This window comes from Scyliorhinus torazame, chromosome 24 (genome assembly GCF_047496885.1).
Source record: "Scyliorhinus torazame isolate Kashiwa2021f chromosome 24, sScyTor2.1, whole genome shotgun sequence".
Classification (NCBI taxonomy): Eukaryota; Metazoa; Chordata; class Chondrichthyes; order Carcharhiniformes; family Scyliorhinidae; genus Scyliorhinus; species Scyliorhinus torazame.
Genome location: NC_092730.1, coordinates 44,944,312 through 45,088,490, shown reverse-complemented (window position 1 = coordinate 45,088,490; position 144,179 = coordinate 44,944,312). Strand labels below are relative to the sequence as shown.

At 45.7% G+C, this 144,179-nt stretch overlaps 24 non-coding genes across 24 annotated transcripts; 4 read left to right on the top strand and 20 right to left on the bottom strand.

The window, feature by feature from the left end:
- Positions 1–5,506: 5,506 nt before the first annotated feature.
- trnas-uga (transfer RNA serine (anticodon UGA)) lies at positions 5,507–5,588 on the bottom strand. The gene has a single exon. It is a non-coding gene; the product is annotated as a tRNA-Ser (tRNA).
- A 706-nt stretch (positions 5,589–6,294) lies between these two features.
- trnak-cuu (transfer RNA lysine (anticodon CUU)) lies at positions 6,295–6,367 on the top strand. The gene has a single exon. It is a non-coding gene; the product is annotated as a tRNA-Lys (tRNA).
- Positions 6,368–26,615: 20,248 nt separating this feature from the next.
- trnap-agg (transfer RNA proline (anticodon AGG)) lies at positions 26,616–26,706 on the top strand. Its single transcript is given in 2 exon segments — positions 26,616–26,651; positions 26,671–26,706. It is a non-coding gene; the product is annotated as a tRNA-Pro (tRNA).
- A 4,177-nt stretch (positions 26,707–30,883) lies between these two features.
- Positions 30,884–30,965, bottom strand: trnas-uga (transfer RNA serine (anticodon UGA)). Its single transcript has one exon. It is a non-coding gene; the product is annotated as a tRNA-Ser (tRNA).
- A 2,864-nt stretch (positions 30,966–33,829) lies between these two features.
- On the top strand, positions 33,830–33,920 carry trnap-agg (transfer RNA proline (anticodon AGG)). Its single transcript is given in 2 exon segments — positions 33,830–33,865; positions 33,885–33,920. It is a non-coding gene; the product is annotated as a tRNA-Pro (tRNA).
- A 4,176-nt stretch (positions 33,921–38,096) lies between these two features.
- On the bottom strand, positions 38,097–38,178 carry trnas-uga (transfer RNA serine (anticodon UGA)). Its single transcript has one exon. It is a non-coding gene; the product is annotated as a tRNA-Ser (tRNA).
- Positions 38,179–45,622: 7,444 nt separating this feature from the next.
- On the bottom strand, positions 45,623–45,704 carry trnas-uga (transfer RNA serine (anticodon UGA)). Its single transcript has one exon. It is a non-coding gene; the product is annotated as a tRNA-Ser (tRNA).
- Positions 45,705–68,015: 22,311 nt separating this feature from the next.
- Positions 68,016–68,105, bottom strand: trnas-gcu (transfer RNA serine (anticodon GCU)). The gene has a single exon. It is a non-coding gene; the product is annotated as a tRNA-Ser (tRNA).
- Positions 68,106–70,113: 2,008 nt separating this feature from the next.
- Positions 70,114–70,195, bottom strand: trnas-gcu (transfer RNA serine (anticodon GCU)). The gene has a single exon. It is a non-coding gene; the product is annotated as a tRNA-Ser (tRNA).
- Positions 70,196–87,393: 17,198 nt separating this feature from the next.
- trnas-cga (transfer RNA serine (anticodon CGA)) lies at positions 87,394–87,475 on the bottom strand. The gene has a single exon. It is a non-coding gene; the product is annotated as a tRNA-Ser (tRNA).
- Positions 87,476–102,582: 15,107 nt separating this feature from the next.
- On the top strand, positions 102,583–102,654 carry trnag-ucc (transfer RNA glycine (anticodon UCC)). Its single transcript has one exon. It is a non-coding gene; the product is annotated as a tRNA-Gly (tRNA).
- An 11,478-nt stretch (positions 102,655–114,132) lies between these two features.
- On the bottom strand, positions 114,133–114,215 carry trnal-aag (transfer RNA leucine (anticodon AAG)). The gene has a single exon. It is a non-coding gene; the product is annotated as a tRNA-Leu (tRNA).
- Positions 114,216–115,377: 1,162 nt separating this feature from the next.
- Positions 115,378–115,449, bottom strand: trnag-ucc (transfer RNA glycine (anticodon UCC)). The gene has a single exon. It is a non-coding gene; the product is annotated as a tRNA-Gly (tRNA).
- Positions 115,450–116,123: 674 nt separating this feature from the next.
- trnal-aag (transfer RNA leucine (anticodon AAG)) lies at positions 116,124–116,206 on the bottom strand. Its single transcript has one exon. It is a non-coding gene; the product is annotated as a tRNA-Leu (tRNA).
- A 701-nt stretch (positions 116,207–116,907) lies between these two features.
- On the bottom strand, positions 116,908–116,990 carry trnal-aag (transfer RNA leucine (anticodon AAG)). Its single transcript has one exon. It is a non-coding gene; the product is annotated as a tRNA-Leu (tRNA).
- Positions 116,991–117,367: 377 nt separating this feature from the next.
- On the bottom strand, positions 117,368–117,439 carry trnag-ucc (transfer RNA glycine (anticodon UCC)). The gene has a single exon. It is a non-coding gene; the product is annotated as a tRNA-Gly (tRNA).
- A 674-nt stretch (positions 117,440–118,113) lies between these two features.
- trnal-aag (transfer RNA leucine (anticodon AAG)) lies at positions 118,114–118,196 on the bottom strand. Its single transcript has one exon. It is a non-coding gene; the product is annotated as a tRNA-Leu (tRNA).
- Positions 118,197–119,356: 1,160 nt separating this feature from the next.
- trnag-ucc (transfer RNA glycine (anticodon UCC)) lies at positions 119,357–119,428 on the bottom strand. The gene has a single exon. It is a non-coding gene; the product is annotated as a tRNA-Gly (tRNA).
- Positions 119,429–120,103: 675 nt separating this feature from the next.
- Positions 120,104–120,186, bottom strand: trnal-aag (transfer RNA leucine (anticodon AAG)). The gene has a single exon. It is a non-coding gene; the product is annotated as a tRNA-Leu (tRNA).
- A 1,159-nt stretch (positions 120,187–121,345) lies between these two features.
- Positions 121,346–121,417, bottom strand: trnag-ucc (transfer RNA glycine (anticodon UCC)). Its single transcript has one exon. It is a non-coding gene; the product is annotated as a tRNA-Gly (tRNA).
- A 675-nt stretch (positions 121,418–122,092) lies between these two features.
- Positions 122,093–122,175, bottom strand: trnai-aau (transfer RNA isoleucine (anticodon AAU)). The gene has a single exon. It is a non-coding gene; the product is annotated as a tRNA-Ile (tRNA).
- A 10,668-nt stretch (positions 122,176–132,843) lies between these two features.
- Positions 132,844–132,926, bottom strand: trnal-aag (transfer RNA leucine (anticodon AAG)). Its single transcript has one exon. It is a non-coding gene; the product is annotated as a tRNA-Leu (tRNA).
- Positions 132,927–135,146: 2,220 nt separating this feature from the next.
- On the bottom strand, positions 135,147–135,229 carry trnal-aag (transfer RNA leucine (anticodon AAG)). Its single transcript has one exon. It is a non-coding gene; the product is annotated as a tRNA-Leu (tRNA).
- A 6,164-nt stretch (positions 135,230–141,393) lies between these two features.
- trnam-cau (transfer RNA methionine (anticodon CAU)) lies at positions 141,394–141,465 on the bottom strand. The gene has a single exon. It is a non-coding gene; the product is annotated as a tRNA-Met (tRNA).
- Between the last annotated feature and the right edge of the window lie 2,714 nt (positions 141,466–144,179).

The following is a 144,179-nucleotide window of genomic DNA, read 5'->3' as shown; positions in this document are numbered from 1 at the left end:
TCATGCATTTCCCAATGGAATTGGTTGAATTTGGAAGTGTTTATCTTGAGGATCAATTGAGCAGAGACTTTAAAGCATTTTATCTGTGGTTCCCTCTGTGTGAGCTATGCAACATTGTACTGTGTCATGCTGTCTCCTTCATGCCTAGGACGAGACTGCAAGAAGGATTCTGAAAGGTATTTGCTGCAAAGCAAACAGGAACTTGCGTGATGTTTACTTTTGCTGTGAGGTAGAATGTAAATAGCAGAGAATAGCCTCGATTCCTCGACCTCGGGCTAATGGCCCAGCACGCTTCCGCTGCGGCACTCTGCTCCTTAAACCAGGAGCTACAACATTACTGCCTGGCTGTAGCCACACAACTATTCACTTCCGCATTTGTTCTTTCAACAAGAATACACGTTTGAGCACACTGATTCTGGTCAGCATAGTTCAGTTAATTTACTTTCGTGCTGAACGTTTGTTCTGTGAAGGGGATGTGATTTATTCTGTGACGTTGTTCTGATGAGAAACTGGGGAATGACTGGAATCATCTTCATAGAAGGAAGTTCGGGACGGCAGTTTCACCTCTCTGGGAACATTGATCACGCTCTTACTGATTTCTTCAAGCTTTGCTTCAAGTCCGACCCCAGAGAAGACAACTACGAGCAAAGTGGCGCAGCGGACGTGTGCTGGACCCCAAACCCAGAGGTCGATGGATCTAAACCATCCTCTGCTATTTATATTCTCACTCACACGAAACGGAAACAAGTTGCTATATGTCAGCAGCACATCTGCCTTTTTCTTTATTAGTATCAAAGTTTTGCTTTCAGTCTGATCCGCTCTTTGGCACCGGTTCTTCAGCTACCCACAGTACAGTCGAGGAGACTAAGTTGAGTTCTCCCAGAACATTCTTCTGGCTCCTCTAGTGGATGAACGTTCACCTGATTGGACACTGGAGGGGTTCTTCGGCTACTTGTCCGTGAAAGCAGTACCGGAAGCAGCTGTGGAGAGAGATTGCAGTCGCCAGAATGCAACTCTCCATTTGTACACTTCACGTCGCTCAGATCTTAGACTCTCAATGGCTTCGTGTGAGGAAGAGGTAGAGCGGGAATTCGGTTCTTGTTGATTGGAGCAAACTGTTCAATGCAGCAATGAAAAGCTCCTTCACCCCCAGCGGGTTGGATAAGGATGGCACTCAGATAAGGGCTCTGGCTAGGGATTAAAAGTAGGGAAAGCATCTATTGTTTGAAATGAAATGACGATGAAGATAGAATTTATGTCGATTTGCGAGTGGATCTTAGTTTGGACGACAGCCGAGTGGTCTAAGTTGCTGCGTTTAGATCGAAGTCTCTACTAGAGGCGTGGGTTTGACTCCCACAACTGATATTGCCTTTTTTCTCCGTGAGGTTAAATTTCTCCAGCAAGATTTTCAACATCAGGAAGATCCAATACCTCCCTTTCAGTGGAAAAGCGTTGGTCTCAGGACATGAGATTCTTGTTTAAATACGCACAGCAAGACCACACAGGCAAAAGCGCAGCTAATGCCTCGATAATCTGCTTCAGTGACTCTGGTTGAGGAATTAATATTGAGCACAGGACTCCGGGTAAAATTCGTCTTATCTTCTTGTAAATAGTCTGGCTGGTTGGAGTGATTACATCTGTCTGAGAGGGGAAGTTGGAAACTCGGTTTCTATTGTGATTTACTGCTGGATAAAACTTTATTTCCTTATTGGCCCCCTGTGAGGTATTACTGGATATCGTTATTTCTCTATATAGCCCCTCTGTTGGGTACTATTGGATAACGTTTCCAGTCCAGCTTTGACAAATGGTCACCTGGACTCGAAACGTTTGCTCTTTCCTCTCCCTACAGATGATGTCAGATCTGCTGAGACTTTAAGGCATTTTCTCTGTGGTTCCCTATGTGTGAGCTTTACAATGTTGTACTGCGTCATGCTGTCTCCTTCATTCTTGGGACTAATGTCGGGATGAGACTGCAAGAATGTTTCTGATAGGTATTTGCTGCAAAGCAAACAGGAACGTGTGTTATGTTTACTTTTGTTGTGAGGGAGAATGTAAATAGCAGAGAACTACCTCGATTCCTCGACCTCGGGCTAATGGCCCAGCACGCTTCCGCTGCGGCACTCTGCTCCTTAAACCAGGAGCTACGATTTTAATGCCCTGCGGTAGCCACACAGGTATTCACTTCCTCATTTTTTTTCTTTCAACTAGAACACACGTTTGAGCACAGCAATTCTGGTCAGCAAATTTCAGATAAGTTACTTGCGTTCTGAATGTTGTTCTGTGAAGGTGATGTGATTTCTTGTGTGACGTTGTTCTGATGATAAAGTGGGGAGTGACTGGAATCACCTTCATAGAATGAAGTTCGGGGCGGCAGTTTCACCTCTCTGGGAACATTGATCACGCTGTTATTGATTTCTTCAAACATTGCCTCAAGTCCGACCCCGGACAGGGTCAAGCACGAACAGCGTGGAGCAGCGGCCCATAACCCAGTGGTCGATGGATCGAAACCACTCTCTGCTATATATATTCTCAATCACACCAAACGAAAACAAGTCGCTATTAGTCAGCAGCACATCTACCTTTTTCTTTATTAGTATCAACGTTTTGCTTACAGTCTGATCCGCTCTTTGACACCTGTTCTTCAGCTACCCACAGTATAGTCGAGGTGACAAAGTTGACTTCTCCCAGAACACTCTTCTGGCGCCTCTCCTGGATGAACGTTCTCCTGTTTGGAAAAAGGAGGGATTCTTCGGCTACTTGTCTGTGAAAGCAGCACCGGGAGCAGCTGTGGAGAGAGAATGCAGTCGTCAGGAAGCAACTCTCCAATTGGATACTTCACGTCGCTCAGATCTTAGGCTTTCAATATCTTCGAGTGAGGAACAGGTAGAGCGGGAATTCGTTCCTGGTTGATTGGAGCAAACTGATCAATGCAGCAATGAGGAGCTCCTTAACCCTCAGCGGCCTGGACAAGGATGACACTCAGATACAGGACTCTGGCTGGTGTTCAAAAGTAGGATAAGCATATCTTGTTTGAAATGGAATGACGATGAAGATAGAATTTGAGCCGATGTGTGCACGGATCTTAGTTTCGGCGACAACGCATCAGGGTGACCGAGCGGTCAAAGGTTCAGGTCGCAGTCCCTTCTGGAAGCGTGGGTGCGAATCCCACTCCTGATATTGACCTTTCCCCCTCGAGGTTAATTTTCTCCAGCGAGATTTTCAACCTCACGAATGTCCAATACCTTCCTTTCAATGGAAAAGCGTTGGTCTCAGGACATGAGATTCCCGCTTAAATACGCACAGCAAGACCACACAGGCAAAAGCGCAGTTAATGACTCGATAATCTGCTTCAGTGACTTTGGTTGAGGAATTAATATTGATTCCAGGACTCCGGGTAAAATTCGTCTTCTCTTGGAAATAGTCAGGCAGGTTCGATTGTTCACATCCGCCCGAGAGGGGAAGATGGGAACTTAGTTTCTATTGTGATTTGTTGCTCGATAAAGCTTTATTTCCTTATATGCCCCATGTGAGTTATTAATGGATATCGTTATATATCTATATTGCCCCTTTGTGGGGTACTACTGGATATCGTATCCGGTCCAGCTTTGACAAAGTGTCATCTAGACTCGAAACGTTAACTCTTTTCTCTCCCTACAGATCTGGTCAGTCTTGCTGAGACTTTAAAGCATTTTCTCTGTGGTTCCCTCTGTGTGAGCTTTACAATGTTGTAATGTGTCATGCTGTCTGCTTTATCCTGGGTTTAATGTCGGGATGAGACTGCAAGAAAGTTTCTGATCGGTATTTGCTGCAAAGCAAATAGGAACGTGCGTTATTTTTACTTTACGTGTCAGGGAGGATGTAAATAGCAGAGAATAGCCTCGATTCCTCGACCTCGGGCTAATGACCCAACACGCATCCGCTGCGGCACTCTGCTCCTTAAACCAGGAGCTACAACATTACTGCCCTGCGGTAGCCACACAGCTATTCACTTCCTCATTTTTTCTTTCAACAAGAACACACGTTTGAGCACACTGATTCTGGTCAGCATAGTTCAGATAATTTACTTTCGTGCTGAATGGTTATTCTGTGAAGGGGATGTGATTTCCTCTGTGACGTTGTTCTGATGGGAAAGTGGGGAGTGACTGGAATCACCTTCATAAAATGAAGTTCGGGGCGGCAGTTTCATCTCTCCGGGAACATTGATTACTCTGTTACTGATTTCTTCAAGCTTTGCCTGTATTTATAGAACGAATACACAAACAATGAAGCGGGAGAATGTATTAAATCAGAGATTGGATATTCTTGTAACCAATACGGCTGTAATGGGAATCCTTCATTTTCCGATAAATCGGGATGAACAGATCGCTCAGTCAGAAATCAGATATCTGGGGATTTAAATGTGATTACTACAGTGATAATATTAACCATGTTAATGTTATTTTGCTCCAATTGAAACGTATCACGAATACCTCGTTAACTTGTTGCACAACTTGCTTTCAGCCAGGAGATGGCAGCAGTGCGCAATAGTTTGGGTCTCCTGATTGTGTCCACAGATCTCGATAGGAATGGAGCTGCTGCTTCCCGGGGAGCTGCCAAGCAAGAGGCACAGATACTGACCAACTGCACCCGCTCCAAATAGATTCCCCAAATTACTGAACAAAACAAAAACAAGCACAAATCATATTTTAAGAAACTATGACAGTGACTCTGAAAACAATACACCATGACCTCTGAAAGAATCGATTTGCTGTAACTAATTAAAGATGAACCGTTTCAATATCAGCCGTAATTCCTTACCAGTTCTCAGACAGGCACCGACTAGTTAGAAGTTTGCTTCACTTTTCAAGGTCTGGCTCAATAAAATCAATCACAGGCCCATGATCTGCTTTCCTCCTGTTCTCAGACAAATCCACTTTGTACAAGGGCGCACTAACTGGTTTTCAGAGTAAGAGTCAGACTGCAGTCACTTCGTTCTCTCTCGATCCCTTTATCCCAGAACCACCTCACAACCAGGAATGGAACTTCTCACAGAGCCAAGAATGGAATAGTTTGTCGATTCTTCCACTGATTCAGGACCGCCCATCGCCAGGATGTATTCGTCCAAAAGAGTTGGGATGAAATAGGGCTGAGTTTCACTGTATCCAATCAGTCCCCGGAGAAGCACAAAAACAGTGAGTGAGGGAGAGAGAAAGAAACAAAGAAACAGATAGAGAGATAAAATATGTTCCATTTCTAACACGATCTTTTTACCCAGAAATACATTCACCTGAATGAAACCAAACCACGTTTCCATTCGCTGCCGTTGCTGCTTCTCCTTCCAAACGTTGCAGGAAACGTTATTATTTATTGACTGTTGTTTTGAGTGCGAGCTTCTTTATATTTCGTTCAGTTTCCAAAACAAATGCTGAACATCTGACTGACTCAAACCGTTCATTTACAAACATTCCAATTCATTCTCGAGTCAGTGGTTTGCGCGGGTAGTTTCGCAAACACTTCGAAACACAGTCGCTGCGAACAGAGTTCGAACCAGCGTGGGGAAGCCCCACGGGATTTCAAGTCTAACGCCTTAACCACTCGGCCATCGCAGCTGTGTTTAGTGTGCCATTCATTAGTAATTTGGTCGATAGAATACATTCTAAAACCAGCCTGGAATCACTCCAGGAAGTTATTGCATTCAAACGATCAACGGGGCCCCGGTGTTTATGTGAGGAGAGGTTGAATCTTCGTGGAAAATGACCATTGGATTTGGAGAGAGGCCTTGAGAGACTCGAAAACCTCAGCTCCCTAAACGCACAATTCCACCGATTAAATAGATTGTGGAACAACATCAGTTACATTGGAAATATATTAGAAATTCAAATGGAACAGGACCACACTTTACAGTCTGGAAGAAAATTTAAATGATGAAATCTAGAAATTACAGCACAGAAGGAGACCTGTGCAGGCCGAACGGTCACCTGATGACGCAACTAAAATGGTCACGTGTCGGGATTTCGGCAGTTCCCCGGATCGCGGTCAGAGCACAAGCCAGGAGGTGCTGCTCAATTATTAAGTCAGTTATTTTTTATTACATGTCATTGGTCGTCAGTCATTGAGAGACCAGCATTCCTACATGGTATCAGGCGTGGGCAGTATGGCAGAACGTCTTCACCGCATCAACATGCTTGTATCACAGAATCGTAGAATATCCAGCTCAGAAGTAGGCCATTCGGCCCAACAAGTCAGCACTGACCTTCCGAATGAGCACCGCAGCAACTCTCTTCAAGAAGAGGTTTAATAGACAGTGCACCAGCAGCCCGGCTAGCTCAGTCGGTAGAGCATGGGACTCTTAATCCCAGGGTCGTGGGTTCGAGCCCCACGTTGGGCGCTTTCTTGTTATTATCTGAAAATATTGATGCTGAATGAACTGTCTTCATAACAGGAACACAAGGTTATGTCCCTTGACTGGGAATCCAGAGGTCTAAACGAACCTCGTGACAAAATTTAATAAATATGTAATTAAAATTTCGTCTCAGAAACGGCGCAGAAAGGTTCTGCTTCCGACGGATCTTACTTCCACAACTGGGAACACATTACACAACAGATAATGATTTGACACAACTACAGTGAAGATCTGTCACCGGCAGTGTCACGGTTCCATGGCAGAGAGCACGGCTACACAGCAGAGAGCTCAGTTACACAGCAAGATATAATTTTACAAACAGGGTGTTTGCAGCAGAAAACACATTTTCCGAAAAAAACAGTTTCTCCATCTCGGCACCTTTTCTGTGTGTGTGTCATTGTATGTGTGTCCTGATAGTCTCTTCGTGATTTTTTGTGTATCTTTCTCTGTCTGTTACAGCAGTGCTGCTGTTATGTATTAATCTCACTTTTCCCAAACAGTAATTGTGATTGATAGATACAGAAACATTTCCAAACTGACATTCAGGACCAATGTCTGATAGAGACTGAAACCCACCCTCACATACAGTCCCAGACATTGACTCATAATGAAGGAATCCTGCTCTCACAAACTATTGAGACTGAGGTGCAGAGTGTTCCCTCCACTCGCGAATACTACCTGTGATTTACAGAGACAGAACACATCTCAGTCAGGTGAGTAGCAGAGTTTGATGGGTACAACATGTATTCCACAATCACCTTCTCTGCGCCAGATAATCAGATGCAGACGACATGCGGCGTCTGTGTTGGTTTAACAAGGGTTTTACCCAAGAACAGGAACAGATTTACACAATATCAGGGTATAAGACGTAGGAGCAGAAGTAGGCCATTCAGCCCATCGAATATGCTCCGCATTTCAATGAGATCATGCTTGATCTGATATATGACGTGTTATGGCCTTATACGGTGGCATATTATCACAGTGGTTACCTCACAGAGCCAGCGATCCGGGTTCAATTCCAGCTTTTGGTCACTGACTGTGTGGAGTTTGCACTTTCTCTCCGTGTCTGTGTGGGTTCCCTCCGGGTGCTGCGATTTCCTCGCACAGTCCAAATGTGTGCGCGTTAGGTAGACTGTCCATGCTAAATTGCCCCTTAGTGTTCAGAAAGTTGGGTGGTGTTACAGGGATGTGATGGGGACACAGAGGCTCTTTCAGAATATCGTTGCCGAGTCCATTGGAAGAATGGCCTCCTTTTACATTTTAATGATCTCATGATAATACTCATGTCCACTTTCCCGGCATTTTATCTCTAGATTTCACGATGAACCTTTAAAACCAGCAATCCCACCAAGCCTCAGGTAGCGGTAACTCCTCAATGGTCGTTAATTTCCCGGCTGTCAGTCATTTGGCCAGTCTTGAGTGAAGTCACATCCTGGAAATGACATACATTGATCCAGTTCTAAAATAAATTAAGTCGCTCTAGTCCCTGATGACCATAGGCCCTTTGAGTCTAAGATCTGACTGGTGGTGATTTAACCTGAGGATCACTATACTTCAGGCGAGGATCAATAATAATAATACTAATAATCTCTTATTGTAATAAGTAGGCTTCAATCAAGTTACTGTGAAAAGCCCGGAGTCGCCACATTCCGGCGCCGGTTCGGGGAGGCTGGAACGGGAATTGTGAGATGGCGGGGTTTTCATGTTTCAAGTCGAGTATAACCGTGTGATCTCTATCTAATTAATTTGGTTTTGCTTCTGCTAATCTTGTCTCACAGTGAGGCAAACCTCACTGATTTGATAGACGAGTGATCGTTCTTCAATCTTGTCATTGTCGGACCCGCTGAATATGGAGGCATATCCTGTGTGGCAGGATTTAGCTCCAACTCAAGCTATAAGTTTGTGGATGATACCACTGCGGTAGGTCGTATCGCAAACAATGACGAATCAGATGCAGGAGGTAGATAAATCACATGGTTGCATAGTGCACTGTCATGTGAGTGTACATTTAAGACATGTAAGTTTAAGCAATGCACATTTAAGAAAACAGTGATGTCAGAGAGTGGGTGGAGCTGGGCTTTAGGTCAGCCATTTTGCAGATTTTTACTTTCAGTTTAAAAAGCAGTTTGTGTGTGTCTGTGTGTTTCCAGAGAGCTGCAAGTTTGAAAAGAGATTGGGAGTGTCTTCGTTTGCAGGGTGCTGGATCTCTGACATAAAAGACCATCTCTGGATCATTTGGGTGATTTAAACTGATAATTGTAAAGCCTTCAACCTGATGTGATTCTGTTTAAAGGTGTTAAGTCTCTTGGAAGTTTGAAGGAACATTTTAAGGAATTGTTTCTGTTGCGATATTTTCTGAGTTATCTTTGAAGTAAGGGGCGTTAAGAGATCCAATGTTTATTTAAGATGTTAAGTTGAGTTCATGGAATAAACAGTGCTTTGTGTTTAAAAGCCCACGAGTCCATAATTGTATAATAATAATACACCAAGGGAAAAAGCCGTGTGCCAGGAAAAGCAACAAATCCATTAAAGGGAGAGGTTGGTTGAACTCCATGATACATTTTGGGGTTCTGAAAACGCCTCACCCATAGAAATTGGGGGCTCGTCCGGGATAAAAGTCTATCTATTGGATTGGCTTTTGTGAACTTAAAGACAGTGAAGGATTGTTCCTTTTCCGGTGTGGTATTTTAGTTTACGTGGGGAGAGTGTTGTGAACAATGGTTCTTTCAGAGGCTCAGAAGTTTTTGTGGGTGGAGAATGTCACACGAAGTACTTTACGGGCAGAAACGAATAGCAGACTGTTAGATTTGGCAAGAACATTGCAGTTAACCTTACCTGACAAAATGCGAAAAGATGAAGTAATTATGGCGGTGGTTAAGCATTTAAAGTTGCATGCGATAGAGTTTGACTCATTGGAAATGGCAAAAATTCAGTTGCAAATTAAACAAATGGAACATGAGAAAGAATGAAAGCGGCTTGAATACGAGAGGGAGAGAGAGGAAAAAGAAAGAGAAAGAGAGAGAGAGGGGAAAAAGAAAAGGAGAGAGCAGAAAGGCGAAAAGAAAGAATAGTCCTAGCAGAACAAAAAGAAAAAGAAATGGAAATACAGAGGAGGGAAAAAAATAAAGAGAGCGAGTTTGAACTTCAGAAAATGGCCATGAAACATGACAATCAGTTAACATTGGCAGACGTAAAGGGAAACGTACAGCTGGATGATAGTGATGAGGATAGTGTGAAAGCGCGTCATAGTCGAAGGCTTGGTGGGAAACTATTTAAATATGTCCAAGCACTGCCACGGTTTGACGAGAAGGAAGTGGAAGCCTTTTTCATTTCATTTCAGAAGGTAGCTAAACAAATGAAATGGCCACAGGACATGTGGGCGTTACTGATTCAAACAAAGCTGGTAGGTAGAGCTAGTGAAGTGTTTGCATCACGACCGGAGGTGGAATCTGGAACGTATGAGCAGGTGAAGAAACCCATCTTAAGTGCATCTGAGCGAGTGCCTGAAGCTTACAGACTAAGGTTTAGAAATTTAAGGAAAGAATTTGGTCAAACATACATGGAGTTTGAAAGGCTGAAAGAGAGTAATTTTGATAGGTGGATAAGGGCTTTGAAAATAGACCAAATGTATTAAGTTCTCAGAAAATTATACTTTTGGAGGAGTTTAAAAATTCAATTCCTGATGTAGTGAGAACTCATGTGGAAGAACAGAAGGTTAGAGCTGCGAAATTAGTATCGGAAATGGCAGATGATTATGAATACGTTCATAAATCAAAGATTGTTTTCCGACATCAGTTTCAGCCGATGAGGGATAGAAACTGGGGACATGAGAAATACTCAAGTGGTAAAGGTAAAGGTGATATGATGGGAGACAATAAAGGGAGTGTACCTCTGATTAAAAAAGAAATCCAGGAGGGTGGAAAAGAAATGAAAAGTTTCAAATGTTTTCACTGTAATAAACTAGGCCATTAAAGTCACAGTGTTGGTGGTTGAAGACAAGCACTGAGAAGGGTGATGTGGTAAAACAGGATAAGACGGTGGGGTTTGTAAGAGTGTTAAAGGAAATCCCAAGGGACGCGAAGGAGGTGCAAACAATTGTACAGCCTGTTCAAGAAATAATTGTTAAGAAGGTGCCAGATGTATTTAAAGAATTTACTTGTGTGGGTAGAATTTACTTATGTGTATCAAGAGGAGCAGGTGAAGAAGTCACAATGTTTTGAGATACAGTGGCTAGTCAATCTTTAATGGTAAAAATGAGGAATTATGTAGTTTGGGAAGAATGTTGCCAGAAAAGGTGGTGATATGTGGAATTCAGGGTGAGAGGAGTCGCGTTCCATTGTATAAGGTGAGGATGGAAAGTCCAGTGAAGAATGGTGAAGAGGTAGTAGGAGTAATAGATAAACTATCTTGTCCAGGAATACAGTTTATCTTGGGTAATGATATACCTGCATCGCAGGTGGGAGTGATGCCTACTGTGGTTGATAAGCCAGTGGAAAATCAGTCAACTGAAGTGTTGAAGGACGAATATCCTGGGATTTTTCCGGTTTGTGTAGGAACAAGGTCGCAAAGTTACAGGTTAAGACAAGAGGACAAATCAAAGAGTAAAGGTGAAGTTGAAGTGCAATTATCAGCAACAATTTTTGATCAGATGGTTGAAAAAGAACAAGAACAGGTGGAGGATGAGGCGGATATTTTTAGTTCAGGAATATTTGCAGAGTTATAACAGAAAGATGTGGAAATAAAACGGATATATCAGAAAGCATATACGGAAGAGGAATCTGAGAGTATACCAGTGTGTTATTACCGTAAACATGATGGCCTGATGAGAAAATGGAGACCTGTACATATGCAGGCGGATGAAAAGTGGGCAGAAGATCATCAAGTAGAATTGCCGGTAGGGTATAGAAAGGAGGTGTTGCGAGTTGCACATGAGGTACCAGTGGGAGGTCATTTGGGAATAAGGAAAACACAAGCTAAAATCCAGAATTGTTTTACTCGCCTGGACTACATAAAGATGTAGTTAAATTTTATAAATCATGTCGCACATGTCAAGTGAGAGGGAAACCTCAAGCAATGATAAAACCAGCGCCCTTAATACCCATTCCAGCATTTAAGGAACCTTTTACAAGGGTCCGAATCGATTGTGTAGGACCGCTTTCTAAAACAAAAAGTGGGAATCAATATCTTTTGACTGTAACGGATGTGTCTACTAGGTTTCCAGAGGCCATTCCAGTACGTAATATTACAGCTAAAAGGATTGTGGAGGATTTACTTCATTTCTTTACTAGATATGGACTACCACCAGAAATTCAATCCGATCAAGGAACTAATTTTACTTCAAAGTTATTCAAAGAAGTTATGGATAGCTTAGGAATAAAACAATTTAAATCAACTGAGTCCCATCCAGAATCGCAGGGAGCGTCAGAAAGTTTGCATCAGACATTAAAGCCAATGTTGAGGCCGTATTGTCAAGATTAACCAGAGGATTGGGATAAATAAATCCCATTCGTATTGTTTGCAATTAGGGATGCACCTAATGAGTCTATCAAATTTAGTCCTTTAGTCCGCCTAAATTGATTAAGGAAAAATTGGTAGGTGCGAAATCGGAAATTACACTATTGGATTACATGCCAAATTTTAGGAAACGATTAAATAGAGCAGGTGAATTGCCTAGAAAGTTGTACAAAATGGAATTAAATGGGTAGCGGACAAGAAATCCAAAGTTCGTAGTTTTGCCAGTGGGGATAAAGTTGTTACCAGTGGCAGGGGAGCCTTTAAAAGCTAGGTTTTGTGGACAGTATCAGATTGAAAGGAAATTAAATGAGGTGAATTAAGTGGTAAAAACACCAGATAGAAGGCAGACTCACCGAGTGTGTCATGTGAATATGCTTAAAAGGTACTTTGAAAGGGAAGGAGAGAAAAAGGAGGTTTTAATGATTCTAATTCAAAGTGACGAACCAAATCCAGATGACTGTGAATTTGACATCCTCAAATTAAATTGGATAATGAGGATGTTCTTAAAATTTGGTATGAATTGTTAAGTTCCCTTCCAGAGGAAAAACGAACTGACCAGAAAGAGTTATTGAAATCACATGGGCAAGTTTGTAGTGATAAATTGGGTAGTATTAAAATGGCTATACATGATGTAGCTGTAGGAAATGCTGTTCCTATCAAACAACATTCATATAGACTTAATCCTTTAAAATTGGCACAGGTTAACAAAGAGATTGAGAGTATGCTTAAAATGGCATAAATGAAGTGGGTAGCAGCCAATGGAGCTCACCCATAGTGATGGTACCTAAACCAGACGGTACCCAACGGTTGTATGTGGACGATAGAAAGGTGAATGCAGTTACAAGAACTGACTCTTACCCTATCCCACGTTTGAATGATTGCATTGAGAAAGCAGGACAATCTGCTTTTATTTCCAACTTCCAGGTATGGAAAGAACATTTAAAGCATCGTATGGAGTTCTTCGATCGACTTCAGGTGGCGGGGTTGGTAATGAAACTAGCCGAAAGTGAATTTGCAGGAGCCCGAATCACTTTCCTTGAGGAGTTTCTGATACCCTCAAGAGGAAGGGAAATAATGCGATTTCTTCGAATGAGTGGATTTAATCGAACTTTAGTGCAAACGTTTTGTGGCGTGATTACTCCACTGATGGAATTGCTGAAGAAACGTAAAAATATTCAATGGACAGCGTACTTTCAACAGGCATTTGGCTGCCTGAAAGCTGTGATCACCAATGTTCCTGTATTGGAGAATTGCAAGGGACTATGTGGTCAGATTGAACTAAAGTATCTGATTCTAAAGAGAAATTCAGAGTAGTAGAGGAATTGATGGATCATTATCATAGAATTTACAGAGTAGAAGGAGGCCATTCAGCCCATCGAGTCTGCACCGGTTCTTGGAAAGAGCACCCTACCCAAGGTCAACACCGCCACCCTATCCCCATAACCCAGTAACCCCACGGGCAATTTTGGACACGAAGGGCAATTTATCATGGCCAATCCACCTAACCCGCACATTTTTGGACTGTGGGAGGAAACCGGAGCACCCGGAGGAAACCCACGCACACACGGGGAGGATGTGCAGACTCCGCACAGACAGTGACTCAAGCCAGAATCGAACCTGGGATCCTGGAGCTGTGAAGCAATTGTGCTATCCACAAGGCTACCGTGCTGCCCCCGTGCAGAGATCTCGTGCAGAGATTTTGTTCAAAGAGACTGTCAATCGAGAAGGATTTCGGTTGGAGGAAGAAGAACAAAGAAAAAATGGACTATATTATTAGACCTGTTTGCATGTGTTGTTTTTTTTTAAGCGAAAGTGTATATTTACTGTGTATATTTCTTAGTGAATGGTGCAAAAGTGAAAAATGAAACCATCTTGAAATTGAAGTTTTTTTTTCTTGGGTGGAGGTGTCATGTAAGAGTACCTTTAAGACATGGATGTTTGAGCAATGTACCTTTAAGAAAACAGTGATGCCAGAGAGTGGGTGGAGCTGGGCTTTAGGTCAGCCATTTTTCAGGTTTTTACTTTCAGTTTAAAAAGCAGCTTGCGTTTGTCTGTGTGTTTCCAGGGAGCTGCAAGTTTGAAAAGAGCTTGGGAGTGTCTGTGTTAGCAGGGAGCTGGATCTCTGACATAAAAGACCATCTTTGGATCATTTGGGTGATTTAAACTGATGATTGTAAAGCCTTTAACCTGATGTGATTCTGTTTCAAGGTGTTAAGTCTCTTGGAAGTTTGAAGGAACAGTTTAAGGAATTATTTAATGTTCCAATATTTCCTGAGTTATCTTTGAAGTAAGCTGTGGTAAGAGATCCAATGTTTATTTAAGATGTTCAGTTGAGTTCATGGAATAAACAGTGTTTTGTGTTTAAAAACCCACGTGTCCATAATTGTAATCCCACACCTAGGGAAAAAGCCATGTGCTAGGAAAAGCAACAAATCCATGAAAGGGAGAGATCGGTAGAACTCTCTGATACATTTTGGGGTTCGGAAAACGCCTCGCCCATAACAGTACCTAAAACAGCCTGTCTCTAAATATCGGAAAGACCAAGGAACTGATCATCGACGCCATGAAGCGTTGCACAACACACACACCCGTCTGCATCAATGGGTGCGAAGTGGAGATGGTCGATAGCTTTACAACTCTGGGGGTCGCCATCACCAACAGTCTGTCCTGGTCCACTCACGTTGATGCAACAATCTAGAAAGCCCAACATCGTTTCTACCTCCGAAGGAAGGACAAGAAACTCGTCATGTCTGCTTCGACTCTCACAAACTTCTACAGATGCGCCATAGAGAGCATCCTATCGGGCTGCATCTCAGCTTGGTATGGCAACTGCCCGGTCCAACTTCGCAAGAAACTGCAATGTGGTGAACTCAGCCCAACCCATCACACAAGCTTGCCACCCGCACAGTGATTCTGTCTACAACTCCCGCTGCCGCAGGACAGCAGACAACATTATCAGAGACCCTCCCACCCAGGTTTTGACTTTTTACAGACTATTTCAACAGGCAGAAGGCACTGAAGTCTGAAGACCCCCACATCCAGACATAGGAACAGCGTCTTCCCCACAGCTACTAGACTCCTCAACAACTCTCCCTCGGACTGATCTGTTCCCTGTAAGAACACTATTCACGACGCCCTATGCTGCTCTTGCTCATGGATTTACTTTGTTTGTCCACTTGTTCCGCACTGTAACCAATCACTGTTTGTCGATGTACCATTTGGCAATGCACTGTGTCGATTATTCTTTTTTTGCCCACTCTGTATGTAATGTGTATATGCCTTGGTAGCAGAAAAATACTTTTCACTGTACTTCAGTACACGTGACAGTAAGTCAAATCAAAGTGGTTCCTCTCTCCCTACCCGATCAATTCATCTCAATCAGAACAAGACTGAATTTTGAATTCTCGCTTTTCCAACACAACTCGATGCAATCCGGCCTCACAACCTGGAATGGATTTGCACGTCAGTGATTGCAGATCCATCATCGAAAAATGAGCCCCACTTCCGAGAAAAGAGCGTATGAAAAATCGACTAGGATGGGATTCGAACGCCGTTACAGAGCGCAAAGGACTAGCAGTACAGCGCCTTCACCACTCGGCCACCTCAACCGACAAGTGCATGCGTCGAAACGTCTTAATTCGTTTTGCATCCATGAACTGATGGAAAATATCCGCCCAGAGTCCAAAGATGTGCAGGTTAGGTGGATTGGCCATGATAAATTGCTCTTAGTGTCCAAAAGTGCCCTTAGTGGTGGGTGGAGTTAGTGGGTTATGGGGATAGGGTGGGGGTGTTGACGTTGGGTAGGATGCTCTTTCCAAGAGCCGGTGCAGACTCGAAGGGCCGAATGGCCTCCTTCTGCACTGTAAATTCTATGATCTTTGACTCCAGCCCCGTGTTCATGTTGGAAATGCAGTGTTTTTCAATAAAATGAATTCCCATCACATTCAGGGACCTTTATGAATGGACTGATGTGAAACACTTCAATATTATTTCCAAGAGGTTTCCACACAGTGTGAAAGGCCCCCGCTGAAAGACTGGAATCAACCAGCATTTGACAGCAAAAACAAACGCTCCCGGCTTCACAGAGGAATCCGTCGATCATCGGAACACACATTTCACGATGGACATTTTCTGATCATTCAGTTACAGGTTTCTACTCCTGCCTGGCTTTATTCCCCAGGAAATAGGGATTATATTCTTTCAGCGAGTCGTGAAAGTATACTTGGAGCAGATTAATGATAAATTATTGTGGTACGATGAGACTATTGCTGGTTGAAAGGTAAACTTTCCAGAAAGTGCCTTCATATTGTGGTTGATAGCAAATCGGCACCACATTTAAAACAAAACACAGCTTAACTCGTAAACTTAAATTAAACTAATTAATTAATTAGTGATGGCTGGTCAGGTGATGTGCTTGAGCTGCTTGATGTGGGAGCTGGCAGACCGCATTGCGAGCTGCAGCGACCACATCTGCAGTAAGTGTTGGCTGCTCGAAGAGCTCCGGCTCAGAGTTGATGAGCTGGAGTCTGAGCTTCAAACAATGAAGCACATCCGGGAGGGGGAGACTTACCTGGACACTGTGTTTCAGGAGGCAGTCACACCTGTCAGAGTAACTAGTTTAAATCCTGCCAGTGGCCAGGGACAGCAGGGTGTGACTGCAGGTCAGGCAGTTAAAGGGAACCAGCAGTCAGGAACTCAAGAGCCTCAGCCCTTGACCCTGTCCAACAGGTATGAGGCACTTGCTCCCTGTGTGGATGGCGAACAGGGCTGCAGGAAGGATGAGTCAGCTGACCAAGGCACCATGGTTCAGCAGGCCATTCAAGGGGAGGGAGTAAATAGGCAAGTTGTAGTTGTAGGGGATTATATTATCAGGGGGATAGATAGTATCCTTTGTGAGGAGGATAAAGAGTCCCGCATGGTACGTTGCCTGGTATATCTGACCGGCTTGAAAGGATACTGAGAGGGAGGGGGAGGATCCAGTTTTTGTGGCCGATGTCGGTACCAACAACATAGGCACGTCTAGGAAAGAGGACCTGTTTCGAGATTATAAAGAGCTAGGATTCAAATTAAAAAATAGGTCCTCAAGGGTCATAATCTCCGGATTACTGCCCGAGCCACGTGCAAATTGGCATAGGGAGGCAAGAATAAGGGAAGTTAACACGTGGCTGAAAGAGTGGTGTGGGAAAGAGGGGTTCCTTTTCATGGGACACTGGCATCAACTTTGGGACAGGGAGGACCTATACCGTTGGGATGGTCTCCACCTGAACCGAGCTGGGACCAGTGTTCTGGCGAAAAGAGTAAATAGGGTGGTCAATAGGACTTTAAACTAAAGATTGGGGGGGGGGATGGAAAGTCAGGGAACCAAGAGGTGAAGTAATCAGTGGGAAGCATAGCTGTTTAGGAATACAGAAAAGCACGAAAAGACACAACTCAGGAGAGGTTACGATAGTCCCCATCCCACAAAATATGACACAGTGTATGGAAAGGCTCAGTAAACCAAGGTACACCACACTCAGAAAACAAAAAGGGACGGTCAATAGAGAATTAAAGGTGCTATATTGAAATGTGCGCAGTGTACGGAACAAGGTAGATGAGCTTGTGGCCCAGATTATGACTGGCAGGTATGACGTGGTAGGCATCACAGAGACATGGTTGCAGGGGGTTCAGGACTGGCATTTAAACATCCAGGGATTCACAACCTATCGAAAAGACAGAGAGGTGGGCAGAGGGGGCGGGGTTGCCTTGTTAATTAGGAATGAAATTAAATCAATAGCACTAAACGACATAGGGTCAGATGATGTGGAGTCTCTGTGGGTAGAGTTGAGGAACCACAAAGGCATAAAAAACATAATGGGAGTTACGTACAGGCCTCCAAACAGAGGTCAGGACCGGGGGCACAAAATGCACCACGAAATAGAAAGTGCATGTCAGAAAGGCAAGGTCACAGTGATCATGGGGGACTTCAATATGCAGGTGGACTGGATAAATAATGCTGTCAGTGGACCCAAGGAAAGGGAATTCATTGAATGTTTACAGGAGGGCTTTTTGGAACAGCTTGTGATGGAGCCCACGAGGGAACAGGCCATACTGGACTTCGTGTTATGTAATGAGCCAGACTTGATTAAAGATCTTAAAGTAAGGGAGCACTTAGGAGTTAGGATTAGTGATCATAATATGGTAGAATTCAATCTCCAATTTGAAAGAAAGAAGGTAGAATCAGATGTAAAGGTGTTACAGTTAAATAAAGGTAACTACAGGGGCATGAGGGAGGAACTGGGTGAGAGAGAGAGGGGTGAGAGAGAGAGGGGGGTGAGAGAGAGAGGGGGGGGTGAGAGAGAGAGGGGTGAGAGAGAGAGGCGGTGGGTGAGAGAGAGGGGGTGGGCGAGAGAGGGTGTGGGTGAGAGAGAGAGGGGGTGGGTGACGAAAATCGACTTGGAGCAGAGCCTAGTGGGAATGACAGTAGAACAGCAATGGCAGGAATTTCTGGGTGTAATTGAGGACACAGTTCAGAGGTTCATCCCAAAGAAAAGAAAGATTATCAGAGGGGGGATTCGGCAGCCATGACTGACAAAGGAAGTTAGGGAATGCATCAAAGCAAAAGAGAAAGCCTATAAATGTGGCAAAGAGTAGTGGGAAGTCAGAAGATTGGGAAGGCTACAAAAACAATCAGAGGATAACAAAGAGAGAAATAAGGAAAGAGAGGATCAAATATGAAGGTAGGCTAGCCAGTAACATTAGGAATGATAGTAAAAGTTTCTTTAAATACATTAAATACAAACGGAAGGCAAAAGTTGACATTGGGCCGCTCCAAAATGACACTGGTAATCTAGTGATGGGAGACAAGGAAATAGCTGAGGAACTAAATAAGTACTTTGCGTCAGTCTTCACTGTAGAAGACATGAGTAAAAGCCCAACAATTCCGGAGAGTCAGGGGGCAGAGTTGAATATGGTAGCCATCACAAAGGAGAAAGTGCTAGAGAAATTAAGAGGTCTAAAAATTGATAAATCTCCGGGCCCAGATGGGCTACATCCCAGAGTTCTAAAGGAGATTGCTGAAGAAATAGTGGAGGCGTTAGTTATGATCTTTCAAAAGTCACTGGAGTCAGGGAAAGTCCCAGAGGATTTGAAAATCGCTGTTGTAACCCCCTGTTCAAGAAGGGAACAAGGATAAAGAGGGAGAACTATAGGCCAATTAGCCTAACCTCGGTTGTTGGCAAGATTCTAGAATCCATTGTTAAGGATGAGATTTCTAAATTCTTGGAAGTGCAGGGTCGGATTAGGACAAGTCAGCATGGATTTAGTAAGTGGAGGTCGTGCCTGACAAACCTGTTAGAGTTCTTTGAAGAGATAATAAATAGGTTAGACCAAGGAGAGCCAATGGATTTTATCTATCTTGACTTCCAAAAGGCCTTTGATAAGGTGCCTCACGGGAGACTGCTGAGTAAAATAAGGGCCCATGGTATTCGAGGCAAGGTACTAACATGGATTGACGATTGGCTGTCAGGCAGAAGGCAGAGAGTTGGGATTAAAGGTTCTTTTTCGGAATTGCAACCGGTGATGAGTGGTCTCCCGCAGGGTTCAGTGTTGGGGCCACAGCTGTTCTCTTTATATATTAACGATCTAGATGACGGGACTGGGGGCATTCTGGCTAAGTTTGCCGGTGATACAAAGATAGGTGGAGGGACAGGTAGTATGGAGGAGGTGGGGAGGCTCCAGAAAGATTCAGACAGTTTAGGAGAGTGGTCCAAGAAATGGCTGATGAAATTCAACGTGGGCAAGCGCGAGGTCTTGAACTTTGGAAAAAAGAATAGAGGCATGGACTATATTCTAAACGGTGACAAAATTCATAATGCTGAAGTGCAAAGGGACTTGTGGGTCCTAGTCCAGGATTCTCTAAAGGTAAACTTGCAGGTTGAGTCCGTAATTAAGAAAGCAAATGCAATGTTGTCATTCATCTCAAGAGGCTTGGAATATAAAAGCAGGGATGTACTTCCGAAGCTTTATAAAGCATTAGTTAGGCCCCATTTAGAATACTGTGAGCAATTTTGGGCACCACGCCTCAGGAAGGACATACTGGCACTGGAGCGGGTCCAGCGGAGTTTCACACGGATGATCCCAGGAATGGTAGGCCTAACATACGATGAACGTCTGAGGATCCTGGGATTATATTCATTGGAGCTTAGGAGGTTGAGGGGAGATCTAATAGAAACTTACAAGATAATGAATGGCTTAGATAGGGTGGATGTAGGGAAGTTGTTTCCATTAGCAGGGGAGACTAGGACAGGGGGGCACAGCCGTAGAATAAAAGGGAGTCACGTTAGAACAGAGATGAGGAGAAATTTCTTCTGCCAGAGAGTGGTGGGTCTGTGGAATTCATTGCCACAGAGGACGGTGGAGGCCGGGACGTTGAGTGTCTTTAAGACAGAAGTTGATAAATTCTTGATTTCTCGAGGAATTAAGGGCTGTGGAGAGAGAGCGGGTAAATGGAGTTGGAATCAGCCATGATTGAATGGCGGAGTGGACTCGATGGGCCGAATGGCCTTACTTCGGCTCCTATTTCTTATGGTCTTATGGTCTTATATTTAGCGGATTCGTCCATGACAAGACTGAAGAACGATCACTCGTCTATCCAATCGGTGAGGTCTGCCTCAGCGTGAGACAATATTAACAGAGTGAGAACCAGGTTAATTAGATTCAGATCACACGGTTACAATAGAACTGAATCAGGAAAACCCCGCCGTCACAGCCTTGCCATTCGCCTGAGGTATCGTGATCCTCAGGTTAAATCACCATCAGTCAGATCTCACCGTCAACGGGGAAAGCAGCCTATGGTTATCAGGGACTGAAGCGACTTAATTTACTTTGGAACTGGATCAATTTATGATGTTTCCAGGATGCGACTTCCCTCAGACTGATCAAATGATTGGTAGCCGGAAAATTAGCGCCCATTGAGGAGTTACTGGTACCTGAGGCTTAGTTGGAGTATTGGTTTTAAAGGTTAATCATGAAATCTAGAGATGAAAAGCCGGGAAAGTGGGCATGAGGATCATCATGAAATCATTAAAATGTAAAAGGTGGCCATTCGGCCCATCGACTCTGCACCGACCCTCTGAAAGTGTCCCTATGCCCCAACCACATCCCTGTAACGCACTACCCAACTTTATAAACACAAAGGGGCAATTTAGCATGGGCATTCCACCTAACCCACACACATTTGGACGTGCGACGAAATCGCAGCACCCGGAGGAAACCCATAGACAAAGAAAAAAAGTGCAAACTCCATTCAGTCAGTGACCAAAGGCTGGAATTGAACCCGGATCGCGGGCGCTGTGAGGTAGCCACTGTGACAGCGTGCCACCGTATGAGGTCATAACACGTCATCTATCAGATCAAGCATTATCTCATTGAAATACAGAGCACATTCGATAGGCTGAATGGTCTACTTCTGCTCCTCCGTCTTATACCCTGATATTGTGTAAATGTGTTCCGGTTCTTGTGTAAAACTCTTGTTAAAACAACACAGACACCGTATGTCGACTGCGTCTAATTATCTGGCGCGGAGAAGGCGATTGTGGAATACATGTCGTACCCATCAAACTCTGCTACTCACCTGACTGAGATTTGTTCTGTATCTGTAAATCACAGGTAGTGTTCGCGAGTGGAGGGAACAGTCTGCACCTCAGTCTCTGGAACAGGTTGTGAGAGCAGGATGCCTTTATTATGAGTCAATGTCTGGTACTTTTTGTGAGAGTGGAATTCAGTCTCTATCAGACATTGGTACTGAATGTCAGTGTGGAAATATTTCTGTATCTGTCAATCACAATTACTGTTTGGGAAAAGTGAGATGAATCCGTAACATCATCACGGCTGTGACAGACAGAGAAAGACACAGAGAAATGCAGGTAGAGACTATCAGGACGCACACACAGAAAAGGTGCCGATATGAAGAGACTGTTTTTTTCGGAAAATGTGTTTTCTGCTGTGTAACCGTGCTCTCTGCTGTGTAACTGTGCTCTCTCTGTCGGAACCGTCACTCTGCTGGTGACAGATCTTCACTGTGGTTGTGTCAAATCGTTCCCTGTTGTGTTCAAATCGTTCCCAGTTGTGGAAATTGATCCGCCTGAAGCAGAACCTTTCTGCGCCATTACTGAGACGAAATTTCAATTCCAGATTTGTTAAATCTTCAGATTTCTGGATTCCCAGTCCAGCGACATAACCTGGCCTTCTTGTCGTGAAGACAGCTCATTCAGCATCAATCTTTACCGATAATAGTAAGGAAGCGCCCAACATGGGGCTCGAACCCACGACTCTGGGATTATAGAGTTCCGTGCTTTACCGACTGAGCTAGCCGAGCTGCTACATTGCCCATTAAACCTCTTCTTGTGGAGAGTGGCTGCGGTGCTCATTCGGAGGGTAAGTAATGACTTGTTGGGCCGAATGGCTTTCTGCGCTGGAGAATCTACGATTCTATGAAGCAAGGAGGTTGATGCGTTCAAATGCTTCTGCTATAATGTCCACTCCTGACACCATGTAGAAATGGTCGTCTTTGAATGACTGGAAACCAAGGAGTTGTAATAAAAAAATAATTGATTTAATAATTGAGCTGCTCCTCCTGGCTTGTGCTCTGACCGCGATCCGGGGAGAATTGCAGGAATCCAGACACGTGATCATTTTAGTTGCGTCATCACGTGACCATTCGGTCTCCACTGGTCTCCCTCTGTGCTCTATTTTCTAGATTCATCATTTTAATTTTCATCCAGACTGGGAAGTTTAGTGCTGCTGCATTTGGAAAGGAACATGCATTTCTAATATTTTTCCAATGTAACTGATGTTGTTACACAAACTATTTAATCAGTGGAATTGTGCGTTTAGGGAACTCAGATTTTCGAATATCTGAAGGCTTCTCTCCAAATCGAATGGTTATTTTCCACAAGATTCAACCCCTCCTCACATAAACCCCGGGGACGCTTTGATCGCTTGAATGCAATGACTTCCTGGAGTGATTCCAGGCCGGCTTTAGAATGTATTCTATCGACCAAATTACTGTTGATTGATGCAGCTGTGATGGCCGAGTGGTCAAGTCGTTGGACCTCAAATCCGATAGCGTTTCCCCCCCGCAGATTCGAGTGTGATTCGAAATGTTTGTTCAACTCCCCGGAAAAGCTGCCGGCTCGACAATGAATCGGAATTTCGGTTGGTTGTCTGTCAACGGTACTAACATTTATCGAATTCAGTTTTTTAGAAAAACGTTCTTTTTGGAAACTAAACGAAACATAAAGATAAATAAGGAGTTCACACTCAAAGCAACAATCAATAAATAATAAAGTTTCCTGCAACGTTCGGAAGGAGAAGCAGCAACGGCAGCGAATGGAAACGTGGTTCGGTTTCATTCAGGTGAATGTATTTCTGTGTAAAAAGATCGTGGCAGAAATGGAACATTTCAAAAAAATATTTTCTTGTTCTCTTTCTGTTGTCTCTCTATATGTATCTTTCTCTCTCCCTCCCTCACTGTTTTTGTGCTTCTCCGGGGACTGATTGGATACACAGTGAAACTCAGCCCCATCTCATCCCAACTCTTTTGGACCAATACGTCCTGGTGATGGACGGTCGTGAATCAGTAGAAGAATCGACAAACTATTCCATTCTTGCTCTGTAAGAAGTTCCATTCCTGGTTGTGAGGTGGCTCTGGGATAAAGGGATCGAGAGCTGACGAGTCTGACTCTTACTCTGCAAATCATTTCGTGCGCACTTGTAGAAAGTGGATGTGTCTGAGAACAGGAGAAAAGCAGATCATGGGGGTGTGATTGATTTTACTGAACCGGACCTAGAAAAGTGACGGAAACTTCGAAACAGTCAGCTTCTGACTGAGAGATGGTAAGGAATTACGGCTGACATTGAGGCAGTTCATAGTGAATTCTTACAGCAGATCGAATCTTGAAGCGGTGTTGGCATATTGTTTTCGAAGAGACTGACATAGTTTCTGAAAAGATCAGTTGTGTTTGTTTTTGTTTTGTCCAGTAGTTTGGGGAATCTATTTGGAGCGGGTGCAGTTGGTCAATATCTGTGTCTCTTGCTTGCCCAGCTCACCGGGCAGCAGCAGCTCCATTCCTCGCCAAATGTGTGGACACAAACGGCAAACCCACATTATTGTATCCCCGTGGAAGTTCGAACCCCGCTCGCAGCGGCTCTGCTCTGGAATATTTACTCAGCTCCATAAACAAACCACTGACCACACAAATGATCGGGGCTCCCTTTGCATCTCATTGATGGTTTTCACCCAATTTGGCTGTTTCGGGAATGAAAGTAAAAATTTATCGCGTCTGGTAATTAGTATTTTTAAATAAACTGCACTAAACGTATGAAACAATACTTAATAAATGATAATTAACGAATATTAATCAATATTTAAAAAGTGTTCTGCAACGATTGGAAGGAAAAGCGCATCCCATCAGGGCAGGATATGTTGGGAATGGACCGGAGTGAAACATTCCCAGACCATGTCCAACATGTTTCTCCTCAGCATGAAAACTCCCTGCGGAAAGACTGAAACAGACACACATTTGATCACATCATGATTAACATCACTCACACCTTAACCATGAGGCCACTGATGAAGTCATGATGACTTCGAATTTCTCCTAAAATGCCAACTGAACCCACTGACTGACAGAAATACATTACCGACGTGATTGGCGAGGCGCATCCACAGACCGACTTGGCGAGTGGTGCAAACTGACATCACTGCTTCTGATCAGCGCCAGAACAGAGAGATAAATGTCACATTGTCCATTCATATTTCTGATTTATAATTGTGTGGGGAAACTGATGGGCTTTGGACGCAATTAAAAGTTGCTTCAAGTGAGATCAAATCAGCGGCTGGCTCGTTGGTCTGGGGAGACCTGTGCCACACAAAGCAACAGAGTCTGCAGATAGAGAATGAATCGAATATTTACATGTCACACCAGAGAACACGTCGGAGAACACTTCAGCAGTCAAGGGCATTGAGCCTCTGATCTCCGGGTAAGCGTTCTGCAAGGCGTCCTTCAGGACACGCGACAATGAAAATCGCCGAACAGAAACTTCTAGCCAAGTTCCGCATTCATGTGTACGGCCTCAACCGGGACCTTGGATTCATGTCGCATTTCATTTATCCCCCACCATCTGGCCTGGGCTTGCGAAATCCTACCAACTGTCCTGGTGTGAGCCAATTCACACCCCTTTAACGGGGGGGGGGGGGCGGTTATCCTATCTGGTTTAGCACAGGGCTAAATCGCTGGCTTTAAAAGCCGACCAAGTCAGATCAGAAGCACGGTTCAATTCTCGTACCAGCCTCCCCTAACAGGCGACGGAATGTCGCTTTTCACCGTAACTTAATTTGAAACCTACTTGTGACAATAAGCGATTTTCATTTTCATTTTCATTTCATCCCTGGACCTGTAAAGACTTAATTACCTGCAAATGCTGGCATTCAAAGCATTGTCTTGCATTTTTGACTTTGCCTATATATATATATGTTTCCGGAACATACCTCTTCATTCACCTGAGGAACGAGCAGTGCTCCGAAAGCTAGCGTTTGAAACACACCTGTTGGACTTTAACCTGGTGTTGTAAGACTTGTTACTGGGCACAGCAGGGACTGACAGATAAAGATTCATTCACCACCCAAATGTCTATATGCACCTCCCCCAACACACGCGCATGCCCACTGCCACTGAAAGTTTTGTCATGATTCTGATATGCAGACGTTTTAACGGAAACTAGCAAACAACATAATGATTTTGTCCACTCAATAACAATATCAGAGATTGATCATTACAGATTTAGTTCAACCTTCACAGAGATTTTCAGAGTATGAAAGATATTGAATGAATGACAGACTCTCATACAGTCCCAGAGACTCTCGCAAAGCGATTTAACTGAATCCCAAATACAGATAGTTGCAGAAGATATGTAACAAGCCGAAGAATGATTAGTATATTACAAATATGCAATGAATCTGACTCTGCCATATAGTGTCAGAGACTGAAAGATGCAGCAATTGTATTTCAAAATTGATCGCACTTAGCAGGGTGGTAGTGTCAAATAACCGGATGGTGCGAATCCTCAATGTGCAAATGGGACCTTGTCGCCACAATGACTGTGCAACGGTCACTCTGAACGTCAAGACTATGGGAGACAGAGCGCCACAGACTGACTCCTACTTTCCACAGACCACCACTGACTGAATCATGGTGAATACCAAGAGCTGAGTTATGTTGTCAACACTCACATAGAAATGGCACACAGTATAAAATGGCGGGATCGTGGAAAATGTGGACCGTTTTCCATGACCGGAAGCCACCACTGGAAAAAGGCAGATCCATCAGATAGGATTCGCCCTCACCTCCAATGTGTCAGCTCAGCCTTCAGCAGATTGAGAAAGAGAATACTTGAAGAGCAGCTTCATGACAGAATCGTTCGGAGTGACTATTGCACAGTGCTTACTCAGCAACGGCAAAGACTGGTCCCGTATGTGTTTTATTCTGTTTTCAGTGGAGGCCAACAAACCAAAAATACTCCAATTTACTCAATGATCCCAGTACGAAAAGCAAGGGACAAAAAATGTTTCTTTTGATTTTATTTCAACAACGAAACCAAATTGAAAAGGAATTAAAAGCGCATTGAGCTGATACAATAGGCTTCGAAAAGCAATGGTTTGAGTGACGGCCGCTTGTCGGTTGGCTCGTTGGTCTAGGGGTATGATTCTCGCTTAGGAACTTCCGTTAGCGATAAAATGCGAGAGGTCCCGGGTTCAAATCTCGGACGAGCCCTGTTCATGTTTAATCAGTACGATCCATGTGGTGTCATTGACTGAATTCGGGAGCAGGTTTGAGCTCCAGAGAATGTGTCAGTACAGAACACGTGAAGAAACTAACGCGACATTTAAAGATCGTTTCACCATGGTGCAGGACTCTGAATTTATCCTCAGATATCAAGTAAAACAAACGAACGCTTGTGCATCCAGGTAGTTTGCTGAATGCAATGTTTGTATGTAACCCCGATAAACCTTTGATTTATTTGCTGAATCTCTGCCTTTAAAATAATCAATGTCCCGCTTCCGCCGCCTTCTGAGGCAGAGTTCCAAAGTCGCACAACTCTCTGGGAGTGAGAAATTTCCACATCTCCATCCGAAAAGGGCGACATCCTTGTTTTTACCTGCCCAGTAGTTCTGGTCTCACCCACAAGCAGCGACATCCTTTCCACGTCCACCTTGCCAAGACCATTCAAAATCTGATGTACTTCAATCAAATCAGCTGTCGCTCTTCACATCTCCATTGGAAACAAATGCAGTGTGTCTAACCTTTCCTCATTAGAAAACCCGCTCATTCCTGGACCAATCGAGGAAACTTCCTCTGAACCGTATTTACCTAAATAAGGAAACCAAAACTGCACAGAATTAGCGAAATGTGTAGCTCCTGGAATAAAAGGGACAGTAGCAATATGGATATAAATGTGGTTGAATAATCACAAACAGAATATAATGGCCAGTAGAGAATTTTCGGACTGGAAGAAGGTTTGTAGTGTTCGACATGGTTTCCTACTGGAATATTTGCTTTCCCTGGTGTATAACAATGTGCTAGAACATGGTGTAGAGGGAACAGTTTCAAAGTTTGATGATAGTACAAACTTGGACATTTTCTGAACTGATACGTGGACAGTCTAGAACTTCAAACGACGAAAGATGATTTTCAGTCTGGAGACGTGTGAGATGAATGGTTTAGACTAAAAACCAGGCAGGGGTTGGTTTAGCACCCTGGGGTAAATCGCTGGCTTTTAAAGCAGACAAAAGCAGGCCAGCAGCACGGTTCAATTCCCGTACCAGCCTCCACGAACAGGCGCCGGAATGTGGCGACTATGGGCTTTTCACAGTAACTTCATTTGAAGCCTACTTGTGACAATAAGCGATTTTCATTCATTATGCATTTTTTAAGGGAATATAGAATCATAGAATTTACAGTGCAGAGGTGGCCATTCGTACCATGGAATCTGCACCGGCTCTTCAAATAGCACCCCACTGAAGCCCACGCGTCCACCCTTTCCCCGTATCCCAGCAACCCCATCTAACCTAAGGGTAATTTAGCATGGCCAATCCACCTATACTGCACATCTTTGGAGTGTGGTAGGAAACCGGAGACCCGGAGGAAACCCACGCAGACACAGGGAGAACACAGGCAGTGATCCAAGTGGGAATCGAACCTGAGACCCGGCGCTGTGAAGCCATAGTGCTAACCACTATTCTACCGTGCTGTCCCTGAATCATGCTGAATACCAAGAGCTGAATTATGTTGTCAACACTCACATAGAAATGGCACACAGAATAAAATGGCGAGGTCGTGGAAAATGTGGACCGTTTTCCATGACCGGAAGCCACCACTGGAAAAAGGCAGATCCATCAGATAGGATTCGCCCTCACCTCCAATGTGTCAGCTCAGCCTTCAGCAGATTGAGAAAGAGAATACTTGAAAAGCAGCTTCATGACAGAATCGTTCGGAGTGACCATTGCACAGTGCTTACTCAGCACTCAGCAACGGCAAAGACTGGTCCCGTATGTGTTTTATTCTCTTCGCAGTTGAGGCCAACAAACCAAAAATAACCCAAGTTAACCATGGTCCCAGGACGAAAAGCAAGGGACAAAAATTGTTTATTTTGATTTCATTTCAACAACGAAACTGCGAGGGCAGCATGGCGGCACAGTGGTCAGCACGACTGCCTCACGGCGTCGAGGTCGCAGATTCGATCCCGGCTCTGGGTCACTGTCCGTGTGAAGTTTGCACATTCTCCCGTGTTTGCGTGGGTTTCGCCCCCAGAATCCAAAGATGTGCATGCTAGGTGGATTGGCCACGCTAAATTGCCCCTTAATTGGGAAAAAATAATTGGGTACTCTAAATTATTTTAAAACAAGGTGAAGACTGTGGATCCCGCTCCTGCTGTTTAATACAGATCACTCTAACTGGCACAGTGAGCAGAAAGAAATTCGTGTTGTTTGTGTGCATTTCACTCCAATTTAAAACGCTCCTGAATGAAAGTGTCCGTGTCACACGGCTCCCGTTCAGCCAGGAGATTGCACCAGTCCACAATAAATGTATTTATGCAATATGTTTCTGATGTTCTGTGTGTCATCACATTGGACTCTTACTCTGGTCTGAGACATTACCTTGTCCTTGTGCCCTGGATGCTGCCCTTTTCATCCTGTTTCATTAATAACTTTTTACTGGTAACAATTATGTAACTTACTTAGTGATTAAGTTATTCAGCCACTAGGAGTGTTTTAAGCTCATTTTGTAAACGGAACTTTGCGTGGCTCGTATTTTTGTCCCGTTTAACCCACCTACTTACTATTGTTTCAGACTGAGAACTTAGTTATTAATGTTGAAGATTGTCGTTTATTTAAACTAAGTTTCCACTCAAAACATATTGATGCTGGTTATTACATAAGGAACCCATGGGTGATGAAAACAATTGGTGAATTTTATTTGAGGAGTGTCCACTCCTTTTCTGCCCTGACCTGCGGTATCTAATTAAATAATTCACCACTGTGATGGGCAGGAACTGAATCTGGGTCAAATGCTGGGACAGTCACCACTATACCACCACCTGTCCCTGGGCAATGTTGCCCCCTCTGTATTTATAGAACGAATACACAAACAATGAAGCGGGTGAATGTATTAAATCAGGGATTCGATATTCTTGTAACCAATATGGCTGCAATGGGAATCTTTCATATTCCGATAGATCGGCTAAAGCTGGGTAGCTCAGTCAGAAATCAGATATCTGGGGATTTCAAGATGATTACTACAATGATAATATTTAACCATGTTAATGTTCTTTTGCTCCAATTGAAATGTGTTACGAATACAGAGTTACCGTGTTGTACAACTCGCGTTCAACCAGGGGATGGCAGCAGTGCGCAATAGTTTGGATATCATGTTTGTGTCCACAGATCTCGATAGGAATGGAGCTGCTGCTTCCCGGGGAGCTGCCAAGCAAGAGGCACAGATATTAACCAACTGCACCCGCTCCAAATAGATTCCCCAAAATATTGAACAAAACAAAAACAAGCACAAATCATATTTTAAGAAAGTATGACAGTGTCTCTGAAAACAAAATACCAACACCTCATAAAGAATCGGTTTGCCTCAACTAATTCAATATCAACCGTTTCAATATCAGCCTTAATTCCTTACCAGTTCTCAGACAGGCACCGACTGGTTAAAAGTCTCCTTAACTTTTCAAGGTCCGGCTCAATAAAATCAATCACAGGCCCATGATCTGCTTTCCTCCTGTTCTCAGACACATCCACTTTCTACAAGGGCGCACTAACTGGTTTTCAGAGTAAGAGTCAGACTGCAGTCACCTCGTTCTCTCTCGATCCCTTTACCTCAGAGCCACCTCACAACCAGGAATGGAACTTCTCACAGAGCCAAGAATGGAATAGTTGTCGATTCTTCCACTGATTCAGGACCGTCCATCACCAGGACGTGTTGGTCCAAAAGAGTTGGAATGAGATGGGGCTGAGTTTCGCTGTGTATCCAATCAGTCCCCGGAGAAGCACAAAAACAATGAGTGAGGGAGAGAGAAAGAAACAAAGAAACAGATAGAGAGACAAAGGAGAAACAAGAAAATATTTTTAAAATATGTTCCATTTCTGGCACGATCTTTTTACCCCGAAATCCGTTCACCTGAATGAAACCAAACCACGTTTCCATTCGCTGCCGTTGCTGCTTCTCCTTCCGAACGTTGCAGGAAATGTTATTATTTCATGATTGCTGTTTTGGGTGTGAGTTCCTTATTCATCTGAATATTTCCTTCAGTCCCCCCCAAAAATGTTAAGTATCTGACAGAACTTGATTAACGTTCAAACCGCTTATTTACAAACAATCGGAAAAAGCATTAATTTTCGAGTCAGAGGCTTGTGCGGGGAGTTGAAGAAACAATTCGAATCACAGTCGCTGCGAGCAGGATTCGAACCTGCGCGGGGAAACCCCATTGGATTTCAAGTCCAAAGCCTTAACCACTCGGCCATCGCAGCTGCGTTCAATGCGTCATTCATTAGTAATTTGGTCGATGGAATACATTCTAAAACCAGCCTGGAATCACTCCAGGAAGTTATTCCATTCAAGCGACCAATCGTCGGCCGGTGCAGACACGGTGGGCCGAATGGCCTCCTTCTGCACTGTAAATTCAATGATAATCTATGATTAATCTAGGACAAAGGTTCGGCACAACATCGTGGGCCGAAGGGCCTGTTCTGAATTTTCTATGTTCTAATCGTGTTTATGTGAGGAGGGGTTGAATCTTCGTGGAAAATGGCCATTGCATTTGGAGAGAAGCCTTGAGAGACTCGAAAATCTCAACTCCCGAAACGCACAATTCCACTGATTAAATAGTTTGTGTAACAATATTTACTCAGCTCCATAAACAAACCACTGACCACACAAATGATCGGGGCTCCCTTTGCATCTCATTGATGGTTTTCACCCAATTTGGCTGTTTCGGGAATGAAAGTAAAAATTTATCGCGTCTGGTAATTAGTATTTTTATATAAACTACACTAAACATATGAAACAATACTTAATAAATGATAATTAACGAATATTAATCAATATTTAAAAGTGTTCTGCAACGATTGGAAGTAAAAACCCATCCCATCAGGGCAGGATATGTTGGGAATGGACCGGAGTGAATCATTCCCAGACCATGTCCAACATGTTTCTCCTCAGGATGAAAACTCCCTGCGGAAAGACTGAAACAGACACTCATTTGATCACATCATGATTAATATCACTCACACCTTAACCATGAGGCCACTGATGAAGTCATGATGATTTCGAATTTCTCCTAAAATGCCAACTGAACCCACTGACTGGCAGAGTTACATTACCCACGTGATTGGCGAGGCGCATCCACAGACCGACTTGGCGAGTGGTGCAAACTGACATCACTGCTTCTGATCAGCTCCAGGACAGAGAGATAAATGTCACATTGTCCATTCATATTTCTGATTTATAATTGTGTGGGGAAACTGATGGGCTTTGGACGCAATTAAAAGTTGCTTCAAGTGAGATCAAATCAGCGGCTGGCTCGTTGGTCTGGTGAGACCTGTGCCACACAAAGCAACAGGGTCTGCAGATAGAGAATGAATCGAATATTTACATGACACACCACAGAACACATAGGAGAACACTTCAGCAGTCAAGGGCATTGAGCCTCTGATCTGCGGGTAAGCGTTCTGCAAGGCGTCCTTCAGGACGCGCGACAATGAAAATCGCCGAACAGAAACTTCTAGCCAAGTTCCGCATACATGTGTATGGCCTCAACCGGGACCTTGGATTCATGTCGCATTTCATTTATCCCCCACCATCTGGCCTGGGCTTGCGAAATCCTACCAACTGTCCTGGTGTGAGCCAATTCACACCCCTTTAACGTGGGGTTACCCCTATATGATTTAGCACAGGGCTAAATCGCTGGCTTTAAAAGTCGACCAAGTCAGATCAGAAGCACGGTTCAATTCTCGTACCAGCCTCCCCTAACAGGCGACGGAATGTGGCTTTTCACGGTAACTTAATTTGAAACCGACTTGTGACAATAAGCGATTTTCATTTCTTCTCTGGACCTGTAAAGACTTAATTACCTGCAAATCCTGGTATTCAAAGCATTGTCTTGCATTTTTGACTTTGCCTATATATATATGTTTCCGGAACATACCTCTTCATTCACCTGAGGAACGAGCAGTGCTCCGAAAGCTAGCGTTTGAAACACACCTGTTGGACTTTAACCTGGTGTTGTAAGACTTGTTACTGGGCACAGCAGGGACTGACAGATAAAGATTCATTCACCACCCAAATGTCTATATGCATCTCCCCCAACACACGCGCATGCCCACTGCCACTGAAAGTCTTGTCATGATTCTGATATGCAGACGTTTTAACGGAAACTAGCAAACAACATAATGATTTTATCCACTCAATAACGATATTAGAGATTGATCATTACAGATTTAGTTCAACCTTCACACAGATTTTCAGAGTATGAAAGATACTGAATGACAGACTCTCATACAGTCCCAGAGTCTCTCGCAAAGCGACTTAACTGAATCCCAAAGACAGATTGTTGCAGAAGATATGTAACAATCCGAAGAATGATTGGTATATTACAAATATGGAATGAATCTGACTCTGCCATATAGTGTCAGGGACTGAAATGTGCAGCAATTGTATTTCAAAATTGATCGCACTTAGCAGGGTGGTAGTGTCAAATAACCGGATGGTGCGAATCCTCAATGTGCAAATGGGACCTTGTCGCCACAAGGACTGTGTAACGGTCACTCTGAACGTCAAGACTATGGGAGACAGAGCTCCACAGACTGACTCCTACTTTCCACAGACCACCACTGACTGAATCATGGTGAATACCAAGAGCTGAGTTATGTTGTCAACACTCACATAGAAATGGTACACAGAATAAAATGGCGGGATCGTGGAAAATGTGGACCGTTTTCCATGACCGGAAGCCACCACTGGAAAAAGGCAGATCCATCAGATAGGATTCGCCCTCACCTCCAATGTGTCAGCTCAGCCTTCAGCAGATTGAGAAAGAGAATACTTGAAGAGCAGCTTCATGACAGAATCGTTCGGAGTGACCATTGCACAGTGCTGACTCAGCAACGGCAAAGACTGGTCCCGTATGTGTTTTATTCTGTTTTCAGTGGAGGCCAACAAACCAAAAATACTCCAATTTACTCAATGATCCCAGTACGAAAAGCAAGGGACAAAAAATGTTTCTTTTGATTTTATTTCAACAACGAAACCAAATTGAAAAGGAATTAAAAAGCGCATTGAGCTGATACAATAGGCTTCGAGAAGCAATGGTTTGAGTGACGGCCGCTTGTCGGTTGGCTCGTTGGTCTAGGGGTATGATTCTCGCTTAGGGACTTCCGTTAACGGTAAAATGCGAGAGGTCCCGGGTTCAAATCCCGGACGAGCCCTGTTCATGTTTAATCAGTACGATCCATGTGGTGTCATTGACTGAATTCGGGAGCAGGTTTGAGCTCCAGAGAATGTGTCAGTACAGAACACGTGAAGAAACGAACGCGACATTTAAAGACCGTTTCACCATGGTGCAGGACTCTGAATTTATCCTCAGATATCAAGTAAAACAAACGAACGCTTGTGCATCCAGGTAGTTTGCTGAATGCAATGTTTGTATGTAACCCCGATAAACCTTTGATTTATTTGCTGAATCTCTGCCTTTAAAATAATCAATGTCCCGCTTCCGCCGCCTTCTGAGGCAGAGTTCCAAAGTCGCACAACTCTCTGGGAGTGAGAAATTTCCACATCTCCATCCGAAAAGGGCGACATCCTTGTTTTTAACTGCCCAGTAGTTCTGGTCTCACCCTCAAGCAGAGACATCCTTTCCACGTCCACCTTGCCAAGACCATTCAAGATCTGATGTACTTCAATCAAATCAGCTGTCACTCTTCACATCTCCATTGGAAACAAGTGCAGTCTGTCTAAACTTTCCTCATTAGAAAACCCGCTCATTCCTGGACCAATCGAGGAAACTTCCTCTGAACCGTATTTACCTAAATAAGGAAACCAAAACTGCACAGAATTAGCGAAATGTGTAGCTCCTGGAATAAAAGGGACAGTAGCAATATGGATATAAATGTGGTTGAATAATCAGAAACAGAATATAATGGCCATTATAGACTTTTCGGACTGGAAGAAGGTTTGTAGTGTTCGACATGGGTTCCTACTGGAATATTTGCTTTCCCTGGTATATAACAATGTGCTAGAACATGGTGTAGAGGGAACAGTTTCAAAGTTTGATGATGGTACAAACTTGGACATTTTCTGAACTGATACGTGGACAGTCTAGAACTTCAAACGACGAAAGATGATTTTCAGTCTGGAGACGTGTGAGATGAATGGTTTAGACTAAAAACCAGACAGGGGTTGGTTTAGCACCCTGGGGTAAATCGCTGGCTTTTAAAGCAGACAAAAGCAGGCCAGCAGCACGGTTCAATTCCCGTACCAGCCTCCACGAACAGGCGCCGGAATGTGGCGACTATGGGCTTTTCACAGTAACTTCATTTGAAGCCTACTTGTGACAATAAGCGATTTTCATTCATTATGCATTTTTTAAGGGAATATAGAATCATAGAATTTACAGTGCAGAGGTGGCCATTCGTACCATGGAATCTACACCGGCTCTTCAAATAGCACCCCACTGAAGCCCACGCGTCCACCCTTTCCCCGTATCCCAGCAACCCCATCTAACCTAAGGGTAATTTAGCATGGCCAATCCACCTATACTGCACATCTTTGGAGTGTGGTAGGAAACCGGAGACCCGGAGGAAACCCACGCAGACACAGGGAGAACACAGGCAGTGATCCAAGTGGGAATCGAACCTGAGTCCCGGCGCTGTGAAGCCATAGTGCTAACCACTATTCTACCGTGCTGTCCCTGAATCATGCTGAATACCAAGAGCTGAATTATGTTGTCAACACTCACATAGAAATGGCACACAGAATAAAATGGCGAGGTCGTGGAAAATGTGGACCGTTTTCCATGACCGGAAGCCACCACTGGAAAAAGGCAGATCCATCAGATAGGATTCGCCCTCACCTCCAATGTGTCAGCTCAGCCTTCAGCAGATTGAGAAAGAGAATACTTGAAAAGCAGCTTCATGACAGAATCGTTCGGAGTGACCATTGCACAGTGCTTACTCAGCACTCAGCAACGGCAAAGACTGGTCCCGTATGTGTTTTATTCTCTTCGCAGTGGAGGCCAACAAACCAAAAATAACCCAAGTTACCCATGGTCCCAGGACGAAAAGCAAGGGACAAAAATTGTTTATTTTGATTTCATTTCAACAACGAAACTGCGAGGGCAGCATGGCGGCACAGTGGTCAGCACGACTGCCTCACGGCGCCGAGGTCCCAGATTCGATCCCGGCTCTGGGTCACTGTCCGTGTGAAGTTTGCACATTCTCCCGTGTTTGCGTGGGTTTCGCCCCCAGAATCCAAAGATGTGCATGCTAGGTGGATTGGCCACGCTAAATTGCCCCTTAATTGGGAAAAATTAATTGGGTACTCTAAATTATTTTAAAACAAGGTGAAGACTGTGGATCCCGCTCCTGCTGTTTAATACAGATCACTCTAACTGGCACAGTGAGCAGAAAGAAATTCGTGTTGTTTGTGTGCATTTCACACCAATTTAAAACGCTCCTGAATGAAAGTGTCCGTGTCACGCGGCTCCCGTTCAGCCAGGAGATTGCACCAGTCCACAATAAATGTATTTATGCAATATGTTTCTGATGTTCTGTGTGTCATCACATTGGACTCTTACTCTGGTCTGAGACATTACCTTGTCCTTGTGCCCTGGATGCTGCCCTTTTCATCCTGTTTCATTAATAACTTTTTACTGGTAACAATTATGTAACTTACTTAGTGATTAAGTTATTCAGCCACTAGGAGTGTTTTAAGCTCATTTTGTAAACGGAACTTTGCGTGGCTCGTATTTTTGTCCCGTTTAACCCACCTACTTACTATTGTTTCAGACTGAGAACTTAGTTATTAATGTTGAAGATTGTCGTTTATTTAAACTAAGTTTCCACTCAAAACATATTGATGCTGGTTATTACATAAGGAACCCATGGGTGATGAAAACAATTGGTGAATTTTATTTGAGGAGTGTCCACTCCTTTTCTGCCCTGACCTGCGGTATCTAATTAAATAATTCACCACTGTGATGGGCAGGAACTGAATCTGGGTCAAATGCTGGGACAGTCACCACTATACCACCACCTGTCCCTGGGCAATGTTGCCCCCTCTGTATTTATAGAACGAATACACAAACAATGAAGCGGGTGAATGTATTAAATCAGGGATTCGATATTCTTGTAACCAATATGGCTGCAATGGGAATCTTTCATATTCCGATAGATCGGCAAAGCTGGGTAGCTCAGTCAGAAATCAGATATCTGGGGATTTCAAGATGATTACTACAATGATAATATTTAACCATGTTAATGTTCTTTTGCTCCAATTGAAATGTGTTACGAATACAGAGTTACCGTGTTGTACAACTCGCGTTCAACCAGGGGATGGCAGCAGTGCGCAATAGTTTGGATATCATGTTTGTGTCCACAGATCTCGATAGGAATGGAGCTGCTGCTTCCCGGGGAGCTGCCAAGCAAGAGGCACAGATATTAACCAACTGCACCCGCTCCAAATAGATTCCCCAAAATATTGAACAAAACAAAAACAAGCACAAATCATATTTTAAGAAAGTATGACAGTGTCTCTGAAAACAAAATACCAACACCTCATAAAGAATCGGTTTGCCTCAACTAATTCAATATCAACCGTTTCAATATCAGCCTTAATTCCTTACCAGTTCTCAGACAGGCACCGACTGGTTAAAAGTCTCCTTAACTTTTCAAGGTCCGGCTCAATAAAATCAATCACAGGCCCATGATCTGCTTTCCTCCTGTTCTCAGACACATCCACTTTCTACAAGGGCGCACTAACTGGTTTTCAGAGTAAGAGTCAGACTGCAGTTACCTCGTTCTCTCTCGATCCCTTTACCTCAGAGCCACCTCACAACCAGGAATGGAACTTCTCACAGAGCCAAGAATGGAATAGTTGTCGATTCTTCCACTGATTCAGGACCGTCCATCACCAGGACGTGTTGGTCCAAAAGAGTTGGAATGAGATGGGGCTGAGTTTCGCTGTGTATCCAATCAGTCCCCGGAGAAGCACAAAAACAATGAGTGAGGGAGAGAGAAAGAAACAAAGAAACAGATAGAGAGACAAAGGAGAAACAAGAAAATATTTTTAAAATATGTTCCATTTCTGGCACGATCTTTTTACCCCGAAATCCGTTCACCTGAATGAAACCAAACCACGTTTCCATTCGCTGCCGTTGCTGCTTCTCCTTCCGAACGTTGCAGGAAATGTTATTATTTCATGATTGCTGTTTTGGGTGTGAGTTCCTTATTCATCTGAATATTTCCTTCAGTCCCCCCCAAAAATGTTAAGTATCTGACAGAACTTGATTAACGTTCAAACCGCTTAGTTACAAACAATCGGAAAAAGCATTAATTTTCGAGTCAGAGGCTTGTGCGGGGAGTTGAAGAAACAATTCGAATCACAGTCGCTGCGAGCAGGATTCGAGCCTGCGCGGGGAAACCCCATTGGATTTCAAGTCCAAAGCCTTAACCACTCGGCCACCGCAGCTGCGCTCAATGCGTCATTCATTAGTAATTTGGTCGATGGAATACATTCTAAAACCAGCCTGGAATCACTCCAGGAAGTTATTCCATTCAAGCGACCAATCGTCGGCCGGTGCAGACACGGTGGGCCGAATGGCCTCCTTCTGCACTGTAAATTCAATGATAATCTATGATTAATCAAGACAAAGGTTCGGCACAACATCGTGGGCCGAAGGGCCTGTTCTGAATTTTCTATGTTCTAATCGTGTTTATGTGAGGAGGGGTTGAATCTTCGTGGAAAATGGCCATTGCATTTGGAGAGAAGCCTTGAGAGACTCGAAAATCTCAACTCCCGAAACGCACAATTCCACTGATTAAATAGTTTGTGTAACAATATTTACTCAGCTCCATAAACAAACCACTGACCACACAAATGATCGGGGCTCCCTTTGCATCTCATTGATGGTTTTCACCCAATTTGGCTGTTTCGGGAATGAAAGTAAAAATTTATCGCGTCTGGTAATTAGTATTTTTATATAAACTACACTAAACATATGAAACAATACTTAATAAATGATAATTAACGAATATTAATCAATATTTAAAAGTGTTCTGCAACGATTGGAAGTAAAAACCCATCCCATCAGGGCAGGATATGTTGGGAATGGACCGGAGTGAATCATTCCCAGACCATGTCCAACATGTTTCTCCTCAGTATGAAAACTCCCTGCGGAAAGACTGAAACAGACACTCATTTGATCACATCATGATTAATATCACTCACACCTTAACCATGAGGCCACTGATGAAGTCATGATGATTTCGAATTTCTCCTAAAATGCCAACTGAACCCACTGACTGGCAGAGTTACATTACCCACGTGATTGGCGAGGTGCATCCACAGACCGACTTGGCGAGTGGTGCAAACTGACATCACTGCTTCTGATCAGCTCCAGGACAGAGGGATAAATGTCACATTGTCCATTCATATTTCTGATTTATAATTGTGTGGGGAAACTGATGGGCTTTGGACGCAATTAAAAGTTGCTTCAAGTGAGATCAAATCAGCGGCTGGCTCGTTGGTCTGGGGAGACCTGTGCCACACAAAGCAACAGAGTCTGCAGATAGAGAATGAATCGAATATTTACATGACACACCAGAGAACACATAGGAGAACACTTCAGCAGTCAAGGGCATTGAGCCTCTGATCTGCGGGTAAGCGTTCTGCAAGGCGTCCTTCAGGACGCGCGACAATGAAAATCGCCGAACAGAAACTTCTAGCCAAGTTCCGCATACATGTGTACGGCCTCAACCGGGACCTTGGATTCATGTCGCATTTCATTTATCCCCCACCATCTGGCCTGGGCTTGCGAAATCCTACCAACTGTCCTGGTGTGAGCCAATTCACACCCCTTTAACGTGGGGTTACCCCTATCTGGTTTAGCACAGGGCTAAATCGCTGGCTTTAAAAGCCGACCAAGTCAGATCAGAAGCACGGTTCAATTCTCGTACCAGCCTCCCCTAACAGGAGACGGAATGTGGCTTTTCACGGTAACTTAATTTGAAACCGACTTGTGACAATAAGCGATTTTCATTTCATCTCTGGACCTGTAAAGACTTAATTACCTGCAAATGCTGGTATTCAAAGCATTGTCTTGCATTTTTGACTTTGCCTATATATATATGTTTCCGGAACATACCTCTTCATTCACCTGAGGAACGAGCAGTGCTCCGAAAGCTAGCGTTTGAAACACACCTGTTGGACTTTAACCTGGTGTTGTAAGACTTGTTACTGGGCACAGCAGGGACTGACAGATAAAGATTCATTCACCACCCAAATGTCTATATGCACCTCCCCCAACACACGCGCATGCCCACTGCCACTGAAAGTCTTGTCATGATTCTGATATGCAGACGTTTTAACGGAAACTAGCAAACAACATAATGATTTTATCCACTCAATAACGATATTAGAGATTGATCATTACAGATTTAGTTCAACCTTCACACAGATTTTCAGAGTATGAAAGATACTGAATGAATGACAGACTCTCATACAGTCCCAGAGACTCTCGCAAAGCGACTTAACTGAATCCCAAAGCCAGATTGTTGCAGAAGATCTGTAACAAGCCGAAGAATGATTGGTATATTACAAATATGGAATGAATCTGACTCTGCCATATAGTGTCAGGGACTGAAATGTGCAGCAATTGTATTTCAAAATTGATCGCACTTAGCAGGGTGGTAGTGTCAAATAACCGGATGGTGCGAATCCTCAATGTGCAAATGGGACCTTGTCGCCACAATGACTGTGTAACGGTCACTCTGAACGTCAAGACTATGGGAGACAGAGCTCCACAGACTGAATCCTACTTTCCACAGACCACCACTGACTGAATCATGGTGAATACCAAGAGCTGAATTATGTTGTCAACACTCACATAGAAATGGCACACAGAATAAAATGGCGAGATCGTGGAAAATGTGGACCGTTTTCCATGACCGGAAGCCACCACTGGAAAAAGGCAGATCCATCAGATAGGATTCGCCCTCACCTCCAATGTGTCAGCTCAGCCTTCAGCAGATTGAGAAGGAGAATACTTGAAGAGTAGCTTCATGACAGAATCGTTCGGAGTGACTATTGCACAGTGTTTACTCAGCAACGGCAAAGACTGGTCCCGTATGTGTTTTATTCTCTTCGCAGTGGAGGCCAACAAACCAAAAATAACCCAAGTTACCCATGGTCCCAGTACGAAAAGCAAGGGACAAAAATTGTTTATTTTGATTTCATTTCAACAACGAAACTGCGAGGGCAGAGTAGCGGCACAGTGGTCAGCTCGACTGCCTCACGGCGCCGAGGTACCAGATTCGATCCCGGTTCTGGATCACTGTCCGTGTGAAGTTGGCACATTCTCCCGTGTTTGCGTGGGTTTCGCCCCCAGAATCCAAAGATGTGCAAGCTAGGTGGATTGGCCACGCTAAATTGCCCCTTAATTGGGAAAAAATAATTGGGTACTCTAAATTATTTTAAAACAAGGCGAAGACTGCGGATCCCGCTCCTGCTGTTTAATACAGATCACTGTAACTGGCACAGTGAGCAGAAAGAAATTCGTGTTGTTTGTGTGCATTTCACTCCAATTTAAAACGCTCCTGAATGAAAGTGTCTGTGTCACACGGCTCCCGATCAGCCAGGAGATGGCACCAGTCCACAATAAATGTATTTATGCAATATGTTTCTGATGTTCTGTGTGTCATTACATTGGACTCTAACACTGGTCTGAGACATTACCTTGTCCTTGTGCCCTGATGCTGCACTTTTCATCCTGTTTCAGTAATAACTTTTTACTGGTAACAATTATGTAACTTACTTAGTGATTAAGTTATTCAGGCACTAGGATTGTTTTAAGCTCATTTTGTAAACGGAAATTTGCGTGGCTCGTATTTTTGTCCCGTTTAACCCACCTATTTACTATTGTTGCAGACTGAGAACGTAGTTATTAATGTTGAAGATTGTCGTTTATTTAAACTAAGTTTCCACTCAAAACATATTGATGCTGGTTATTACTAAGGAACCCATGGGTGATGAAAACAATTGGTGAATTTTATTTGAGGAGTGTCCACTCCTTTTCTGCCCTGACCTGCGGTATCTAATTAAATAATTCACCACTGTGATGGGCAGGAACTGAATATGGGTCAAATGCTGGGACAGTCACCACTATACCACCACCTGTCCCTGGGCAACGTTGCCCCCTCTGTATTTATAGAACGAATACACAAACAATGAAGCGGGTGAATGTATTAAATCAGGGATTCGATATTCTTGTAACCAATATGGCTGCAATGGGAATCTTTCATATTCCGATAGATCGGGTAGAGCTGGGTAGCTCAGTCAGAAATCAGATACCTGGGGATTTCAAGATGATTACTACAATGATAATATTTAACCATGTTAAGATATAGTTCGAGTACAATAGATGGGTCGTTTTTTGTACAGTGTGTGCAGGAGGGTTTCCTGAAACAATATGTTGACAGGCCAACAAGAGGCGAGGCCACGTTCGATTTGGTTTTGGGTAATGAACCAGGCCAGGTGTTGGATTTGGAGGTAGGAGAGCACTTTGGGGACAGTGACCACAATTCGGTGACGTTTACGTTAATGATGGAAAGGGATAAGTATACACCGCAGGGCAAGAGTTATTGCTGGGGGAAGGGCAATTATGATGCCATTAGACGTGACTTGGGGGGGATAAGGTGGAGAAGTAGGCTGCAAGTGTTGGGCACACTGGATAAGTGGGGCTTGTTCAAGGATCAGCTACTGCGTGTTCTTGATAAGTATGTACCGGTCAGACAGGGAGGAGGGCGTCGAGCGAGGGAACCGTGGTTTACCAAGGAAGTGGAATCCCTTGTTAAGAGGAAGAAGGAGGCCTATGTGAAGATGAAGTGTGAAGTTTCGGTTGGGGCGATGGATAGTTACAAGGTAGCGAGGAAGGATCTAAAGAGAGAGCTAAGACGAGCAAGGAGGGGACATGAGAAGTATTTGGCAGGAAGGATCAAGGAAAACCCAAAAGCTTTCTATAGGTATGTTAGGAATAAGCGAATGACTAGGGAAAGAGTAGGACCAGTCAAGGACAGGGATGGGAAATTGTGTGTGGAGTCTGAAGAGATAGGCGAGATACTAAATGAATATTTTTCGTCAGTATTCACTCAGGAAAAAGATAATGTTGTGGAGGAGAATGCTGAGCCCCAGGCTAATAGAATAGATGGCATTGAGGTACGTAGGGAAGAGGTGTTGGCAATTCTGGACAGGCTGACAATAGATAAGTCCCCGGGACCTGATGGGATTTATCCTAGGATTCTCTGCGAGGCCAGGGAAGAGATTGCTGGACCTTTGGCTTTGATTTTTATGTCATCATTGGCTACAGGAATAGTGCCAGAGGACTGGAGGACAGCAAATGTGGTCCCTTTGTTCAAAAAGGGGAGCAGAGACAACCCCGGCAACTATAGACCGGTGAGCCTCACTTCTGTAGTGGGTAAAGTCTTGGAGGGGATTATAAGAGACAAGATTTATAATCATCTAGATAGGAATAATATGATCAGGGATAGTCAGCATGGCTTTGTGAAGGGTAGGTCATGCCTCACAAACCTTATTGAGTTCTTTGAGAAGGTGACTGAACAGGTAGACGAGGGTAGAGCAGTTGATGTGGTGTATATGGATTTCAGCAAAGCGTTTGATAAGGTTCCTCACGGTAGGCTATTGCAAAAAATACGGAGGCTGTGGATTGAGGGTGATTTAGAGATGTGGATCAGAAATTGGCTAGCTGAAAGAAGACAGAGGGTGGTGGTTGATGGGAAATGTTCAGAATGGAGTACAGTCACAAGTGGAGTACCACAAGGACCTGTTCTGGGGCCGTTGCTGTTTGTCATTTTTATCAATGACCTAGAGGAAGTCGCAGAAGGGTGGGTGAGTAAATTTGCAGACGATACTAAAGTCGGTGGTGTTGTCGATAGTGTGGAAGGATGTAGCAGGTTGCAGTGGGATATAGATAAGCTGCAGAGCTGGGCTGAGAGGTGGCAAATGGAGTTTAATGTAGAGACGTGTGAGGTGATTCACTTTGGAAGGAATAACAGGAATGCGGAATATTTGGCTAATGGTAAAGTTCTTGAAAGTGTGGATGAGCAGAGGGATCTAGGTGTCCATGTACATAGATCCCTGAAAGTTGCCACCCAGGTTGATAGGGTTGTGAAGAAGGCCTATGGAGTGTTGGCCTTTATTGGTAGAGGGATTGAGTTCCGGAGTCGGGAGGTCATGTTGCAGCTGTACAGAACTCTGGTACGGGCGCATTTGGAGTATTGCGTACAGTTCTGGTCACCGCATTATAGGAAGGACGTGGAGGCTTTGGAGCGGGTGCAGAGGAGATTTACCAGGATGTTGCCTGGTATGGAGGGAAAATCTTATGAGGAAAGGCTGATGGACTTGAGGTTGTTTTCGTTGTAGAGAAGAAGGTTAAGAGGAGACTTAATAGAGGCATACAAAATGATCAGGGGGTTGGATAGGGTGGACAGTGAGAGCCTTCTCCCGCGGGTGGATGTGGCTGGCACGAGGGGACATAACTTTAAACTGAGGGGTAATAGATATAGGACAGAGGTCAGAGGTATGTTCTTTACGCAAAGAGTAGTGAGGCCGTGGAATGCCCAACCTGCTACAGTAGTGAACTCGCCAACATTGAGGGCATTTAAAAGTTTATTGGATAAACATATGGATGATAATGGCATAATGTAGGTGAGATGGCTTTTGTTTCGGTGCAACATCGTGGGCCGAAGGGCCTGTACTGCGCTGTATTGTTCCATGTTCTATGTTCTATGTTCTAATGTTCTTTTGCTCCAATTGAAATGTGTTACGAATACAGAGTTACCGTGTTGTACAACTCGCGTTCAACCAGGAGATGGCAGCAGTGCGCAATAGTTTGGATATCCTGTTTGTGTCCACAGATCTCGACCGGAATGGAGCTGCTGCTTCCCGGGGAGCTGCCAAGCAAGAGGCACAGATATTAACCAACTGCACCCGCTCCAAATACATTCCCCAAATTATTGAACAAAACAAAAACAAGGACAAATCATATTTTAAGAAAGTATGACAGTGTCTCTGAAAACAATATACCAACACCTCATAAAGAATCGATTTGCCTAAACTAATTCAAGGTCAACCGTTTCAATATCAGCCTTAATCCCTTGCCAGCTCTCAGACAGGCGCTGACTGGTTCGAAGTTTGCTTCACCTTTCAAGGTCCTGCTCAATAAAACCAATCACAGGCCCATGATCTGCTTTTCTCCTGTTCTCATACACATCCACTTTCTACAAGGGCGCACGAACTGGTTTTCAGAGTGAGAGTCAGACTGCAGTCACCTCGTTCTCTCTCGATCCCTTTATCTCAGAGCCACCTCACAACCAGGAATGGAACTTCTCACAGAGCCAAGAATGGAATAGGTTGTCGATTCTTCCACTGATTCAAGACCGTCCATCACCAGGACGTGTTGGTCCAAAAGAGTTGGAATGAGATGGGGCTGAGTTTCGCTGTGTATCCAATCAGTCCCCGGAGAAGCACAAAATCAATGAGTGAGGGAGAGAGAAAGAAACAAAGAAACAGATAGAGAGATAAAATATGTTCCATTTCTACCACGATCTTTTTACCCAGAAATCCATTAAGCTGAATGAAACCAAACCACGTTTCCATTCGCTGCCGTTGCTGCTTCTCCTTCCGAACGTTGCAGGAAATGTTATTATTTACTGATTGTTGTTTTGGGTGTGAGTTCCTGATTCATCTGAATATTTCGTTCAGTCCCCCCCAAAAATGTTAAGTATCTGACAGAACTTGATTAACGTTCAAACCGCTTCTTTACAAACAATCGGAAAAAGCATTAATTTTCGAGTCAGCGGCTTGTGCGGGGAGTTGAAGAAACAATTCGAATCACAGTCGCTGCGAGCAGGATTCGAATCTGCGCGGGGAAACCCCATTGGATTTCAAGTCCAACGCCTTAACCACTCGGCCATCGCAGCTACGTTCAATGCGTCATTCATTAGTAATTTGGTCGATGGAATACATTCTAAAACCAGCCTGGAATCACTCCAGGAAGTTATTCCATTCAAGCGACCAATAGTCGGCCGGTGCAGACACGGTGGGCCGAATGGCCTCCTTCTGCACTGTAAATTCAATGATAATCTATGATTAATCTAGGACAAAGGTTCGGCACAACATTGTGGGCCGAAGGGCCTGTTCTGTGCCGTATTTTTCTATGTTGTAATAGTGTTTATGTGAGGAGGGGTTGAATCTTCGTGGAAAATGGCCATTGGATTTGGAGAGAAGCCTTGAGAGACTCGAAAATCTCAACTCCCTAAACGCACAATTCCACTGATTGAATTGTTTGTGTAACAACATCAGTTACATTGGAAATATATTAGAAATTCAAATGGAACAAGACCACACTTCCAGTCTGGAAGAAAATTAAAATGATGGAATCTAGAAATTACGGCACAGAAGGAGACCTGTGCAGGCCGAAAGGTCACGTGATGACCTGATGACGGAACTAACATGATCAGGTGTCTGGATTCGAGCAGCTCTCCCCGGATCGCAGTCAGAGCACAAGCCAGGAGGGGCTGCTCAATTATTAATTTAATTATTTTTTATTACAAGACCTTGGTCGCCAGTCATTGAGAGAGCAGCATTTCTACATGGTGTCAGGAGTGGGCGGTATGGCAGAAGGAGTCCGCCGCATCAACCTCTTTGTATCATCGAATCGTAAAATCTCCAGCGCAGAAGGAGGCCATTCGACCCAACGAGTCAACACTGACCCTCCGAATGAGCACCGACGCTACTCTGCAAGAATAGGTTTAATAGATAGTGCAGCACCGTCCCGGATAGCTCAGTCGGTAGAGCATGGGACTCTTATTCTCAGGGTCGTGGGTTCGAGCCCACGTTGGGCGCTTCCATATTAGTATCTTAAAATATTCATACTGAATTAACTGTCTTCATAACAAAAACTCAAGGTTATGTCGCTTGACTGGGAATCCAGGTGTGTGAACTAACCCTTGGTGACAAGATTGAATAAATCAGGATTTGAGATTTTGTCTCCGTCATGGCGCAGAAAGGATCGATTTCCACAACCGGGAACACATTTACACAACAGGGAATGATTTGACACAACCTCAGTGCAGATCTGTCACCGGCAGAGTCACTGTTCCACGACAGACAGAACAGTCACACAGCAGAGAGCACGGTTACACAGCAGGATATACATTTACAAACAGGGCCTCTCTGTGTGCAGCAGAAAACACATTTTCCTAAATACCCAATTTCTCCATCTCAGTATCTTGCTGGTTTGCACTGCACCTTTTCTGTGTGTCACTGTGTGTATCCTGATAGTCTCTTTCTGTGTGTCTTTCTCTATCTGTTACAGCAGTGCTGATGTTACGTATTAACCTCACGTTTCCCAAACAAGAATTGTCATTGATAAATACAGAAAGATTTCCACACTGACATTCAGTACCAATGTCTGATAGAGACTGAATCCCACCCTCACATACAGTACCAGACATTGACTGAGAGGGAAACCGAGAATGGGAGGCAGTCATACTGGACTCGGAACTGTAACTTTCTCTCTCCACAGGCGTTGCCAGACCAGTCGAGTTATTCAACATTTTATATTTCTCTTTCAGGATTTTATGAAGAATCTCCATAGCGGCATTGCCCTTGTGCTCGACGCTTCTATTTATAAAGATTGGTCCCGGATGTCTATTGTTCTGTTCGCAGCGGAGGCCAACAAACCAGAAAGAACCAAATTGACCCAATGATCCCGATAAGAAAAGCAAGGGACAAAAAAGAGTTTCTTTCGTTTTACTTTAACAACCAAACCAAATTGAACAGGAATTAGGAAGCCCATTGAGTTGATAAAATACATTTTGCTTGGGAGGTAATGGTAAAATGGTGTCAGCGGCACGCTGACCACCGGCTGGCTCGTTGGTCTAGTGGTATGATTCTCGGTTAGGATCTTCTGCTGCCATAAAATGAGAGACATCCCGGGTTCAGATTGCGGACTGTGTAAATAGCTTTTTAAAATCTGTACGATCGATATGGTGCCATTGATTGAACGCGGGAGTAGTTTGGAGGAAAGGGAGGGAGGGAGCGAGGGTCATGTTTAGAGCTTAACCACTTCTTCACGCCAGTTCTTCGGCTGCCAACAGTACAGTCGAGGTGACCCAGTTGACCTCTTCCAGAATCCTCCTCTGCCGCTTCCACTGGATGAATTTCCTCATGTTTGTCCACTGGAGGGGTTCTTCGGCTACTTGTCTGTGAAAGCAGCACCGGAAGCAGCTGTGGAGACAGATTCCAATCTCCAGGATGCAACTCTCCAATTGGATACTTCACTTTGATCAGATCTTACACTCTCGTTTAGAGAATCGTTGAATAGTTACAGATCAGGCGAAATCCATTCCGCCCACCGTGTCCACCTTGGTCGCCGAGAGCTGGCGGTAGTCCCGTGATAAAAACAGAAAATGCTGGAAAATTCCAGCAGGCCTGGCAGCATCTGTAGAGAGGGAAACAGAGTATGAGAAGCAGGGTCATACTTGACTCGGAACTGTAACTCTCTTTCTCTCTCCACAGATGTTGCCAGACCAGCCGAGTAATCCAACATTTTCCAATTCTCTTTCAGGATTTTATGAAGAATCTGCATTATGAAGAATGTGCTCGACGCTCCTATTTATAAAGATTGGTCCCGGATGTCTATTGTTCTGTTCGCAGTGGAGGCCAACAAACCAGAAAGAACCAAATTGACGCAATGATCCCGATATGCAAGGGACAAAAAATAGTTTATTTGGATTTTACTTTAACAACCAAACCAAATTCAACAGGAATTAAGAAGCCCATGAGTTAATAAACTAAGCTTCGGTTGGGAAGTAATGGTAAGATTGTTTCAGCTGTACGTTGATCACCAGGTGTTTGTCTAAGGGCATGATTCTCGCTTTGGCGATTCTCACGTAGGCAATTCTGCTGCGATAATATGCCGGAGGTCCCGGGTTCCAATCCCGGACGAGCCCTGCAAAGCACTTTTTAACACCTGTGCGATCGATATGGTGCCATTGCCTGAACGCTGGAGCAGTTTGGAGGAAAAGTAGGGAGGGGCGTGTCTGGCGCTTAACCGCTCCTTGACACCTGTTCTTCGGCTGCCCACAGTACAGTCGAGGTGACTCAGTTGACCTCTTCCAGAATGCTACTCTGCCGCCTCCACTGAATGAAGTTCCTCCTGTTTGTCCACTGGAGGCGTTCTTCATTGAGTTCTGAATTTGGTGCATTTGCGTGCTATAGTGAGAGTTTCGTGACTGAGGGTGTATAAGGGTTAATTTTGACCTAAAGTCTAGTCTTTCTTTAATTTAGTTAATTAACTTAAAAGTTCCTGTTTGGTTGAGAAGGTGAATTTTCAACAAGCTTTAAACAAAGGTTCGACTTGTAGGTACTTGCAGCTGGAGCTTATTAATTAGCTAATTGGATTAGGCCAGTCTCCAGAGGCTAGCTTCACAGTATAAAAGTGATCCAGCTACAGTGCACACTTTGTTTGCTCTGAGTGATGAATTTGGTGCATTTGACTGCTACAGTGAGTGTTTGGTGACTGAGAGAGTTAGACGAGGAGTTAGTAAGGTGCTCCTTTAATTTCATTTCAGCAAAGAGCGAGAACGGAACCAGGAGTTTATAGAGTCTGCTGCTGGCTGGGAGCAGAGTCAGAGGCCGGAAGTCCAGTTGATCCACAGGGCAGCTATATTCTGTAAGGTAAGAAGGGTTGGAGGCTAGGGCAGTTACATGCTCATCCTGTAGGATGTGGGTGGTGAGGGATACCACCGGTGTCCACGTTGACTGTACTTGAGGGAAGTGCACCCAACTCCAGCTACTCAGAGACCGTGTCAGGGAACTGGAGCTGGAGCTGGATGAACTTCGGATCATCCGCGAGGCAGAGGGGACAAGAGAGAATATTTACAGGGAGGTAAGCACACCCAAGGTACAGGAAAAGAGTAGCTGGATTACAGTCAGAAGAAAGAAAACAAACAGGCAGACAGTGCAGGGATCCCTCGTGGCCGTTCCTCTTCAAAACAAGTATACCATTTTGGATGCTGTTGCGGGGGGGGGGGGGGGGGTGGGGGGAGGGGTGTGTGGGGGGGAGGGGGGAATGACCTACCGGGAGAAGGCCTTATCGGCCAGCTCTCTGGCACTGAGTCTGGGTCTGGGGCTCAGAAGGGAAGGGGGAGAAGAGAAAAGCAATTGTAATAGGAGATTCAATGGTTAAGGGAATAGATAGGAGATTCTGTGGTCGCGAGCGAGACTCCCAGAAGGTATGTTGCCTTCCGGGTGCCTGTGCCAGGGATGTCTCGTATCGTGTCTTCAGGATCCTTAAGGGGGAGAGTGAACAGCCAGAAGTCGTGGTGCACATTGCTATCAACGACGTAGGTAGGAAAAAGGGTGTGGAGGTAATAAACGGGTTAAGGCTGGAAGTTAAAAGCCAGAACAGACAGAGTTGTCATCTCTGGTTTGTTGCCGATGCCACGTGATCGCGAAGCTCGGAATAGGGAGAGAGTGCAGTTAAACACGTGGCTGCAGGAATGGTGTAGGAGGGAGGGCTTCAGGTATTTGGATAATTCGAGTGCATTCTGGGGGAGGTGGGACCTGTACAAGCAGGATGGGTTGCATCTGAACCAAAGGGGCACCAATATCCTGGGAGGGAGGTTTTCTAGTAATCTTCGGGAGGGTATAAACTAATTTGGCAGGGGAATGGGAACCGGATTTGTAGTCCAGCAACTACGGTAGCCGATATTCAGGACGCCAAAGCGTGTAGTGTGGCAGTGGGGAAGGGAACACTGACAAAGGAGAGTACTTGCAGGCACGGAGATTGGTTGAAGTGTGTATACCTCAACGCAAGAAGCATCAGGAATAAGGTGGGTGAACTTAAGGCAAGGATCGGTACTTGGGACTTCGATGTGGTGGCCATCACAGAAACTTGGATAGAAGAGGGGCAGAAATGGATGTTGGAGGTCCCTGGTTATAGATGTTTCCATACGATTAAGGAGGGTGGTAAAAGAGGTGGGGGGTGGCATTGCTAATTAGAGATAGTACAACAGCTGCAGAAAGGCAGTTCGAGGAGGATCTGCCTACTGAGGTAGTATGGGTTGAAGTCAGAAACAGGAAAGGAGGGGTCACCTTGTTGGGAGTTTTCTGTAGGCCCCAAATAGTTGCAGAGATGTGGAGGAACAGATTGGGAAACAGATTTTGGAAAGGTGCAGAAATCACAGGGTAGTAGTCATGGGTGACTTCAACTTCCCAAACATTGAGTGGAAACTCTTCACAAAGAACAAAGAACAAAGATAATTACAGCACAGGAACAAGCATTCGGCCCTCCCAGCCTGCGCCGATCCAGATCCTTCATCAAAACCTGGCGCCTATTTTCCAAGGATCTACTTCCCTCTGTTCCCCGCCCGTTCATATATCTGTCTAGATGCATCTTAAATGACGCTATCGTGCCCGCCTCTGCCAGCTCCGCTGGCAAAGAGTTCCAGGCACCCACCACCCTCTGCGTAAAATACTTTCCACGCACACCTCCCTTAAACTTTCCTCCTCTCACCTTGAAATCGTGTCCCCTTGTAATTGACACCCCCACTCTTGGAAAAAGCTTGTTGCTATCCAACCTGTATATACCTCTCATAATTTTGTACACCTCAATCAAGTCCCCCTTCAACCTCCGTCTTTCCAACGAAAACAATCCTAATCTACTCAACCTTTCTTCATAGCTAGCACCCTCCATACCAGGCAACATCCTGGTGAACCTCCTCTGCACCCTCTCTAAATCATCCACATCCTTCTGGTAATGTGGCGACCAGAACTGCACGCAGTTTTCCAACTGTGGCCTAACCAATGTTCTAGACAACTGTAACATGACCTGCCGACTCTTGTACTCAATACCCCGTCCGATGAAGGCAAGCATGCTGTATGCTTTTTTGACCACTCTAGACCTGCGTTGCCACCTTTAGGGTACAGTGGACCTGAACTCCCAGATCTGTCTGTACATCAATTTTCCCCAGGACTCTTCCATTAACCGTATAGTCCGCTCTTGAATTAGATCTTCCAAAATGCATCACCTCGCATTTGCCTGGATTGAACTCCATCTGCCATTTCTCTGCCCAACTCTCCAATCTATTTATATTTTCCTGTATTCTCTGACAGTCCTCCACGCTATCTGCAACTCCACCAATCTTAATATCATCTGCAAACTTGCTAATCAAACCACCTATTACTTCGTCCAGATCATTTATGTATATCACAAACAACAGTGTTCCGAGCACGGATCCCTGTGGAACACCACTAGTCACCTTTCTCCGTTTTGAGACACTCCCTTCCACCACTATTCTCTGTCTCCTGTTGCCCAGCCAGTTCTTTATCCATCTAGCTAGTACACCCTGAACCCCATACGACTTTTTCCATCAACCTGCCATGGGAAACTTTATCAAACGCCTTACTGAAGTCCATGTATATGACATCTACAGCCCTTCCCTCATCAATTAACGTTGTCACTTCCTCAAAGAATTCTATTAGGTTTGTAAGTTATGACCTTCCCTGCACAAAACCATGCTGCCTATCACAGATCAGACTATTTTCTTCCAAATGTGAATAGATCCTATCACGCAGTATCTTCTCCAACAGTTTGCCTACCACTGACGTCAAGCTCACAAGTCTATAATTCCCTCGATTATCTCTGCTACCCTGCTTAACCAAAAGGACAACATTAGCAATTCTCCAGTCCTCCGGGACCTCACCAGTGCTCAAGGATGCTGCAAAGATATCTGTTAAGGCCCCAGCTATTTCTTCCCTCGCTTCCCTCAGTAACCTGGGATAGATCCCATCCGGACCTGGGGACTTGTCCACCTTAATGCCTTTTAGAATACCCAAACTTCCCCCTTCCTTATGCCGACTTGACCTAGAGTATTTAAACATCCATCCTTAGCCTCAATATCCGTCATGTCCCTCTCCTTGGTGAATACCGATGCAAAGTACTCATTAGGAATCTCACCCATTTCCTCTGACTCCACGCATAAATTCCTTATTTTGTTTTTGAGTGGGCCAATCCTTTCTCTAGTTACCCTGTTGCTCCTTTCTACGAATAAAAGGCTTTGGGATTTTCCTTAACCCTGTTAGCCAAAGATATGTCATGACCACTTTTAGAACTCTTTATTGCGCGTTTGAGATGTGTCCTACTTTCCCGATATTCCTCCAAAGCTTCATCAGATTTAAGTCGCCTAGATGAAAAAGGTATGCTTCCTTTTTCATCTTAGCAAGTCTCACAATTCCACCCGTCATCCATGGTTCCCTAATCTTGCCATTTCTACCCCTCAATTTCAGAGGGACATGTCTGTCCTGCACTCGAATCAACCTTTCCTTAAAAGACTCCCACATTTCAAATGTGGATTTACACTTAAAGAGCTGCTCCCAATCCACATTCCCTAGCTCCTTCCGAATTTTGTTATACTTGGCCTTTCCCCAATTTAGCACTCTTTCTTTAGGACCACTCTCGTCTTTGTCCATGAGTAAACAAATAGTTTGGATGGGGTGGTGTTTGTGCAGTGTGTCCAGGAAGCTTTTCTAACACAGTATGTAGATCGTCCGACCAGTGGGGAGGGCATATTGGATTTGGTACTTGGTAATGAACCAGGGCAAGTGATAGATTTGTCAGTGGGGGAGCATTTTGGAGATAGTGACCACAATTCTGTGACTTTCACTTCAGTAATATAGAGGAACAGGTGCGTGCAACAGGGCAAGGTTTACAATTGGGGGAAGGGTAAATACGATGTTGTCAGGCAAGCGTTGAAGTGCGTAAGTTGGGAACATAGGCTGTCAGGAAAGGACAGTGAAATGTGGAACTTGTTCAAGGAACAGGTACTACGTGTCCTTGATATGTATGTCCCTGTCAGGCAGGCAAGAGATGGTCGAGTGAGGATACCATGCTTGACAAGAGAGGTTGAATGTCTTGTTAAGAGGAAGAACGAGACTTATGTAAGGCTGAGGAAACAGGTTTCAGACAGGGCGCTGGAGGGATACAAGATAACCAGGAGGGAACTGAAGAAAGGGATTAGGAGAGCTAAGAGAGGGCATGGAAAATCTTTGGCGGGTAAGATCAAGGAAAGCCCCAAGGCCTTTTACACAGATATAAGAAATATGAGAATGACTAGAGCGAGGGTAGGTCCGATCAAGGACAAGAGCTGGAGATTGTGTATTGCATCTGAAGAGATAGCAGAGGTCTTCAACGAGTACTTTTCTTCAGTATTTACAAATGAGAGGGGCCATATTGTTGGAGAGGACAGTGTGAAACAGTAAGCTCGAGGAAATACTTGTTAGGAAGGAAGATGTGTTCGGCATTTTGAAAACGTTGAGGATAGACAAGTCCCCCGGGCCTGACAGAATATATCCAAGAATTCTATGGGAAGCAAGAGATGAAATTGCAGAGCCGTCTGCAATGATCTTTTCGTCCTCACTGTCAACAGGGGTAGTACCAGGGGATTGGGGAGTGGCGAATGCCGTGCCCCTGTTCAAAAAAGGGAATAGGGATAACCCTGGAAATTACAGGCCAGTTAGTCTTACTTCGGTGGTCGGCAAACGAATGGAAAGGGTACTGACGGATAGGATTTCTGAGTATCTGGAAAGACACTGCTTGATTAGGGATAGTCAGCACGGATTTGTGAGCGGTAGCTCTTGCCTTACAAGTCTCATTGAATTATTTGAGGAGGTGACCAAGCATGTGGATGAAGGTGAAGCAGTGGACGTAGTGTACATGGCTTTGACTAAGGCATTTGATGAGGTTCCCCATGGTAGGCTTCTGCAGAAAGTAAGGAGACATGGGATAGTGGGAAATTTGGCCAGTTGGATAACGCACTGGATAACCGATATAAGTCAGAGAGTGGTGGTGGATGGCACATATTCAGCCTGGACCCCAGTTACCAGTGGCGTACCGCAGGGATCAGTTCTGGGTCCTCTGCTGTTTGTGATTTTCATTAATGACTTGGATGAGGAAATTGAAGGGTGGGTCAGTACATTTGCAGACGATACGAAGATTGGCGGAGTTGTGGATAGTGAGGAGGGCTATTGTCGGCTGCAAAGAGACATAGATAGGATGCAGAGCTGGGCTGGGAAGTGGCAGATGGAGTTTAACCTTGCAAAGTGTGAGGATGTCCATTTTGGAAGGACAAATATGAATGTGGGATATAGGGTTAACGTTATGGTTCTTGGCTATGTGGAGGAGCAGAGAGATCTTGGGGACTATTGTCATAGATCTTTGAAAGTTGCCACTCAAGTGGTAGAGCTGTGGAGAAAGCCAATGGTGTGCTAGCGTTCATTAACAGAGGGATTGAATTTAAGAGCCGTGTGGTGATGATGCAGCTGTACAAAACTTTGGTAAGGCCACATTTGGAGTACTGTGTACAGTTCTGGCCGCCTGATTTTAGGAAGGATGTGGGTGCTTTGGAAAAGGTGCAAAGGAGATTTAACAGGATGTTGCCTGGAATGGAGAGTAGGTCTTTCGAGGAAAAGTTGAGGGGGCTCGGCCTTTTCTCATCAGAACGGAGAAGGATGAGGGGCGACGTGATTGAGGTTTATAAGATGATCAGGGGAGTAGATAGAGTAGACAGTCAGAGACTTTTCCCCCGAATGGAACAAACCATTACAAGTGGACATAAATTTAAGGTGAACGGTGGAAGATAAAGGGGGGATGTCAGAGGTAGGTTCTTTACCCAGAGAGTAATGGGGGCATGGAAAGCATTACCTGTGGAAGTAGTTGAGTCGGAAACATGAGGGATCTTCAAGTGGCTATTGGATAGGTACATGGATTTCGGTATAATTATATAGTGTAGATTAATTTGATTCTAAGGGCAGCATGGTAGTATTGTGGGCAGCACAATTGCTTCACAGCTCCAGGGTCTCAGGTTCGATTCCGGCTTGGGTCACTGTCTGTGAGGAGTCTGCACATCCTCCCCGTGTGTGCGTGGGTTTTCTCTGGGTGCTCCGGTTTCCTCCCACAGTCCAAAGATGTGCAGGTTAAGACCATAAGACATAGGAGCGGAAGTAAGGCCATTCGGCCCATCGAGTCCACTCCACCATTCAATCACGTCTGATTTCAACTCCATTTACCCGCTCTCTCTCCATAGCCCTTAATTCCTCGAGAAATCAAGAATTTATCAACTTCTGTCTTAAAGACACTCAACGTCCCGGCCTCCACCGCCCTCTGTGGCAATGAATTCCACAGACCCACCACTCTCTGGCTGAAGTTAGGTGGATTGGCCATGATAAATTGCCCTTAGTGTCCAAAATTGCCTTTAGCGGTTAATGGGTTATGGGGATAGGGTGGAGGTGTTGACCTTGGGCAGGGTGCTCTTTCCGGGAGCCGGTGGGCCGGCTGGCCTCCTTCTGCACTGTTCTGCAAAATTCTATGATAATCCATGATCAATCTAGGATACAGGTTGGGCTACTTGGCTGTGAAAGCAGCACCGGACGCAGCAGGAGAGAGAGATTCCAGTCGCCGGGATGCAACTCTCCAATTGAGCACTTCACGTTGCTCTGATCTTACACACTCGTTTCGAGATTCGTAGAATGCTGACAGGTCAGGGTGAGTCCATTCCGCCCACCGTGTCCACGTCGGTCGCCTCGAACTGGCGTGTAGTCCCGTGTTAAAAACAGAAAATGCTGGAAAATCTCAACAGGCCACCACTTCCCCATTGACCCGGAAGTATTGGATCTTCCTGGGGTTGAACGTTTATTTGAAGAAACGTAACCTGGTGGAAGAAGAGTGAATGCCAGAAGTGAGATTCGAACCCACGCCTCCAGAGAAGGCTGCGACCATATGGCAGCGCCTTCGACCGCTCGGTCATTCTAACGCTTTGTGGCAAAACACATGCTCCGTGCACAAATCGATTTAAATTCTATCTTCATCGTAATTTATTTTCAAACTTGATGTGCTTTTCCTATTTTTGTGCCCCAACCAGAGTCCTGTATCTGAGTGCCATTGTTCTCCAAGCCGCTGGGGTTTAACGAGCTTCTCATTGCTGCATTGATCAGTTTGCTCCAATCAACATTGACCGAACTGCCGCCTATCTGTTCCTCACGGGAAGGTATTGAGAGTCTAAAAGATCTGAGCGGGGTGAAGTATCCAATTCGACAGTTGCATCCTGGCGACTGGAATCTCTCTCCACAGATGCTTCTGGTGCTGCTTTCACAGACAAGTAGCCAAAGAACCCCTTCAGCGTCCAAGCAGGAGGACATTCATCCAGTAAAGGCGGCAGATGAGGATTCTGGGAGAGGTCAACTGAGTCACCTCGACAATCCAGCCAGACAGACTATTTACAACACGAGAAGAGGAATTTTACCTGGCGTCCCGGGATCAATATTAATTCCTCAACCAGACTCACAGAGCAGATTATCCAGCCATTAACTGGGTTTTTGCCTGTGGTGTTTTGCTGTGCCAACTTAAGCAGGAATCTGACGTCCTGAGGCCACCACTTCACCATGGAATGGGAGATAATGGATATTCCTGGGGTTGAACATTTTGCTGGAGAAATGTAACCTCGTGAGGAAAAGCTAATGTCAGAAGTGTGATTCGAACCCACGCCTCCAGAGGAGCCGACAACTTTAAGGCAACGCGTTCGACCGCTCGGCCATCCTGACGCGCTACGGGAAACCATATGCTCCGTGCACAACTCGATTTAAATTCTACCTTAATCATCTGCTATTTGCGATTTTTATCAATGACTTGGAGGAGGGAGCTGAAGGGTGGGTCAGTAAATTTGCTGATGACACCAAGATTGGTGGAGTAGTGGATGAGGAGGAGGGTTGTTGTACGCTGCAAAGAGACATTGATAGGATGCAGAGCTGGGCCAGAAAATGGCAGGTGGAGTTTAACCTTGATAAGTGCTAGGTGATTCATTTTGGTAGAAAAAAATTGAATGCGGATTACAGGGTCAACGGCAGGGTTCTGAGGAATCTGGAGGAACAGAGAGATCTTGGGGTTCATGTTCACAGATCTCTGAAGGTTGCCACTCAAGTGGATAGGGCCGTGAAGAAGGCTTATAGTGTGTTAGCATTTATGATCAGGGGCCTTGAGTTTAAGAGCCGCGGGATTATGCTGCAACTTTACATGACCCTGGTGAGACCACATTTGGAGTATTGTGTGCAGTTCTGGTCACCTCATTATAGGAAGGATGTGGAAGCATTGGAAAGGGGGTAAAGGAGATTTACCAGGATGCTGCCTGGTTTGCAGGATAGGTCTTATGAGGAAAGGTTGAGGGAGTTAGGGCTTTTCTCTTTGGAGCGCAGGAGGATGAACATAAGAACATAAGAACATACAAACTCGGAGCAGGAGTAGGCCATCTGGCTCCTCGAGCCTGCTCCACCATTCAATGAGATCATGGCTGATCTTTTGTGGACTCAGCTCCACTTTCCGGCCGTAACACCATAACCCTTAATCCCTTTATTCTTCAAAAAATTATCAATCTTTATCTTAAAATCATTTAATGAATGAGCCTCTACTGCTTCACTGGGCAAGGAATTCCATAGATTCACAACCCTTTGGGTGAAGAAGTTCCTCCTAAACTCAGTCCTAATTCTACTCACCCTTATTTTGAGGCTATGCACCCTAGTTCTGCTTTCACCCGCCAGTGGAAACAACCTGCCCGCATCTGTCCTATCTATTCCCTTCATAATCTTATATGTTTCTATAAGATCCCCCCCTCATCCTTCTAAATTCCAACAAGTACAGTCCCAGTCTACTCAACCTCTCCTCGTAATCCAACCCCTTCAGCTCTGGGATTAACCTAGTGAATCTCCTCTGCACACCCTCCAGTGCCAGTACGTCCGTTCTCAAGTAAGGAGACCAAAACTGAACACAATACGCCAGGTGTGGCCTCACTAACACCTTATACAATTGCAGCAGAACCTCCCTAGTCTTAAACTCCATCCCTCTAGCAATGAAGGACAAAATTCCATTTGCCTTCTTAATCACCTGTTGCACCTGTAAACCAACTTTTTGCGACTCATGCACTAGCACACCCAGGTCTCTCTGCACAGCAGCATGTTTTAATATTTTATCATTTAAATAATAATGCCTTTTTCTGTTATTCCTACCAAAATTCATAACCTGACATTTGTCAACATTGTATTCCATCTGCCAGACACTAGCCCATTCACTTAGCCTATCCAAATCCCTCTGCAGACTTCCAGTATCCTCTGCACTTTTTGCTTTACCACTTATCTTAGTGTAGTCTGCAAACTTGGACACATTGCCCTTGGTCCCCAACTTCAAATCATGAGAGGTGACTTCATAGAAATGTATAAGATAATGAGGGGGATAGAGTGGACGTTCAGAGACTATTTCCTCGGGTAAATGTAGCTGTTACAAGTGGGCATAAATATAAGATTCAGGGTGGGAGATATAGGAGGGATGTCCGAGGTAGGTTCTTTACTCAGAGAGTGGTTAGGGTGTCGAATGGACTGCGTGCTGTGATAGTGGAGTCGGACAATTTAGGAACTTTCAAGCGGTTATTGGATAGGCACATGGAGCACACCAGGATGACAGGGAGTGGGATAGCCTGATCTTGGTTTCGGAAAATGCTCGGCAAAACATCGAGGGCCGAAGGGCCTGTTCTGTGCTGTACGGTTCTATGTTCTATGTCCTTTCATTTCAAACTAGATTTGCTTTTCCTATTTTTGAAGCCCAGCCAGAGTCGTGTATCTGAGTGCCATCCTTCTCCAGGCCGCCGGGGGTTAAGGAGTTTCTCATTGCTGCATAGATCAGTTTGCTCCAATCAACAAGGACCGAACTGCCGCCGACCTGTTCATCACACGAGGATATTGAGAGTGTAAGATCTGAGCGGCGTGAAGGATCCAATTAGTCAGTTGTATCCTGATGACTGGGATCTCTCTCCACAGCTGCTTCTGGTGCTGCTTTCACAGACAAGTAGCCGAAGAACCCTTCAGTGTCCACACAGGAGGAGGTACATCCAGGAAAAGCGTCAGAGAAGGATTCTGCGAGAGGTCAACTGAGTCACCTCGACAATCCAACCAGACATGCTTTTTGCAACAAGAGAGGGGGAATTTTATCCGGGGTCCTGGGTTCAATATTAATTCCTCAGCCAGTGTCACTGAGCAGGTCATCCAGTCATGAACTGGGCTTCGGCCTGTGGGGTCTTGATGTGCGAATTTAAGTAGAAATCTCTTGTCCGGAGACGACCGCTTCCCCATTGAATTGGCGTAATTGGAACTTCCTGGAGTTGAACATTTTGCTGGAGAACTGTAACCTCGTGGAGGGAAACTTAATGTCAGAAGTGGGATTCAAACCCACGCCTCCAGAGAAAACTGCGACCTTAACGCAGCGCCTTCGACTGATGTGCCATCCAGCCGCGTAGTGGCAAACGACACGCTTCTTGCACAAATCGATTTAAATTATATCTTCATCGTCATTACTCTGCAAACTCGATGTGCTTTTCTTCTTTTTGAACCCCAGCCAGAGTCCTGTATCTGAGTGCCATACTTCTCCAGGCCGCTGGGGGTTAAGGAGCTTCCAATTGCTGCATTGATCCGTTTGCTCCAATCAACAATGACCGAACTGCCGCTCTACCTGTTCCCACACGAAGGTATTGAGAGTCTAATATCTGAGCGGCATGAAGAGTCCAATGAGATAGTTGCATCCTGGCGACTATAATCTCTCTCCACAGCTGCTTCAGGTGCAGCTTTCACAGAACTGACAGATGACTGCCTCTCAGCAAGTAGGGTGGGGGCAGCTTCAGCAAGTCATACACTAAGCTAAACACTGCACCTTTAACTGAGAAGCAGCAGAATTTGACTTCCCACTTACCTTTCCTGATTTCCTCACTGCACCAAATTACCATTCTGGATGTGTCTCACTCACTCAGGGTGTGTCTTCTTTAACTGGGCAAAATCAGATGTGCTTTTCCTATTTATCAACTCCAGCCAGAGTCCGGTATCTGAGTGCCATCCTTCTCCAAGCCGCTGGAGGTTAAGGAGCTTCTCATTGATACATTGATCCGTTTGCTGCAAACAACAAAGTCCGAACTGCCCCCTGCCTGTTCCTCACACGAAGGTATTGAGAGTCTAAAATATGAGCGGCGTGAAGGATCCAATTAGACAGTTGCATCCTGGCGACTGGGATCTCTCTCCACAGCTTCCTCTGGTGCTGCTTTCACAGACAAGTAGCCGAAGAAGCCTTCAGTGTCCACACAGGATGAGGTACATCCAGGAAAGGCGGCAGAAGAGGATTCTGGGAGACGTCAACTGAGTCACCTCGGCAATCCAACCAGACAGGCTATTTAAATAATGAGAAGAGGAATTTTACACGGAGTCGTGGTATCAATATTAATTCCTCAAGCAGACTCACTGAGCAGGTCATCCAGTCATGAACTCGGCTTCTGCCTGTGGGGTCTTGCTGTGCGAATTTAAGTAGAAATCTCATGTCCTGAGGCCACCGCTTCCCCATTGAATGGGAGGTATTGGATCTTCTTTGGGCTGAACATTTTGCTGGAGAAACGTAACGACGTGGAGGAAATGTTAATGCCAGAAGTTGGATTCGAACCCACGCCAACAGACGAGACTGCGATTTTAACGCAGCGACTTCGACGGCTCCAACATCCTGACGCGTTGCGGCAAAGATATGCTCCGTGCACAAATCGATTTAAATTCTATTTTCATCGTCATTTCTTTTCAAACTTGATGTGATTTTCCTAATTTTGAACCCCAGCCAGAGTCCTGTATCTCAATGCCATCCTTCTCCAAGCCGCTGGGGGTTAAGCAGATTCTCATTGCTGCATTGATCAGTTTGCTCGAATCAACAAGGACCGAACTCCCGCTCGACCTGTTCCTCACACGAAGATATTGAGAGACTAAGATCTGAGCGACGTGAAGTATCCACTTCGGTTGGAGAGTTGCAACCCGGCGACTGGAATCTCTCTCCACAGCTGCTTCCGGTGCTGCTGTCACAGAGAAGTTGCCGAAGAACCCCTGCAGTGTCCAAACAGGAGGACGCTCATCCAGTCGAGGCGCCAGAAGAGTTTTCTGGGAGAAATCAACTTCGTCACCTCGACTGTACTGTGGGTAGCTGAAGAACAGGTGTCAAAGAACGGATCAGACTGAAAGCAAAACTTTGATGCTAATAAAGAAAAAGGCAGATATGCTGCTGGCAAACAGTGACTTGTTTCCATTTGATGTGAGAGAGAATATAAATGGCAGATGATGGTTTCGATCCATGGGGTTATGGGCACAGCACGCTTCCGCTGCGCCACTCTGCTCGTGGTTGTGTTCTTTCGGGGTCGGACTTGAGGCAAAGTTTGAAGAAATCAGTGACAGCCTGATCCATGTTCCCGGAGAGGTGAAACTGCCGCCCGAAATTCATTCTATGACGGTGATTCCAGACACTCCCCACTTTCCCATCAGAACAACGTCACAGAAGAAATCACATCACCTTCACAGAACAACCATTGCGCACGAAAGTTAATTATCTGACCTATGCTGACCAGAATCAGTTTGCTCAAACGTGTGTTCCTGTTGAAAGACTAAATGAGGAAGTGAATAGTTGAGTGGCTACCGCAGGGCAGTAATGTTGTAGCTCCTGGTTTAAGGAGCAGAGTGCCGCAGCGGAAGCGTGCTGGGTCATTACCCCGAGGTCGAGGAATCGAGGCAATTTTCTGCAATTTACATTCTCCCTAACACCAAAAGTAAACATAACGCACGCTCCTGTTTGCTGTGCACCAAATACCCGTCAGAATGTTTCTTGCAGTCTCATCCCGTCATTTGTCCCAGGAATGAATGAGACAAAATGACACATTACAACATTGTAATGCTCACAAATATGGAACCACGGAGAAAACGTTTTAAAATCTCTGCCGGTCTGACAGCATCTGTCGGGTGACAAATGAGCTAACGCTTCGAGTCCAGGTGACGCTTTGTCAAAGCTGGACTGGAAACGTTATCCAGGAGAACTCCACAGAGGGGCAACATAGATATATAACGATATCCAGTAATCCCTCACAGGGGGCAATAAGGAAATAAACCGAGTTCCCATCTTCCTCTCTCGGACGGATGTGAACAATCCAACCAGCACGACTTTTGAAAACCAATTTTACTCGGAGCCCTGGAATCAATGTTATTTCCTCAACTAGAGTCACTGAAGCAGATTATCGAGTAATTAACTGGGCTTTTGCCAGTGGCGTCTTGCTGTGCGTATTTAAGCAGGAATCTCCTGTCCTGCGACCGACGCTTATCCATTGAATGGGAGATATTGGATCTTCCTCAGGTTGAAAATCTAGCTGGAGAAATTTTACCTGCGGGGGAAAAGTCAATATCAGGAGTAGGATTCGGACCCAAGCCTCCAGAAGAGACTGCGACCTGAATGCAGAGCCTTAGAACGCTCGGCCTTCATAGAACATAGAACGATACAGTGCAGTACAGGCCCTTCGGCCCACGATATTGCACCGACGTGGGAAGTCAAAAAACAAAAGCCATCTAACCTACACTATGCCATTATTATCCATATGCTTATCCAATAAACTTTTAAATGCCCTCAATGTTGGTGAGTTCACTACTGTTGCAGGTAGGGCATTCCACGGCCTCACCACTCTTTGCGTAAAGAACCTACCTCTGACCTCTGTCCTATATCTATTACCCCTCAGTTCAAGGCTATGTCCCCTCGTGCTAGCCATTCCCATCCGCGGGAGAAGGCTCTCACAGTCCACCCTATCTAACCCCCTGATCATTTTGTATGCCTCTATTAAGTCTCCTCTTAACCTTCTTCTCTCTAACGAAAACAACCTCAAGTCCATCAGCCTGTCCTCATAAGATTTTCCCTCCATACCAGGCAACATCCTGGTAAATCTCCTCTGCACCCGTTCCAAAGCTTCCACGTCCTTCCTATAATGAGGTGACCAGAACTGTACGCAATACTCCAAATGCGGCCGTACCAGAGTTTTGTACAGCTGCAACATGACCTCATGACTCCGGAACTCAATCCCTCTACCAATAAAGGCCAACACTCCATAGGCCTTCTTCACAACCCTATCAACCTGGGTGGACACTTTCAGGGATCTATGTACATGGACACCGAGATCTCTCTGCTCATCCACACTTCCAAGAATTTTACCATTAGCCAAATATTCCGCATTCCTGTTATTCCTTCCAAAGTGAATCACCACACACTTCTCTACATTAAACTCCATTTGCCACCTCTCAGCCCAGCTCTGCAGCTTATCTATGTCACTCTGTAACCTGCAACATCCTTCCGCACTGTCGACAACACCACCGACTTTAGTGTCGTCTGCAAATTTACTCACCCACCCTTCTGCGCCCTCCTCTAGGTCATTTATAAAAATGACAAACAGCAACGGCCCCAGAACAGATCCTTGTGGTACGCCACTTCTAACTGAACTCCATTCTGAACATTTCCCATCAACCACCACCATCTGGCTTCTTTCAGCTAGCTAATTTCTGATCCACATCTCTAAATCAACCTCAATCCCCAGCCTCCGTATTTTCTGCCATAGCCTACCGTGGGGAACCTTATCAAACACTTCCTGGCGCGTTGCCGTCGAAATGAAGATCCGTGCATGAATAGACTTAAATTCTGTCTTCATCGTCATTTCATTTCAAACAAGATACGCTTTTCCTACTTTTGAACCCCAGCCTGAGTCCTGTATCTGAGTGCCATCCTTGTCCAAGCCGCTGGGGTTAAGCAGCTTCTCATTGCTGCATTCATCAGTTTGCTCTAATCACAAGGACTGAATTCCCGCTCTACCTGTTCCTCACACGAAGTTATTGAGAGTCTGAGATCTGAGCGACGTGAAGTATCCAATTGGAGAGTTGCATTCTGGCGACTGGAATCTCTCCCCGCAGCTACTTCCGGTGCTGCTTTCACAGACAAGGAGCCGAAGAACCCCTCCAGTGTCCAAACAGGAGAACTTTCAGCAAGTAGAGGCGGCAGAAGAGTGTTCCGGGAAAAGTCAACTGAGTCACCTCGACTGTACTGAAGGTAGCTGAAGAACAGGTGTCAAAGAGCGGATCAGACTGAAAGCAAAACTTTAATACTAATAAAGAAAAAAGGCAGATGTGCTGCTGACGAATTGCCACTTGTTTCAGTTTGGTGTGAGTGAGAATATAAATAGCAGAAGATGGTATTGATCCATCGACCTCCGGGCTATGGGCCTAGCACGCTCCCACGGCGCCACTCTGCTCGTGATTGACTCACTTCGGGGTCGGACTTGAGGCAAAGTGTGATGAAATCAGTAACAGGTTGATCAATGTTCCCAGAGAGGTGAAACTGCCGCCCCGAACTTCCTTCTATGAAGGTGATTCCAGTCACTCCCCACTTTCCCATCAGAACAACATCACAGAAGAAATCACATCACCTTCACAGAACAACCATTCAGCACGACAGTAAAATATCTGAACTGTGCTGACCAAAAGCAGTTGAGTCGGGTTCGATTCCTGGCCTTCACAGTAATAGTTGTATTGGATGTTCTTGCGCCACATCGTTAGTTTCAAACTGAGGAAGACTGGCCAACAGCTTTTCACTCAGAATTTATGCGCCATTATTTAATTGAGATGTATAAAATGTCGGAATGTATGGATAAAGGAGACGTGGCGTTGATGCTTCCTCTTGTGGGTCATTCTAAAACCAGAGGTCATGATCTGAGTATAAGAGATCGCAAATTTAAAACCGATTTGAGGAAAAACTGCGTGTCCCAAATGCTTGTGATTCTGTGGAATTCGCAACCCCACAGTGCGTTGGATGCAGGGAGAGTGAGTAATTGTAAGGAGGAGTTAGAGAGATTTTTATTGGTAAGGAGTTGAAGGTTTAGGGAGAGCGTGCAGGACGGTGGAGTTGAGGCCTCGATGGGATTTGCTAAGATCACATGGAAGGTGTTAGACTCAGGGGGCTAAATTGCCTACTCCCGCTCCTAGGTCATGTATTCTTGGGAGAAGGTGTTCTGGCTGATATCATAAACGATCTCTTGGTCTGTAACATTCTAAGTAGCAGCTGAGGAACCTTTCAGCCATGATGGAATGACGGGCAGATTCGTTGGGTCGACTGGCTTAATTTTGATTCTATACCTGATGAACTTATCTTTTTGGCGCGACTTCATGCCTTTCAAACTGAGGGAAAGAAATCGTTTCCAACACAGAATTTATGCGCTATTAGGGCGGGCAGTGAATAAAGTCAATTCCTCGTCATTTTGTAATGTAGTTTGAATATGGAAAGTGTTCGAGTATTCACCACCTCCAAGCCCTTAAACAAAAGCTAAAAATCACAGCATTTTTACTTCACCCTCATGAAGTGGACCAGACAGAGACGCTACAGACACGTTACAGACGATGATGGGATACGGACCCACGAGCGCAGAGCACCAAGGGTTACGGTGCATAACCTTAACCACGTGGTACAACTCCTTCACTTCATGGATCTTTAATATTTGATCTACGCACAGACATGGAACCCCTCCAATGTACAAATAGAAGGAATTTCATCTGGGAGAGGTGGCAGAACTTAATTATCGGAGAGGTCAACACGGAAACATCGACTTTCCTGTGTTCGGCCGAAGACGAACAGGTGTCAACGGGCGGTTAAGCACCAACACGTCTGTCTTCGTTCCTCCCTCCACTAACCCAACTCGATGCAAAAGGGCTGAAAAATTGGAATAGATTGACACATCAGTTATTGCAGATCCATCATGGAAAAATTAGCCCCACTTCCGAGAAACACTGGATGAAAATTCGACGAGGATGGGATTCGAACCCATGTTTTCAAAGCACAATAGACCAGCAGTCCATCGCCTTCACCATTCGGCCACCACATTACAGGCACACATCCGCTAATACGTTTAAATTCGGTTCGCATCCATGAACTGATGGAAATTATCTGCCTCTTTCTATTCAACCTGGTATCCAAAATTTGAAATGGAGCGATGGTGGTACAGTGATGAGCGCAGCTGCCTTCCAAACAGTTTATCTGGGTTCGATTCCCAGCTATGGCAGTAATAGTTGTATTGGATGTTTTTCACGGCATCGTGAGTTTCAAACTGAGGAGTACTGGCAGACAGATTTTCATTCGGAATTTATGCGCCATTATCTAATTGAGATGCATAAGATGTCAGAAGGTACGGATAAAGTCGACGTGGAGTTGATGCTTCCTCTTGTGGGGCAATCTAAAGCCAGAGGTCATGATCTTAGAATAAGAGATCGCAAATTTAAAACCGATTTGAGGAAAAACTACGTGTCCTAAATGCTTGTGATTCTGTGGAATTCGCAACCCCACAGTGCGTTGGATGCAGGGAGAGTGAGTAAATGTAAGGAGGAGTTAGAGAGATTTTTATTGGTAAGGAGTTGAAGGTTTATGGAGAGCGTGCAGGACGGTAGAGTTGAGGCCACGATGGGATCAGCTAAGATCACATGGAAGGTGTTAGACTCAGGAGGCTAAATTGCCTACTCCCGCTCCGAGGTCATGGATCCTTGGGACTGGGTGTTCTGGCTGGTATCATAATCGATCTCTTGGTCTGTAATATTCTAAGTAGCAGCTGAGGAACTTTTCAGCCATGATGGAATGGCGGGCAGATTCGATGGGTCGACTGGCTTAATTTTGCTTCTATACCTGATGAACTTATCTTTTTGGCGCGACTTCATGCCTTTCAAACTGAGGGAAAGAAATAGTTTCCAACACTGAATTTATGCGCTATTAGGGCGGGGAGTGAATAAAGTCAATTCCTCGTCATTTTTTAATGTGGTTTGAATATGGCCAGTGTTCGAGTATTCACCACCTCCAGCCCTTAATGAAAAGTTAAAAATCACAGCATTTTTACTTCACCCTCATGAAATAGACCAAACAGAGACGCAACAGACACGTTACAGAAGATGATGGGATGCGGACCCACGAGCGCAGAGCACCAGGGGTTATTGTGTATCCCTTAACCTCGTGGTACAACTCCTTCACTTCATGGAACTTTAATATTTGATCTTCTCACATACAAGGAACCGAGGCACCCTCCAATGCAAAATTCCACCTGGGAGAGGTGGGAGAACTTAATTATAGGAGAGGTCAACACGGAAACATCGACTATACTGTGTTCGGCCGAAGAAGAACTGGTGTCAACCGGCGGTGAAGCCCCAACACGTCTGCCTCCGTTCCTCCCTCCACTAACCCAACTCGATGCAATCTGGCCTGAAAACCTGGAATAGATTGTCACATCAGTGATTGCAGATCCATCTTGGAAAAATGAGCGACACTTCAGAGAACCAGTGGATGAAAATTCCACGAGGATGAGATTCGAACCCACGCGCGCAAAGCACAATGGATCAGCAGTCCATCGCCGTAACCACTGGGCCACCACGTCCCACGCACTCAGCTGCAAATACGTCTAAATGCGGTTCGCATCCATGAACTGATGGAAATTATCTGCCTCATTCTATTCAACCTGGTGTCCAAAACTTAAAATGGAGCGATGGCGGTACAGTGTTGAGCATAGCTGCTTACCAAACAGTTGACCGGGGATCTGTTCCCGCCCATCGCAGTAATAGTTGTATTGGATGTTTTTGCGCCACATAGAACATAGAAAAATACAGCACAGAACAGGCCCTTCGGACGACGATGTTGTGCCGAACCTTTGTCCTAGATTAATCATAGATTATCATAGCATTTACAGTGCAGAAGGAGGCCATTCGGCCCATTGAGTCTGCACCGGCTCTTGGAAAGAACACCTCCACCCAACACTAAGGGCAATTTTGGACACGAAGGGCAATTTATCGTGAGTTTCCAACTGAGGAACACTGGCCAACAGTTTTTCACTCAGAATTTATGCGCCATTATCTAATTGAGAAGGAAAAGATGTCAGAAGGTATGGATAAAGTGCGGAGCACAATGGATTAGCAGTTCACCGCCTTAACCACTCGGCCACCCCGTCCCGCAAGCTCGCACGTCTATCCGTCTTCGTTCATTTTGCACCCATGAACTGATGGATTATATATGCCTCGTTCTATTCATCCTGGTGTTCAATATTGAAAATGCAGCGATAGTGGCATAGTGAGCATAGCTTCCTTCTCAGCAGTTGAACAGTGATCGATTTACCGCCATCGCAGTAATAGTTGTATCGGATGTTTTTGCGTGACACCGTGAGTTTCAAACCGAGGAAGACTGGCCAACAGTTTTTCACTCAGAATCTATGCGCAATTATCTAATTGAGGGGTATAAGATGCCAAAAGGTCAGGATAAGGTAGACGTGGAGTTGATGCTTCCTCTAGTGGGGCGTTCTAAAACGCGAGGTCATAATCTCAGAATAAGAGATCGCAAATTTAACAAAGATTTGAGGAAAAACTACTTCTCCCAAAGGCTTGTGATACTTGTGGAATTCGCAACCCCACAGTGCGTTGGATGAAGTGAGAGTGAGTAAATTTAAGGAGAAGTTAGAGAGATTTTTATTGGTAAGGCGTTTCAACTCCTTACCAATAAGGAGAGCGGGCAGGACGGTGGAGTTGCGGCCACGATGGGATCAGCCAAGATCACATGGAAGGTGTTAGGCTCAGGAGGCTAAATTGCCTACTTCCGCTCCGAGGTCATGTGTTCTCGGGAGGAGGTGCTCTGGCTGATTTCGCAATCGACCTCTTCACCTGCAACATTGTAGATAGCAGATGAGGAACATATCAGCGATGATAGAATGGCGGGGCAGACTCGAAAGGTCTAATGGCTTAATTCTGCTCCTATATTTTATGAACTTATCTTTTGCGCGAATTCGTGAGTTTCACACTGAGGGAAAGAAACGGTTTCCAACTCAGAATTTATGGGCAATTATGGTAGAGAGTGATTTAAGTAACTTCCTCATCGTTTTTGAATGTGGTTTCAATATGGAAAGCGTTCTACTATTCACCACCCGCCAAGCCCTTAAACAAAAGCTAACTATCACAGCATTTTTATTTTATCCTCATGAAGTTGACCACGTTACAGACGAGGATGGGATTGGAATCCACGTGCAATGGATTATTGTGCATCACCTTAACCACGTGGTCCAACTCCTTTACTTCATGGAAATTTAATATGCGATCTTTTCACAGACAAGTAGCCGAAGAACCCCTCCAGTGTACAAACAGGAGAAGGTTCATCCAGGAGAGGTGGCTGAAGAGAATTCTGGGAGAAGTGAACCCGGTAACCTCGACTATACTGTGGGTAACCGAAGAAGAACTGGTGGCATTGAGCGGTTAAACTACAAACACGCTTGCCTCCATTCGTCTCTCCTCTCACCCAACTCGATGCAATCCGGGATGACAACTTTGAATAGACTGTCACATCAGTGATTGCAGATCCATCTTTGAAAAATGAGGCCCACTTTCGAGAAACGGTGGATGAAAAATCGACGAGGATGGGATTCGAACCCACGCGTGCAGAGCACAATGGATTAGCAGTCCATCGCCTTAACCACTCGGCCACCCCGTCCCGCAAGCTCGCGTGTCTATACGTCCTAGTTCATTTTACACCCATGAACTGATGGATTATATCTGCCTCGTTCTATTCATCCTGGTGTTCAATATTGAAAATGCAGCGATAGTGGTATAGTGGTGAGCATCGCTTCCTTCTCAGCAGTTGAACAGTGATCGATTTACCGCCATCGCAGTAATAGTTGTATCGGATGTTTTTGCGCGACACCGTGAGTTTCAAACCGAGGAAGACTGGCCAACAGTTTTTCACTCAGAATCTATGCGCAATTATCTAATTGAGGGGTATAAGCTGCCAAAAGGTATGGATAAGGTCGACGTGGAGTTGATGCTTCCTCTAGTGGGGCATTCTAAAACGCGAGGTCATAACCTTAGAATAAGAGATTGCAAATTTAATAAAGACTTGAGGAAAAACGACTTCTCCCAAAGGCTTGTGATTCTGTGGAACTCGCGACCCCAGAGCTGGTTGGATGCAGGGAGAGTGAGTAAAAGTAAGGAGGAGTTAGAGAGATTTTTAGTGGTAAGGAGCTTAAGGTTTATTGAGATCGGGTAGGACGGTGGAGTTGAGGCCAGGATGGGTTCAGCCAAGATCACATGGAAGATGTTAGGCTCAGGTGTCTAAATTGCCTACTCACGCTCCGAGGTCATGTGTTCTCGGGAGGAGGTGCTCTGGCTGATATCGCAATCGACCTCTTCATCTGTAACATTGTAGATAGCAGATAAGGAACATATCAGCGATGATAGAATGGCAGGGCAGACTCGAAAGGTCTAATGGCTTAATTCAGCTTCTATATTTAATTAACTTGCCTTTTGCGCGAATTCGTGAGTTTCGAACTGAGGGAAAGAAACGGGTTCCGACTCAGCATGTATGCGCAATTAGGGCAGAGAGTGAATTAAGTAACTTCCTCATCGTTTTTGAATGTGGTTTCAATATGCAAGGTGTTCTACTGTTCACCACCCGCCAAGCCCTTCAAGAATTGCTACATATCACAGCATTTTTATTTTATCCTCATAAAGTTGACCACGTTACAGACGAGTGTGCGATTGGAATCCACGTGCAATGGATTATTGTGCATCATCTTAACCACGTGTTCCAACTCCTTTACTTCATGGAAATTTAATATGCGATCTTCTCACAGATAAGTAGCCGAAGGACCCCTCCAGTGTACTAACAGTAGAAGGTTCATCCAGGAGAGGTGGCTGAAGAGAATTATGGGAGAAGTGAATACGGAAACCTGGACTGCGCAGTGGGTAACCGAAGAAGAACTGGTGGCATTGTGCGGTTAAACCCCAAACACTGGCAGATACAATCACACAGTCACAAAAAGTGACATACACTGACAGGTACTATGACACACTCACAGTTAGTGAAATATAGTGATACGCATAATCACATACTCAGAGGCAGTCTCAGAAACAGATAGATGCAATCACACACTCAGACAGTAACAGATACTGACAGATACAATCACACACTCATAGACTGTAAGCAACGCTGACAGATACAATCACACACTCACAAATAGTATCAAACATTGATAGATACAATGACAACGCACAGACAGTGACACACGCTGATCGATCCAATCACACACTCACAGTCACAGACACTGACAGATACAACCACACACTTAGAGACAGCGACAGGCACTGAAAGATACAATCACACACTCACAGACACTGAAAGATGCAATCGCACTCTTACGGACAGTCACAGACACGGAAAGATGCAATTGCACACTTACAGACAGCCACAGACACTTATAGATGGAATGGCACACTTACATACTGTAAAAGACACTGATAGATGCAATAGATCACCCACAGACTGTACCAGACGCTAATAGAGGCAATTACACACTCACAGACAGTAACAGACACTAGCAGATCCAATAGTACACTCACTGATTGTAACAGGCACTGATAGATAAAATCACAGACAGTAAGAGACACTGACAGATACAGTCGTGCACACACAGTCAGTAACACACACTGGCAGATATAATCACAACTCACAGACAGTAAGATACAGTGATCGATGCACTCACACACTCACAGACAGCAACGTAAACCAACAGATGAAATTACACATTCGTCGGCAACAGTGCACACTGATAGATGCAATCACACACTCAGACAGTAACATACACTGACAGACACAATCAGACACTCACAAACTGTAATAGACACTTATAGATACAACACAAACTCACAGACAGGAACGTCACGGATAGCTGCAATCGCGCCGGCACAGACAGTAGCAGACACTTATTGATACTGTCTCACACTCACAGATAGAACGACGCTGACAGATTCATCCACATACTCATATACCGAAACAAAGAAATGCAGGCCTATCACACGGTAAATGACAGTCTCACGGATAGAACCAGGCACTCACAGAGAGTAACAGAGGCTGGCATGCACAATCACACAATCACACACAGTAACAGACACTGACAGATACAATCACACACGCACAGAGAGAAACAGATTGGCAGCAACAGAGACTGACATATATAATCACACACAGACAGCAATAGAGACGGACAGATATAATAATCGAATAATAATCCACCTTTTTAGTACCACATAGGTTTCCATTAACACAGCCATGAAGTTACAATGAAAAATCACTAGTCGCTGCACTGCGGCGCCTGTTTCCTCCTCTAAGGGGGAGAGCTGACTGGTGTTGATTTAACCTGAGAACCGCTGCACCTCGGGAGAGGGGTGTGTTTGAGAAGGTGGCCCTTCCTGAACCAAATACCCAAGTTAGTTGCATTGGGGTAGTATTAAGTAAATTGGCACCACTCAATGGTCCACTCACACACTGTGACCTCATTGGCTGGGGGCCGGATAAAGTTTTGGAAAGGCAGGGGGGAGGGGTATAACAATCAAATCCCGGTCCCCCGAACAGCGAAGACTCCATTCAGCAGAGCCGGTAGGAAGCAGCGTGTGAGGCCCACCCTGGCAACGAAGACGGCGAGGAAATCGAGGCTCAGAGAATGAGAGGAACAGACACAGTTTCTAATTCGGGAGGTATGAGAAATTAAGTCAGGTAGTGAAATACTTAACTTACTCAGCATTTTGTTTGAAGAGCGTAAACTTTGGATTCAATATGGAAGGAGTTCGATTATTCCAGCCACTCAAACATCATCTGCCATCTTGTTTCTGTGAATATATTAAACTCCATGAATTAAAACGTAAAAATCACAGCATTTTCAGTTCACCCTCATGAACTGGATCAAACAGAGACACAACAGATATTTTACAGACGACGATGGGAGCTGAAACCACGTGTACAGAGCAGAATGGATTATTGAGTATCGCTTTAACCACGTGGTACAAACATTTGATCACATCATGATGAACATCGCTCAGGCGCCTTAAGGATCAGGACATGTGGAACTCATGACAAATCTAATTTGTTATCCATAAAATCCCTCAAATTCCGAAGAAGGTCATTCGGCCCATTAAGTCTGCACCGACCCTCCGAAACAGCCCTCTGTCCAGAACCCCCCAATCCCCCGCCCGCCCTATTCCCCGAACACCACGCATTGCCCATGGCCTATCCACCTAGCCTGCATAGCTTTAAAATGAGGTACGAATCCGAAGCACCCGGAAGATCCTCCTTCCGCAGAGACGGGGAGAATGTGGAAACTCCACACGGATAGCCACGCAAGGCCGGAATCCAACTATTACGAAACGCCAACTGACAGGCAGAATTGCTGTAACTCCACATGATTCGGACAAGTTGAGTGAGTGGGCAAATGAATGGCAGATGCAGTACAATTTGGGTGAATGTTAGGTTCGCAACTTTGGTAGCAAAAACAAGAAGGTAGATTATTATGTGGATGGCAATAAATTAGGAAATGTGAATGTGCCACGAGACCTGGGTGTCCCTGTGCACCAGTCGCTGAAGATAAACGTGCAGGTGCAGCAGGCGGTAAAGAAGGCAAGTGGTACGTTGGCTTTCATCGCGACAGCATTTCAGTGCAGGAGCAAGGATGTCTTGTTACAATTATATAAGATGTGGAGATGCCTGCGTTGGACTGCAGTGAGCACAGCAAGATATCTTACAACACCAGGTTAAAGTCCAACAGGTTTGTATCAAATCACTAACTTTCAGAGCATTGCTCCTTCCTCAGGTGAATGAAGAAGTAGGTTCCAGGAACAGATATATCGACAAAGTCAAAGATGCAAAACGATACTTAGAATGCATGCACTTGCAGGGGTGATCCCAGATTTAAGAGGGGTGTGAATTGCCCAAGCCAGGATAGTTGGTAGGATGATTTTGCAAGCCCAGGCCAGATGGTGGGTGGGGGTGAATGTAATGCGACAAGGATCAAAGGTCCCGGTTGAGGCCGTAGCAATGAGTGTGGAACTTGGCTACAAGTTTCTGCTCGGCCATTCTGCGTTGTCACGCGACCTGAATGCTGCCTTGGAGAACGCTTACCCAAAGATCAGAGCCTGAATGCCCTTGACAGCTGAAGTGTTCCCCGACTGGAAGGAAACATTCCTGCCTGACGATTGTCGCGCCATGTCCGATCATCCGTTGTCCAAGCTTCTACATGGTCTCGCCAATATACCACGCTTCGGGACAAACTTTCCTGCAGCGTATGAGGTAGACAACATTGGTCAACTCGAACGAGTATGTACCGCGTACCTGGTGGGTGGTGTTCTCATGTTTAATGGTGGTACCCATGTCGATGATCTGGCACATCATGACGAGATTGGCATGTCAGAGTAGTGTGGTGGCGTGGTCGTTGTTCTGAAGTCTGGGTAGTTTGCTGCAAACAATGGTTTGTTTGAGGTTGCGCGGTTGTTTGAAGGCAAGTTGTGAAGGTGTGGGGATGTCCTTGGCAAGATGTTCGTCTTCATCGATGACGTGTTGTAGGCTGGAAAGAAGATTTCGTAGTTTCTCCGCTCCAGGGAAGTACTGGACGACGAACGGTACTCTGTCGGTTGTGTCCAGTTTTTGTCATCTGAGGAGGTCCGTGCGGTCTTTTGCTGTGGTGCGTTGGAACTGTTGATCGATGAGTCGAACGCCATATTCCGTTCGTACGAAGGCATCTTTCAGCGTCTCAACACTCATTTTCTGCTTCACTCCATTGTTCTGGAGTAATGTTCCTCGGATGTCGGAAGAACCATCACCACGTGATACAGAAGGATCACATTTGAATTCAGAGCAGCAAACTGTGTGAATCACATTCTGTACACGAATCCTATTATTTATTTGTGATAAAGAAGTAGGTTTAGTGAAATTAAAGTCACAATAAATGGATTGAAGGGCGGGTTGTTCATGGACAGATTGCAGAATTTGACGAATATTTATTGTCAGAGATCTCAGAACAATTGATATTTGACGCGATTAAGGAGATTAACATTGAACGAAGCATGTCCTTATCTATAATTCATCATTATCTAATTTTGTGAAATTTGTTCTGACAGATGGCATTCAAAGTCCTGAAGTCATCAGGATTCGAAACTGCGGAGAGAAATCCCGATGGATTATGAATCCATCGCTTGAACCACTCGGCCAGGGTTGCGTCCCCTGACGTATGCAAACCACACACACTGCTGGTGAAACCACATGTCAAAAATGTAATGCCGCATTTTGAATTCCGGTGCTGCATCTTAATGTATTTCGGCATTCTGATGATTATGTAGATCTGTACTCTGCATTTAGAGTGAATCGTATTTAATCGGGGTGGGTTTTAATCAGACTTTGTAGCCATCTGGGATGGTCACTTACCACGAGGGAAAGAGAAACTCGCAAAGCCTTAAACGGACAAGGCAAGACTCAGCCAGTCACGGAGCTTGAGATGTATATTTGCAAGCAAGAAGTCCAGACGGTATCGAAACTCCGACCAATTAGTGTTTTGATGGGGCCGATTAGCATTTGATGGCCCATTTTCACGTAAACAAAGGACTGGTACTCCAGAGACCGTACAGTCCCAGACATTTCGGCGCCACTCCCTGTTCAGGGGAACCTAAAGCAATTCCGCTTGGCACACGTTCAGCCATCCAGGTCCCCGCCCACCTATTGGTTAGGAATCGAACAGCGTGATCAGGGATCACCCAATTCGTGGGGTCCAAACTGAAGGACCGCCCAAAAGAGCGCGAAAACCCCCAAGTATAAGAAGAAGAGTTTGCCATGTGTTCGACCTCTTTTGAACCTGGCGCCCTGGCAACGACCATCTCCAATCGCAGCAACACCAGAAGCAAGTCCAAGTTCAACGCTCGCTACCAGATGGATGAGCCTAGCTGAGCAGCACCTACTTCTCCAGACTCGATGGATCCAGAATCGGACAGCGGCCACTGTTCCTCTGACCAAAGCCGGGTGCCTGAAGTTAATTACAGGTGTAGTTAACTAGTAGTGTTTATATTGCATGACTAATTGTGTGTAAATAAAGTATCCTTGACTTTGAATGAACTGACTCGTGTTTGGCTCTTTGATCAATAGTCGGTTGAACCTTGTGGTGGTATCATTTGATACCTGGCGACTCTGAGCATTAGAACATAGATATCAAAAGAAAGGAGGGCAAACTAACTGATTGCCATAATTGGAACAGAGCCACAGAAAAAGACAGGGGAATAAAAGGCAACAGTCATTGGCGACACCTGACGGGAATTGACCCAAACGTGACCGTGTCACTCCGAGAGAACCCACAAAAGTGTTAGAATTAGAAATCCAAATTTTCAAAGTAAAAGAAACCACAAGCGAAACCAATATCGATCAAACCTCCAAAATTCAGGAATGTGTAATCTGCATGCGTACTAAGTAAGTGATATAAGGTAAACTCGATAGGTTTTCTTGCGTGAAACTCTCGGGAATTGCGTAAACCGGAAAATAGCTTGAGCCTTACCCGTATTGGCATCACCGCTTTATTCCCCCTTGTTCCAAATTTCCGGTAGAGACAGAAGTAATTGTTGGGATTGCCATGAAGGCAATGGAATGCGCTATGCATCCACAGGCACCCGAGGGTGCAGCGAGCAACAGATCAGAACAGTGTCCCGTATGGGAAGAAGAGCTTAGGAGATACCTAAAGGGGAAAGGATGGCCCCAATGGTCGGAAATTTGCGCAAATGAGGCAAGTGTTCCTGGCAGCATAGGACAGACTTGGTGGGACAGCCTGACAGAGATCCACAAGAAAAGTTTAAGTAAGGTTCGTAAGCCGATGGCAATCGTGTCCTGTCTGGCAATTGCGTGTCACGGAGGAGGTCATGAGGGCACTCCGTAAGCAGCTTGAGGAGAAGGAGAGATGTAGATAGGGAGATATTAGTGCAAGCGAGAGATTAAATGTGCAGCTGCGGTACCAGCTAGCGGCGAAGGACAAGGAGATGGATGATGTCAAGAAGACACACCAATCCTGTCTCGCCCACCGTAGCAGCTTCCAAATTCACTATGATAAGGCCTACCAGGACACGCAACGTGATGTGATGGCAAGAGAAGAAACAGCGAACCAGTTAGAACAATTGAGGAAACAGTGCTATGATTTGTAGGCAGCCATCCGAGCACTCCATAGTTCCACCACGGGACAGAGGCAGAGTTTGGTGGGTCATGCCAAGTGCAGGCAGCAAATTGCAAAATTGCAATCCCTGCTATCTGTTCAAAATGGGTTCAGAGACACCTTTGGCCCACAGCTAGATGAGGAAGACGGCCCTGATTGGCAGGAACTCAGTGAAACGGCCCAACAGTACATGAGTGAGATCGAAAATCAAAATAGAGCCCCCCCTCCCGCCCCCCCCAGGCTCCGAAAAGAAAAGCACCCGCACCACCGACTGCACAGGCAGCACCCAACACAATGAATCACATCACCATGCAGCGCAGGGTCAGCACGGAAGACCAACCCGATTTTCTTTATACAACCCCATTAACCATCACCAAGTTAAGAGATGCCGACGATAAGATTGAGACTTTCCACCGCACATCAGACATACACCACCTTTTCGAGCTAGTGAAGCAACAGACACTAATGTACAGTTTAGATGAGAAGGAGGAGGTAACGCTCATAGTTATGTGCCTCGACCCGTCAGTGAGTTCAGCCCTTCCCAACTCACAAACGGTAGGAGGTGGTTGCCTCCAAGGCATGAAAAGAGCCATTTTAGACGCAATTGACTATAATAGAGGAGATGCGTAGAAGGACTCAACCGGCGCAAACAGAAAAAGGGAGAGCATACAACAGCTTTTGCTGAACACCTTTGGATTCACTTTACTGCTGTATTTGGTGAGTTAGCCCGCGCCCGTTTATCAGCAGACGATACGGTCAAATGGACCCATACACTAGTATCCCATGCCACAGAAGCAGGACAGAAGATGTGCCAGTTGCGACTCCTCAGACCCGGCACACAATGAAGTGTGGGGTCGGAAACGCTGATCGAGAGCTTGGGAACAATCTGTACAGAGAACGACAGAGCAGGAGAGAGTGGGCGCCACAATGAACCCAGTAAGGGCACACCAAGACCCCGCATGGGTAAATTAAGGTAGAAGAAGCGCGCAGCATGCTAAAGCATAGGAATGTTATAATTGTGGACACAAAGGACATTATGCCCGAGAATGCAATACCGCCCAAAGCAGCAAAGGAATAAGCACCCCCCCTTCCCCCCCCCCCCCCCCCCCGCCCAGAAACAATGCCAGACCCATCCACAGTGTTAGCACCCGACCAGATAATTCGGCCATGAATGGCACCGACTGACGGTCTTCGCGCTCCGCAACCTGGGTCCATGATACACTTTAGGATAACTCCGGAAGACCGGTAGTTGCATGCACCGTCCGGGGACGCCCCGTAGAGTTCCTTTGGGATACAGGAGGGTCCTGAACGACGGCAAACTCCTCCACCATGGACCAAAGAGAGATATGGCCCACTACGGACACCATTACCCTTCATCGCTTTACAGGTCAACTCCAGCACGGACAGATCACAGCCCCTGTGGATGTAAAGATTGGCAATATTAAAACAAAACACTTGGTCATTTTTGTAGATTTACCCCAGACAGCAGAACACATCCTAGGCATAGATTTCATGAGTGCACCAACCTTTCATTGGACCCAGTCAACAGATGTATATGGGAAATGGCTAGAGCAGCGCGTGCCCCGCCAGGCTCACAGTAGTAGATTATGCCCATTGACTCAGCTCATTAGGAGAGTACTGGTTTGATGCACAAACCATTACCACAGGCAAAGCGGTTAGAGAGATCTTGAAGAGACATAAAGCAGCGTTTGCCCAGCACAAGCACGACTGCGGCAAATTCCCAAGAGTGGTTAACATTACAGGTCCCAATCCTCAGCCCCAGAAACAGTATGGCTTCCCCCAGCAAGCCGAGGGAGAGATAGTCAAGGTAATTGCTTATTAAAGCTTATTAAATCAAGGAGTGATTCGACCAGTAGCATCGACGAACAATGCCCCGATTTGGCCAGTAAGAAAACCAGACGGTTCATGGCGACTGACCATCGACTACAGGGAATTGAACAAAGTGACTCCCCTAGTAGCCCCAACTGTTGCCACGAGCTCCGAGACCATGTAAAAACAGGGACTCCAGTCGAAAGTTTTCACGGTATTGGACATTAGCAATGGTTTTTGGTCCATACCAGTGGACAAAGGTTGCCAGTATAAATTTGCGTTCACGTTCCAGGGACAGCAGTACACGTGGACGTGCCTTCCACAACTTCTCCTCCATTTTTCACAGACAATTGGCGAATGGCTTATCTAAATTTTCCCGCCCTGAATGCCTTGTTCAATATGTGGATGACTTGCTCCGACAGACGGACACCAAGGAAACGCACATCTTGCTTCTTTCAGAATTATTAGGACTACTCACAACAATTGAATGCAAAATTAACCCCAAGAAAGCCCAAATCCTCCATGGAAATTTCACAAATGTAGGTACGGTCATCACGCATGGGAAGAGTAAAATAGAATACAAACGCATAGATTCCATTCTAAATTTGCCTTTGCCCCAGAATGTTACAGCACTCCGGTCATTTTTAGGAGTGGTTGGATCTTGTAGAAACCCCATAGACGGATTCGCCGCAAAAGCAGCCCCACTTTCCGAGCTCAGAAAGAAACAGGCCCCATGGAAATGGCTTCCACAGCACACGGATGCCATGAATGTTTTAAATCGCGCCCTGAGCACAATCCCCGCCTTGCAAGCCCCAGATCCACACTCCCCATATGCGATAGAGGTAGCGACCACCGACCGAACCCTTTCGGTCGTACTCCTGCAGGAAAGGCACGATCGTTTCGGACCCATATCCTATGCCTCGCGTGTTTTAGATGCAGTCGAGCAGGGATTTTCAGCCTGCGAAAGCTGTTAGCAGTTTTCTGGGCAGTACAGTGCTTCTCGTACATAACCGGACTCAACCCAGTAACCATTTTGACCGAGCATACCCCGACACAGCTTTTACTGGACGCAGACTAAAAGACGGCACAGTAAGCGACATTCAAACAGCACGATGGATCCTACTCGTACAAGGAAGCGACATTACGGTAAAACGGACAAAAACGCACATGTTTCTGGCCGACCATTTGCACGATGCAGGAACCCCACATGAGTGCGAGATCATAGCCCCCAAGCACAGTACAGGCCCCTTTGTTCCCAAGTCGGTACCAAAAAAGACAGGCATCCGACGATAGACGAACACAGACAAAGCATTGAGAATCTATGTAGATGGCTCCTCCACAGTCCTTGGTGGAAAAAGGATCACAGGATGTGGTATTTATGTCGAGGATGCGCAGGGACGCGCTTCAGAAGAAATTGCTTTAAAGTTGCCTGGACACTTAGGTTCGCAGGCAGCCGAGTTAGCAGCCATCGCTTACATTGTCCAGCACCCCGATTCGTTCCCGACCCCAGCAGACATATATTCAGACAGTTTGCATGTCTGCAACAGCCTAACAGAATTCCTATCCCTGTGGGAGTCTAAAGGATTAATTTTCGCCAACGGAAAACCTCTACCCTCAGCCCCATTGATGAAATATATCCTTCAGAATGCGAGAGGCAGAAAATATGGTGCGGTAAAAGTAAGAAGTCACCATCGTTCCTCCCCACCCGGCAACATGAAAGCTGATGCCCAAGCGAAGGCAGGCTCACGACATGGCCACTTTTGGCAACCCCCCGAGAGTGCCCCAGTACACGCAGTTCAGGTCTCACAGACCAACATCCAAGACTTAAGCCAGGCCCAGAAGGAAGACGAGACATTGAAGGGAATTTTAAAAGGAAACTTCTCAGCTCCCTGCGAAAATGTTAGGAATTCTTTAACGATCCATGATGGAATCGTTTTAAAAGATGGCATTTATGTCGTCCCCACCCAGGACAGGAACCAAATATTTTGTTATTTCCATGACGGATATGGACACCAAGGAATTGAATCCACCCTTGCCCACCTCAGACCTCTCTGCTGGTGGCCTGATTTTAAAACCGACGTATCCCATTACGTTGAAAATTGCTTGATTTATGCACAGAACAGCCCGGATAGATATGCGAAAAAAGCCCAGCTACGACACACCCGCCCTGTGAATGGCCCGTGGACAAACCTTCAGCTAGATTATATTGGTTCCCTCCACCCCCCCCCCCCGCACCCTGCAGAAATGGATACAAATATGTGTTGGTTGTAAGCGATACATTTACGAAATGTGTCGAAAATTTCCCCTCGAGAACAAATACAGCCAAGCCCACGGCAAAGATCCTAACCGAGCAAATTGTCACCAGATGGGGACTCCCCTGTAGTACTGTGTCGGACCAAGGTTCGTACTTTACAGGCAGGGTTATGAAAAACGTTATGCCCATTTTTGGTATAAAGCAAAAGTTCCACATTGCCTATCACCCGCAGTCCAGCGGCATTGTGGAACACATGAATCGAACACTAAAGGCAACACTTAAGAAAACGGTGCAGCAGCACAACACGACATGGCACACAGTTCTCCCATTCGCACTGATGTTTGTTCGGAACACAGTGTCGAGTTCAACAGGATATACCCTGAGAAAATCGCACGTCCACATATACTCTCATAACCGGACGACCCATGAAGTGTACCGAGTATTTATTTGGACTTGATTTGGCCAGCCCCGCAGTCCCCACCCTGACCCATGAGAAAGCAGTCCAGCACATGGTAGAAAATATTAAAGCAGCACAAGTCGCTGCAGCTGTTCGACTAGGTGCAAAATGAAAGCAGAGTAAAGCCTGCTTTGATAAGACGGTACACCCGACAGAGTATACAGTCGGACAGCAAGTAATGGTCACCTTATACAACCACAGCTCATTCCTCTCCCCTAAATTTGCAAGTCCCTATTCAACCTCGGAGAAAGTAAGCCCCCCAGTTTATGAAATCACGTATCCGAACGGAAAATCAGGATGGTTCCATGCAAATCAGCTTAAGGTTTATGGAACCCAGTGCAGCCACTCGCACCACCTCTCGTCGGCGATGGCAGACAATGAAGACCCGCCCACTGACAACCCAATCCCCCCCTCCCCCAGCAGCAGCAGCACGTCCACACACACAACCTTGACCCGGCGCCTAGAATCAAATTTCACCCTGACGCTTGATTCGGCTGACAGCGACAGCACAACTGAAGCCCATGAGAAAACCGAACAATGGACACACAGGCCAGACCCCAGTCTTTGCAGCCCCAGAGACACCGATCAGGATACATTCATCCCCTTCGTGACGATTTATTTGCCCACACCGGAAACTGACACACCACCCGCCGATAGGGACAACCCCCTTGCCCAGACCGCCATATGGAACATGAAACACTGGCAAAGCGATCATTCCTGTCGTCTGACACGGAATGATGAAATGGACCCCACATCGGCAAACGTGTTAGCACGGAAACTCTACACGCGAGTTTGGCACCTGGGAGATGCTGATGACTCCATGTCTGCCTCCCACCATGGTAACCCCTTTGAAACCCTTTTCAGAATGGAACCTTGAGGTGTCCAGATGATGGGAGACAGGAACCGATTGAGATTTACGGTGTCCTATACTCTGATGGAACCCGCCCGCTTTTGTTCTTTACTTTGTTTTTAAATGTTGTATATTCTCTCTTGTACGATTTTGTGTCAGCCTCACGAATACTTTCCTGATACAGTAATAACTACTCTTCTGACGCCACATGGCAGTTAAGAAAACAAATTTCCAAATTCGTACCGCTCTTGGAAGGTCACTCAGGCAGTGGAGTAACAGCATTTATCGACGCCCTGCCTGAGGACCCCTTATACATTTGGTCAGCCAAGATCGGGGAGTGGTGTAAAGGCACTGGTCACCACCCTACCCGGGGATTCCACCCATTCTTGCCCTGCCGCGGATCATACGCACTCCATTCGGAGAATTATTTTCGAATCTCTTTGCTGTTCTTTTTCATTCCTGTGGTTTAAAGAATGCATTTTGCCACAACTTTGCCCCTTTCAGGCAACCCTTCGGTTGTTATCCCCCACCTACTATTTACATGTCAGAATCACTTCGTTGGAAAAACGAGTTTGCAGAGGACGGAGAAATTGTTCGTCCACTCAGCCCATCAAACACCAGCTGCGAGACTGCTCGCACTGTGACAGAATTTGTTTTTCGGATGTCTTGTCTCCGCAAATAGTTGGTATACAAATAAAATGAGGGAGTCACATATGGTGACGATTCTAACGGGAAATTGACGTTAAGGAGAAACAGACAGACAAACGAGATGTTAAGCAACAAGATAATAACAGACATTTTGCTTGCTCCCCGAAGAAGATACGAAGATACCTACAGACGGAGAAAAGTCTGAACAAGATGAAGACGACCCTGATGATCTGCATCATGACCGTAGCTGGAACAATACAGTTGCGCGAGTTACCTACCTCTACCTCCCTCACCACAAAGGCCCCGAACACGACTACCCAACACAACAACCCCAGCCTGGACACGACATCACACATAGACCCAGCCACCGATACCCCCACATGGTGTGAGAATCTGATTAAATGGTACTCCCTGTCAAAAACAGTAGAAGCCTTACTAGTGATAGCCATATTCTGCAGAGTCACCCAGACAATCAGATTGCGGAAATGGAGAAGGAGAGCCTCCCGCCCTCCAGTATACACAGTTAGAGTCCCTATCCTCGGACTCCAGCAAACTCCACACTCTTTCTGAACTTTTTTATTTCATGAATTCCGCAGTTGTTGCTTCGTTAATAAAGTTAATTTTCTGTATATGAATGTTAGTGATATGAAGAAATGTGATACTGCTATTGGATTTTTGTGCTGCAAGATAAGTTCTTTGATTGTTAAATAGCAGCATGAGGGTAGTTTACTGAGACACAGTTAGAGGTTCTCCTTTTATATTATTTATACGGAGAATGGAATATAGGATTGAATGTTAAAAGGCCCCTTAGGAATATTTAGGTACGTGTTGTATCAGGGAGATTTAGGTAAATGCTTTCGACCCGTAGCACAGAGTAGGGTAGAACCTGTCCTTGATTGAGAGTACTGGCATTTCAGAGAACAGGAGAAGACCCAGTATTGTGATCCTTCACGCTTCGCGATGAGGATCAAGAGGACGGAGTGTAGCCATCTGGGATGGCCACTTACAACTAGGGACAGAGAAACGCGCAAAGCCTAGCGGGTAAAACGGACAAGGCAAGGCTCAGGCAGGCTCAGAGCCTGAGATGTATATTTGCAAGCAAGAAATCCAGACGTTATCGAAACTCCGACCAATTAGCATTTTGATGCGGCCGATTAGCATTTGATGGCCCATCTTCACCAAAACAAAGGACTGGTACTCGAGCGACCGGTACAGTCCCAGACATTTCAGCGCCACTCCCTGTTCAGGGGAAGCGTAAGCAACCGGGTCAGTGACCGCTTGGAACACGGCCAGCCATCCAGGTCCTCGCCAACTTATTGGTTAGAAATTGAACACAGTGATCAGGGATCACCCAATTAGTGGGGCCCAAACTGAAGGACCGCCAAAAGAACACGAAGCCCCCCCCCAAGTATAAGTAGAAGAGTTTGCCAGATATTCGTCCTCTCTTGGACCTGGCGCCCCGGCCACGACCATTTCCAAGTGCAGTAACACCAGAAGTAAGTGCAAGTTTAACGCTCGCTACCAGACGGATGAGCCGAGCTGAGCAGCACTTATTTCTCCAGACTCGAGTGTTCCAGAATCGGACAGCAGCCACTGTTCCTCTGACCTAAGCCGGGTGCCTGAAGTTCAGTACAGGTTGTCTTAGTCGATAGGTGTAGTTAACTAGCAGTGTTTATGTTGCATGACTAATTGTGTGTAAATAAAGTACCCTTGACCTTGAACTAACTAACTGGTGTTTGGCTCTTTGATCAATAGCCGGTTGAACCTTGTGGTGTTATCATATGACACCTGGCGACTCTGAGCATTAGAACATAGATATCAAAAGAAAGGTGGGCAAACTTATTGATTGCCATAATTGGAACAGCGTCACAGAAAAGACAGGAAAAGAAAAGGCAACATCTTTCCTTCAGTTTTCAATCAGGTCAAAACACATTGATACACAAAGCAACTCAACACAAACAGATTGAGAGATAACAGAAATAAATACACAATTATTCTATTATTCAACGCACTATCATGCTCCTACACATAAAATTCAAATGCAAACGTCGCAATAGTAATCATAAATATTGTTTTATTTAGAGCTTGATATTATCCAATACCTGCAACAGCTACGTTGAAGATGCCATCGGAGTGCGTTCTTCAGCGGGAGGAACTCGAAGATTTTATATTCTTCTGTCATTTGTCGCATCCATTCTGCAATTTAGATTTGCGGAGATATGAAAAGGGAATATGTGAATTCCTCGGCTAGAACGAAATAAACTGATATGTGCCAGTAGAATACAGGCTGGAAATGCAATGAATAGTAGACGCAGAGGCAGTCAGTAAAGATGTGCGGGGTTACACAACAGCCTCACATTGCAGGACCAGTGGGAAATTGGTGTACTTTGCAGATGGTGAGAAACGATAGACCTTGGAGGAGCAAAGGGATTGGAGACCCTTGTTTCGGAGTCATTCACCGTCAGTGGAAATATCCGATTACTAGTTTCTCGTTCTCAACTTCCAGGCTGTCATATCAGAGGCGACATTCATTCCTCCAGTCCATTGTCTGGGCAAATCTCTCCAATGAGCTGCTGTAATTAATTGAAACATCGATTCCCTAGCGGGCAGAGTGGGGCTATTCGGTCCATTAAGTGGTGACCGACCCTCCGAAAGAGCATCATACCGTTCCCGTTCCAGCCTCCCCGAACAGGCGCCGGAATGTGGCCACTAGGGGTTTTTCACAGTAACTTCATTTGAAGCCTACTTGTGACAATCAGCGATTTTCATATTTCATATTTCATTTCATACCCTGTCCATGCCCTGCCCATAACTCCACCTAATGTCTGGAAAGTAAAGGCCTAGTAAACATGGCCCATCCAACTAAGCTGCAGATGGTTGAAGTGTGGAAGGTAGCCGGTGCAGTCCCACTGCCTGCTCGCACCTCGTTCTATTCATCCATTAGCCTTTGATTTGAACAATAAAATGATATCCAGACATTTTGCTCATTTGTCGGCGAGATCAGCGGCCATTAAGAACGGCAGAGAAGTCTTGCCGTTCGACACATTTTCAGGAAAGTTCCTTTGACATTTTTGTGTTTTACACCACCTCACAGCTTTCCATGTAAGGCATAACTTATGACAACGAAACTTGCCTGAATTTGTAAATTGCATGAGCAAAGGAAGACAGGTTGTCATCAGGATTCGAACCTCCGCGGGGAAAGCCCGATGGATTTCGACTCCATCGCCTGAACCGGCATAGTGGGGAGCACAGCCGTGTTCCCGGTGGTTAACCAGCGTTCGATTACCGGCCATTGTTGCGCCGATTTATTTAGAAATTTATGCGAGCTGGTCAATTTCAAAATAAGAGAACAAAAAGATCGAACAAATGACAGGCAAAAATAAATTTGAAGCTTTGTTATCATCGATTTTCACAATTCTGGTGCCCGGTGAAGTTAATATGAACGTGACTGAGGTTGTGAAACTATCCTGACAAATAAGAAAATTCAGAGCGAAAGCAGAATGAGAAAAAGGAAGGTTCTTCTGTCATGACACAGACATTTAATCCGAATACATTGAATGAACAAGAACTTCAAATTGATACTTAGACTGACATCGTGTTCTGCAAACAGATTGCTCCAAACGGAGTAAAGATTTCAGATCATAGCCGCTGCGAGTAGGATTCGAACCTACGCGGGGAAACCCCATTGGATTTCGAGTCCAACGCCTTAACCACTCGGCCATTGCAGCTGACCGCTCGCTTGTCGAAAGCATTGTAAAATGCACTCCAGGTATTCCAGTAATGCAATGAACGGTGTCCCAGTCTTTATCTGGGAAGGGTAGAATTAACATGGAAAAAGACCATGAGATTTGGGGCAACGCCTTGAGCTGCACGAAAATCTCACCTTCCATAACGCACTGTTCTACTTTTGTGTCACAATATCAGTTGCAAAGGAAATATGCGATAAATTCATGTTTTTTGAATGGACCAGTACATAACTTCCCAGTCTCGGTCAAAATTAAAGTAATGGAATCGAAGAATCTTACAACACAGAAAGAGACCTGCGCAGACCGAGTGGTCACGTGATGACTGGGTTATCAGGAAGTTCCACCAGATTTCTGTGTGAAGTGACCGCAGCAGGTCTACCACATGGACTCAACGTTAAATTCCTCGACGTCAGACGCCGTTTCCATCCGCTGCAAAGAGGAAGCTGATGTTTTCACCCTGTCAATAATCACTGTCAATATTTCCATTTCAGTTCTGTTTTTGATGATACCCTTTTTCCCAGATCACAGAAAATACACGGAAAGCTCCAGCTGCCGGACATGGTCATTTTCGATGTCGCAAAAGTCCTTCACATTGCTAGCCGTGAAGATTCATGGAGCATCATCCTCAAATTTAGCTGCTCACGGGCATGTGTCACATCCTCTGCCTGTTCGGCATTCACATAGAGTCAGTGATCCTCACCAAGTGAATTAACACAAACCCGGCTCAATAAGAACTGCAGACAAACAAAATTTTCTTTTCCATTTTCCTCACTGCAATATTGTACCTGTCACCCAGCAACTTCCCGACAGGCCTGGAGATAATCAAAGGAACGACAGGAAATTGTTCAAACTACAATCGTTTTCATTAGAAAGTCAAACACTATCTTCAGACATTGAGCTCCAGGCTGGAGGCAAAGTTTGTGTGGGTGTTCAATCAGAATCTCAGAATCAAGCAGATTCAGCACGGCTTTATGAAGGGAACGTCATGGACGACAGATTAATTGGAATTCTTTGCGGCGTTAATCACCAGGATAAATAAAGGAGACCCAAAAGGTGTAATATACTTGGATATCCAATAACGCGTTCGACAAGATGCCACACATAAGTTAACTTAATGAGATAAGAGACCATGGTTTTCTGGCTAATATATTCGGACGGTCTCCTTGGATTTTATTTTGTATATTGTCACGTTCTCCAAGGTACAGTGATATGTATTCTTCTGCGAGCAGCTCAACAGATCATTAAGTACATGAAAAGGAAAGGAAATAAAAGAAAATACATAAGAGGGCAACACATGTTACACAATGTAACTCCATAACACCGGCATCGGGTGAAGCATACAGGGGTGTAGTGTTCATGTGGTCAGTCCATAAGAGGATCGTTTAGGAGTCCGCTCACAGCGGGGAAGAAGCTGTTCATGCGTTATCTCAAACTTCGGTATCTCCTGCCCATTGGAAGAAGTTGGAACAGTGAGTAAGCCGGGTGGGAGGCGTCTTTAATTGTGCTGCCCGCTTTCCCCAGGCAGCAGAAGGTGTAGATGGAGTCAATGGAGGGGAGGCAGGTTCGTGTGATGGACTGGGCGGTATTTACGACTCTCTGAATTTTCTTGCGGTCATGACCGAGCAGTTGCCATAACAGGCTGTGATGCAGCCAGATAGATTGCTTTCAATGGTGCATCTGAAAAAGTGGGTAAGAGATAACGTGGACATGCCGAATTTCCTTAGTTCCCTGAGGACTGGATAATATCCCAAACTTGTATCCTGCTATTGTCACCTTGCTCCACCACCTTGTTCTCTTCACAAAACATCAGGAATCTCAGACCAAATCTTCAGACATTTGATTCTCTCTTCAACCAACATCTTGTCCCTGATTAAGTCCACCTTGAGAAGAGGGGCTTGACATTCCGAGATCCCCTGCAGACAGCCGGCTGCTGTTGATGGATCAAAAGAGGCCTAACCCCTGAAAGAAAGCCTCTCTCACAGTCCTGTGAGCATGTCTCCATTAGACGGCGCAGTCACAACCTGCAGAATACCTAACGGCACAGAGGTCCCACTTTCGATCCCGGCCCTGGGTCACTGTCCGTGTGGAGTTTGCATATTCGCCCCGTATTTGTGTGCGTTTCATCCCCACAACCCAAAGATGTGCAGGGTAGTTGGATTGCCCCTTAATTGGAAAAATGAATTGGGTAGTCTAAATTTATATTGAAACAAAACACTGAATAGATCCTCTGGGAGCTGGACTCAAATCAAATAGGGAATATCCGATGAATTTCTGGTCGAAAGATTTAACAACTGGATAACGTCAGCTGACATAAGCAATTGTGTTAAAATCCCTGTTGATATTCCACAGGAAAGGGAAGGAGAATTTGCAAAAGACAGATATCCCGCTGTTATGGAGGAAGTTCTCATTCTTACACATGGTCAAAGGGAATAAGGCTCGGCTGAGATTTGAATTTAGATTTTTCTTAAGGGAACAGACACTTTAACGTACTAAACTACAGTGTGTGAGTATGTTGAGCTAATCACAAGGGAATGCTGGAAATAATTTACGGATCTGTAGTATCTGTGAAAAGAGAAATAGTTACCATTTCAGATCCTGACCTTTCATTGGAACGACCTGTTCCTCTCTCCACAGAAGCTGCCGGATCAGCTGAATATTTGCAGCATTTTCTGTCTTTGTTTCGGGTTTGCAGCATCCACAGTATTTTGGTTTTGGGCCTAAGGACAATGAGTTGTCCTTCCTGCTCTGAGGGTTATTGCAGGTCTCTCTGGATGTGATTATCGCTGATTATCCATCTCTGGGATCTTTATGAATCATTGAACGATTTATCGTGAGCTAGTCCCATTTACTGCATTCAGGAGCAGCATTCCCTATCAGTGAGCAGGTCACACACGTTGCAGCCGCCTGCTGCCAGTGACCAGCAACAAAAGCAATTGCAGAGACAGACTTAGATTATCATCATGGGACAAATAACAAAAATAATAATCGCTTATTATCACAAGTCGGATTCATTGAAGTTACTGTGAAGTCGACACATTCCGGCACCTGTTCGGGGAGGCCAGAATGGGAATTGAATCCGCGCTGCTGACTTTGTTTTGCAGAACAAGCCAGCTGTTTCGACTACTGTGCTAACCCGGTCCCTCAATACAAAGCCCGAGAGACAGGATCAGAGGGAAGGTTGTTTTTTGCAGTGTGGACTTCACTCCAGAACAATGAGAAAAGCAGAACATGAGAGTTGAATGTGGTAAAGAGACGTTTCTTCACACAAAAGGTAACGGAAATTAGGAACTCGCGCCGAACAAGCCAGTGAAACTCAGAGTCAATAATATAGTTTTGAATATTTCACATATTTTTAACCAGCTCTGGTCTGATTGTTTCTGAAATCCTGTAAGGGAGCTGGAGTGAAGATGCAGCCGAGCCCTAATTCAATTTAAATAAAGCGTGGAACAGTGTCGAGGGGCTGAATGGCCAGCACAGTTTGTTTGTTCCTGGGAATACAACAGAATATCAAGAGAAACAGTTGAAAACACACATTGCATTTCATTCATAGAGTCATAGAACCATACAGCACAGAAAAGGCCCTTCGGCCCATCACGTCTGTGCTGCTCAAAAACAACCACCTAACCATTCTCATCCCATTTTCCAGAACTTGGCCCAAAGCATTGTGTGCCCTGGGATGGCAAGTGCACATCTAAATACTTCAATATTATGAGGGTCTTTGCTCTACCATCCTTTCAGGCAGCGGAAAAACATGTTTTCACAATAAAATATTTCACAACAACCACTGCAATCAGAATCTGAAAAGGGAGAGAGGTCATCTGGCAGGAAGGATCAAGGAAAACCCAAAAGCTTTCTCTAGGTATGTCAGGAATAAGCGAATGACTAGGGAAAGAGTAGGACCAGTCAAGGACAGGGATGGGAAATTGTGTGTGGAGTCTGAAGAGATAGGCGAGATACTAAATGAATATTTTTCGTGAGTATTCACTCAGGAAAAAGATAATGTTGTGGAGGAGAATGCTGAGCCCCAGGCTAATAGAATAGATGGCATTGAGGTACGTAGGGAAGAGGTGTTGGCAATTCTGGACAGGCTGAAAATAGATAAGTCCCCGAGACCTGATGGGATTTATCCTAGGATTCTCTGGGAGGCCAGGGAAGAGATTGCTGGACCTTTGGCTTTGATTATTATGTCATCATTGGCTACAGGAATAGTGCCAGAGGACTGGAGGACAGCAAATGTGGTCCCTTTGTTCAAAAAGGGGAGCAGAGACAACCCCGGCAACTATAGACCGGTGAGCCTCACGTCTGTAGTGGGTAAAGTCTTGGAGGGGATTATAAGAGACAAGATTTATAATCATCTAGATAGGAATAATATGATCAGGGATAGTCAGCATGGCTTTGTGAAGGGTAGGTCATGTCTCACAAACCTTATTGAGTTCTTTGAGAAGGTGACTGAACAGGTAGACGAGGGTAGAGCAGTTGATGTGGTGTATATGGATTTCAGCAAAGCGTTTGATAAGGTTCCCCACGGTAGGCTATTGCAAAAAATACGGAGGCTGGGGATTGAGGGCGATTTAGAGATGTGGATCAGAAATTGGCTAGCTGAAAGAAGACAGAGGGTGGTGGTTGATGGGATATGTTCAGAATGGAGTACAGTCACAAGTGGAGTACCACAAGGATCTGTTCTGGGGCTGTTGCTGTTTGTCATTTTTATCAATGACCTAGAGGAAGGCGCAGAAGGGTGGGTGAGTAAATTTGCAGACGATACTAAAGTCGGTGGTGTTGTCGATAGTGTGGAAGGATGTAGCAGGATACAGAGGGGTATAGATAAGCTGCAGAGCTGGGCTGAGAGGTGGCAAATGGAGTTTAATGTAGAGAAGTGTGAGGTGATTCACTTTGGAAGGAATAACAGGAATGCGGAATATTTGGCTAATGGTAAAGTTCTTGAAAGTGTGGATGAGCAGAGGGATCTAGGTGTCCATGTACATAGATCCCTGAAAGTTGCCACCCAGGTTGATAGGGTTGTGAAGAAGGCCTATGGAGTGTTGGCCTTTATTGGTAGAGGGATTGAGTTCCGGAGTCGGGAGGTCATGGTGCAGCTGTACAGAAATCTGGTACGGCCGCATTTGGAGTATTGCGTACAGTTCTGGTCACCGCATTATAGGAAGGACGTGGAGGCTTTGGAGCGGGTGCAGAGGAGATTTACCAGGATGTTGCCTGGTATGGAGGGAAAATCTTATGAGGAAAGGCTGATGGACTTGAGGTTGTTTTCGTTGGAGAGAAGAAGGTTAAGAGGAGACTTAAGAGAGGCATACAAAATGATCAGGGGGTTGAATAGGGTGGACAGTGAGAGCCTTCTCCCGCGGATGGATATGGCTGGCACGAGGGGACATAACTTTAAACTGAGGGGTAATAGATCTAGGACAGAGGTCAGAGGTAGGTTCTTTACGCAAAGAGTAGTGAGGCCGTGGAATGCCCTACCTGCTACAGTAGTGAACTCGCCAACATTGAGGGCATTTAAAAGTTTATTGGATAAACATATGGATGATAATGGCATAGTGTAGGTTAGATGGTTTTTGTTTCGGTGCAACATCGTGGGCCGAAGGGCCTGTACTGCGCTGTATTGTTCTATGTTCTAGATGTTCTATCTTGTCCTCTGTGCCCCTATTAATAAAGCCGAGGATACCGTCTGCTTTATTAACGGCTCTTGCAACCTTTTCTACCTGCTTAAATAATTTATACACTTGTCCATCCATTTCCCGCTGTTCCTGCACACACTTTTGGAATTATATCCTTTATTTTATATTGCCTACTTGTGTTCTTCATACAGAAATTAATCACTTCATTTCTTGTCTGCCATATGTTCTCCTGTTGCACCAACAAGTCTATGTCCTTTCAGTGTTCGACGGTGTTCAGAATTCCTGGAACTCTTTTCACAACCACAGGCCGGCCCAAAACATTTCAGACAATAATGTTCTCTTGAAATGTACTCTTTGAACTGTGCAAATTGCTGAACTTTTGAACTGCCTGTTGGACAACATCGGAAATTCCCATGTGGGGATGGGCGGTTTTTTGCAAGTGTGGCTCTATGGCGCAACGGATAGCGCGTTGGACTTCAGGTTGCTGTCGTGGTGAGACGTTCAATGGTTGTGGGTTCGACTCCCATGAGAGTCACGTTTTAAATAATGTTTTACGAAATCAGTCACGGGTTGATCAATGTTCCCAGAGGACTGCCGCCCGGAACTTCCTTCCAGAAAGGTTCCTCCAGTCACTCCCCCACTTTCTCATCAGAACAACGTCACAGAAGAAACCACACCACCTTCACAGAACGACCATTCAGCAGGAAAGTAAAAAATGTGAACTATGCTGACCCGAATCAGTCTGCTCAAACGTGAGTTCTTGCTGAAAGAAAAATTGAGGAAGTGAATAGTTGACTGGCAACCGCAGGGCAGTAATGTCGTAGCTCCTGGTTTAAGGAGCAGAGTGCTGCAGCGGAATGATGGACCATTACCCTGAGTACGAAGAATCGAGGGTATTCCCTGCTATTTACAATCGCCCTCACAAGAAAGCAAACAGAAACAACGTTCCTGTTTGCTTTACAGCAAATACCTATCAGAATCCTGCTTGCAGTCGCATCCCGACAGTTGTCCCAGGAATGAAGCAGACAGTATTACAATATTGTAAAGGTAAAAAATGGGGAACCACAGAGAAAATGCTGTAAAAAGGGATGGGTGAGTAAATTTGCAGATGACACTAAAGTCGGTGAAGTTGTGGATAGTGCGGAAGGATGTTACAAGTTACAGAGGGACCATAAGACCATAAGACATAGGAGCGGAAGTAAGGCCATTCGGCCCATCGAGTCCACTCCACCATTCAATCATGGCTGATTTCAACTCCATTTACCCGCTCTCTCTCCATAGCCCTTAATTCCTCGAGAAATCAAGAATTTATCAACTTCTGTCTTAAAGACACTCAACGTCCCGGCCTCCACCGCCCTCTGTGGCAATGAATTCCACAGACCCACCACTCTCTGGCTGAAGAAATTTCTCCTAATCTCTGTTCTAAAGTGACTCCCTTTTATTCTAAGGCTGTGCCCCCGGGTCCTAGTCTCCCCTGCTAATGGAAACTACTTCCCTACGTCCACCCTATCTAAGCCATTCATTATCTTGTAAGTTTCTATTAGATCTCCCCTCAACCTCCTAAACTCGAATTAATATAATCCCAGGATCCTCAGACGTTCATCGTATGTTAGGCCTACCATTCTTGGGATCATCCGTGTGAATCTCCGCTGACCCGCTCCAGTGCCAGTATGTCCTTCCTGAGGTGTGGGGCCCAAAGTTGCTCACAGTATTCTAAATGGGGCCTAACTAATGCTTTATAAAGCTTCAGAAGTACATCCCTGCTTTTATATTCCAAGCCTCTTGAGATAAATGACAACATTGCATTTGCTTTCTTAATTACGGACTCAACCTGCAAGTTTACCTTTAGAGTATCGTGGACTAGGACTCCCAAGTCCCTTTGCACTTCAGCATTATGAATTTTGTCACCATTTAGAAAATAGTCCATGCCTCTATTCTGTTTTCCAAAGTGCAAGACCTCGCACTTGCCCACGTTGAATTTGATCAGCTATTTCTTGGACCACTCTCCTAAACTGTCTAAATCTTTCTGCAGCCTCCCCACCTCCTCCATACTACCTGCCCCTCCACCTATCTTTGTATCATCGGCAAACATAGCCAGAATGCCCCCAGTCCCGTCATCTAGATCGTTAATATATAAAGAGAACAGCTGTGGTCCCAACACTGAACCCTGCGGGACACCACTCGTCGCCGGTTGCCATTCCGAAAAAGAACCTTTTATCCCAACTCTCTGCCTTGTGCCTGACAGCCAATCGTCAATCCATGTTAGTACCTTGCCTCGAATACCATGGGCCCTTATTTTACTCAGCAGTCTCCCGTGAGGCACCTTATCAAAGGCCTTTTGGAAGTCAAGATAGAGAACATCCATTGGCTCTCCTTGGTCTAACCTATTTGTTATCTCTTCAAAGAACTCTAACACGTTTGTCAGGCACGACCTCCCCTTACTAAATCCATGCTGACTTGTCCTAATCCGACCCTGCACTTCCAAGAATTTAGAAATCTCATCCTTAACAATGGATTCTAGAATCTTGCCAACAACCGAGGTTAGGCTAATTGGCCTATAATTTTCCATCTTTTTCCTTGTTCCCTTCTTGAACAGGGGGGTTACAACAGCGATTTTCCAATCCTCTGGGACTTTCCCTGACTCCAGTGACTTTTGAAAGATCATAACTAATGCCGCCACTATTTCTTCAGCTATCTCCTTTAGAACTCTAGGATGTAGCCCATCTGGGCCCGGAGATTTATCAATTTTTAGACCTCTTAGTTTCTCTCGCAATTTCTCCTGTGTGATGGTTACCATATTCAACTCTGCCCCCTGACTCTCCTGAATTGTTGGGATATTGCTCATGTCTTCTACTGTGAAGACTGACGCAAAGTACTTATTTAGTTCCTCAGCTATTTCCTTGTCTCCCATCACCAGATTACCAGCGTCATTTTGGAGCGGCCCAATGTCTACTTTTGCCACCCGTTTGTTTTAATGTATTTAAAGAAACGTTTACTATCTTTCCTAATGTTACTGGCTAGCCTACCTTCATATTTGATCCTCTCTTTCTTTATTTTTCTCTTTGTTATCCTTTGTTTGTTTTTGTAGCCTTCCCAATCTTCTGAATTCCCACTACTCTTTGCCACATTATAGGCTTTCTCTTTTGCTTTGATGCATTCCCTAACTTCCTTTGTCAGCCATGGCTGCCTAATCCCCCCCCCCCCCCTGATAACCTTTCTTTTCTTTAGGATGAACCTCTGTACTGTGTCCTCAATTACTCCCAGAAACTCCTGTTATTGCTGTTCTACTGTCTTTCCCACTAGGCTCTGCTCCCAGTCGATTTTAGTCAGTTCCTCCCTCATGCCCCTGTAGTTAGCTTTTTTTTAACTGTAACACCTTTACATGTACATAGATGACTGCAGCTCTGGGCGGAAAGGTTGCAAATGGAGTTTAATGCAGAAAAGTGTAAGGTGATTCATTTTGGAAGGAATAACAGGAAGACAGAGTACTGGGCTAATGGTAAGATTCTTGGCAGTGTGGATGAGCAGAGAGATCTCGGTGTCCATGTACATAGATCACTGAAAGTTGCCACTTAGGTTGAGAGGGTTGTTAAGAAGGCGTACGGTGTGTTAGTTTTTATTGGTAGAGGGATTGAGTTTCGGAGCCATGAGGTCATGTTGCAGCTGAACAAAACTCTGGTGCGGCTGCATTTAGAGTACTGCGTGCAATTCTGGTCACCGCTTTATAGGAAGGATGTGGAAGCATTGGAAAGGGTACAGAGGAGATTTACCAGAATGTTGACTGGTATGGAGGGAAGATCTTATGAGGAAAGGCTGAGGGACTTGAGGCTGTTTTCGTTCGAGAGAAGAAGGTTAAGAGGTGACTTAATTGAGGCATACAAGATGATCAGAGGATTGGATAGGGTGGACAGTGAGGGCCTTTTTCCTCGGATGGTGATGTCTAGCACGAGGGGACATAGCTTTAAATTCAGGGGAGATTGATATAAGACAGACGTCAGAGGTAGGTTCTTCACTCAGAGAGTAGTAAGCGTGTGGAATGCCCTGCCTGCAACAGCATTGGACTCGCCAACACTAAGGGTATTCAAATGGTCATTGGATAGACATACGGACGATAAGGGAATAGTGTAAATGGGCTTTAGAGTGGTTTCACTGGTCGGCGCAACATCGAGGGCTGAAGGGCTGTACTGAGCTCTAATGTTCTATGTTCTATGTTCTAAATCTCAGCTGCTTTGGCAGCATCTATGGGGAGAGAAAAGAGCTAACGTTTGGAGTCCAGGTGACACTTTGTCAAAGCTGGACACGAAACATTATCCAGTAGTACCACACAGAGGGGCAATATAGATATATAACGATAACCAGTAATACGTCACAAGGGAGCAATAAAGAAATAAAACATTATCGAGGAATAAGTCACAATAGAAACTGAGTGCCCAGCTTCCCCTCTCGGACGGATGCGGACAATCCAACCAGCCAGACTATATGCAACAAGGGAAGAAGGATTTTACCCGGAGTCCTGGGATCATTATTAATTCCTCAACCAGAGTCACTGAATAGGCTATCCAGTCATTCACTGGGCTTTTACCTGTGGGATCATTCTGTGCGAATTTAAGAAGGAATGTCTTGTGCTGAGATCGCCGCTTCCCCATTGAATGGGAGGCATTTGATCTTCGTGGGTTGAACATTTTGCTGGAGAAATGTAACCTCGTGGAGGAAAAGTCAATATCAGGAGGCGGATTCGGATCCACGCCACCAGAGAAGACTGTGACCTTCGACCGCTCGGCCATCCTGACGCGTGTGGGCAAAAGATATGCTCCGTGCAGAAATCGATTTAAATTCCACCTTCATCGTCATTTCATTTCAAACTAGATGTACTTTTACGATTTTTGAACCCCAGCCAGAGGCCTGTATCGGAGTGCCATCCTATTCCGAGCCGCTGGTGGTTAAGGAGCTTCTCATTGCTGCATTCATCAGTTTGCCCCAATCAACAAGGTCCGAATTCCCGCTCTACCTGTTCCTCACACGAAGGTATTGAGAGTCTAAGATCTAAGCGGCGTGAAGGATCCAATAGGAAAGTTGCATCCTGGCGACTGGAATCTCTCTCCACAGCTGATTTCACAGACAAGTAGCCGAAGGCGCCCTCCAGTGTCCAAACAGGAGAAATTCCATCCAGTAGATGCGGCAGCAGACGATTCTGGGAGAAGTCAACTGAGTCACCACGACTGTACTGTGGGTGGCTGAAAAACAAGTGTCAAGGAGCGGATCAGACTGAAAGCAAAACATTGATACTAATAAAGGTATAGTCAGAAGTACAGCTGGGTGACACCAAACTGTTGGCTTTTCGTATGAGTGAACGTATAAATAGCAGAGAATGGTTTCAATCCATCGACCTCTGGGATATGGGCCCAGAACGCTTCCGCTGCGCCACTCTGCACCTCGTTGAATGCCTCTGGGCTTGGACTTGAGGCAAAGTTTAAAGAAATTAGTAACAGGTTGATCAATATTCCCAGAGAGGTGAAACTGCCGCCACGAACTTCCTTCCATGAAGGTGTTTCCAGTCACTCCCCACTTCCGCATCAGAACTACGTCACAGAAGAAATCACATCCCCTTCACAGAACAACCATTCAGCACGAAAGTAAAATATCTGAACGATGCTGACCAGAGTCAGTGTGCTCAAACGCGTGTTCTTGGTGAAAGAAAAAATGAGAAAGTGAATAGTTGTGTGGCTACTGCAGGGCAGTAATGTTGTAGCTCCTGGTTTAAGGAGCAGAGTGCCGCAGCGGAAGCGTGCTGGGCCATTAGACCGAGGTCGAGGAATCGAGGCCATTCTCTGCAGTTACATTCACACTGACAAAACGTAAACATAGCGCACCTTTCTGTTAACTTTGCAACAAATACCTATCAGAATCTTGCTTGCAGTCTCATCCCGACATTTGTCCCAGGAATTAAGGAGACAGCATTACAACACTGTAAAGTTCACAAACAAAGATCCGCAGAGAACATGATGTAAAATCTCCAAGCAGGAGGAAGTTGATCCAGCATTGACCCTTTGTCAATGCTGGACTCGAAGCGCTTTCCAGCAGTACCCCACAGAGGGGCAATATAGATATACAACGATTTCCAGTAATACCTCACAGGGGGCCAATAAGGAAATACATCTTTATCGAGCAATGAATCACAATAGAAACCGAGTCCCCAACTTCCCCTCTTGGACGGATGTGAACACTCCAACCAGCCAGACATTTTCCCACAAGAGAAGGCGATTTTTCCCCGGAGTCGAGGAATCAACATTTATTCCTCAATCAGAGTTTATGTGCAGATTATGCAGTCATTAACTGGGCTTTTGCCTGTTGCGTCTTGCTGTGCGAATGTAAGCAGGAATCTCATGTCCTGAGGTCACCACTTCCCCATTGAATGGGAGGTACTGGATCTTCCTTGAGTTGAACATTTTGCAGGAGAAATGTAATCTCTTGGAGGAAAAGTCAATCTCTGGAATGGTATCCGAAGCCACGCCTCCAGAGGTGACGGCGACCTTAACGCAGCGCCTTAGATCGCTCGGCCATCCTGACACTTTGCGTCCGAAGAATTTCTCCGTGCACAAATCGATTTAAATTCTATCTTCATCGTCATTTGATTTGAAACTAAATGTTCTTTTACTATTTTTGTACCATAGCCAGAGTCCTGTATCTGAGTGCCATGCATCTCCAAGCCGCAGCGGCTTAAGGAGCATTTTATCGCTGCATTGATCAGTTTGCTCCAATCAACAAGGACCGAATTCCTGCTCTACCTGTTCCTCCCACGAAGGTATTGAGAGTCAAAGATCTGAGCAACGTGCGGTATCCAATTGGACAGTTGAAACCTGGCGACTGGAATCTCTCTCCACAGCTGCTCCTGATGCTGATTTTACAGACGAGTAGACGGAGAACCCCTCCAGTGTCCAACCAGGAGGAATTTCATCCAGCAGATGCCGCAGAAGATCATTCTGGGAGAAGTCAACTGAGTCACCTTGACTGTACTGTGGGTAGCTGAAGAACAGGTGTCAAGGAGCGGATCGGACTGAAAGCAAAACTTTGATACTAATAAACAAAACGGCAGATGTGCTGCTGGGTGACAGCGACTTGTTTGCTTTTGGTGTGAGTGAGAATACACTGGGCCCAGCACGCTTCCGCTGCGCCACTCTCCTCGTGGTTGAGTCTGTCTGTGATCGGACTTGAGGCAAAGTTTGATGAAATCAGTAACAGGTTGATCAATGTTCCCAGAGAGGTGAAACTGCCGCCACGAACTTCCTCCTGTGAAGGTGTTTCCAGTCACTCCCACTTTCCCATCAGAACAACGGCACAGAAGAAATCACAGATCCTTCACAGACCAACCATTCAGCACGAAACTAAAATATCTGAACGATGCTGACCAGAGTCAGTGTGCTCAAACGTGTGTTCTTGGTGAAAGAAAAAATGAGGAAGTGCATAGTTGTCTGGCTACCGCAGGGCAGTAATGCCGTAGCTCCTGGTTTAAGGAGCAGAGGACCGCAGCGGAACCGTGCTGGGCCATTAGCCCTAGTTCGAGGTTGTTCTCTGCTGTATACATTCTCACTCACACCAAAAGTAAACATAACGCACGTTCCTGTTGGCTTTGCAGCAAATACCTATCATCCCGACATTTGTCCCAGGAATGAAGGAGACAGCATTACAACATAGGGAACCACGGAGAAAATGCTGTAAAATCTCAACAGGTTAGGCATGTCCTGAGACCTAGGATTTCCCTTGAATGGGAGGTATTAGATCTTCCCAGGTTTGAAAATCTTGCTCGAGAAATGTAACCTCGTGGAACACAAGTCCATATCAGGAGTGGAATTCGAACCCAGAGCACCAGAGTAGGCTTCGACTTTAACACAGCGCCTTTGGCCGCCCAACCATCAGAACACGTTGCGATAGAAGATACAAATCGATTTAAATTATATCTTCAACGCTATTTCATTTCAAGTTAGATCTGCTTTTCCCATTTATTTATTTTTAAAATAAATTTAGAGCACCTAATTCATTTTTTCCAACTAAGCGGCAATTTAGCGTGTTCAATCCACCTACTTGGCACATCTTTGGGTGATAGAACATAGAAAATAGAACATAGAACAATACAGCGCAGTACAGGCCCTTCGGCCCACGATGTTGCACCGAAACAAAAGCCATCTAACCTACACTATACCATTATCATCCATATGTTTATCCAATAAATTTTTAAATGCCCTCAATGTTGGCGAGTTCACTACTGTAGCTGGTAGGGCATTCCACGGCCTCACTACTCTTTGCGTAAAGAACCTACCTCTGACCTCTGTCCTATATCTATTACCCCTCAGTTTAAAGTTATGACCCCTCGTGCCAGCCATTTCCATCCGCGGGAGAAGGCTCTCACTGTCCACCCTATCCAACCCCCTAATCATTTTGTATGCCTCTATTAAGTCTCCTCTTAACCTTCTTCTCTCCAACGAAAACAATCTCAAGTCCATCAGCCTTTCCTCATAAGATTTTCCCTCCATACCAGGCAACATCCTGGTAAATCTCCTCTGCACCCGTTCCAAAGCCTCCACGTCCTTCCTATAATGCGGTGACCAGAACTGTACGCAATACTCCAAATGCCAACACACCAACACGGGGCGAATGTGTAAGCTCGACGCGGACAACTACCCAGAACAGGAACGAACTTGGGACCTCGGCGCAGTGACGCTTTTCCTATTTCTCAACCCCCGCCAGAGTCCTGTATCTGAGTGCCACCCTTCTCCAAGCCGCAGGGCATAAAGGAGCTGCTCAAAGCTGCATTGGTCAGTTTTCACCAATCAGCAAGGAGCGAATTCCCACTCTACCTGTTCCTCACACCAAGGTATTGAGAGTCTAAGATCTGAGCGACGTGACGCATCCAAATGGAGCGTTGCAACCTGGCGACTGAAACCTCTCTCCACAGCTGCTTCCGGTGCTACTTTCACATACTAGTAGCCGAAGAACCCCTCCAGTGTCCAAACAGGAGGGAGTTCATCCAGTAGAATCGTCAGAAGAGAATTATGGGAGAAGTCAATCCGATCACCTCGACTGCACTGTGGGTAGCCGAAGAACTGGTGGCAATGAGCGGTTAAGCCCCAAACACGTCTGCCTCCATTCCTCCCTTGAATCCAACTCGATGCAATCTGGCCTGACAAACTGGAAAGGATTGTCACATCAGTGATTGCAGATCGATCGTGGAAAACTGAATTCCACTTCCGAAAAATGTGTGGATGAAAAATCGACGAGGACGGGATTCGAACCCACGTGTACACAGCACAAAAGATAAACAGTCCATCGCTTTAATCACTCAGCCACTTCGTCCCGCTGGTTCAGACGTCAATACGTCTCAATTTGTTTTGCATCCATGAACTGATGGAAATTATCTGCCTCGTTCGTTTCAAACTGGTGTTCAACGATGGAAATGAAGCGATGGTGGTATAGTGGTGAGCACAGTTGCCTTCCAAGCAGTTGATTCGGGTTCGATTCCCGGCCATCGCAGTAATTGTTAGCTCGGATGTCTTGACATCGTGAGTTTCAAACTGAGAAAAACTGGTCAACAGTTTCTCACTTGAGTGTATGTGTAATTATCTAACTGAGGTGTATCAGATGCCAAAAGGTCCAGAAAGGTAGACATGGAGCTGATGCCTCCTCTTGTGGCGCATTCTAAAACGAGAGATCATGACCTTAGAATAAAAGATCGCAAATTAAAAAAGAGTGGAGGAAAAACTACTTCTCGCAAAGGGTGTGAGTCTGTGGAATTCGGTACCCCAGAGTGTGTTGGATGCAGAGAGACTGAGTAAATTTCATGAGGTGTTAGAGAGATTTTTATTTGTGAGGAGTTGAAGGGTTGTGGAGAACGGGCCAGACGGTGGAGTTGAGGCCAGGATGGGATCAGCCAAGATCACATGAAATGTGTTAGGCTCACGAAGCTAAATTGCCTACTCCAGCTCCGAAGTCTTGTTTTCCAGAGAGGATGTGTTCTGGCTAAAGCGCAATCGACCTCTTCATCTGAAACATTGTCGGTAGCAGATGAGGAACATATCAGCACGATAGAATGGCGGGGCAGACTCGATGTGTCTAATGGCTTAATTATGCTCCTGATATTTTATGAACGTAACTTTTGCGCGACTTCGTGAGTTTCAAACTGAGGGGAAGAAACAGTTTCCAAATCAGAATTTATGCGCAATTAGAGCAGTGAGTTAAATAAGTAACTTTCTCACCTATTTGTAATGTGATTTCAACATGAATAGTGTTCGACTATTAACCACCCCCAAGCCCTTAAACAAAAGCTAAACATCACAGCATTTTTACTTTATGCTCGTGACACGGACCAAACAGAGACACAGCAGACACGTTTCAGCCGAGGATGGGATTCGAACCCACGTGCGCAGAGCGTAAAGGATTATTGTGCAGCCCCTTAACCACGTGGTACAACTACTTTACTTCATGAAACATTAATGTCCGATCTTCTCACAGACAAGCAGCCGACGCACTCCTCCAGTGGACAAATAGAATGAAATTAATCCAGGAGAGGTAGCAGAAGGTAATTGTGGGAGAAGTCAACGCGGTCACCTCGCCGAGACTGTGGGTAGCCGAAGAAGAACTGGTGTCAATGAGCTGTTCAGCCCCAAACACGTCTGCCTCCGTTCCTCCCTCCTCTAACCCAACTGGATGCATTCTGGCCTGACAACTTGTAATAGACTGTCACATCAGTGATTGTGGATCCACCTTGGAAGAATGAGTCACATTTCGCGGAAACAGTGGATACAATTTCGAGGAGTATGGGATTCGAACCCACGTGTGCAGAGCACAATAGATTATCAGTCGATCACCTTTACCGCGGCCCACAAGCGCGCAAGTTAATGTGTCTTCACTCGTTTTGCATCCATGAACAGATGGAAAGTATCGGCCTCCATCTATTCCACCTGGTGTTCAAATTTGGAAATGCAGCGATGGTGGTGCAGTGGTCAGCACAGCTTTCTTCCAAGCAGTTGTACCGGGTTCGGATCCCGGCCATCGCAGTAATAGTTGTATCGGATGATATTGCGCGACACCATGAGTTTCAAACTGAGGAAGACTGGCCAACAGTTTCTCACTCAGAATCTATGCGCAATTATCTAATTGAGGTGTATAAGATGCCAAAAGGTATGGATAAAGTAGACGTGGGGCTGATGCTTCCTCTTATGGGGCATTCTAAAACGAGAGGTCATAGTTTAAGAATAAGAGATTGCAAATTTAAAAATGATTTGAGGAAAAACTACTTCTCCCAAAGGGTTGTGATTCTGTGGAATTCGTTACCCCAGGGTGCGTTGCATACAGGGAGAGTGAGTAAAGTTAAGGAGGGGTTAGAGAGATGTTTATTGGTAATGAGTTGATGGGTTATGGAGAACGGGCAGGATGGTGGAGTTGAGGCCAGGATGGCATAAGCCAGGATCACATGGAAGGTGTTAGGCTCAGTAGGCTAAATTGCCTACTCCCGCTCCGAAGACGTGTGTTCTCGGGAGGAGGTGCTCTGGCTGATATTGCAATCGACCACTTCATCTGTAACTTTGTAGGTAGCAGATGAGGAACAACTCAGCCATGATAGAATGGCGTGCAGACTCGATCGGTCTAATGGCTTAATTCTGCTCCTATACCTTATGAACTTATCTTTTGCGCGACTTTGTGAGTTTCAAATTGAGAGGAAGAAGCAATTTCGAACTCAGGATTTATGCGCAATTAGGGCAGGGAGTGAAATAAGTAACTTTCTCACCTTTTTATAACGTGGTATCAACATGGACAGTGTTGGACGAATTCACCACCCTCCAAGCCCTTGAACAAATGCGAAAAATCACAGCATTTTTACTTTTTGCTCATGAAGTGGACCAAACAGAGACACAACAGACACATTACAGACGAGGATGGGATTTCATTCCACGTGTGTAGAGTACAATGGATTATTGTGCATCTCATTAACCACATGATTCAATTCCTTTACTTTATTGAATTTCAATACGCGATCTTCTTACAGGCAAGTAGCTAAAGAACCCCTCCCGTCTACAAACAGGAGGAGGTTCATCCTGGAGAGCTGGCTGAAGAGAATTAGTGGAGAAGTCATCCCGGTAACCTCAACTGTACTGTGGGTAGCCGAAGAACTGGTGTCAAGGAGCGGTTCCACTGACAACGTATCCACAGGCACATATAGTGACGAAGACTGTCAGGTTCAGATTGTCTCTTTCACTCTCACTCATTACCTGAGAGTGACAGGAACCCCCCCCCCCCATTTACAAACGGGACCAGAGAAGGGCAGAGCGAATGCACCTCACTCCCACATACAACATGTTGACGGATTCAACACAACCAAAATATAAGAAAAGATCATCACCAAATATTATGTTCTCATAAATCCCGCCGTCCCAAGTTCAATATAATATAAACAATTGTTATCAGTTGTGTGTCACTCTGACCTGCGAACTTCGTTCCACCAGAGTGTGCTGACATCTATTGGCCACGACACAGAACCGCAACAGAGCGGGGGAGATTCACATGAACTGTTGGTGTTGCAGAAACAGGTCAACATGAAGAACCGGTGATAGAATGTGATCGGCAGGACTGAGAGGTGTTAGAAGTAAGTAAAATTTAAACAATCTATATTCATGTATTTCCCAATGGAGTTGGTAGAATTTGGAAGTGTTTATCTTGAGGATCAATTAAGACGAATAGCAGAAATGTTTTTAAGTGAAATCTGGACGAGTACAGGAGTGAGAATGGATTTCAGAGACAAACAAATAATGTTGCATGAAGTAGTCCATAGAATCCACCAATTCTATAGTCTGCGTGTCGGATCTCCTGGAGCACTGTAACAATTAGAGAAGTGTCTGTTTTCAATTATGAGCATTGTGGAGAGGACGAATAACAATTTGCAGTATTTTCAGACACTGACAGATACTGACAGCAACAGAGACTGACAGAAAGTAACAATCTGACAGGTAAATCACACTCACAGATAAGAACTGAGACTGACAGATACAATCAGACACTTACAGACAGTAACCCACACTGACAGATACAATTGTACATTCACACACAGTATCAAACACTGAAAGATACAATCACAACTCACATACACTGAAATACACTGATAGCTACAATCACACACAAACAGGCATTAACAGATACTGACAGTTACAATCACAACTCACAGACATTTACACACGCTGATACACCCAATCAGCGTGTGGCTGTTTAGCACAGGGCTAAATCGTTGGCTTTGAAAGCAGACCAAGGCAGGCCAGCAGCACAGTTCAATTCACGTGACAGCCTCCCCGAACAGGCGCCGGAATGTGGCGACTAGGGGCTTTTCACAGTAACTTCATTTGAAGCTTACTTGTGACAATACGCGATTTTCATTTCATTTCATTTTCATACACTCACAGTCACAGACACTGACTGATACAATCGCACACTTACAGACAGTGACAGGCACTGATACACTCGCCCAGAACCCTCCTCTGCCGCCTCCACTGGGTGAAATTCCTCCTGTTTGTCCACTGGAGGTGTTTCTCGGCTACGTGCCTGTGAAAGCAGCCCCGGAAGCAGCGGGGGAGAGAGATTCCAGTCGCCAGGATGCAATTCTCCAATTGGATACTTCACGTTGCTCAGAACTTACACGCTCGTTTAGAGAATCATAGAATGGTTAAAGATCAGCGTGAGTCCATTCCGCCCACCGTGTCCATGTCAGTCGCCTGGAGCTGGCGTGTAGTCCTGTGATGAAGACAGAAAATGCTGTAAAATCTCAACAGGCCTGGCAGCAGATGTGGGGAGGGACACAGAGAATGGGAAGGAGGGTCCGACTGGATTCGGAACTGTAACTCTCTTTCTCCCTCCACAGGTGTTGCCCGGCCATCCGAGTTATCCACCATTTTCTATTGCTGTTTCAGGATTTTATGAAGAATCGCCATAGCGGCATTGCCCTTGTGCTCGGCGCTTCTAATTATAAAAACTGGTCCCGTATGTCTATTGTTCTGTTCGCAGCGGAGGACAACGAACCAGAAAGAACCAAATTGACGCAATGATCCCGATAAGAAAAGCAAGGGACAAAGAAGACTTTCTTTTGATTTTACTTTCACAACCAAACCAAATTCAGCGGGAATTAAGAAGTCCAATGAGTTGCTCAAATAAACTTTGCTTGGGACGTAATGGTAAGGTGGTTTCAGCGGTACGTTGAGCACACCTGGTTCGTTGGTCTAGGGGTATGATTCTCGCTTGGGGTCTTCTGCTGCAATAAAATGCTAGAGGTCACGTGTTCAAATCCTGGACGATCCTTGCAAAGCACTTTTTAATATCTGTACGATCGATATGGTGCCATTGACTGAACGAGGGAGCAGTTTGGAGAAAAAGGAGGGTGGGAGCGAGCGTCATGTTTGGGGCTTAACCGCTCTTTGACACCAGTTCTTTGGCTGCCCACAGTGCAGTCGAGGTGACACAGTTGACCACTCCCAGAACCCTCCTCTGCCGCCTCCACTGGATGAATTTCCTCCTGTTTGTCCACTGGAGGGATTTTTATGCTAAGTATCTGTGAAGGCTGCACCGTAAACAGCGGGGGAGAGAGATTCCAATCGCCAGGATGCAACTCTCCAAATGGATACTTCACGTTGCTCACACTCGTTTAGAGAATCATTAAATGGTAACAGATCAGGGTGAGTCCATTCCGCCCAACGTGTCCATGACAATCGCCTAGAGCTGGCGTATAGTACCGTGATACAAACAGAAAATGCTGGAAAATCCCAACATGCCTGGCAGCAGCTGTGTTGAGCGAAACAGAGAATGGGAAGCAGGGTCATTCTGAATTCGGAATGGTAACTCTCTTCCTCTCTCCACAGATGTTACCATACCAGACGATTTGTCCAGCAATTTCCATTTGTCTTTCAGGATTTTATGGAGAATCTCCATCGCGGCATTGCCCTTGTGCCCGGCGCTTCTATTTACAAAGACGTGTCCCTTCTGTCTATTGTTCTGTTCCCTGTGGAGGCCAACAAACCAGAAAAAAACAAATTTACCCAATAATCCCGATAAGGAAAGCAAGGGGCAAAAGGGAGTTCCTTTTGATTTTACTTTAACAACCAAACCAAATTCAACAGGAATTAAGAAGTCAGTTGAGTTGATAAAATAAGCTTTGCTTGGGAGGTAATGGTAAGATGGTTTCAGCGGAATACTGATCTCCGGCTTGTTCGTTGATTTAGGGGTATGATTCTCGCTTAAGGTCTTCTGATCGGTAAAATGCGATTAGTCCCGGGTTCAAACCCCCGCCGAGCCCTGCAAGGACTTTATAACATCTGTGCGATCGATATGGTCTCATTGACTGAACTCGGGAGCAGTTTGGAGGAAAAGGAGGGAGGGGCGAAGGTCATGTTTGGAGCTTAACCGCTCCTTGACATCAGTTCTTCGGCTGTCCACAGTACAGTCGAGGTGACTCAGTTGACCTCTTCCACAATCCTTCTCTGTCGCCTCCACTGGATGAATTTCCTTCTGTTTTGTCCACTGGAGGTGTTCTTCAGCTACATGTCTGTGAAAGTAGCACCGGTAGCAGCTGTGGAGGGAGATTACATACGCCAGGGTGCAACTCTCCAATTGGATACTTCCCGTTGCTAACTCTTGTTTAGAGAATCAAAAAATGGTTACAGATATTGCCATTACAATATGGATGATAATGGCATAGTGTAGGTTAGATGGCTTTTGTTTCGGTGCAACATCGTGGGCCGAAGGGCCTGTAACCATATTGTAATGGTTACAGACTATGCCATTACAATATGGATGATAATGGCATAGTGTAGGTTAGATGGCTTTTGTTTCGGTGCAACATCGTGGGCCGAAGGGCCTGTACTGCGCTGTATTGTTCTATGTTCTATGTTCTAGATCAGGATGAGTCCATTCCGCCCACCGTGCCCATGACAGCCGCCTAGAGCTGGCGTGTAATCCCGTGATAAAAACAGAAAATGCTGGAAATCCTTAACAGGCCTGGCAGCAGCTATGGAGATGGAAACAGAGAATGGGAGGGAGTGTCGTACTGGATTCGGAACTGTAACTGTCTTTCTCTCTCCACAGATGTTGCCATACCAGTCGAGTTATCCAACATTTTCTATTTCTCTTTCAGGATTTTATGAAGAATCTGCATAGCGGCATTGCCCTTGTGCTCGACTCTTCTATTTGTAAAGACTGCTCACTTATGTCTATTGTTCTGTTCGCAGTGGACGCCACCAAACCAGAAAGAACCAAATTGACCCAGTGATCCCGATATAAAACCAAGGGACAAAAAGTCTTTCTTTTGATTTTACATCAGCAAGGAAACAAAATTTAACAGGAATTAAGAAGCACATTGACTTGATAAAATAAGCTTTGCTTCGGAGGAAATGGTAAATTGTTTCAGTGGAATGCACAAAGCGATTTAAATTCTATATTCATCGTCATTTCATTTCAAACTTGATGTGCTTTTACTATTTTTGAACCCTGTATCTGAGTGCCAGAGTCACAGATCTGATTATCCAGTCAGTAACTGATCTTTTCCTGTTGGGTTTTGCTGTGCCAATTTAAGCAGGATTCTCACGTCCTGAGGCCGCCTCTTCCCCGGTGAATGGGAGGCATTGGATCTTCCTGGGGTGAACATTTTGCTGGAGAAATGTAACCTCGTGGAGGAATAGTTAATATCAGCAGTGGGATTCGGACCCATGCCTCCAGAGGAGACTGTGACCTTAACGCAGTGACTTCGAACGCTCGACCATCCTGACGCGCTGTCGCAAAAGATATGCTGCGTGCACAAATCGATTAAAATTCTATCTTCGTCGTCATTTAATTTCAAGCTAGAAACAAGTAGCAGGTGAAAGGTACTGAGGGAGATAGTAAATGGGTGACCAAAAGACAGAGCAAGAGTAGGAAGGCAGTGCAGGTGTCCTCTGCGGTCATCTCCCTGCAAAACAGATATACCGCATTGGATACTGTTGAGGGAGATGGCTCACCAGGGGAAGGCAGCAGCAGCCAGGTTCATGGCACCGTGGCTGGCTCTGCTGCGCAGCTGGGCAGGAAGAAGAATGGCAGGGCTATAGTGATAGGGGACTCAATTGTAAGGGGAATAGACAGGCGGTTCTGCGGACGCAATCGAGACTCCAGGATGGTATGTTGCCTCCCTGGTGCAAGGGTCAAGGATGTCTCGGAGCGGCTGCAGGACATTCTGGGGGGGGGGGGGGGGGGGTGAACAGCCAGCTGTCGTGGTGCACATATGCACCAACGATATAGGTAAAAAACGGGACAAGGTCCTACAAGCTGAATTTAGGGAGCTAGGAGGAAAACTAAAAAGTAGGACCTCAAAGGTAGTAATCTCAGGATTGCTATCAGTGCCACGAGCTAGTCAGAGTAGGAGTGTCAGGATAGAGAGGATGAATACGTGGTTCGAGAGATGGTGCAAGAGGGAGGGATTCAAATTCCTGGGACATTGGAACCGGTTCTGGGGAGGTGGGACCAGTACAAACCGGACGGTCTGCACCTGGGCAGTACTGGAACTGATGCCCTAGGGGGGGGGGTGTTTGCTAGAGCTGTTGGGGAGAGTTTAAACTAATGTGGCAGGGGGATGGGAACCGATGCAGGAAGTTGGAAGGTTGTAAAACAGGGACAGAAATAAAAGGCAGTAATGGGGAAAGTGTAAGGCAGAGAAGCCATAGTCAAAAATCAAAAAGGGCGACAGTACAAGGTACAGTGACTGAGGGGAGCTCAGTGAATAGGACCACGAATAATAAAAAAAATAAAACGGGAAGTGAAAACATTAATGTTAAGCGACGCGGCAGGTTGTTACAGGAAGATATGGGTTCGATGACAAGGAAAATTAGGAGAAAGGTTAAGAGGAAATATAACTTAGGAGAGGTTACTGATCGAGGTGTTAAGATTCAGAACAGAGGTAAAAAAGCCAACATAAGTGTACTTTACCTGAATGCTCGTATTATTCAGAATAAGGTAAATGAGTTGATGGCGCAAATCGTCGTGAATGACTATGATTTAGTGGCCATTACTGAAACATGGTTAAAGGATGGTCACGACTGGGAGTTAAATATCCGAGGGTATCAAACCTTTCGGAAGGACAGAGTGGATGGTAAGGGAGGTGGTGTAGCTCTGTTATTTAAGGATGACATCCGGGCAACAGTAAGGGGTGACACCGGTGCTATGGAGGATAAGGTTGAATCCATTTGGGTGGAAATCAGGAATAGTAAGGCGAAAAAGTCACTGATAGGAGTAATCTATAGGCCACCAAATAGTAACATTATGGTGGGGCAGGCAATAAACAATGAAATAGCAGATGCATGTAGAAATGGTACAGCAGTTATCATGCGGGATTTTAATCTACATGTTGATTGGTTTAACCAGGTCAGTCAAGGCAGCCTTGAGGAGGAGTTTATAGAATGTATCCGCGATAGTTTCCTAGGTGGAACCTACGAGGGAACAAGCGGTCCTAGATCTGGTCCTGTGTAATGAGACAGGATTGATTCAGGATCTCATAGTTAGGGAACCTTTCGGAAGGAGCGATCACAATATGATGGAATTTAAAATACAGATGGAGGGTGAGAAGGTACAATCAAGCACTAGTGTTTTGCGCTTAAACAAAGGAGATTACAATGGGATGAGAGAAGAACTAGCTAAGATAGACTGGGAGCAAATATTTTATTGTGAAACAGTTGAGAAACAGTGGAAAACCTTCCAAGTGATTTTTCACAGTGCTCAGCAAAGGTAGATACCAACAAAAAGGAAGGGCGGTAAAAAGAGGGAAAATCGACCGTCGATATCTAAGGGAATAAGGGAGAGTATCAAATTGAAGGATAAAACATACAAAGTAGCAAAGATCAGTGGGAGACTAGAGGACTGGGAAATCTTTAGGGGGCAACTGAAAGCTACTAAAAAAAGCTATAAAGAAGAGTAAGATAGATTATGAGAGTAAACTTGCTCAGAATATAAAAACAGATAGTAAAGGTTTCTACAAATACATAAAACAAAAAAGAGTGGCTAAGGTAAATATTTGTCCTTTAGAGGATGAGAAGGGAGATTTAGTAATGGGAGATGAGGAAATGGCTGAGGAACTGAACAGGTTTTTTGGGTCGGTCTTCACAGTGGAAGACACAAATAACATGCCAGTGACTGATGGAAATGAGGCTATGACAGGTGAGGACCTTGAGAGGATTGTTATCACCAAGGAGGTAGTGATGGGCAAGCTCATGGGGCTAAAGGTAGACAAGTCTCCTGGACCTGATGGAATGCATCCCAGAGTGCTAAAAGGGATGGCTAGGGAAATTGCAAATGCACTAGTGATAATTTACCAAAATTATCTGGGGCCGTCCCGGCGGATTGGAAATTAGCAAACGTGACACCACTGTTTAAAAAAGGAGGTAGGCAGAAAGCGGGTAATTATAGGCCAGTGAGCTTAACTTCGGTAGTAGGGAAGATGCTGGTTTCTATCATCAAGGAAGAAATAGCGAGGCATCTGGATGGAAATTGTCCCACTGGACAGACGCAGCATGGGTTCATAAAGGGCAGGTCGCGCCTAACTAATTTAGTGGAATATTTTGAGGACATTAACAGTGCGGTAGATAACGGGGAGCCAATGGATGTGGTATATCTGGATTTCCAGAAAGCCTTTGACAAGGTGCCACACAAAAGGTTGTTGCATCAGATAAAGAGGCATGGCATTAAGGGGAAAGTAGTAGCATGGATAGAGGATTGGTTAATTAATAGAAAGCAAAGAGTGGGGATTAATGGGTGTTTCTCTGGTTGGCAATCAGTAGCTAGTGGTGTCCCTCAGTGATCAGTGTTGGGCCCACAACTGTTCACAATTTACATCGATGATTTGGAGTTGGGGACCAAGGGCAATGTGTCCAAGTTTGCATACGACACTAAGATAAGTGGTAAAGCAAAAAGTGCAGAGGATATTGGAAGTCTGCAGAGGGATTTGGATAGGCTAAGTGAATGGGCTAGGGTCTGGCAGATGGAATACAATGTTGACAAATGTGAGGTTATCCATTTTGGTAGGAATAACAGCAAAAGAGATTATTATTTAAATGATAAAATATTAAAACATGCTGCTGTGCAGAGAGACCTGGGTGTTCTAGTGCATGAGTCTCAAAACGTTGGTTTTCAGGTGCAACAGGTGATTAAGAAGGCAAATGGAATTTTGTCCTTCATTGCTAGAGGGATGGAGTTTAAGACTGGGGAGGTTCTGCTGCAATTGTATAAGGTGTTAGTGAGGCCACACCTAAAGTATTGTGTTCAGTTTTGGTCTCCTTGCTTGAGAAAGGACGTACTGGCACTGGAGGGTGTGCAGAGGAGATTCACTAGGTTAATCCCAGAGCTGAAGGGGTTGGATTACGAGGAGAGGTTGAGTAGACTGGGACTGTACTCATTGGAATTTAGAAGGATGAGGGGGGGGGGGGGATCTTATAGAAACATATGAGATTATGAAGGGAATAGAAAGGATAGATGCGGGCAGGTTGTTTCCACTGGCGGGTGAAAACAGAACTAGGGGGCATAGCCTCAAAATAAGGGGAAGTAGATTTAGGACTGAGTTTAGAAGGAACGTCTTCACCCAAAGCGTTGTGAATCTATGGAATTCCTTGCCCAGTGAAGCAGTAGAGGCTCCTTCATTAAATGTTTTTAAGATAAGGATAGATAGTTTTTTGAAGAATAAAGGGATTAAGGGTTATGGTGTTCGGGCCGGAAAGTGGAGCTGAGTCCACAAAAGATCAGCCATGATCTCATTGAATGGTGGAGCAGGCTCGAGGGGCCAGATGGCCTACTCCTGCTCCTAGTTCTTATATTATCCAGTTATGAACTGGGCTTCTCCCTGTGAGGTCTTGCTGTGCGAATGTAAGCAGGAATCTCATTCCCGGAGGCAACCGCTGACCCATTGAATCTTCCTGGGGTTGCACATTTTGCTGGAGAAACGTAACCACGTGGAGGAAAAGTTAATGTCAGAAGTAGGATTCGAACCCACTCCTCCAGAGGTGACTGCAACCTTAACGCAGCGCCTTCGACCGCTAGGCCATCCTGACGCGCTGTAACCAAAGATATGCTCCATCGGCGAATCGATTTAAATTCAATTTTCATCTTCATTTCATTTCAAACTAGATGTGGTTTTACTATTTTTGAACGCCAACCAGACTCTTGCATCTGAGTGCGATCGTTCTCCAACGCGCTGTGTGTAAAGGAGCTCTCATTTCTGCATTGATCAGTTTGCTCCAATCAACAAAGTCCGTACTGCCGTCTAACTGTTCCTTACACGAAGGTATTAAGAGTCGAAGATCTGTGTGGCGGGAAGGATCCAATGAGACAGTTGCATCCTGGCGACTGGAATCTCTCTGCACAGCTGCATCTGGTGCTGCTTTCACAGTCAAGGAGCCGAATAACGCCTCCAGTGTCCAAACACGAGGATGTTCATGCTGTAAAGGCGACAGAAGAACTTTCTGGAAGAAGCCAACTGATTCACGTCCGACAATCCAACTAGCCAGACTATTTACAACAATGGAAGTGGAAATTTACCCGGAGTCCTGGGATCAGTATTAATTCCTCAACCAGAGTCACTGAGCAGATCATCCAGTCATGATCTGGGCTTCTGACTGAGGGGTCTTGCTGTGCGAATTTAAGTACGAATCTCGCGTCCCGAGGCCACCGCTGCCCCATTGAATGGGAGGTATTAGATCTTCCTGGGGTTGAACAATTTTTGGAGAAATGTAACCTCGAGGAAAAAAAGGCAATGTCAGAAGTAGGATTCTAACCCACGCCTCCAGAGGAGACTGCGGCCTTAACGCAGCGCTTTCGACAGCTCGGCCATCCTGACGAGCTGCAGAAAATGTTATGCTCCGTGCACAAATAGACATAGAACATGCAGTGCAGAAGGAGTCCATTCGGCCTATCGAGTCTGCACCGATCCACTTAAGACCTCAATTCCATCCTATCACCCTCACCCAGCAACCCAATAATCCTTTCTAACTTTTTGGACACTAAGGGCAATTAGGCATGACCAATTCCCCTAGCCAGCTCGACTTTATGCTGTGGGAGGAAACCGGAGCACCCGGGTTGAAATTCACGCAGACATGGGGAGAACGTGCAGACTCCGCACAGACAGTGACCCAAGCCGGGAATCGAACCTGGAACCCTGGAGCTGCGAAACTACTGTGCCACCTTGCTGCCCAAAATTTCGAAATACGTTTTTTCTGCGATGGCTGGGAATTGAACCCAGGTCAACTGCTTGGAAGACAGCTATGCTCACCATTATACCGCCATCGCTCACTGAAGAATTTTAAATTCTATCTTCATTGTCATTTCATTTCTAAACAGTTGTGCTTTAACTATTTTTGAACACCAGCCAGAGTCCTGTATCTGAGTGCCGTCCTTCTCCAAGCCTCTGGGGGTTAAGGAGCTTCGCGTCGTTGCATTGATCAGTTTGCTGCAATCAACAAAGACCGAACTCCCGCCGACCTGTTCCTCACATGAAGATATTGAGAGTCTAAGATCTGAGCGGCGTGAAGGATCCATTTAGCCAGTTGCATCCTTGCGACTGGAATCTCTCTCCACAGCTGCTTCTGGTGCTGCTTTCACAAACAAGTAGCCAGAAAACCCTTCAGTGTCCAAACAGGTGGACGTTCATCCAGTCAAGGCGGCAGAAGAGTTTTCTGGGAGATGTCGACTGAGACACCTCGACATCCAACCAGCCAGTCTATTTACAACAAGAGACGAGACATTTACCCGGAATCCTGGGATCATTCTTAATTCCTCAAATCGAGTCAAGAGCAGATTATCCAGTGATGAACTGGGCTTCTGCCTGTGGGATCTTGCTGTGCGAATATCAGCAGGAGTCTCATTCCAGGAGGCCACCGCTTCCCCATTGAATGGGAGGTATTGGATCGTCCTGGTGTTGCAAATATTGCTGGAGTAACGTAATCACGTGGAGGAAAAGGGAATGTCAGAAGTGGGATTCGAACCCACGCCTCCAGAGGAGACTACGACCTTAACGCAGCGCCTTCGACCGCTCGGCCATCCTGACGCACTGTGACCAAAGATATGCTCCATGCGCAAATCGATTTAAATTTAATTTTCATCTTCATTTCATTTCAAACTAGATGTGGTTGTATTATTTTTGAACGCCAGCCAGACTCTTGCATCTGAGTGCGATCGTTCTCCAACGCGCTGTGTGTTAAGGAGCTCTCATTTCTTCATTGATCAGTTTGCTCCAATCAACAAAGTCCGTACTGCCGTTTAACTGTTCCTTACACGAAGGTATTACGAGTCTAAGATCTGAGAGGCGGGAAGGATCTAATGAGACAGTTGCATTCTGGCGACTGGAATCTCTCTGCACAGCTGCATCTGGTGCTGCTTTCACAGACAAGTAGCCGAATAACGCCTCCAGTGCCAAACACGAGGATGTTCATGCTGTAAAGGCGGCAGAAGAACTTTCTGGAAGAAGCCAGTTGATTCACGCCCGACAATCCAACCAGCCAGACTATTTACAACAAGGGAAGTGGAAATTTACCCGGAGTCCTGGGATCAGTATTAATTCCTCAACCAGAGTCACTGAGCAGATCATCCCGTCATGAACTGGGCTTCTGACTGTGGGGTCTTGCAGTGCGAATTTAAGTACGAATCTCGCGTCCCGGGGCGACCGCTTCCCCATTGAATGGGAGGTATGAGATATTCCTGGGGTTGAACAATTTTTGGAGAAATGTAACCTCGTGGAAAAAAAGGCAATGTCAGAAGTAGGATTCGAACCCACGCCTCCAGAGGAGACTGCGTCCTTAACGCCGCGCCTTCGGCCGCTCGGCCACCCTGACGAGCTGCAGAAACTGTGATGCTCGGTGCACAAATAGACATAGAACATACAGTGCAAAAGGAGTCCATTCGGCCCATCGAGTCTGCACCGATCCACTTAAGACCTCAATTCCATCCTATCACCCTCACCCCGCAACCCAATAATCCTTCCTACCTTTTTGGACACTAAGGGCAATTACGCATGACCAATTCCCCTAGCCAGCTCGTCTTTATGCCGTGGGCGGAAACCGGAGCACCCGGGGTGAAATTCACGCAGACATGGGGAGAACGTGCAGACTCCGCACAGACAGTGACCCAAGCCGGGAATCGAACCTGGAACCCTGGAGCTGTGAAACAACTGTGCTACCTTGCTGCCCAAAATTTCGAAATAAGTTTTTTCTGCGATGGCTGGGAATTGAACCCAGGTCAACTGCTTGGAAGGCAGCTATGCTCACCATTATACCACCATCGCTCACTGAAGAATTTTAAATTCTATCTTCATTGTCATTTCATTTCTAATCAGTTGTGCTTTTCCTATTTTTGAACACCAGCCAGAGTCCTGCATCTGAGTGCCGTCCTTCTCCAAGCCGCTGGGGTTAAGGAGCTTCGCGTCGTTGCATTGATCAGTTTGCTGCAATCAACAAAGACCGAACTCCCGCCGACCTGTTCCTCACATGAAGATATTGAGAGTCTAAGATCTGAGCGGCGTGAAGGATCCAATTATACAGTTGCATCCTTGCGACTGGAATCTCTCTCCACAGCTGCTTCTGGTGCTGCTTTCACAAACAAGTAGCCAGAAAACCCTTCAGTGTCCAAACAGAAGGACGTTCATCCAGTAAAGGCGGCAGAAGAGTTTTCTGGGAGATGTCGACTGAGACACCTCGACAATCCAACCAGCCAGACTATTTACAACAAGAGACGAGACATTTACCAGGAATCCTGGGATCATTATTAATTCCTCAAATAGAGTCATGAGCAGATTATCCAGTGATGCACTGGGCTTTTGCCTGTGGGGTCTTGCTGTGCGTATATCAGCAGGAATCTCATTCCAGGAGGCCACCGCTTCCCCATTGAATGGGAGGTATTGGATCGTCCTGGTGTTGCAAATATTGCTGGAGAAACGTAACCACGTGGAGGAAAAGGGAATGTCAGAAGTGGGATTCGAACCCACGCCTCCAGAGGAGACTGCGACCTTAACGCAGCGCCTTCGACCGCTCGGCCATCCTGACGCACTGCGGCCAAAGATATGCTCCATGCGCAAATCGATTTAAATTTAATTTTCATCTTCATTTCATTTCAAACTAGATGTGGTTTTACTATTTTTGAACGCCAGCCAGACTCTTGCGTCTGAGTGCGATCGTTCTCCAACGCGCTGTGTGTTAAGGAGCTCTCATTTCTGCATTGATCAGTTTGCTCCAATCAACAAAGTCCGTACTGCCGTCTAACTGTTCCTTCCACGAAGGTATTAAGAGTCTAAGATCTGAGTGGCGGGAAGGATCCAATGAGACAGTTGCATCCTGGCGACTGGAATCTCTCTGCACAGCTGCATCTGGTGCTGCTTTCACAGACAAGTAGCCGAATAACGCCTCCAGTGCCAAACACGAGGATGTTCATGCTGTAAAGGCGGCAGAAGAACTTTCTGGAAGAAGCCAGCTGATTCACGTCCGACAATCCAACCAGCCAGACTATTTACAACAATGGAAGTGGAAATTTACCCGGAGTCCTGGTATCAGTATTAATTCGTCAACCAGAGTCACTGAGCATATCATCCAGTCATGAACTGGGCGTCTGACTGTGGGGTCTTGCTGTACGAATTTAAGTACGAATCTCGCGTCCCGAGGCCACCGCTTCCCCATTGAATGGGAGGTATGAGATCTTCCTGGGGTTGAACAATTTTTGGAGAAATGTAACCTCGCGGAAAAAAAGGCAATGTCAGAAGTAGGATTCTAACGCACGCCTCCAGAGGAGACTGCGTCCTTAACCCGCGCCTTCGACCGCTCGGCCACCCTGACGAGCTGCAGAAACTGTTATGCTCGGTGCACAAATAGACATAGAACATACAGTGCAGAAGGAGTCCATTCGGCCCATCGAGTCTGCACCGATCCACTTAAGACCTCAATTCCATCCTATCACCCTCACCCCGCAACCCAATAATCCTTCCTACCTTTTTGGACACTAAGGGCAATTACGCATGACCAATTCCCCTAGCCAGCTCGTCTTTATGCCGTGGGAGGAAACCGGAGCACCCGGGGTGAAATTCACGCAGACATGGGGAGAACGTGCAGACTCCGCACAGACAGTGACCCAAGCCGGGAATCGAACCTGGAACCCTGGAGCTGTGAAACAACTGTGCTACCTTGCTGCCCAAAATTTCGAAATAAGTTTTTTCTGCGATGGCTGGGAATTGAACCCATGTCAACTGCTTGGAAGGCAGCTATGCTCACCATTATACCACCATCGCTCACTGAAGAATTTTAAATTATATCTTCATTGTCATTTCATTTCTAATCAGTTGTGCTTTTCCTATTTTTGAACACCAGCCAGAGTCCTGCATCTGAGTGCCGTCCTTCTCCAAGCCGCTGGGGGTTAAGGAGCTTCGCGTCGTTGAATTGATCAGTTTGCTGCAATCAACAAAGACCGAACTCCCGCCGACCTGTTCCTCACACGAAGGTATTGAGAGTCTAAGATCTGAGCGGCGTGAAGGATCCAATTATACAGTTGCATCCTTGCGACTGGAATCTCTCTCCACAGCTGCTTCTGGTGCTGCTTTCACAAACAAGGAGCCAGAAAACCCTTCAGTGTCCAAACAGGAGGACGTTCATCCAGTAAAGGCGGCAGAAGAGTTTTCTGGGAGATGTCGACTGAGACACCTCGACAATCCAACCAGCCAGACTATTTACAACAAGAGACGAGACATTTACCAGGAATCCTGGGATCATTATTAATTCCTCAAATAGAGTCATGAGCAGATTATCCAGTGATGAACTGGGCTTTTGCCTGTGGGGTCTTGCTGTGCGAATATCAGCAGGAATCTCATTCCAGGAGGCCACCGCTTCCCCATTGAATGGGAGGTATTGGATCGTCCTGGTGTTGCAAATATTGCTGGAGAAACGTAACCACGTGGAGGAAAAGGGAATGTCAGAAGTGGGATTCGAACCCACGCCTCCAGAGGAGACTGCGACCTTAACGAAGCGCCTTCGACCGCTCGGCCATCCTGACGCACTGTGGCCAAAGATATGCTCCATGCGCAAATCGATTTAAATTTAATTTTCATCTTCATTTCATTTCAAACTAGATGTGGTTTTACTATTTTGAACGCCAGCCAGACTCTTGCGTCTGAGTGCGATCGTTCTCCAACGCGCTGTGTGTTCAGGAGCTCTCATTTCTGCATTGATCAGTTTGCTCCAATCAACAAAGTCCGTACTGCCGTCTAACTGTTCCTTCCACGAAGGTATTAAGAGTCTAAGATCTGAGTGGCGGGAAGGATCCAATGAGACAGTTGCATCCTGGCGACTGGAATCTCTCTGCACAGCTGCATCTGGTGCTGCTTTCACAGACAAGTAGCCGAATAACGCCTCCAGTGCCAAACAGGAGGATGTTCATGCTGTAAAGGCGGCGGAAGAACTTTCTGGAAGAAGCCAGCTGATTCACGTCCGACAATCCAACCAGCCAGACTATTTACAACAATGGAAGTGGAAATTTACTCGGAGTCCTGGTATCAGTATCAATTCGTCAACCAGAGTCACTGAGCATATCATCCAGTCATGAACTGGGCTTCTGACTGTGGGGTCTTGCTGTACGAATTTAAGTACGAATCTCGCGTCCCGAGGCCACCGCTTCCCCATTGAATGGGAGGTATGAGATCTTCCTGGGGTTCAACAATTTTTGGAGAAATGTAACCTCGTGGAAAAAAAGGCAATGTCAGAAGTAGGATTCTAACGCACGCCTCCAGAGGAGACTGCGTCCTTAACCCGCGCCTTCGACCGCTCGGCCACCCTGACGAGCTGCAGAAACTGTTATGCTCGGTGCACAAATAGACATAGAACATACAGTGCAGAAGGAGTCCATTCGGCCCATCGAGTCTGCACCGATCCACTTAAGACCTCAATTCCATCCTATCACCCTCACCCCGCAACCCAATAATCCTTCCTAGCTTTTTGGACACTAAGGGCAATTACGCATGACCAATTCCCCTAGCCTGCTCGTCATAATGCCGTGGGAGGAAACCGGAGCACCCGGGGTGAAATTCACGCAGACATGGGGAGAACGTGCAGACTCCACACAGACAGTGACCCAAGCCGGGAATCGAACCTGGAACCCTGGAGCTGTGAAACAACTGTGCTACCTTGCTGCCCAAAATTTCGAAATAAGTTTTTTCTGCGATGGCTGGGAATCGAACCCAGGTCAACTGCTTGGAAGGCATCTATGCTCACCATTATACCACCATCGCTCACTGAAGAATTTTAAATTCTATCTTCATTGTCATTTCATTTCTAATCAGTTGTGCTTTTCCTATTTTTGAACACGAGCCAGAGTCCTGTATCTGAGTGCCGTCCTTCTCCAAGCCGCTGGGGGTTAAGGAGCTTCGCGTCGTTGCATTGATCAGTTTGCTGCAATCAACAAAGACCGAACTCCCGCCGACCTGTTCCTCACATGAAGACATTGAGAGTCTAAGATCTGAGCGGCGTGAAGGATCCAATTATACAGTTGCATCCTTGCGACTGGAATCTCTCTCCACAGCTGCTTCTGGTGCTGCTTTCACAAACAAGTAGCCAGAAAACCCTTCAGTGTCCAAACAGGAGGACGTTCATCCAGTAAAGGCGGCAGAAGAGTTTTCTGGGAGATGTCGACTGAGACACCTCGACAATCCAACCAGCCAGACTATTTACAGCAAGAGACGAGACATTTACCCGGAATCCTGGGATCATTATTAATTCCTCAAATAGAGTCATGAGCAAATTATCCAGTGATGAACTGGGCATCTGCCTGTGGGGTCTCGCTGTGCGAATATACGCAGGAATCTCATTCCCGGAGGACAACGCTTCCCCATTGAATGGGAGGTATTGGATCTTCCTGGCGTTGATCATTTTGCTGGAGAAATGTAACCACGTGGAGGAAAACTTAATGTCAGAAGTGGGATTCGAACTCACGCCTCCAGAGGAGACTGCGATATTAACGCTGCGCCTTCGACCTCTCGGCCATCCTGACGCGCTGTAGCCAAAGATATGCTCCATGCGCAAATCGAGTTAAATTTAATTTTCATCTTCATTTCATTTCAAACTAGATGTGGTTTTACTATTTCTGAACGCCAGCCAGACTCTTGTGTCTCAGTGCGATCCTTCTCCAACACGCTGTGTGTTAAGGAGCTCTCATTTCTGCATTGATCAGTTTGCTCCAATCAACAAACTCCGTACTGCCGCCTACCTGTTTCTCACACGAAGGTATTAAGAGTCTAAGATCTGAGCGGCGGAAAGGATCCAATTAGACAGTTGCATTCTGGCGACTGTAATCTCTCTCCACAGCTGCATCTGGTGCTGCTTTCACAGACAAGTAGACGAATAACGCCTCCAGTGTCCAAACACGAGGAAGTTCATGCTGTAAAGGCAGCAGAAGAACATTCTGGGAGAAGCCAACGGGTTCACCTGCGTCAATCCAAGCTGCCAGACTATTTACAACAAGGGAAGTGAAAATTTACCAGGAGTCCTGCGATCATTATTAATTCCTCAACCAGAGTCACTGAGCAGATCATCCCGTCATGAACTTGGCTTCTGCCTGCGGGGTCCTGCTGTGCGTATTTAAGCAAGAATCTCACGTCCTGAGGCCACCGCTTCCCCATTGAATCGGAGGTATTGGATTATCCTCGGGTTCAACACTTCGCTGGAGAAATGGATCCGCGCGGATGAAAGTTGAATGTCTGAAGTGAGATTCGAACACACGTCTCCAGAGGAGACTGTGACCGAAACGCAGCACCTTCATCCGCTCGGCCATCGGTACGCGCTGTGACAAACGGTGTGTTCCGTGCACGAATCGATTTAAATTCTATCGTCATTGTCATTTCATTTCAAACAAGAACAAAGAACAAAGAAAAGTACAGCACAGGAACAGGCCCTTCGGCCCTCCAAGCCCGTGCCGACCATGCTGCCCGTCTAAACTAAAATCTTCTACACTTCCTGGTTCCGTATCCCTCTATTCCCATCCTATTCCTGTATTTGTCAAAATGCCCCTTCCATGTTACTATCGTCCATGGTCCCACCGCCTCCTCCGGCAGCGAGTTCCAGGCACCCACTACCCTCAGTGTAAAAAACGTGCCTCGTACATCTCCTCTAAACATTGCCCCGCGCACCTTAAACCGATGCCGCCCAGTAATTAACACCCCTAGCCTGGGCAAATGCCTCTGACTATCCACTGTGTCTATGCCCCTCATAATTTTGTAGACCACTGTCAGCTCGCCCGTCAACCTCCGTCGTTCCAGTGAGAACAAACCGAGTTTATTCAACCGCTCCTCATAACTAATGCCCTCCATACCGGGCATCATCCTGGTAAATCTTTTCTGCACCCTTCATAAAGCCTCCACACCCTTCTGGTAGTGTGGCGACCAGAATTGAACACTCTACTCAAAGTGTGGCCAAACTAAGGTTCTATACAGCTGCAACGTGACGTGCCAATTCGTGTACTTAGTGCCCCGGCCAATGGAGGCAAGCATGCCGTATGCCTTTCTGACTACCTTCTCCACCTGTGTTGTCCCTTTCAATGACCTGTGGACCTGTTCACCTTGATCTCTCTGACTTTCAATACTCTCGAGTGTTCTACCATTCACTGTATATTCCCTACCTCCATTAGACCTTCCAAAATGCATTACCTCACATTTGTCTGGATTAAACGCCATCTGCCATCTCTCCACCCACGTCTCCAAACGATCTAAATCCTGCGGTATCCGCTGACTGTCCTCATCTCTATCCGCAATTCCACCAACCTGTGTGTCGTCTGCAAACTTACTTATCAGACCAGTTACATTTTCCTCCAAATCATTTATGTTTTCTACGAACAGCAAAGGTCCCAGCACTGATCCCTGCGGAACACCACTAGTCACAGCCCTCCAATTAGGAAATCACCCTTCCATTGCTGCACTCTGCCTTCTATGACCTAACCAGTTCTCGATCTAACTTGCCAGCTCACCCCTGATCCCGTGTGACTTCAATTTTTGTGCCGGTCTACCATGAGGGACCTTGTCAAAGGCCTTACTGAAGTCCATATAGATAACATCCACTGCCCTACCTGCATCAATCATCTTTGTGACCTCTTCGAAAAACTGAGTTTACCTTGACAATCCAACCAATCAAACTACTCACAACAAGAGAAGAGGAATTTTACCCGGAGTCCTGGGATCAATGTTAATTCCTCAACCAGAGTCACTGAGCAGATCATCCAGCCCTGAATTGGGTTTCTATCTGTACGGTCTTCTTGTGCGAATCGAAGCAGGAATCTCATGTCCTGAGGCCACCGCTTCCCCATTGTATCTGAGTTATTGGACCTTCCTGAGGTTGAACATTTTGCTGCAGAAATGTAACCTCGTGGACGAAAAGTTAATGTCAGCAGTGGGATTCGAACACACGCCTCCAGAGGAAACTGCCACCTGAATGCAGTGTCTACGATCGCTCGGCCATCCTGAGGCGCTCTGGCAGAAGCCCTGCTCCGTGCACAAATCGATTTGAGATCTTTCTTAATCATCATTTCATTCTAAACTCGATGTGATTTTCCTATTTTTGAACCACAGCCAGAGTCTTGCATCCGACTGGCATCCTTCTCCAAGCCGCTGGGGGTTATGGAGCTTCTCAACGCTGCATTGACCTGTTTGCTCCAATCAACAAAGACCAAACTGCCGCCGACCTGTTCCTCATTATTGAGAGTCGTAGATCTGAGCGGCGTGAAGGATGCAATTAGACTGTTGCATTCTTGCGACTGGAATCTTTCTCCACAGCTGCTTCTCTTGCTGCTTTCACAGACAAGTAGCCAAAGAACCCCTGCAGTGTCCAAACAGGAGGACGTTCATCCAGTAAAGGCGGCAGAAGAGGACTCTGGGAGAAGTCAACTGAGTAACCGCGACAATCCAACCAGACAGATTATTTACAAGATAAGAGGAATTATACCCGGAGTCCTGGGATTAATATTACTGCTTCAACCAGAGTCACTGAGCAGATTATCCATTCATTAAGTGGGCTTTGTCCTGTGGGAATTTAAGCACGAATCGCACGATACGAGGCCACCTCTCCCATTGCATGGGAGATATTGGATCATCCTGGGGTTGAATATTTTTCTTGAGAAATGTAACCTCGTGGAGGTAATGTTAATGTCAGATGTTGAATTCAAACCTACGCCTCCAGAGGAAACTGCGACCTTAACGCAGCGCCATCAACCGCTCTGCTATCCTGACGCTTTGTGGCAAAGGGTATGCTCCGTGCATAAATAGATTTAAGTTCGATCTTCACCGTTATTTCATTTCGAACGAGATGTGCTTTTCCTATTTTTGAACGCCAGCCAGAGTCACGTATCTGGGTGCCATTCTTCTCCAAGCCTCTGGCGGTTAAGAAGCTTCTCATTGATGCATTGATCAGTTTGATCCAATCAAAAAACCCGAACTGCCGCCGACCTGTTCCTCACACGAAGCTATTGAGAGTCTAAGATCTGAGCGGCGTGAAGCATGCAATTAGAGAGTTGCATTCTCGCGACTGGAATCTCTCTCCACAGCTGCTTCTGCTCCTGCATTCACAGACAAGTAGCCAAAAAACACCTTCAGTGTCCAAACAGGAGGAGTTTCATGCAGTAAAAGCGGCAGAAGAGGATTATGTGAGAGGTTAAATGAGTCACCTCGACAATCCAACCAGCCAGACTATTTACAACAAGTGAAGAGGAATTTTGCCCGGAGTCCTGGGATCCATATTAATTCCTCAACCAGAGTCACTGAGCAGATTATCCGGTCACTAGCTGGGATTTTGCCAGTGGGGTATTGCTGTGCCAATTTAAGCAGGAATCTCACGTCCTGAGGCCAACGGTTCCCCATTGAATTGGAGGTATTGGATGTTTGGTAGTTGAACATTTTGCTGGAGAAATGTAACCTCGTGGAAGAAAAGTTAATGTCAGAAGTGGGAGTCGAACACAGGCCTCAGAGAAGACTGCGATCTGAATGCTGCGACTGGGACCTTAAAGCAGCGCCTTCGAACGTTCGGCCACCCTGCCGCGCTGTGGCAACAGATATGCTCCGTGCACAAATCGATTTAAATTCTATCTTCTTCGTAATTTCCTTTCAAACAAGATGTGCTTTTCCTATTTTTGAACCCCAGCCAGAGACCTGCATCTGAGTGCGATCTTTCTCCAAGCCGCTGGGGGGGTTAAGGAGCTTTTCATTGCTGCATTGATCAGTTTGCTCCAATCAACAAAGACCGAGCTGCCGCCTACCTGTTCCTCACGCGAAGGTATTGAGAGTCTAAGATCTGAGCGGCGTGAAAGCTCCAATTAGACAGTTGCATCCTGGCGACTGGAATCTCTCTCCACAGCTGCTTCTGGTGCCGCTTTCACAGACAAGTCGACAAAGAACCCCTTCTGTGTCCACACAGGAGGAAGTTCATCTCATGTCCTGAGGCCACCACTTCCCAATTGAACCGGAGGTATTGGATCTTCCTGGGGTTGAACATTTTGTTTGAGAAACATAACCTCGTGGAAGAAATGTTAATGTCAGAAGGGAATTCGAACGCACGCTTCCAGAGGAGACTGCAAACTTAACGCAGCGCCTTCGACCGCTCGGCCATCCTAACGCTTTGTGACAAAACATATGCTCCGTGCACAAATCGATTTAAATTCTATATTCATCGTAATTTCTTTTCACACTTCATGTGCTTTTCCTATTTCTGAACACCAGCCAGAGTCCCGTATCTTAGTGCCGTCCTTCTCCAAGCCGCTGGTGTTTAACGAGCTTCTCATTGCTGCATTGATCAGTTTGCTCCAATCAACAAAGACCGAGCTGCCGCCTACCAGTTTCTCACGCGAAGGTGTTGAGAGTCTAAGATCTGAGCGGCGTGAAAGCTCCAATTAGACAGTTGCATCCTGGCGACTGGAATCTCTCTCCACAGCTGCTTCTGGTGCTGCTTTCACAGACAAGTAGACAAAGAACCCCTTCAGCGTCCAAACAGGAGGACATTCATCCAGCAAAGGCGGCACAAGAGGATTCTGGGAGAGGTCAACTGAGTCACCTCGACAATCCAGCCAGACAGGCTATTTACAACAAGAGAAGAGGAATTCGACCCGGCGTCCTGGGATCAATATTAATTCCTCAACCACAGAGCAGATCATCCAGTCATTAACTGTGCTATTGCCTGTGGGGTTTTGCTGTGCCAATTTAAGGAAGAATCACATGTTCTGAGGCCACCAATTCCCCATTGAATCGGAGGTATTGCATCTTCCTGAACTTCAACGTTTTGCTGCAGAAACGTAACCTCGTGGAGGAAAAGTTAATGTCAGAAGTGGGACTCGAAGCCACGCCTCCAGAGGAGACTGTGACCTTAACGCAGCGCCTTCGGCAGCTCGGCCATCCTGACGAGGTGTGGCCAAATATATGCTCCATGCACAAATCGATTTAAATTCTACCTGCACTTGCATTTCTTTTCAAACTTGATATGCTTTTCCTATTTCTGTAACCCAGCCAGAGTCCCGTATCTGGGTGCCATCCTTCTCCAAGCCGCTGGGGTTTGAGGAGCTTCTCATTGCTGCACTGATCTGTTTGCTCCAATCAACAAAGACGGAACTGCCGCCGACCTGTTCCTCACACGAAGGTATTGAGAATCTAAGATCTGAGAGGCGTGAAGGATCCAATATAACAGCTGCATCGTGGCGACTGGAATCTCTCTCCACAGCTGCTTCTGGTGATGATTTCACAGACTAGTAGCCTAATAACCACTCCAGTGTTCAAACAGGATGAAGTGCATCCAGTTAAGGCGGCAGAAAAGGATTCTGGGAGAAGTCAACTGAATCACCTCGACAATCCAACCAGACCGGCTATTAACAACAAGGGAAGAGAAATTTTGGCAGGCGCCCTGGGATCAAAATTAATTGCTCAAACAGACTCACTGACCAGATCATCTATCGTGAACTGGGCATCTGCCTGTAGGGTCTTGTTCTGCCAACTAAAGCAGGAATCTCACGTCCTGAGGCCACCACTTCCCCATGGAATCGAAGTAATGGACCTTACTGGGGTTGAACATTACATGGGGGAAAAGTTAATGTTAGAAGTGGGATTCGAACCCACGCCTCCAGAGGAGAGTGCGACCTTAACGCAGCGCCTTTGAGCGATCGGACATCCTGACGCGTTACGACAAAATATATGCCCCGTGCACAAATCTATTTAAATTCTATCTTCATTGACATTTCTTTCCAAACTTGATGTGATTTTACTATTTTTGAACCCCAGCCAGTGTCCTGTATCTGAGAGCCTTCCTTCTCCAAGCCGCTGGGGGTTAAGGAGATTCTCATTGCTTCTTTATCAGTTTTCTCTCATCAAGAAAGTCCGAACTGCCGCCTTGCTGTTCCTCACACGAAGGTATAGTCTAAGATCTGACCGGCGTGAAGGATCCAACTAGACAGTTGCATAGTGGCGACTGGAATCTCTCTCCACAGCTGCTTCTGGTGCTGCTTACACAGACAAGTATCCGAATAACCCCTCCAGTGTCCAAACAGGAAGAAGTTGATCCAGTAAAGGTGGTAGAAGAGGATTCTGGGAGAGGTCAACTGAGTCATCTCGACAATCCAACAAGACAAGCTATTTACACCAAGAGAAGAGGATTTTTACCCGAAATCCTGGGATCAATATTAATTAGTCAACTAGACTCACTGAGCATATCATCCCGTCATAAGACCATAAGACATAGGAGCGGAAGCAAGGCCATTCGGCCCATCGAGTCCACTCCACCATTCAATCATGGCTGATTTCAACTCCATTTACCCGCTCTCAATACAAGCCCTTAATTCCTCGAGAAATCAAGAATTTATCAACTTCTGTCTTCAAGACACTCAACGTCCCGGCCTCCACCGCCCTCTGTGGCAATGAATTCCACAGACCCACTACTCTTTGGCTGAAGAAATTTCTCCTCATCTCTGTTCTAAAGTGATTCCCTTTTATTCTAAGGCTGTGCCCCCGGGTCCTAGTCTCCCCTGCTCATGGAAACAACTTCCCTACGTCCACCCTATCTAAGCCATTCATTATCTTGTAAGTTTCTATTAGATCTCCCCTCAACCTCCTAAACTCCAATGAATATAATCCCAGGATCCTCAGACGTTCATCGTATGTTAGGCCTACCATTCCTGGGAACATCCATGTGAATCTCCGCTGGACCCGCTCCAGTGCCAGTATGTCCTTCCTGAGGTGTGGGGCCCAAAATTTCTCACAGTATTCTAAATGGGGCCTAACTAATGCTTTATAAAGCTTCAGAAGTACATCCCTGCTTTTATATTCCAAGCCTCTTGAGATAAATGACAACATTGCATTTGCTTTCTTAATTACGGACTCAACCTGCAAGTTTACCTTGAGAGAATCCTGGACTAGGACTCCCAAGTCCCTTCGCTCTTCAGCATTATGAATTTTGTCACCGTTTAGAAAATAGTCCATGCCTCTATTCTTTTTTCCAAAGTGCAAGACCTCGCACTTGCCCACGTTGAATTTCATCAGCCATTTCTTGGACCACTTTCCTAAACTGTCTCAATCTTTCTGCAGCCTCCCCACCTCCTCCATACTACCTGCCCCTCCACCTATCTTTGTATCATCGGCAAACTTAGCCAGAATGTCCCCAGTCCCGTCATCTAGATCGTTAATATATAAAGAGAACAGCTGTGGCCCCAACACTGAACCCTGCGGGACACCACTCGTCACCGGTTGCCATTCCGAAAAATAACCTTTAATCCCAACTCTCTGCCTTCTGCCTGACAGCCAATCGTCAATCCATGTTAGTACCTTGCCTCGAATACCATGGGCCCTTATTTTACTCAGCAGTCTCCCGTGAGGCACCTTATCAAAGGCCTTTTTGAAGTCAAGATAGATAACATCCATTGGCTCTCCTTGGTCTAACCTATGTGTTATCTCTTCAAAGAACTCTAACAGGTTTGTCAGGCACGACCTCCCCTTACTAAATCCATGCTGACTTGTCCTGATCCGACCCCGCACTGACAAGAATTTAGAAATCTCATCCTTAACAATGGATTCTAGAATCTTGCTAACAACCGAGGATAGACTAATTGGCCTATAATTTTCCATCTTTTTCCTTGTTCCCTTCTTGAACAGGGGGGTTACAACAGCGATTTTCCAATCCTCTGGGACTTTCCCTGACTACAGTGACTTTTGAAAGATCATAACTAACGCCTCCACTATTTCTTCAGATATCTCCTTTAGAACTCTAGGATGTATCCCATCTGGGCCCGGAGATTTATCAATTTTTAGACATCTTTGTTTCTCTAGCACTTTCTCCTTTGTGATGGATACAATATTCAACTCAGCCCCCTGACTCTCCTGAATTGTTGGGATATTACTCATGTCTTCTACTGTGAAGACTGACGCAAAGTACTTATTTAGTTCCTCAGCTGTTTCCTTGTCTCCCATCAGTAGATTACCAGGGACATTTTGGAGCGGCCCAATGTCTACTTTTGCCTCCCGTTTGTTTTTAATGTATTTAAAGAAACTTTTATTATCAATCCTAATGTTACTTGCTGGCCTACCTTCATAATTGATCCTCTCTTTCCTTATTTCTCTCTTTGTTATCCTGTTTGTTTTTGTAGCCTTCCCAATCTTCTGACTTCCCACTACTCTTTGCCACATTATAGGCTTTCTCTGTTGCTTTGATGCATTCCCTAACTTCCTTTGTCAGCCATGGCTGCCTAATCCCCCCTCTGATAACCTTTCTTTTCTTTGGGACGAACATCTGTACTGTGCCCTCAATTACTCCCAGAAACTCCGGCCATTGCTGTTCTACTGTCTTTCCCACTAGGCTCTGCTCCCAGTCGATTTTCGTCAGTTCCTCCCTCATGCCCCTGTAGTTACCTTTATTTAACTGTCACACATTTACATCTGATTCTATCTTCTTTCTTTCAATTTGGAGATTGAATTCTACCATATTATGATCACTGCCTCCTAAGTGTTCCCTTACTTTAAGATCTTTAATCAATTCTGGCTCATTACATAAAACTAAGTCCAGAATGCCTGTCCCCTCGTGGGCTCCATCACAAGCTGTTCCAAAAAGACCCCTCCTGTAAACATTCAATTAATTCCCTTTCCTTGGGTCCACTGGCAGCATTATCTACCCTGTCCACCTGCACATTAAAGTCCCCCATGATCACTGTGACCTTGCCTTTCTGACACGCACTTTCTATTTCGTGGTGCATTTTGTGACCCTGGTCCTGACCACTGTTAGGAGGCCAGTACATAACACCCATTATGGGGTTTTTTGCCTTTGTGGTTCCTCAACTCTACCCACGCAGACTCCACATCATCTGACCCTCTGTCGTTTAGTGCTATCGATTTAATTTCATTCCTAATTAACAAGGCAGCCCCGCCCCCTCTGCCCACCTCTCTGTCTCTTCGATAGGTTGTGAATCCCTGGAGGTTTAAATGTCAGTCCTGAACCCCCTGCAACCACGTCTCTGTGATGCCTACCACATCATACCTGCCAGTCATAATCTGGGCCACAAGGTCATCTACCTTGTTCCGTACACTGCGCGCATTTAAATATAGCACCTTTAATTCTCTATTGACCGTCACTTTTTGTTTTCTTAGTGTGGTGGACCTCGGTTTACTGAGGCTTTCCATACACTGTGTCATATTTTGTGGGACGGGGATTATCGTAACCTCTCCTGAGTTCTGTCTTTTCGTGCGTTTTTGTATTCCTAAGCAGCTACGCTTCCCACTGATTACTTCACCTCATGGTTCCCTGACTCCCCCCCCCCCCCACCCCCCCACCATTCTCTAGTTTAAAGTCCGACTGACCACCCTATTTACTCTTTTCGCCAGAACACTGGTCCCAGCTCGGTTCAGGTGGAGACCATCCCAACGGTATAGGTCCCCCCTGTCCTAAAACTGATGCCAGTGTCCCATGAAAAGGAACCCCTCTTTCCCACACCACTCTTTCAGTCACGTATTATCTTCCCTTATTCTTGCCTCCCTATGCCAATTTGCACGTGGCTCGGGCAGTAATCCGGAGATTTTGACCCTTGGGAACCTGTTTTTTAATTTGAATCCTAGCTCTTTACAATCTCTAAACAGGTCCTCTTTTCTAGACTTTCCTATGTTGTTGGTATCGACATGGACCACAACAACTGGGTCCGCCCCCTCCCTCACCCGTATCCTTTCAAGCCGGTCAGAGATGTCCCGCACCCTAGCACCGGGCAGGCAGCTTATCATGCGGGACCCTTTATCCTGCTCACAAAGGATACTATCTATCCCCCTGATAATAGAATCCCCTACAACTACAACTTGCCTATTTACTCCCTCCCCTTGAATGGCCTGCTGAACCATGGTGCCTTGGTCAGCTGACTCATCCTTCCTGCAGCCCTGTTCGCCATCCACACAGGGAGCAAGTGCCTCATGCCTGTTGGACAGGGTCAAGTGCTGAGGCTCCTGAGTTCCTGACTGCTGCTTCCCGTTACCTGCCTGACTTGCAGTCGCACCCTGCTGTCCCTGGCCACCGGCAGGATTTAAACTACTACTGTCATGAACTGGGCTTCTGCCTTTCGGGACATGCTGTACGAATTCAAGCAGGAGTCTCATGTCCTGAGGCCACCGCTTGCCCATTGAATGTGAGGTATTGGATCTTCCTGGGGTTGAACATTGCGTGGAGGAAAAGTTAATGTCAGAAATGGGATTCGAACCCACGACTCCAGAGGAGACTGCGACCTTACCGCAGTGCCTTCGACCGCTCGGCCATCCTGACGAGGTGTGGCCAAAGATATGCTCCATGAACAAATCGATTTAAATTCAACCTTCACCGACATTTCAATTCGAACTTAATGCTCTTTTCCTATTTTTTTTAACCCCAGCCAGAATCCTGTATCGGAGAGCCATGCTTGTCCAAGCCCCTGAGCGGTAATGACCTCCTCATTGCTGCATTGATCAGTTTTCTCCAATCAACAAAGACCGAACTGCCGCCTACCTGTTCCTCACACGAAGGTATTAAGAGTCTAAGATCTGAGTGGAGTGAAGGATCCAATTGGAGAGTTGCATCCTGGCGAATGGAATCACTCTCCACAGCTGCGTCTGCTGCTGCTTTCACAAACAAGCAGCCAAAGAACCGTGAAGTGTCCAAACAGGAGGAAGTTCATCCAGTAAAGGCGGCAGAATAGGATTCTGGGAGAGGTCAACTGAGATACCTCGACATTCCAACCAGCCAGACTATTTACTAGAGAAGAGAAACTTTACTCGGCGTCCTGCGCTTAATATTAATTCCTCAACCAGACTCACTGAGCAGATGATCGAGTCATGGACTGTGTTTCTGTCTGTGGGGTCTTGCTGTGCGGATGTAAGCAGGAATCCCATGTCCTGACGCCACCACTTCCCCGTTGAATCGGAGATATTAGATCTTCCTGGCGTTGAACGCTTTGCTAGAAACACATAACCTCGTGGAGGAAACGTTAATGTCTGAAGTAGGATTGGAACCCACGCCTCCAGAGAAGACTGCGACCTTAGCGCAGCGCCTGCGACCGCTCGGCCACGGTGCCACGTTGCGATAAAATATATGCTCCGTGCACAAATCTATTTAAATTCTATCTTCATTGTCTTTACATTCCAAGCTTGATGTGATTTTACTATTTTTGAACCCCAGCAGAGTCTTGTGTCTGAGTGCCATCCTTCTCCAAGCCGGTGGTGTTTAAGAAGATTCTCATTGCTGCATTGAACAGTTTTCTCTGATCAAGAAAGTCCGAACTGCCGCCTTACTGTTCCTCACACAAAGGTATAGAGAGTCTAAGATCCGAGCGGCGTGAAGGATCCAACTAGACAGTTGTATACTGGCGACTGGCATCTCTCTCCACAGCTGCATCTGGTGCTGCTTACACAGACAAGTAGCCGAATAACTCCTCCAGTGTCCAAACAGCAGGAAGTTGATCCAGTAAAGGCGGCAGATGAGGATTCTGGGAGAGGTCAACTGAGTCACTTCGACCACCCAACAAGACAAGCTATTTACAACAAGAGAAGAGGAATTTTACCCGGAGTCCTGGGATCAATATTAATTTGTCAACCAGACTCGCAGTGCATATCATCCAGTCATGAACTGGGCTTCTGCCTGTGGGGTCATGCTGTGCCAATTTAAGCAGGAATCCCATGCCCTGAGCCCACCGCTTGCCCATTGAATGTGAGGTATTGGACCTTCCTGGGGTTGAACATTTCGTGGAGGAAAAGTTAATGTCAGAAGGGGGATTCGAGCCCACGCCTCCAGAGGAGCCTGCGACCTTAACGCAGCGCCTTCGACCGCTCGGCCAGGCAAAACATATGCTCCGTGCACAAATCGATTTAAATTCTACCCTCACCGACATTTCATTTCAAACTTGATGCTCTTTTCCTATTTTTAAACCCGAGACAGAGTCCTGTATCGGAGAGCCATGCTTCTCCAAGCCCCTGGTCGTTAATGACCTCCTCATTGATCAGTTTTCTCCAATCAACAAAATCCGAACTGCCGCCTACCTGTTCCTCACACGAGGTATTGAGAGAGTAAGATATGTGTGGAGTGAAGGATCCAATTGGAGAGTTGCATTCTGGCGACTCGAATCACTCTCCATTGCTGCTGCTTTCACAGACAAGTAGCCGAAGAACCCTTAAATGTCCAAACAGCAGGACGTTCATCCAGTAAAGGCGGCAGAATAGGATTCTAGGAGAGGTCAACGGAGACACCTCGACATTCCAACCAGCCAGACTATTTACAACAAGAGAAGAGAAATGTTGCCCGGCGTCCTGCGATCAATATTATTTCCTCAACCAGGCTCACTGAGCAGATCATCCAGTCATGGGCTGGGCTTCTGTCTGTTGGGCCTTGCTTTGCGAATGTGAGCAGGAATCTCATGTCCTTACGCCACCGCTTCCCAATTGAATCGGAGGTATTGGATTTTCCTGGTGTTGAACGGTTTGCTGGAAACACGTAACCTCGTGGAGGAAAAGTTAATGTCAGAAGTGGGATTCGAACCCACGCCTCCAGAGAAGACTACAACCTTAACGCAACGCCTTCGACCGCTCGGCCATCCTGACGCGCTGTGATCACAGATATGCTCCATGGGCAAATCGATTTTAATTCAATTTTCATCTTCATTTCATTTCAAACTAGATGTGGTTTTACTATTTTTGAACGCCAGCCAGACTCTTGTATCTGAATGCCATTCTTCTCCAAGACGCTGTGTGTTAAGGAGCTCTCATTTCTGCATTGATCAGTTTGCTCCATTCTACAAAGTCCGTACCACCACTTGCCCAGTGAATGTGAGGTATTGGATCTTCCTGGGGTTGAACATTTCGTGGAGGAAAAGTTAATGTCAAAAGTGCGACTCAAACCCACGCCTCCAAAGAAGACTGCGACCTTAACGTAGCGCCATAGCCACTCGGCCATCGTGATGCGCTGGCGTCAAAAATAAGTTCCGTGTACAAATCGACTTAAATTCTATCTTCATCGTCATTTCATTTCAAACAAGATATGCTTTAGCTACTTTTGAACCCCACCCAGTGTCCTGTATCTGAGTGCCATCCCTGTCCAAACTGCTGGGGGTTAAGGAGCTTCTCATTGCTGCATTCATCAGTTTCCTCCAATCAACAAGGACCAAAGTCCCGCTCAACCTGTTCCTCGCACGACGGTATTGAATGTCTAAGATCTGAGAGACGTGAAGTATCCAATTGGAGAGTTGCATTCTGGCGACTGCAATATCTCTCCACAGCTGCTCCCTGTGCTGGTTTCAGAGACATGGAGCCGAACAACCCCTCCAGTGTCCAAACAGGTGAACGGTCATCCAGTAGAGGCGCCAGAAGAGTGTTCTGGGAGAAGTCAACTTAGTCACATCGACTGCAGTGTGGGTAGCTGAAGAACAGGTGTCCAAGACCGGATCAGACGGAAAGCAAAACTTTGGTACCAATAAAGAAAATCGCAGATGTGCTGCTGACAAATAGCAACTTGTTTCCGTTTGGTGTGAGTGAGAACACGAATCGCAGAGGATGCTTTCAATCCATCGACTTCTGGGTTATGGGCCCAGCACGCTTCCGCTGCGCCACTCTGCTCGTGGTTGACTCTCTTCGGGGTCGGACTTGAGGCAAGGTTTGAAGAAATCAGTAACAGCGTGATTAATGTTCCCAGAGAGTGAAACTTCCGTCACGAACTTCATTCTATGAAGGTGATTCCAGTCACTCCCCACGTTCCCATCAGAACAACGTCACAGAAGAAATCACATCACCTTCACAGAACAACCATTCCGCACGAAAATAAATTATCTGGACTATGCTGACCAGTATTAGTGTGTTCAAAAGTGTGTTCCTGTTGAAAGAAAAAATAAGGAAGTGAATAGTTGTGTGGCTACCGCAGGGCAGTAATGACGTAGCTCCTGGTTTAAGGACCAGAGTGCCGCAGCGGAAGCGTGCTGGTTCATTGGCCTGAGGTCGAGGAATTGAGGCTATTCTCTGCTATTTACATTCTCCCTCACACCAAAAGTAAACATAACGCAGATTCCTGTTTGCTTTGCAGCAAATACCTATCAGAAACTTTTTGCAGTCTCATCCCGACATTAGTCCTAAGAATGAAAGAGACAGCATGACACATTACAACATTGTAAAGCTCACACAGAGGGAACCACAGAGAAAATTCTTTAAAGTCTCAGACGATCTGACAGCATCTGTAGGGAGAGAAAAGAGCTAACGTTTAATGTCCAGGTGACACTTTGTCAAAGCTGGACGGAAACGTTATCCAGCAGTACCCCACAGAGGGGCAATATAGATATATGACGATATCCAGTAATAACTCACAGGGGGCCAATAAGGAAATAAATCTTTATCGAGCAATAAATCATCATAGAAACCGAGTTCCCAACTTCCCCTCTTGGACGGATGTGAACAATCCAACCTGCCAGACAACTAACAAGAAATGAAGACGAATTTGTCCCGGAGTCCTGGGATCAATATTCATTCCTCAACCAGTTTTACTGAAGCAGGTTATAGAGTCATGAACTGCGCTTTTGCCTGTGGAGTCTTGCTGTGCGTATTTAAGCGGAATCTGATGTCCTGAGACCAATGTTTTTACACTGAAAGGGAGGTATTGGATCTTCCTGGAGAAATTTAACCTCGTGGAGGAAAAGTCAAAATCAGGGGTGTGAGTGGAACCCACGCCTCCAGAAGAGACTGCGACCTGAACGTAGCGCCGTAGCCGCTCGGCCATCCTGATGCGCTGGCGTCAAAACTAAGTTCCGTGCCGAAATCGACTTAAATTCTATCTTCATCGTCATTTCATTTCAAACAATATATGCTTTTCCGACCTTTGAACACCACCCAGAGTCCTGTTTCTGAGTGCCATCATTGTCCAAGCCGCTTGGGGTTAAGGAGCTTCTTATTGCTGTATTGATCAGTTTGCTCTAATCAACAAGGGCCGAATTCCCACTCAACCTGTTCCTCATGCGAAGATATTGAGAGTCTCAGATCTGAGCGACGTGCAGTATCCAATTGGAGAGTTGCATTCTGGCGACTGCAATCTCTCTCCACAGCTGCTCCCGGTGCTGGTTTCAGAGACATGGAGCCGAACAACCCCTCCAGTGTCCAAACAGGTGAACGGTCATCCAGTAGAGGCGCCAGAAGAGTGTTCTGGGAGAAGTCAACTTAGTCACATCGACTGTACTGTGGGTAGGTGAAGAACAGGCGTCAAAGACCGGATCAGACTGAAAGCAAAACTTTGATACTAATAAAGAAAATCACAGATGTGCTGCTGACAAATAGCAACTTGTTTCCGTTTGGTGTGAGTGAGAACACGAATAGCAGAGGAATGTTTCGATCCATCGACTTCTGGGTTATGGGTCCACCAAGCTTCCGCTGCGCCACTCTGATCGTGGTTGACTCTTTTCGGGGTCGGACTTGAGGCAAAGTTTGATGAAATCAGTAACAGCGTGATCAATGTTCCCAGACGGGTGAAACTGCCGTCCCGAACTTCGTTCTATGAAGATGATTCCAGTCACTCCCCACTTTCCCATCAGAACAACGTCACAGAATCAATCACATCACCTTCACAGAACAACCATTCAGCACGAAACTAAATTATCTGAACTGTGCTGACCAGAATCAGTGTGCTCAAACGTGTATTCTTGTTGAAAGAGAAAATGAGGAAGTGAATAGTTGTGTGGCTGCCGCAGGGCAGTAATGACGTACCTCCTGGTTTCAGGAGGAGAGTTCGGTAGGGAAACCGTGCTGGGCCATTACCCTGAGGACGAGGAATCGAGGCTGTTCTCTGCTATTTACATTCTTCCTCATACCAAAAGTAAACATAACGCACGGTCCTCCTGTTTGCCTTGCAGCAGATACCTGTCAGAAATGTCTTTCAGTCACATCCCGACATTAGTCCCTGGAATGAAGATGGGAGCATGACACATTACAACATTGTAAAGCTCACACAGAGGGAACCACGGAGAAAATGTTTTAAAGTCTCAGCATGTCTGACAGCATCTGCAAGGAGAGAAAAGAGCAACTTTTCGAGTGCAGGTTACCCTTAGTCATAGCTGGACCGGAAACGTTCTCCAGTAGTACCCCACGGAGGGGCAATATAGATATATAACGATATCCAGTAATATCTCGCAGGGGGCCAATAAGGCAATAAATCTTTATCGAGCAATGAATCACAATAGAAACTGAGTTCCCATCTTCCCCTCTCGGATGGATGTGAACAGTCGAACGTGCCAGACTATTTACAAGAGAAGACGAATTTTACCCGGAGTCCTGGGATCACTATTACTTCCTCAACCAGAGTAACTGAAGCAGATTATCGAGTCATTAACTGGGCTTTTGCATGGACTTTGGGTAGGGTGCTCTTCCCAAGAGCCGGTGCAGACTCGATGGGCCGAATGGCCTCCTTCTGCACTGTAAATTCTATGATTCTATGATGTTGGGTCTTGCTGTGCGTATTTAAGCAGGAATCTCATGTCCTGAGACCAAAGCTTTCCCATTCAAAGGGAGGAATTGGAACTTCGTGAGGTTGAAAATCTCGCTGGAGAAATTTAACCTCGTGGAGGAAATGTCAATATCAGGAGTGGGACTTGAACCCACGTCTCCAGAAGAGACTACGACCTGAACGCTGCGCCTTTGACCACTCAGCCATCCTGATGCGCTGGCGGCAAAAGTAAGGTCCGTGCACAAATCGATTTAAATTCTATCTTTATCGTCATTTAATTTCAAACAACATATGCTTTTCCTACTTTTGAATCCCAGCCAGTCTCCTCTATCTGAGTGCCCTCCTTGTCCAAGCCGCTGGAGGTTAAGGAGCTTCTCATTGCTTCATTGGTCAGTTTGCTTCAATCAACAAGTACCGAATCTCCGCTCTACCTGTTCCTCACACGAAGATGTTGAGAGACTAAAATCTGAACGATGTGAAGCATCCAATTGGAGAGTTGCGTTCTGGCAACGGCAATCTCCTTCCACAGCTGCTTCCGGTCTTGTTTTCACAGAAAAGTTTTCACTTGATAAAGTTCCCCATGGTAGGCTTATGCAGAAAGTAAGGAGACATGGGATAGTGGGAAATTTGGCCAGTTGGATAACGAACTGGCTAACCGATAGAAGTCAGAGAGTGGTGGTGGATGGCAAATATTCAGCCTGGATCCCAGTTACCAGTGGCGTACCGCAGGGATCAGTTCTGGGTCCTCTGCTGTTTGTGATTTTCATTAATGACTTGGATGAGGGAGTTGAAGGGTGGGTTAGTAAATTTGCAGACGATACGAAGATTGGTGGAGTTGTGGATAGTAAGGAGGGCTGTTGTCGGCTGCAAAGAGACATAGATAGGATGCAGAGCTGGGCTGAGAAGTGGCAGATGGAGTTTAACGCTGAAAAGTGTGAGGTTGTCCATTTTGGAAGGACAAATATGAATGCGGAATACAGGGTTAACGGTAGAGTTCTTGGCAATGTGGAGGAGCAGAGAGATCTTGGGGTCTATGTTCATACATCTTTGAAAGTTGCCACTCAAGTGGATAGAGCTGTGAAGAAGGCCTATGGTGTGCTCGCGTTCATTAACAGAGGGATTGAATTTAAGAGCCGTGAGGTGATGATGCAGCTGTACAAAACGTTGGTAAGGCCACATTTGGAGTACTGTGTACAGTTCTGGTCGCCTCATTTTAGGAAGGATGTGGAAGCTTTGGAAAAGGTGCAAAGAAGATTTACCAGGATGTTGCCTGGAATGGAGAGTAGGTCTTACGAGGAAAGGTTGAGGGTGCTAGGCCTTTTCTCATTAGAACGGAGAAGGATGAGGGCCGACTTGATAGAGGTTTATAAGATGATCAGGGGAATAGATAGAGTAGACAGTCAGAGACTTTTTCCCCGGGTGGAACAAACCATTACAAGGGGACATAAATTTAAGGTGAAAGGTGGAAGATATAGGAGGGATATCAGAGGTAGGTTCTTTACCCAGAGAGTAGTGGGGGCATGGAATGCACTGCCTGTGGAAGTAGTTGAGTCGGAAACATTAGGGACCTTCAAGCAGCTATTGGATAGGTACATGGATTATGGTTAAATTATATAGTGTAGATTTATTTGTTCTCAAGGGCAGCGCGGTAGCATTGTGGATAGCACAATTGCTTCACAGCTCCAGGGTCCCAGGTTCGATTCCGGCTTGGGTCACTGACTGTGCGGAGTCTGCACGTCCTCCCCGTGTCTGCGTGGGTTTCCTCCGGGTGCTCCGGTTTCCTCCCACAATCCAAAGATGTGCGGGTTAGGTGAATTACCCAATGATAAATTGCCCTTAATGTCCAAATTGCCCTTGGTGTTGGGTGAAGGTGTTGAGTTTGGGTAGGGTGCTCTTTCCAAGAGCCAGTGCAGACTCAAAGGGCCGAATGGCCTCCTTCTGCACTGTAAATTCAATGATAATCTATGATTAATCTAGGACAAAGGTTCAGCACAACATCGTGGGCCGAAGGGCCTGTTCTGTGCTGTATTTTCTATTTTCTATGTTCTATGTAAAAGTAGCCGAAGAACCCCTCCAGTGTCCAAACAGGTGAACGTTCATCCAGTAGATGCGCCAGAAGAGTGTTCTGGGAGAAGGCAATCTCGTCACCTCGACTGTACTGTGGGTAGCTGAAGAACAGGTGTCAAAGAGCGGATCGGAGTGAAAGCAAAGTTTTGATACTAATAAAGAAAAAGGCAGATGTGCTGCTGACAAATCGCCACATGTTTCCGTTTGGTGTGAGTGAGAATATAAATAGCAGAGAATGGTTTCGATCCATCGACCTCTGGGTTATGGGCCCAGCACGCTTCCGCTGCGCCACTCTGCTCGTGGCTAACGTTCTTCGGCGTCGGTCTTGAGGCAAAGTTTGAAGAAATCAGTAACAACGTGAACAACGTTCCCAAAGAGGTGAAACTTTCTTCCCGAACTTCATTCTATGAATGTGATTCCAGTCACTCCCACTTTCCCATCAGAACAACGTCACAGAAGAAATCACATCACCTACACAGAACAACCATTGAGCACGAAGGTAAATTAACTGAAATATGCTGACCAGAATCAATGTGCTAAAACGTGTATTCTTGTTGAAAGAATAAATGAGGAAGTGAATAGTTGTGTGGCTACCGCAGGGCAGTAATGTTGTGTCTCCTGGTTTAAGGAGCAGAGTGCCGCAGCGGAAGCGTGCTGGGTTATTAGCCTGAGGTCGAGGATTCGAGGCTGTTCTCTGCTATTTACATTCTCCCTCACACCAAAAGTAAACATAACACACGTTCCTGTTTGCTTTGAAGCAAATACCTATCAGAATGTTTCTTGCAGTCTCATCCCGACATTAGTCCCATGAATGAAGAAGACATAAGAACATAAGAACTAGGAACAGGAGTAGGCCATCTGGCCCCTCGAGCCGGCTCCGCCATTTAATGAGATCATGGCTGATCTTTGGGGACTCAGCTCCACTCTCCGGCCCGTTCACCATATCCCCGAATCCCTTTATTCTTTAGAAAGGCATCTATCTTTTTCTTAAAAACGTTTAAAGAAGGAGCCTCAACTGCTTCACTGGGCAAGGAATTCCAGAGATTCACAACCCTTAGGGTGAAGAAGTTCCTCCTACACTCCGTCCTAAATCTACCTCCCCTTATTTTGAGGCTATGCCCCCTGATTCTGCTTTCCCCGACCAGTGGAAACAACCTGCCCGCATCTATCCTATCTATTCCCTTCATAATTTGATATGTCTCAATAAGATCCCCCCCCGCATCCTTCTAAACTCCAATGAGTACAGTCCCAGTCTGCTCAACCTCTCGTCATAATCTAATCGCCTCAACTCTGGGATCAACCTAGTGAATCTCCTCTGCAGTCCCTCCAGTGCCAATATGTCCTTTCTAAGGTAAGGAGGCCAAAACTGAACACAATACTCCAGATGCGGCCTCACCAACACCCCATACAATTGCAGCATAACCTCACTAGTCTTGAACTCCATCCCTCTAGCAATGAAAAACAAAACTCAACTAGCCTTCTTAATCACCTGTTGCACCTGCACACCAACATTTTGCGACTCGTGCACCAGCACACCCAGGTCCCTCTGCACAGCAGCATGTTTTAACATCTTACCGTTTAAATAATAATCCATTCTGCTGTTATTCCTCCCAACATGGATAGCCTCACACTTGGCAACATTTAACTCCATCTGCCAGACCCTAGCCCATTCACCTAACCTACCAAATCCTTCTACAGACTTCCGGTATCCTCTGCACTTTTTGCTTTACCACTCATCTTAGTGTCGTCTGCAGATTTTGACACATTGCACTTGGTCCCCAACTCCAAATCGTCTATGTAAATTGTGAACAACTGCGGGCCCAACACTGATCCTTGAGGGGACCCCACTAGTTACAGGTTGCCAACCAGAGAAACACGCATTGATCCCCACTCTCTGCTTTCTGTTAGTTAACCAATCCTCTACCCATGCTACCACTTTACCCTCAATGCCATGCATCTTTAGTTTATGCAGCAACCTTTTGTGCGGCACCTTGTCAAAAGCTTTCTGGAAATCCAAATATACCACATCCATTAGCTCCCCGTTATCTACTGCACTGGTAACGTCCTCAAAAAATTCTACCAAAGTAGTCAGACACGAACTACCCTTTGTGAACCCATGCTGCGTCTGCCCAATGGGACAATGTCCCTCCAGGTGCCCCGCTATTTCCTCCTTAATGATAGATTCCAGCATTTTCCCTCCAACCGAAGTTAAGCTTACCGGCCTATAATTACCCGCTTCCTGCCGACCTCCTTTTTTAACCAGTGGTGTCACGTTTGCTACTTTCCAATCCTCTGGGACCACCCCAGAGTCTAGTGAATTTTGATAAATTATCACTAGTGCGTTTACAATTTCCCTAGCCATCTCTTTAACACCCTGGGATGCAGCCCATCAGGGCCAGGAGACTTGTCTACCTTTAGCCCCATTAGCTTGCCCAATATTGCCACCTTAGTGATTACAATCATCTCAAAGGTCCTCACCTATCATATCTTTATTTCCATCATGTTATTTGTGTCCTCCACTGTGAAGACTGACCCAAAAAACCTGTTCAGCTCCTCAGCCAATTCCCCGTCTCCTATTATTAAATCTCCCTTCTCATCTTCCAATGGACCAATATTTACCTTAGCCACTCTTTTTTGTCTTATATATTTGTACGAAGTCTTACAACACCAGGTTAAAGTCCAACAGGTTTGTTTCGATGTCACTAGCTTTCGGAGCGCTGCTCCTTCCTCAGGTGAATGAAGAGATCTGAATGAAGAGGTCTCATTCACCTGAGGAAGGAGCAGCGCTCCGAAAGCTAGTGACATCGAAACAAACCTGTTGGACTTGAAACTGGTGTTGTAAGACTTCGTACTGTGCTCACCCCAGCCCAACGCCGGCATCTCCACATCATTATATATTTGTAGAAGCTTTTACTATCTGCTTTTATGTTCTCAGCCAGTTTACTTTCATAGTCTACCTTACTCTTCTTTATGGCTTTTTAAAGTAGTTTTCTGTTGTCCCCTAAAGACTTC